The sequence below is a fragment of the Saccostrea echinata genome, unplaced genomic scaffold (assembly GCF_033153115.1).
Source record: "Saccostrea echinata isolate AGI-Se365-2 ecotype Australia unplaced genomic scaffold, CSIRO_AGI_Sech_v1 ptg000054l, whole genome shotgun sequence".
NCBI lineage: Eukaryota > Metazoa > Mollusca > Bivalvia > Ostreida > Ostreidae > Saccostrea > Saccostrea echinata.
This window is the reverse complement of record NW_026889803.1, coordinates 32,903,053-33,047,231: the sequence shown is the minus strand read 5'-3', so window position 1 is coordinate 33,047,231 and position 144,179 is coordinate 32,903,053. Positions and strand designations below refer to the sequence as shown.

At 34.2% G+C, this 144,179-nt stretch overlaps 4 protein-coding genes and 1 non-coding gene across 6 annotated transcripts; 3 read left to right on the top strand and 2 right to left on the bottom strand.

Annotated features, from left to right (window-relative positions):
* Positions 1-7,919: 7,919 nt before the first annotated feature.
* LOC133205567 (intraflagellar transport protein 22 homolog) lies at positions 7,920-17,656 on the bottom strand. Of its 2 annotated transcripts, none has more exons than XM_061341405.1 (6): positions 17,574-17,656; positions 12,438-12,520; positions 10,170-10,247; positions 9,616-9,714; positions 9,417-9,517; positions 7,920-8,548 (listed from the first exon to the last, which is right to left on the bottom strand). In XM_061341405.1, the coding sequence occupies exons 1-6, from the start codon at positions 17,610-17,612 to the stop codon at positions 8,394-8,396; spliced, it is 555 nt and encodes a 184-aa protein (XP_061197389.1). In that variant the 5' UTR covers positions 17,613-17,656; the 3' UTR covers positions 7,920-8,393. The 2 variants fall into 2 exon arrangements, with proteins under 2 accessions (XP_061197389.1, XP_061197390.1); XM_061341406.1 differs by lacking the exon at positions 17,574-17,656 and adding an exon at positions 13,119-13,162.
* Positions 17,657-17,924: 268 nt separating this feature from the next.
* Positions 17,925-26,218, top strand: LOC133205525 (uncharacterized). The gene is made up of 6 exons (XM_061341355.1): positions 17,925-18,022; positions 18,716-18,838; positions 18,949-19,101; positions 19,227-19,289; positions 22,091-22,835; positions 25,397-26,218. The coding sequence occupies exons 2-6, from the start codon at positions 18,728-18,730 to the stop codon at positions 25,411-25,413; spliced, it is 1,089 nt and encodes a 362-aa protein (XP_061197339.1). The 5' UTR covers positions 17,925-18,022; positions 18,716-18,727; the 3' UTR covers positions 25,414-26,218.
* Positions 26,219-69,312: 43,094 nt separating this feature from the next.
* LOC133206124 (probable E3 ubiquitin-protein ligase HECTD4) lies at positions 69,313-115,182 on the bottom strand. Its single transcript, XM_061342055.1, has 67 exons — positions 114,415-115,182; positions 114,054-114,292; positions 113,344-113,452; positions 111,847-111,991; positions 110,895-111,062; positions 108,671-108,854; positions 107,970-108,149; positions 107,347-107,460; positions 106,916-107,056; positions 106,243-106,469; positions 105,804-105,871; positions 105,486-105,640; positions 105,062-105,167; positions 104,829-104,949; positions 104,533-104,649; positions 104,352-104,408; positions 103,994-104,215; positions 103,777-103,886; positions 103,402-103,603; positions 102,743-102,862; positions 102,482-102,586; positions 100,581-100,744; positions 99,971-100,138; positions 99,585-99,771; positions 98,967-99,068; positions 98,737-98,822; positions 98,336-98,514; positions 98,098-98,221; positions 97,752-97,887; positions 97,471-97,637; positions 96,828-96,974; positions 96,292-96,473; positions 95,753-95,984; positions 95,165-95,373; positions 94,412-94,586; positions 94,175-94,253; positions 93,743-93,933; positions 93,190-93,325; positions 92,493-92,663; positions 92,046-92,213; positions 91,445-91,733; positions 91,200-91,303; positions 90,802-90,963; positions 90,317-90,465; positions 86,853-87,093; positions 86,481-86,739; positions 85,900-86,166; positions 85,419-85,684; positions 84,109-84,269; positions 83,531-83,948; positions 82,930-83,060; positions 82,399-82,842; positions 82,010-82,212; positions 81,257-81,794; positions 80,263-81,114; positions 80,075-80,167; positions 79,800-79,899; positions 78,459-78,595; positions 76,876-77,066; positions 76,424-76,690; positions 75,850-76,005; positions 75,408-75,571; positions 74,602-74,754; positions 73,670-73,788; positions 73,091-73,286; positions 71,759-71,978; positions 69,313-71,295 (listed from the first exon to the last, which is right to left on the bottom strand). Exons 1-67 carry the CDS (start codon positions 115,080-115,082, stop codon positions 71,159-71,161), a joined length of 12,978 nt encoding a protein of 4,325 aa, XP_061198039.1. The 5' UTR covers positions 115,083-115,182; the 3' UTR covers positions 69,313-71,158.
* Positions 115,183-115,417: 235 nt separating this feature from the next.
* Positions 115,418-115,489, top strand: Trnae-cuc (transfer RNA glutamic acid (anticodon CUC)). The gene has a single exon. It is a non-coding gene; the product is annotated as a tRNA-Glu (tRNA).
* A 2,359-nt stretch (positions 115,490-117,848) lies between these two features.
* LOC133205492 (protein HIRA-like) lies at positions 117,849-143,331 on the top strand. The gene is made up of 28 exons (XM_061341322.1): positions 117,849-117,987; positions 120,501-120,563; positions 121,192-121,302; positions 121,742-121,832; positions 122,162-122,247; positions 122,410-122,505; positions 122,729-122,811; positions 123,031-123,108; positions 124,816-124,983; positions 125,159-125,209; positions 125,460-125,516; positions 125,607-125,677; positions 125,763-125,868; positions 128,548-128,745; positions 129,099-129,190; positions 129,285-129,633; positions 130,252-130,376; positions 131,142-131,277; positions 134,372-134,473; positions 134,978-135,129; positions 135,751-135,912; positions 136,183-136,241; positions 137,813-137,915; positions 139,618-139,740; positions 139,928-140,091; positions 140,513-140,628; positions 141,066-141,394; positions 142,811-143,331. The coding sequence occupies exons 1-27, from the start codon at positions 117,951-117,953 to the stop codon at positions 141,180-141,182; spliced, it is 3,096 nt and encodes a 1,031-aa protein (XP_061197306.1). The 5' UTR covers positions 117,849-117,950; the 3' UTR covers positions 141,183-141,394; positions 142,811-143,331.
* The last annotated feature ends 848 nt before the right edge of the window (positions 143,332-144,179 follow it).

Below are 144,179 nucleotides of genomic sequence, written 5' to 3'. Positions count from 1 at the left end.
AAGACCACCTTTAACCAAAATTATCTAAATGTAATGAAGTGCAGTCAAATCAAAATAAAATTATTCAAAAGTTGTTTTTCTGGTTAAGGGTGATCTTTGGCAACAGTTTGTCATCATTAGATGGATACCTCAATATTTACTATATACTCCATACAAACTGGATAATTTTCATATTCATTTTATGAGGGAACTATTAACATTGAAATATTATTACTGTGTGATTTGGTTTTACGCATGTATAAACTAAGATTGTATGACAAAATTTTGGTTAAACAATGTATTTAAGAAATCACTAGTAGTGTAGGCGAAAATGCCTATCAAATGCGCTTTGGCTCTTTATTTAATATATTTATTGATAAAATAATTTATTTTGAAAGAAGATGGGTGAATGTCTTGATCGAAAAACCTATAGTGTGACAAACATGAAGGTGAAAAATTAAATCTCAATTATATCAAAATTTTCCTTGATATTTCATATAACATTAAACTATACTTTATGTAAAATCTCTCCAATTTACAAAAATCTCACAAAGATTGAAATTATTTGCTTATGAAATATTATACACACACTAAAGAGGGCAAAAGGGCCATTTTCTGATACTATAACACTATTTTTCAATATGAGTGGGTTGTCGCTCCATTTTTTTTAAAAGTTAATCCTCAAAGTTTGCATAAAAATATACAAAAATCCAAAATCCAAGAATATGGAGCAAAGGCCCACTAAACCTTAAAAATATACTTTTATGACAAAACGTTCGCATCTTTTGGGATCAGTTTAATTTCGATCGGGATTGGCCAATTTTTCAAAAAATTAATTTCTCTAAAATTTCGCAATTTCATTTCAATTTCTTTTTAAAAATCTGATTGTCTAATATATCCTTTGTAGTTGTGACTTGTTTTATGAAAATATTACCCATAGGTTTTGATAATATTCACAAATAATGTGTTTTATTTTTTATAATTTTTTTTAATTTAAAAAATTAAAATGTTTATCTGGCTTTTCTTTACATATTTTATTAGATATTCATATTATGCACTTCTGAAGAGCAAATTTTTAACTCTAAGGCATTTCATTTGCAAATAAAGCATTTTTTTTTTCATTTCCTATGAAAAATTGGAAAAAAAATTCTTATAAAATAATTAAAAGCTAATATCGGCATTTCAATGCTGAAACCATAACTTAACAGGGATGTCTTAAAAATCTTCGAAATAAAATTTTGGTTTGGCATTCCTCCTAAATGCAGTTCTTCACAGATGAGTTTTACGTATATAAAAAATAAAGACAAATTCGCGAGTATACTCATGTTAGTACCATATGGACTTTTAAAAAAGCAACTCAGAGCAAAGATAGTTCAAATTTTGCTGCTATAAAAATAAAGCTAAAGATATGATTTTGGGAAAATCTCAAGAATTTACGCTCGATAACGTGGGGTGGGGGTGGGGTTGTCATAGTGTTGCTTGAACGTACAACCATCAGTCTTCAAATCTGGTGTTCTACGTACTGATCTAGGAGGGTTAACTCGCCAAATGTGCAAATATGCAGTGAAAGTTATAGCCTAACTTTTTGATATACATAACCACTTCATTTGATTTATTTGATTATACATGCAGTGTTACATTTACATGTATGCTCTGAACAAGTCAATTTCTTACTTTATCTACATCAACACTTTTGAACAAAGAAGTTTTTTTCTTTACATAATTTTTCACAGACCATCGTTCTGAAATCGCCGGATACCCACGATTGTTCTGGTGTTTTTTTTAACGAATAGCCATATCCGATGATGCTGTTCGTTTAATTCTACCGTTAAGCCAACAAAAACATATTTCACATCTACAATCAACAATTAATATTATAAATACTCACAAGTGACATTATTTATCCCCTTTATGAGTAATTTGTAGATAAAATCTTCAGAGCCAGTAGACTACACGCCATTAGACAGTGAACAGCTGGTGAAAACTGTTCACAGTACAGGGAGTGTTTACTATGCGTTTTAATCTCTCGATGCTCTACAGTTAAGAAATGTGGTTTTAATATTTTGAATAAAAAAAGTCAATTTTATCTAAAAAAAAAAAATAAATAATGATAATAATAATAATATTAATAATACTAATAATAAACTTATTTGGTTTTTTTTAAATATATTATTTGAAATTTATGACTTAGAGAGAGAGAGAGAGAGAGAGAGAGAGAGATGCATGTACATCCTTCTATTGTTTATATTCTAAACCAACAATTCTCAATTATATACATACATACATACAAACATACATACATACATACATACATACATACATATATATATATATATATATATATATATATATATATATATATATATATATATATATATATATATATATATATATATATATATATATATGTCTTCATGAAAATATGATCAACGTTTGTTTTGATTTACTAAGAACTGCACAATACACTGAAAATTTGTAAATTTAAAGCAATGCTATATTTGAAAAACCTCGTGAAGTAGATTCATATATTTTATCGTTGAATACGAACAAATCATACAACTACAAAGATCAAACGTAGTCATAGATTAAATTTTATACCCTAATTAAGGCAATAGCAAGCTCCTGGCCAGAATTTGTTTTTTCACTTTCTGATTAAATATAATATACATATAACAATCAATTTACATGTTCGTTACTCCAATTTGGAGACATGAGAATTAGAGAATTCTGTAACCAAGGAGCTATCAATTTGCCAAATTTAATTAAATGGTTGAACTTTCTCTTTCCGAGATACTTTCAAAGTGTTTCGTATATATAAGACTTTTTTGAAATTGTATTCATCAGGAAACATTTAAAAAAAAACCACGGAAAAGATAGGGAAAAAAACTAAAAATGAGTGGAAAATAATTCTTTAAATCTCGGAAACATAACATTTTTCAGTACAGCAATCACACCACTGCTCCAAGAAATCAATGATTAATTTTAAACAGATTGCTATAATTAATGCAGAGATAGGAACTTGAAAATTAAATGTATATTTTCATATCATTTTCAATATGAAGACCATCTTTAACCAAAATTATCTACATGTCATACACAAATAAAATAATTCAAATTTTTCTTTCTGATTTACAGTGGTCTTTAACAACTGATTTTATAGTCAGAGACCTAGTTTCGTTTTTGAAAGGGGGGAGGGGGTTACCAGGAAAAAAAAATCTAACTTACCTGGCATAAACTTTGACAAGAAAAAAAAAAGAAGAAAACTCTCCAAACTCGAAAATAATATTTCGCGGAGAGTGGGAGGAAGAAGGTTGGGGGAGGGGGGGGTCCAACTTTTTTCCAATGTATTTTTTTTCTAATACATTACACCAAGTTACCAAGTTGACTAAATTATAATACAACATAAAGGGGAGGGGGGGGGGAAGTAACCTTTAAATATGCATTTAATTTCAAAGAATCGACTTGAACTTCTGAATCATTTTATTATCCGCAAGTTTCATTTTATGACTTACATGTAAATCAATTGTATATTTTTACTCAATTATTACAGAATTCGCCACTTTAGCTTTAAGGTAGTCCATTCCTCGGGTTCTGAAAACCAGACATTAAATAATTGAAAATGCACACAAAAATATCTCTGAATTCTCAAAGTAATATGTATTTACTCACTGTAATTCTTCTTACTTCACCATTAAAGTTAATCATATTACATAGGGAAAATTAGTAAATCTCAAATAATATTTTAGGAAATGTGAATAGAAACACTGTGAATTTTTTAATTGAAAATTGGTAAACAAATATATTTTAAGCTGAAAACTAAATGTATCCAGGCATTTGAAGAAAATTTCATAATTTTTATACTTATCCTGTACAATAGTTTCTTTTGTTTACATGAATTAATTTATATTTACATCCACTGAATACTATCTCCTTTATTTCTTAAGAAACCCATTGCCGTTCATCAGTCCGTAAACACCACTTTTAAAAAAAAATATCACCTCTACAGATTTCTGGAGCAGTGCCTGTTCCCTCAATGGAACTAACAATGACGTGCATATCAATAATACACTATTTCATCTACTAAATCTAATTTTGCATGAATATTTGCACAGATATAAATATAAACAATAAAATATCTTTCTTTGGTTGTTAGTACGGGAATTAACGTTGCAGCTATTGCAGAAAAAAATTTCATAACCCGCTTACGCGGGTTATGCATTTTTTCTGCAACAGCTGCAACATTAATTCCCGTAATAACAACCAAAGAAAGCATTTTATTGTTTAAATATAATGCATGGAGTATAAGCATTACCTATCATTGTAAAACACTATACATCACCTCTTATTTTGTATTATGCTAATAAACATTTGTATCTAAGGCTATATTAAAAGAAATTCGATTTAAAAAAAAAAAATGTAATTGTGGGGTACAAACATCAACTTTTCATTAGAACCGTTTCTAAGTCTTCAAAGAACCTTGAATCATATTGAGATGGATGAAATGAAATTTGTTGCATGAAAAGATTGTAATTTCAAGCTTCATTTTGAAACTTTTTGAATTAAATTTTAAATTAAAGAGTTATCCTTCCTAGCCGAGGAACGGATATCTTTAATATCACCCATTCAGTACAATTTTTGGTAAACTTTCCAATTTCTTGAAGAAAAATACAAATATAGCTTTCAATAAGCAGTGAGCAGTTGACAGTAAGCAGTTGGCTGTCGCATATGGAATTCCATACGTGGCCACTAAAAAAAAAAAAAAAAAATCGTGGTCACGAAATAAAATTAGTAGGAACGAAATGAAATGTATGACAACGAAATTTACTATCATTCCAATAACAGGGTGTCACTTTCTTTGATCGAGTGTGCTAAAGTTTTTTGATTAAAATACGCCAAGAACCCAAGATGCATCAACCTACAAAGTTTTATGATGCTAAGCCTCCTATATGAAATATTTAGATATAGCCATGAAATTCCAAAAGTAGGTCAACTGACAATTAAAATTTGATGATTCTAAACCAATTAGTATCTGAAATGTTTTAACATAGCCATAAATTTACAAAAATAGGTCACTCTGACCTACGTTTTGTTGATATACTCCAAGACCTTAGGATGCATCAGCTGACAAGGTTTGATGATCCTAGGCTTCACAGAGTCCAAATTATGCCTCTAAAACAATTTGAAATTGAATATTGCAAAATTCAAAAAGTAGATCACTGTGACCTACTTTTTAATAAATATGTTTCAAGGCCCCAAAATGCATCAACATACAAGGTTCTTCTTTTTGGTTGACACACTTCAGGGCCCCAGGATGCATAAAATGTCAAGTTTTGATGATCATAGGCTTTCAAGTGTCCAAGATATGCATCAAAATCAAATTGAAAATGAATACCTGCAAAATTCAAAAAGTAGGTCATGGTGAGTCAACATGACATGAAGTCCTAAGATGCATCAACTGACAAGATTGGATGATCCTAGTCCTTATAATGGGCAAAATATCAAAGTTTTAACAAAACACAATTTTATGTCAACTTTGAAGTGACCTTCAGACCATGCCCTTTGCTCCAGGGTGATATCTTGAACAATTTATAATCTACAACATATCCTCATCCTTATGCATAAGTTTGGTGATAATCTGCCCAGTGGTTCCTGAGAAGATATTTTAGCAAACACTACTTTTGCATTTCCCTGTTATCTTCCCCTTGTAATAAATGTCATATCCCTATTTTTATAGTATTTCTAAGTTTGTTTTTTTTTAATTTTACAGTTAGATAAGTACAAAGCAATAATCTATAGTTTGTGGCTATAAAATTACTAACAGCAATGTACACAGTTACAATCTAAAGCTAGTAACACTGTTCTTGGATCTTTAATAGAATTAACAACATTTAGTCACATTTTATGACTCTAAACCCCACTTTTGTGGTTGTTAACTTTAAACCATGGCTTCAGATTTAAAAGTTGTTTGGAAGAATTTTGTGTGATTAAAAATAAAGTTTTTACAAATAATGATATTAAACCACAGGCACTTGTTTCATACTGAATGCTAGTTTACTATTATACAACAGTAGTAAACTATCATAATGCATGAAACAAGCACCAGTGTGTCTGAAACTCCCATTATTTTACAACTCATTTTAACTTGCCAACTTAAGAATTCTCAATACACTGCACAATACAGTTCTAATTCCATGGCATTTCTATGGAGTTAAGAGTGATCTGCTCTTTGATGTAAAATAATATTAATTGATATCTATACAGTTTTACTCCATCATTCTTAAAATTTTATTAAGATAAATCAACTGAACATTTAATTTGCATGTATTTTTCCCATTTAAGTAAGCAACAGTGAATACTTTGTCTTTGATTTTTTTCTGGGTGTATACGGTTCGTACCCTTTCTTGAAAATGAAATTGATAAACTCTGTTTACACCTATATATCATTTTTTTTAAAATAAAAAATCATAGGTAATCAGAGATTACAGAGCTCACCTTAACGAATGTTGTCTATAAGTAAAGCAAAGTCCCAAACTAATAATCTAGTAGTGTGCATCCCTAGATGTAACATTTAAGTAATTTTGGTTCGATTGGGCTTGCAGTTACTTGGGAATGGACTAACCTAAAAACTTTAAACTAGTCACTCATCCAGAAAATGTAAGTCATATCCAGCATCTGAAGCAAGTTTGAGAGTGTTCATCCCATGATGCATCATCCATGTAAGTTTGGTTCAGATAGCCCTTATAGTTTACTTTAACCTGGTCACTCATGTGGAAAATGTAGGTGAGGTACAGCATCCAAAGCAAGCCTGGTAGTGTGCATCTTTAGATGTATCATCCGTGCAAATTTGGTCAACATAGGGCTTAAAGTTACTTGGAAATGAGACCTGCTCCAAAAACTTTAACCTGGTCACTCATCCAAAAGATGTAGGTCAGATCCAACAACCGAATTGTTCAGTAGTGTACATCCTTAGATGTATCATCAATGCAAGATTGGTCAACATAAGGCTTCTAGTTACTTGAAAATAGACCTGCTCCAAAAATTTTAATCTGGCCACACATCCGGTAAATGTAGTCAGATCCAGCATCCTAAGCAAATCCAGTAATGTGCAACTTTAGATGTATCATCCATGCAAGTTTGGTCAACATAGGGCTAAGCCTTATGGTTACTTGGAAATGAGACCTGCTCCAAAAACTTTAACCTGGTCACTCATCCGAAAAATGTAGGTCAGATCCAGCATCCGAAGCAAGTCCAGTGGTGTGCATCTTTAGATGTATCATCCATGCAAGTTTAGTCAATATAGGGCTTATCGTTACTTGGAAATGAGACCTGCTCAAAAAACTTTAACCTGCTCCAAGAACTTTAAGCTGCTCCAAACACATAAACCTGGTCATTCTTCAGCTGAAGTTGCAGCATCTGAAACCTTGACTGGTACAATGAAACATACTAGAAGCATCCTCTATGCATCTCTGATTAATATAGTGCATAGAAGTACTTGAAAAGAAATCTACTCCAAAACTTTAACCTGGGACGCCGACGCTGAGGGTATTACATAAGCTCCCCCAACTTCTTAGCGGTGAGCTAAAAATGAGTGTATAGAGGGTTCCTTATTGAAATACTCAACTTCTTAGCTTAGCCCCATCATGGGGCCTGAACCATTTACATGTATGACATTTCCTATATGGTAGAAGACTCATTAATCATGCACAGTTGGTCTGCTTAGTGTACAGGAAAATTTTTTTTCAAGAATTTAATTCATTTTCTGTGCACAGGTATTCCTAACTTAACCCACACTTGGAAGCACAGGATAAGTCTTGTATATGAGGCTTCACCACTTAATTATCATGTGCTCCCACATACGTTATCAGCTCATATGCACAAAAAATAGATTCCTTAAATATATACTGTATAAAGTGTCAATCTTATTTTTAAAAAGAAGCGAATGATCATGTGTATCATTTTTTTAATTTCCAGTAAAATAACACTTCCTTAATAATCTACTTTTGCATATCATGTCACCATTCTACCTACAAATGTACTTAAACATGGTAGTACAAAATTTGGTGAAAATGATCTTAATAAAGAAATACTGGTATGCATAATTCCACAGAAAATATGCCTAATACCCCAGATACAAGTAACATCTAATAATTCTTCATATTTTCCTTTCATAATTTATCCAGTGATATACATTTTTTTTTAAAATTGATGCAAATATATACCAGTAACAGTTTAATTATAAGTATATACAACCAGATTTAACACACCTAGCCTTTCATAAAAAGGTGATCACAACAATTATCAGTAGTAAAACCTGAACTTTAATTATTTTTTTTTAATATTCTCTAAATTAAATAGTATGGACATGAACAGAAAATATCAATTGTCTAAAAGGTCTCTGTAATCTTCTCATGTTGTCATCGATTATTCATGATGCTCAATTCCTCCTGCTCCCGCTTGTCTGTCATGGCTGCCAGTAACTGAGTTAAATAGTTCATGAATTCATTTCTCAGTGTATCTCCATCATCGTCAATGTTTGTTTGTATCACATGAATCTTCTTAAATGTGTCAGCTACCATGAAAAAAAGAGAGATTTTAGAAAACCCTATCCTTTCTTCAATGATGATACTAAGTCAGTATGCAAAATTGATAAAACTACACCTCAGTGTATGTTGATAAAAACTTTAAACTGTTTTTACTGGAAATAGTGTATACACACATAAATACTATCATTTCAAATTTTCTATTTTTTTCTGAATTCAAAGGTCAAGGTCAATGTGTTTCATCATTATCTCCAGGTGATATTACTTAAAATAAAATATAGGGGAAAGGCACATAGAGTAGTTTAGATTTGGACATTTAACTTCCCAACCCAACAATTAAAATAAAATTTATAATTTTATTTCCCTGAAAAAATTTAGCTTGTTGATTTAAGATAGGCTTTTTGCACATTTATTTGTGTAGATGTTGAGGCACATGTTGTCCCCTACCCTGAAGCTAGGGACTTCGATTCTTCAAACATGAAACTCCTTTATAGGAGGAATTTTGGATACTGCATGAATTCAAAATTGCAGTAATTTTTCTTGAAAACAAATTTTAATTTCTTTTTTCTGTTTTGAGTCTCAGGTGAGACACCGTGTCTCTTCTGCTGTGCCTCAATCTTTGTACTTAAACTAAAATTAAAGCTGCACATTCATTCTTAACCGATTCAAGGCAAAATATTAATGTTAATATATAAGTCTGGAATCTGCCAATGAAATATCATTGATACATAAAATAATTCCAACAAGGGCATTTTATGTTCCCTTTGTAACAAACATTTTGGTGGGATTTGACTCTGTCTTGACAGTTGAATGTTTGAAACTACAGCAATCCTGGATCGTTGCAACTACACAGATAAGCTGAACTAGAAATACCCCGGTAATGATGGCTATACTTACAAAGTACAGATCTCTCCCTTTCATTTGCCCCTGGTTTGTGATGTGCAAATATTATGCAGGCACTTTCTTTAATATTTTGGTTTTCAACAAAATAGTTATACCTGAAATTCAAAAATATTTTCATTCTCAATTGGCTTCTAATATTTGTCTTGCACAAATAGATCACATTTTGCAATTGGTATTTGGCTTGAAAATGTACCAGTTTTCTAAGTCTTTATCATGATTGGGCTGGTCAGGGTTATATACAAATATTACTCCATTGGTATCTTTGGCAATAGCTGACCAACAAGACTCAAATCTACATAAAAAGAAGATAATTTAACATATAATGTTAAAAATTTCATCCATAAAAATTTAAGATTCCAAACATAGATTTTCTTAAACAACAACACCAATAGATCCAAATGGAAAACAGTTAAAAGTACAGTAAAACTTATCTAATCTGGACACCACTTGTTCTGAAGAAATTGGCCGGATTTGACAACATTCCGGATTAGACAACATTCCGGATTAGACAACATTTTAAACAAATGAATTTACTGAAAAGGACTTAAAGTTTACGTCGTATTGGGCAAGATTCTGGATTATACAACATCCAGATTAGACAAGTTTCACTGTATTAATATAAATTATTTTAAAGTAGAAATTTGTAAAATATAAATCATTTGTTATTTATTACTGAAATATGGATATCTCTAGACAATTTTATTTAATTTTGACCTTTAAGTAAGATGATCTGTTTTCCTCACTTACTTTGGGTCCCCACTCACATCCCACATTTCCACATCCACTCCTTGTCTGCTGTTGGTCTGTGATTCAAATTCAAGAATTCTACAATGTATAATTATTATTCTAGTATCATATGCTTCTAAAGCCTTCTATCAGTATGTAAAGGTGTAACTTTTTTTTTTCAAATTTTCATAAATTATAGACAAAAGCTTTAAGCCAATATTAATGCAGGAAGTGTATACATGTACAGCCAAACCTTGTTATCTCAAACTCCATGGGACCGAGAAAAAAATTTGAGATACCTTAGTATTCAAGATATGAATGGTTAAATACTTAAAGAATAAGTGGTTGGGACTTCCAATTCACTTTGACATATCCATGGTATTCGAGATACCAGTGTTGGAGACACCAAAGTTCAACTTATTTTGCAGAGAATGTGTCAAAGTTAAGGTGATGACACTCTATGAGTAATCAGTCAGCTAGCAATTGATTATTTCTTTGATCAACAAAAACAACTACATGTAGATTTATCATCAGAAAATTAATTTAATAAAGGTATTTCATCATAACATGTAAACTTTGTTGGTGAATCCACATACCAGTCACTAAAATTCATAAAACCTTAACTTTTAAATTGTACTAATATCACTGAATAATTATTATACTTCTAGTAAACAACTAATTCAGGGAGTTCATGTCCCCAACTTATGAATTTGTGACCTTGACTTTTATCTTTTGACTTCAAAATCAATTGGAGTCTTTCTTAAGTAAGATAGAGTCATCACCTCAGTTTCATTGCAAAAGGTCAAAGGGAACTAAAGTTATCATCTAGAAACCAATTATGCAATATGGATTTCCTTGGCATTTCACATTTTGACCTCAAAATCAATAGGGGTCTTCATTAAAGCTTCAGTAAAGAGATATCATCCTGAAACTGAAGCGTTTTTAGATGAACAGAATGAAGGATTGATAAGTGCATGGACAAATGGACCCAATTAAAATCCCCACTTTAAGGAAAAACTGGTGGCATTTAAAAAAACAAAGGTAATCAGAGATAACAGAGCTCACCTCAATGAATGTTGTCTTTAAATCTAGGAGTGTGCATCCCTAGATGCAACATTTATGCAATTTTGGTCTGATAGGGCTTGCAGTTACTTGGGAATAGACTTATCTGAAAACTTAAAACTAGTCACTCATCCAGAAAATTTAAGTCAAATCCAGCATCTGAAGCAAGTTTGAGATTGTTCATCCCTTGATGCATCATCCATGCAAGTTCGGTTCAGATAGGCCTTATAGTTACTTGGAAATGAGATCTGCTCCAAAAACTTTAACCTGGTCACTCATCAAAAAAATTTAGGTCAGATCCAGCATCCAAAGCAAGTCCAGCAGTGTGCATCCTTAGATGTATCATCCATGCAAGTTTGGTCAATATAGGGTTTATAGATACTTGGAAATGACATCTGCTCCAAAAACTTTAACCTGGTTACTCATCCGGAAAATATAGGTCAGATTCAGCATCCGAAGCAAGTCCAGTAGTGTGCATCCTTAGATGTATCATCCATGCAAGCTTGGTCAATATAGGGCTTATAGTTACTTGGAAATGAGATTTGCTCCAAAAACCTTAACCTGGTCACTCATCCGGAAAATAAAGATCAAATCCAGCATCCGAAGCAAGTCCAGTAGTGTGCATCCTTAGATGTACCATCCATGCAAGTTTGGTCAATATAGGAAATCTTATTACTGTAGATGGTCCATGCAGTTTTAATCAATTCATTTACGTATTTGGATTTGTGCTATTTTTTTTTACTTTTAACAAACATTTGAATGACTCCATGTCAAAATAGTAAAGCTCAAAACTGGACGCTGAGACATCGGACATTCTGGTCCGGTGTAAAAAATGATGCATCGGACCAGAGGCACTGCACAGCAGTCAGGTCCGACAGTCCGATGTCTTTCGCATAGACTGATGTATCAAAATCAACATTAGTACCATTTAATGTTCTTATTACAAATTTTGTTAAATGTTTAATTGTTGTTATAAATTAACTGATTATTGATATAATATCCTTCCCAATTCAAAATACATGTAGTTTTTTTTTTAAAACAAAAAAATTTTGATAGGTCATAATAATATTAACATTTAGGTTTGTTCCAACAGGATCAAATATTTTAAAAAATATCATATATTAAAGATGTAGAATGGAAGAAGAAGAAAAATGTACACACTTAAAAGTCTTTGAAAGCTTCATACTCCACTGGTAATAAAGATAATGTTAATGAGTTTTAATTTACCTTACTCCTTGTGTAGGATGGTACTCCCCACTGCTTCCTTCTGTAGCATCTGCTAGGAAATTGGACAATGCAGTCTTTCCTGCCTACAAAATATATGTCAAAAAATTGTTTTAATGCGTTTGTATCTATTACATGAAGCAGAAACTGTCAAAGGTATATGCCTACTAAGGCAATAATTTTTTTTATTAGATGTGTGTTGATTGTTGACAGAGATGTGCATTGACCATGTTGAGTCTTGATAGAAATGTGTGATGACTTAAAATTTTAATTTTGATAGGGATGTATGTTGATACACTAACTGCCATACCCTGAGTCTCATTCCACACAAATATTTAAGGAATGAATTTAATATCTACCCAAGATATACAATATAATCTGGGTTTACAAACCACTTCGCTGTTTATAAAAATGTGTAAACTGTTCCAACCCAGGTTATACCATATAACTTAGGTAGCAATTAAATTCATTCCTTATAATTTATTTTTCTATCATTAAGTGTAGGAAAAAAAGACAATTTCACCTCAAATTTGACATTAAATTGTACAAAATTTAAATGTAACGTCAAGTGGATTGATATATTTTTGATGCAAGTTATTGTGACATAGGCAACCCAGGTTATGCAGTATAAACTAATTTTTCAGCCAATCAAAAAGTGTGTTACAACCAGAATTAAATTATTACCAGATAAAATAGAGGAGTAAATGGTACATGGTTGAAAGCTATGACCAATATTTTGCCCTGACTACCTCATTCCTTTATATTAATAAGTAGAAACGGTGATTGGAGTCTGGCTAAATGAATTGAAGTGGTTGTAACTGTAACGTTGCATGAATTGTAGTCATAATATACACATGACTGTACTGTGATCAGGTCCGGCACAATCTCTTGATTAAGCTATATAGCTTGAAATAGCTATATAGCTTTATTAAGCTATTCAAAATAGCTTGATAAAGCTATTTATATGCAGGTTTTCGCAAAAATGTTATTTGTACAAAATAGACAAAAAGTCGCAAGTATTTGACTATTCATATATGTAATATGGGTTATCAAATCAACAACCCAAATCAAAGATAGTTCTAACATTGCAGCATTTGAATACTTTTAAGGATATCCGATCCTCAGCCAGGAAGGATAACTCTTAAATTTATCATTTCATTTAAAAAGTCTCAAAATGAAGCTTGAAATTGAGACCTTTTCATGCAACAATTTTCATTTTATGCATCTTAATATGATTCAAGGTTCTTTGAAGTCATGAACGGTCTTGTAAAAAGTTTACATTTGAACCCCATAAAAGAGAAAAATTTTTAGAGAAATTGAATTTCCTTTAGTCTAGCATTAGATACCACTGCTTACTAGCATGATATGAAATAAGATGTGATATGTGATGTCTAGCAATGATAGCACAAGCTTTTTTACACTATGTATTATATATGACAATTGAAGTAAAAAGAACTAAAATACTGTACAAGCATAAAAAAGATGCAATTTTTTTCAAATGCCTGGATACCTATATTTTTCTATCCTTAATTATATTTGTTGATCAATTTTCAATTAGAAAATGCATAGCTGGTGTTTTTATTCGCATTTCCTCAAAAAATACTTGAGATTTGATAATTTTCCCTATATAAAATGATTAACTATAATGATAAACTTTGAAGAAATTCCATGGGTAAATTCATGTTACTATGTGAAATCAGAGACATTTTTGTGCGCATTTTCAATTACTTAAAAGCTGATTTTAAGAACCTGAGGATCAGACTACCTTAAGCAAAAGATGAATTTCCATTGTTCGGGTAACTGTACACTACCTTGTGTGAGTTGAGGCGTGGATAAGTATGACTGCTTCTCATATTGTACTGAATTATTACCAGTCAATTATCTTGTTGACCATAATTGGCCTCCTTTATAATTTCATTGAAGAAGTAACTGTATCAATTGCTTTATATAGCCCCAAAACTTTCAGAACTTTGAGTACAAAGTCTCTTAAGGAGACGCAATTTGATGAGTGGTTTTTACATGCATTATTTTCATAAGAGTTCAAGGTTGAATATCATCACTGCACCAAGGTGCGACTTTTTGTGCATACTTGGAAAATAACACATTTGAGAAAAAAGTGTGATAAAATAGCTAAATCAAGCTATTCTGAATAGCTTAATAAAGCTATATAGCTAAATCAAGCTATCGTGCCGTTACCTATTTTCGATAGTATCCTAATTTGGATAGGCTACTTTTTATAACAATCATTCGGAAATCCTGACGTATTTTTCGGAACGCTTCTCCTAAAATTAGCATCAGACGTAGAGTGTTTAAAAAACCCAAAAAGATCGAAAATTATGCCATTTAGAGAGGTAAGATATTATTTCTCTCTTTATCTATTCAAATCACGCCCTTTTTACATAATGCAAAAAAATCCACCCTAAATACCTTATCATCTAAGCCTGAAAACAACATCTGATCACCCTAAGTTGTCGTCTGTTTAAAAGCTCTGCGTTATGGTCTAAAAATAGATAAGCCTCACTTTGAGCAAACTTCCGCTTTAAAAAAAAAGTATGGAAGCCCGTTACATGTATTTTATTTTAAATTTCGAGATTTTTCTATGTTTCAAGATTTTGTTTCTGTTGCTTTATTGTTTGTTTCCTTGTAGATATTTTCCATTCAAAGGGGAAATTACAAGAACTATAGTCCAGAGGCTTTGGATAATGCTTTCCAAGCAGTAAAAGGGGGGATGAGTGTTCATGGTGCTGCCAAACGGTTTCAAGTTCCCCTGACAACTTTAAGAGACAGGGTGGATGGACGGATAAGTATTGATGTAGCATCATCAGGACCTCCACCACTGTTTACTCAGGAACAGGAATCTTACATAGTGGAGCATGTGAAGACAATGTCTGAGATAGGACATGGATATACCCGTGCAGAGGTGCTGAACCTTGCCTCTGACTATGCTGTAGATCTCTGTATTAGGGAAAAGGGGAAGGACTTAACAATGAAGTGGTATTATAACTTCATGAGGAGGTGGCCTGAGCTTCATGCAGTAAAACCATCAGGGTTATCAGAACTACGAGCAAAAGCCGCATCTCCGGAATGTATTAGCAAGTACTTTGAAGAGCTAAAAATCATCATTGACAGGTATGGACTGGGGGATAAGCCTCAACTTATATTTAATGTTGATGAAAAGGGAATAAACACAGGTGGGTCAAAGCCTCCAAACATTGTTGCAGCAAAAGGGATGGCAGCACAAGTTGTAACATCTGAGAGGTCCCAAACAATTACTGTTATTGGATGTGGAAACGCTGTGGGGTGCAGTATTCCTCCATTTCTGGTGTTTCCAGGTAAACGTTTGTTACCTGAATTATTAGATGGTGCCACCACTGGCTGTGATGGGACCATGAGTGACACAGGCTATTCAAATACTGAAATTTTCAATAACTATGTCAAGAATCATTTTACCAGATATGCCTCTGGGAACCCCGGTCAGCCGATTTTGCTTTTGTATGATGGTCACAGAAGCCATACATCTCTTTCATTAATCCAGTGGGCCCGTGAAAACAACATCATTCTTTTTGTCTTGCCTCCTCACACGAGTCGTCTTTTACAGCCGATGGACGTTGGCTGTTTTGGTCCATTCGAGACTCTTTATCAGCAAGAAGCTCATAAATTTATGCGACAGAGTGTCGGTCGTTCAGTGACAAGGTATGACGTGTGCAGGCTTGTATGCAAAGTTTACGACACTGCCCTTAGTCCTCAGAATTTAAGATCAGCCTTCAGGAAAACTGGTATTTATCCTCTGAATTCATCAACAATTAGTGAAAGCAGGACTTTACCATCTCTTGTATACAAAGGCAAGGTAGACATCACCAAAACTTCAACAACAGCTACTGTTATCTCTGATGAAAAAGTTAATTCTACTGCTGAAAGCTTTTTCAACAAGCGTGGTGGAGAGGTCCTCTTAGCTGTAGAGAAGGCAAAAAAAACCAAGAAGAAATCTCAATTCCATAATTGCAGGGAAAGCCATAACAGAAAAGAATGTATTTGATAAAATTCAGGCATACAATGAAAAGTCGGAACACTCAACAAAAGGAAAAGGGAAGGGAAAAGGAAAAGGGAATGCAAAGCTAGTGGAAAACCAAATTGCAGGTCCTTCTAAAGATACAGCAGGTCCGTCCAAGGTTTCAAATACTTCACGTCCATCAGTTGATTTGTCAGATGAGGAGTCATTAGCTGATGAGGAAAAGTGTTGCGTCTGTGATAGACTGGAGCCTGAACAATTGAAGTTTAAGCCTTACATTGAGTTTGTTAGGTGGGGACAATGCCAATGTGGACACTGGGTGCACCTGTCCTACTGTGTGAAGGAAAAAGTAATCAGAAGAGACACACAAATCAAATGCCCTCATTGTGTTTGACATTTTTATTTCAGTCAATGATTCCTGACTTGAATTTTCAATTTCATAAAATTTCAAAAAAAAAAAAAAAATTGAAGAAATTCTATTAAATGTTTTGGTTAATTATTATTTATTTTTGTTAAGATCGTTAAAAAAATAAATAAACAAACAAACAAACGAACAAAACAAAACAAAAAAACCACAACATATTAATTTAATTTTATGTTTTTATGCCAATTACTGTGCGCCATACTTGCTATCGAAAATAGGTGACGTCATTCAAAACAACTCGGATTATGGCGGATCCAAAGAAAGTTGTAACAGTACTGGAATTCTTATGATTTCAAAAACAAATTAAGGTCAGATATATTTATGTATTGTTGACTAATGACACATAAATAGTTAAGGTGAGAAAAACATATATGCACAGATTAAATTTGTGACTAAAGTTTTACACTATCGAAAACCGGTAGCTTAATCAAGAGATTGTGCTGGACCTGGTGATGTACATGATTTCAGCAATCTTTGTATAATTATACATGTCATATCACATTGTATATGTATATAAAATATCATAAAATGTTTCTTGTAAATTCCGACTCTAATTACAACTTAATTGTTGTTAAGTGTTATGTTTCATATATAGTACAAAAATATCTAAATCTATTAAGAGTAAAAAAAAAATCTTGCCAGTCATGTTGATAAAAGAAAAAATAGAGCGATGTAATTTTTCTTTGATATGGCTATACATAATTACCATACAAGGTCCTACAACGAGAATTTTCACTTTAAACATGTTGATCTCACTCCTGAGGATGAAGGAATGCTAAGGAAGCTTTAACAGCGCCGTCTAGTGATCATCTGTGTTACACAAAAGCTTGAAATTCCAATTAAAATGCGAAATTTAGAAAAATTAAGTGATCGAAATAATTCACAAGTCTAAATAATGAGATATTTATTTTATCACACATGAACTACCTAGTGCGACTTTACTCATTGTTGTAATTTTGAACATGTCATGATTAAAACGCTACCTTAACTTGGATTTGCATTTACGACATCAACAATCCAAATGTTGGTAGTGTTGATATCACGTGATTGGAGTGTACAGGATCTGTCTTGCTGTCGTTTGACATTTTTTGATGATTGTTGGCGAGAACTGTCATGATTTCAGAAATTTTATAGCGCATCATGCTATATGAGAATGTAATTATTATTTTCACTCAATTCAATGGAGTTATATATATTGGTCATTCATATGATGGCATTTAGCAGTGCAGAAAAATACATGGAGATACCATTAGAGCTATAATATACGACATACTAATGTTGTATGTAAATCTCTAATACCAGACATGAATTAAAAAGTTTCATTTTGTCATACTTGCTCTTTGCTTGCACTTAAAACTTATTCGAAAGAAAGAAAGTCTCCTCAATGACGTTTTATGTGTTGATACATGCAATATGTGATGATATTATTCCCGCTTTATTTTTTGTATGCTTGTTTTAACAGGGACCTATATACTATAGTATATAGGTCCCTAGTTTTGAGCTTCCGTGATTTTGGGTAATTTTCCTGTGTGTAGTCTAGATAGGCAATCTTTAGGTATAAAAAGGTTGTTACTATAAACTTATTTGTTTGAGCTTATGCACCATTGTACTAAAATTAGACATAATAAAGCTTTTCTTTCATTGAATACAATCAGGTTTTGTCTGTTTTTGAAAGACAAAGCATTACACCAGCTAGCTCTATAGCTATGTTTTGCTATTCCTCAATTATTTAAGACAGTATGCATTGCTATAACCTCACCTTTTTACTCATTTAGCATTAAAAAGAGCTACTGTTGTTGTATCTATCATATTGACAGTATCATTTCACTTTCATTCATATATTTATAGGTAGTCTAAAGTATGGGCAACTCCTCCTCTTCTGAGCTGCCATTGGCAGGAGTTATCTGCCTTGCAGTTTTTGGGTACACAGCCTTAATCTTTATCATTGTGTTCATCCGATACATGTGTGTGGTGAGTATTAAATTTGATAAGTGGAAGAACAATGATTGCTTATTTTCTCACAGAAGTAATAATACTGACATGGCAATGTTTTTTTTTTTATTATTATTATTCATTTAAAGAGACAAGGAAAGTGCCAAGATGTGGAGTGTGGAATGTGTGGAAAAGAGGGTGCCCCGCAGTGTTCTGATTGTTGTATCAGCTGTTCAGAGTCGTGTGGATGTAGTGCTCCTTCTGTGAATAGCTGTCTTAATAATTGTTGTCCAAATAAAAAGGTAAGCGAATGCAATTGGAGAGTAATTTTTAAGAGAAATAGTTTACTGCTTTAACATGACAATTTAAATTATTCAATACATTTTCGTGTTGTATGAGATTACTTGAATCCTTTTTTTTCCCAAAGCTTACTTGCCTGGATATTTTGCTCTGTCAGTGCTGTTTAGGAGAAAATAATTGCTTTACAAATGTAAGTATCAAGTAAATATTTTGACTGTAAATACATGAGCAATGATAAATGATGATTCTAATTATTATAATTTTAACGAACAAGAGAGTGTAGTTATATACTTTGCATGAGAGTTTGAAGAGATAAGAAAATGGAATAAAGGGGTTCATATTGTATGCCAAAAAAAATTACATATCAAGGTGCATGCTGATGAATTCTGAACTTATTAAAAAAGTGAAACTAACCAATTCATTGCAGTGAGCTCAGTTATTAGGTTTAAGCATGTTTAGGATATACTTAGCTGAACTTTTGAAAATGATGCACATGCAGTCTTAAGATATTTGTTGTTTTTATGCAAACTGGTTGTCTGTTGCTCATTTGTGGGGGGAAAAAAACTAAACAAAAATGAAACAATTTGTTTTTTGCTGTACCAGTGGTGCAATCAGTGTGGTACCCTCCAATCACAAAACAATCCAACGTGACCTTTGACCTCCTAGTTGTTTATGTGTAAAAGTAAGTATGGTGTGTAGAACTAACCTTTCACTTGTATCTGCTTTTATGATTTTTTTTCACTCCTACTCACCTAAACACTTGATATGTATCCTCTAAACTAGTCAACTTCTTCACATAACTTGTTTAAAGGGTCAGTAATTAAAATAAAAGTCCAGGAATCTGAATTTTTAAAAATATTTTTCCATGCAAAATTTATAACATATGAAAATTCATTCATAATCATGTAAACATACAAGTTGGTATATCTTTAAAATGACAAAATAATTTTCATTCTTAGCAAAGTTTTCATTTTCTTTTATAAGGATGAGAGCTTAAAAAAAAGAAGACATAAAATGGGGGGCAAGATATTTGCAGAACAAACCTTAAATTTAATTTTATATATCTAATATCTTGGGGAAAATGTAAGGGTTAAAAGCAAAAAATGAAGTGGAATGGGAATTATTTTCTTTCCATATTCAGTTTGATGTAAAAACATGAAAAGAGGATAAATCAACCAAATATAACTCTATGCTGTACTTTCTTGCCAAATTATGCACTATATAATGTCTTTTAGCTCACTTTGCTAGATTAGACAAGTAGCTGCATGAATGTTGTAATCATAATTATTTGTTGTGGAGATACTAATCTTATTTTAATAGCATGGCTAGCTAGGTCCCAAGAAGGTTAATGATATGAAAATAGCAAAACTCTGTACCAGTCAAAATGATATCTACATACATTCCTTTTCATTTCTCTGTTTTTGTCCCCCTGCTTTCATGAAAACAAAGGGACATTAAATCTCAATCAACTGACAGTCCCTTGGTTATAACTTTTGAATGAGAAAAGGTAGGGTATTCATATTTCACATGTATATAAGTTGTGACAAGACCTTTCCAAAAATATACTATGATTTTTGACCCTTGACCGTAAAGTTTGACCAACTATTCAGAAATATTAACATTATTTTAAAATTTGTCATAACTTTTAAACAAGAAGAGATAGAGTTTTCGTATTTCACATGTACATTAACTGTGACAAAACTTTTCAAAATATACTACAGTTTTTGACCCATGACGTTGACCTTCAAATTTGATGTAATTTTTAAAAATTTCAATGTTGATTATAACTTTTGAATGAGAGAAGATAGGGTTTTCATATTAGACATGTACATTACTTGTGGCAAGACGTTTCTGAACCTGCTACCATTTATGACCCCATGACCTTGAAAGCTTGACCTACTTTTTAAATATTTTAACATTGGTAATAACTTTTGAATGAGAGAAGATAGGGCTTTCATATTTGACGTGTGCATAATCTGTGACAAGACGTTTTCGCACATGGTATGATTTTTTACCCCATGACCTTGAAGTTTACCTAATTTTCAAAAAAAAAAAATTAACATTGGTGATAACTTTGGAATGAGAGAGGATTATCTTTTATGTTTGACATGTGCATTACCTGTTTCAATACCTTTCTGAATTTACTCTGGTTTTTGACCTCCTGACTGTATCCATAAAGTTAAACCTAAAGTCTTTTTCAAAAAAATTTGACATAATAACTTTTGATTGAGAGAAGACCGGGCTTTCATATTTTACATATTATCTATGACAACACCTTTCAGAAAGAGATATCAATTTTCACTTCATGACCTTGACCTAGAAGTTTGAATTATAAAAAAATTTAACTTTGGCCATGACTTTTGCCCCAAAAGAGACAGGGCTTTCATATTTTTTCCAAATGTGCATTACTTAATTGTGACAAGAGCTTTTGAATTATATTATGATAATTGACCTCATGACTTTGAAGTTTGATGCAGTTTTGAGAAACTTTAATCTTTGCCATAACTTTTATTAAATACAAAATTATATCTATTTTATGTGGTGAACAGACAAACAAGATAATTACAAAATGCCATTCGGCATTGATAATTGCATCCCAACAGATAAGATATTAAAAGCGGGGATCACAATTTTTTAAATTTGCTTGTTGTTTTTTTAAAAAAAAAACAAAGTCTGTTAAATATTTATCAGATGTCTTAAAAAATCAAAAAGAATACTCTTAACAGTAGAACTGCTGTAGATCTTTCCATGCAATATATTGTTTCTGTAAATCAGTGTGAAAAAGACATACAAAAATGTTTATCACAGTTAATTTTCAGATACACATTAATAAAATGTAACAGATGAATGATATTCAGTTCCAGAGAATTTTGCAGCAGACTATGATATTAAACCATGTATTATCCAATAGTGAACTTTCAGAAGTGCAGTTAGAAATTAGGAAATACCCTAGTTCTACATGTAATACCTATCCACTGTAATTTTTTCCAGAGTTCCATAGGTTCATGCAATTCATGCCACTGTGATTTCTCCTGTCCACAGTGTGAGGCTGTCAGCTGTTGTTGTATTGAAATAAAGATACGTCAACCAAGTATGGGTTCCTTTACCCAACAGCTTACCAAACCACTACCTAATACTCCTCAGCTTAATACCCACAGAAATGCATCACTTACCCCAGCCCCCAATGTAGGTCAAGAAAAACTTTTTATTCCATCTTCATCTCATGTTGTGAGAACTCAGGTACAAGTTAACAGGGCATTTGATGATTCTTTTATGGAATGTGGAGGGAGTTTACAAAGTCGGGGGATCAAGAATTCTGAATCAAAGCAATTGCAAAACAAGAGAGAAAAAATCAAGGTTTCACTGGAACCAAAAGATTTAGAAAGTGGAGAAAAGTTCAGTAATGTTGAGGCAAAAGGGAGAAAAATCAACCAGAAAAAGCCCCTTACTGTAACAGATGACAAAACACAGCATCTTGAAGAAAATCCAGAAAAAGAAACCAGACCCAAGAAGAAACTAAGAAAGAAAAAAGTAAACCAAATTAATGAGTCAACGAAAATGCCAAAAAAGCTTGTATTGGGAGAAAACCCTAGACCTGGTGTTCAGTTACCACCAATTCAGTCATCTTCTGTTGAATCAAGCACCATTCAATCCAATCAAAAAACCCCAAAGAAGGTGACTCAGAGAAACAATCCAATCAAATCCAGTGATACAGAAAAACTGAAACCAAATATTGGTAAATGCAATCTTATTCTGGTTTGGACTTTGCATGAGGAATGTCCATGTATCCTGCATGAATATGTCAGGTACATATATAGATCTGTCTTCATAGCAACAAATGTTTGATAATTTCTTACCTAGAGTGTTATTTTATTCCATTAATCTTGGGTACCTTGTAAGCATTGAGAGGGATTAAAATTACTTTCCTCCCTTTTTCCTTAGAACCTTTCAAGCAATGTGCATGCATTCTTTGCTCTTACCTGTAGCTATGGGAGAAAGTTTTCATCAAAATTTGTATTCACTATTCCTTTTCCTTGAGAAGCATGGTTGTGGGAATTTGCAATCCTGCATGATTAAGTCTTAGTTTTCATACTTTCTTTTCTCCTGTCCACCTGTCCACTGAGTTATACTTTATAGGAAAAATGTGGGCATTCAGCATGACTTTGAAGTGTTGTCTCCTGAAATGTTTGGATCTAGTTTAACTTTAGAAAATTAGATTCAATTTATGATTGATACCTAGGACTTTTACTCAATCCATGGCTCAATATACATGTACAAATAAGGTTCCTTCTTGTACTGGACAGTGGGTACATGTATTATCATATATCTAGCTGTTGATTCTTCTGTATGAATATATAGAGTGGTGGTTTTTCAATAATGTGTGGGAGAATTCTTTGTCTACTACTTTTAAATTCTTTGTGAAAAGTCAGCCATCCAATTGTCATGGTAATTTTAGCAATTGTTTCCTGTATTTTATTTTGAAGAAGACAAGAACTATTTGTTTTTCTCAGCTATTTCTGTTGGGATTAAAGAAGGTTGTTGAGCAGTGAATAAGCATTTCTCTCATCTCACTGTGGAAATCAAACTTTCATCACATATTTGATAGAGTGTTGGGAGAAACCTGCTCATAACCAATACTGTAAGAAAGCACAATCATTAAGTTATGCTTTTTTCAAAAGATTAGAAGATCGACATTTGAGATATTTGACAAAGATGTATCTTATATACTTTATCTCCCATGTTTTGAGATTAAGATTTTTTTTTAAATTTCAAATTAAGTTTACAACTTATATATTCTCCTCATCCTTTTGGTAGCTGTACTATTGCAAGTTTTGTGAGATTCGGTGTGGATCAGAGGACGGTGTGTACTCCTGTCATGAGGTACAAAAGATATTACAATGTAACATATTACAAAATCTGGGTCAGTCTTAATTTACCAAATCTGATTTCCTCAGATAAAATATGCTTAAAGTCAAGTCTAAGTATTTAAATATTTTATGAACTTAAAGTTCCCATTATAAATGTTTGAAATTAAAGTAGAATTTAAAATTGCATTTCCTCATACAGAGAGTTTTTGGCTTTTTCAATTCTGAGGACTTTCTTATGAACTTTTCCTGCTATGAGGTATGTTGAAATGATAAAATGAAATTGTCCTATATAATTGATTTTGTAAAACAAAAAAGAAGAAAATTTACCTGCCAAATGAAAGCACAGATTTTAAAGAAATTTTAAAGCAAATTATTTGTAGGACTACATTCATGGTGACGGCTGTGTCCATTACAGTTGTAAGAAATTTTGGGAAACTCTATGTGACAGAAAGGTATGTTGCAGCATAAACTGCTCTCCTTCTTTTCATAATTGTTGAATACAAGTCTTCAATGAAAAACAAATCTTAATTCAATATGAAGTTCCATTCCATCATTGCTACATTGTTTCATATGTGTTGTTGAGCATCTGCAAAATATCTCCCATTCTTTTACTAGAGCAATTTGTTGTCACTTTGCCGGAGAAATGTAATTTTTGATTGGCTGTCTTCAGCAGTACTGTTCTCTGACTCCATAGTCTATTTGTGTATTACAGGCTTGTCCAAAATTGTGCAGCTGTGTTGACTTTTTGCGAGCACTTTGTAGAGTATGTCAAAAATTATCTGAATGATCGTAACTTCTCAGATTTTTTGTTTTCTGAATAAATATTAATGAGATTTGCTTCCTTTTTGTAAAACTTGCTTGATTTATTTTCTGTATTCTTGCATGTATTTCATTTTATGGAACTAAGGTAGTAATGGCAATTTTATGCGTTCCCTCAAATACCAGTAAAATTCTTGATGTGAGTAGGAAAATGAGAGATCTTGAAATTTTAGATCTACAAGACATCAAAATACAAATTTTTACTGGTGTGAAATATTGCCTTTGAGTGAGATTAAGAATTTTTTACCAACTACCGCTATCCTAGGGATTGTTTGATTTGGGGATAGGCTGCCATTGTTATTTATAGTTCATAAACTGTGTGACAAAAATTAGTGTGCATACAATATATTATTTTTCAGGTTATTTCACTTATTTGATTATGCAGCCTTACTTTATGAATTAAACATGATATTTTAAAGAAAACATTAGAAGTAAAGTTGAATGTAAACTGTAAAGTAACTTGTGTTTCCATTTTATCAATAATTACTGGTTTGAAAATTCTTTCAAAGACATTTTATTTTTAACAAAGAAAATCTATTAGAAACATGTTATCAATTTATGTCTATGGACAAGAAGAAATCATTAAATAAATTGTATTTTGAATTTTCAGAGAGCAAGGAAACATAAAGTAGAAAGTGTTGATGAAGGTATTGAGGTATCTTTGGAAAGCTTAGAATCTTATACCAAGGGTCACAGAGGTCATCGTCATGGAGATAAGCATCGGCGTATTACTAGTGACTCAGATACTGAGATAAGTAGTCATAAGATTCACAGTAAAATACAGAATCAAAGAAATGTTAAAGTATCTCATAAAAATGCTGATGAAAGCAACAATGATGGCAATGAAGGCGATGACGAGGATAATGAAAGTGATAGTTTTAGCAGCTTTAGATAGATTTTAGATTTTAAAGTCAATGGTAAAATTTGATATTAGGATTGAAAGCATTTATTTAGCATTATGAGACTTCATGTATAATGCTCATGTATATGTGCCAATAAGACTTTTTTCTTTTTTTTGACGTATGTTTTAATAAAGCAAGAGACTGTTCCATGCAGATTCATTCAGTATATCCAAAATCAGATTATGATGCAAAATATAATTCCAAGGAGATTTATTTTCTGACCAAGAGATTAATGAGACTTTGACATTTTAAAGATGGACACAAGCAAATGGGTGTCATTTTTAGGTTCTATCTGCAGATTTCATCCATTCTATGAAATTCTCTACGCACTGATAAAGTTGTTTTCAAAAAAAAATGTATGAGCTAAATACACTGTAGCTTTATAATCTGATTCGTCAGGTTTACTTTATTGTTTTAATATGGTTAGTTTTTGTGATATTTTGATTTGGGTTTAAAGTGCTGTAGCCAGAATATCAGATTTTATACATTATACTATGAGGTTACAATTTGTAATGTGTAAGAAGATATTTTTTTTCCCTTGTGAATTTTTTTGTTTAGTATTGTAAGTTTCAATATTTTTGTATAGTTTTTCTTTGTTAAATATTCACTAAATCCGTCCATTTGGGAGTAAATTTGCTAAATTTAGCTTCATATGATACAACTTTATTGGAACTTTTATCATGAGAATGTAAATTTAAACTTCATAGCAAAAAGCACTCCTAAGTGTTTCCATACATGTGTATATCAATGCCTCCATTTTTCATTTTGACTCAGATTTTTGGGTAATTTTGTATTTTCCTGTCATTCAGTACAAAGGAAAAATATTTAATTTATATATTTTTGGCATAGATCTGAAATGATCGAAAAATGTATATTTATGGAATTTTTTTTTCAAAATCTCTATTAAAATATTGGATTGACAATGAAAATGAAATTTAAAAAAAAAATCTATTTGTTATTTTTTTTCGATTAGAAAAAACCGTGAGGTTGCGACGGGAGCAGTCTCCCACTTAAAAATCAAATTATATACCCTGACTGACTACCATATCACTTAGTAGTCATTCAGTGTCTTGGTGTCCTTACCAAATCCACCCAACTTCCGGTTGCCAAAAATTTGTGGAACAATCTTAAAGTTATTGTGTGCTGCTTACTTAATGCCGTTGGTATCGATTGTAAACATTTTTATGATTGTAAATTCATTTTCAACAATTTTTCATCAGAGAAATGCATAATCTTTCAATTGTTTTAATTTTTCACAAATTTCTCCAAAGGAACCCTCTGCAGACACCATACTGACTGCCTTAGCACGCTCTTCTAGAGTGAAACGCCGCATAGGGTGTAACTTTTTTCTTAGTTTTTAATTAGTACAAACATAAAGAACACAACCAAAAAGAAAAAAGTAGAAATTTATTCCACCAAAAAAGTATGGACATGATTTTAATTTTTTCTATGAAATGGTTACACTTCAGTAAACATTGTTGCTATTGATCAGTTAAGACATTTGAATGCCTCGTTTTTTTTTTTTATTAAAGTAACGTAATTGTATATCAAAAACATCATAAACAAGTTTTGAAAAGAAAAATATTAATTTTTTTGGTGATGCGTTAGCAATTTTGTCTAGTGTATAGTATACAAGCCTGTTACTCGTTAGCATTGAACATTTACATAATATAAAGCAGAAATCAATGATTGTTTTGTCTACGTTGTTCAAAGGGACATAATTTGAGTTATCGAACTTTGAAACAAAACTTACATTATGCAAATTTCCAAATAAACATTCAATCACAAGGACAAATTGTATATAAAAGCTGTCTTTGGAGGGTGGATGGTGGGGAATATTTCTAATACAGAATTGACAAGTAAAATAATTGTGCTTGTTTAAATACAAGTAGAATTGCACCACACTGAACTCTGCTGCAATACAATGCGATACATTGTGATGCCTGCCAAATTGTCCAATCAAAATTAACCTGGTCAATTTTTTTTCTTAATTGAATTTAAAAACTGATTGAATACACACACTTTTTTTTTTTTTAACATTTTATGCTTTGAAAAAGGGTTTCAAAAAAAGACTAGAGAGCATTTCTTTTATTCTCATATTCTTAAATATTTGTTTTCTTTGATATGAATCAAAATTAACAATCAGTAACTAAGTTGAAGGACTTTCGCAAAGTTACGTGTTACTGGATTTTTTTTTTTTTATCGAATGACTAGTTTGAGTATGCGCAAAAGATCCAAAAGAAATGAACACTCCTTTTTGACTGATGAGTGGATTTTTTTTTTGTTTGCAAGAGAATTTATACTGTTTACCATAATAAGAATTGAACTGCATTTTATTGCACTGCACTACAATGCAATGTCAATTAATAAAATGAAGTTCATTTTTGTTTTAGATTATGGTATTGAAAATAAGGTGTAAATTAACATATTTTCTAATATATTTTTATTTTTAAAAAAAGTTTTTAAAAAACCAGACTGGATGGAATATTTTCATTCACATTTTCTTATATAATTGTTCTCTTTCATACGAATCTAAATTAACAATGCAGTAATAATGTTGAAGGATTTTTCAACAAACTTTTTTATTGCTGTTTATTATTTCATGCAATGCCTAGTTTGGGTATATGAAAGATTGAAAAACAGAAATCTCGTGTTTGACTGGTGAGTGTTAATTTTGAGAGTGATGCAGATAAGCACCAGGAAGGATAAACAGAATATATTCTGATAACAGTACTTAGAGCTAAGTTATCAAAGAACAGTTACTTTTGCTGATTTTTTTTTTTTATTGAAAGACTAATATGGATATATGCGAAACATCCCGAGGAAAATTGAAGTGTCGAGTGAAGTTCTTTAATTGCAAGCTAATTAATTTTGCTTTTAAATAAAAATATAACTGTCCTACATTACATTGCATTGTAATGCTTGATGTACTGTCTAATTAAAACATACTTGGTCAATTTTTATTATTAGGCAAAACAGTGAAAAAAAATATAAACTTTCCTGTTTGACTGACGAGTGAATATTTTGAGACTCAAACAAAGCTCCGATGACATTGTGGAACAATCAAAGACGCTTTTCAATACTGCTTAGCAGTACTTGTTTAGTGAGATAAGCTCACACGAAGTCCTTTACACGCGACATTACCTGTCACCGTTATTTACTCTGACTAACACATGGTCATTTGTGGATATCTCTCTAACGTCTTATATATAGTACACAAGCCTGTTACTCGTTAGCATTGCTTAAACATTTACATAATATAAAGCAGAAATCAATGATCGTTTTGTCTACGTTGTTCAAAGGGACATAATTTGAGTTATCGAACTTTGAAACAAAACTTACATTATGCAAATTTCCAAATAAACATTCAACAGTCTGTTCAATCACAAGGACAAATTGTATATAAAAGCTGTCTTTGGAGGGTGGATGGTGGGGAATATTTCTAATACATTGATGCACAATGGAAATTTTCTCAGATTGTCTTACTGTTCGCTTTCGCGTAATGGTCAGTCAATCAAGAATTTTACTCACTTTTGACACCATGTTTCATTATTAGACCGTGGGTATAAGAGTCATTAAACAGTTAAAAGTAGAACTACATGTTGAGTGGTTTCTTAATTTATTCCAGAACGAGATTATTCCAGAACGAGACAAAACTTATATTAATAGATCGTACATAAAATTATTCTTATTTCATTTAATTGTGCTTTAATAATGTTACACTGTACATGATATATCATGGATGGACACTCTTATTTCATTTGATGATGCAATTATTGGAACTTTGGGACTCCTTGTTCTATTGCCAACCCCTTGTCCCCAGACGCTGGCTTCTTGAAGTTTAAATGAGCCCTTCTATGATCCATACGTACACGGCATCCAATGGCTATATGACCCTTCTGTCCACATTTATAACACGTACGAACTTCTTACTCATACTTATACCTAGGTGTGTCTCAAACAACATCTGACTGTGGCATCTAACTGCCTGAGAGGAATTTTCTCAATAGTTTCTTTGTTATCCTCTTCGCTGGAAGGGTTGTCTTGTTGATCTGTATATAGATAGAACGTTCTATCGTTAAAATGATATTGTCCTACGGACCCGGTGGTGAGGGCTTGTCCCGAGACACAGTTAGATTATTCTAACTAATCTGTATATTACTGCTTCATTCCCCTAACTTCACAAGTCAGTTGTTGAATCTGGGCTTAAAGAGTTTTAAAGCTCTTTGTTGATGAATCTGCAAGAACTGCAAACTTTGCTGTTGCCAGCTTTTTGTTTTCACTTGGCGGCTGATGCATTAATTCCACCTTCCTGACCGCTGATATCAATTTGTCAAATGTAAGACATTTGTCATATAAATGACCACAAATGTCCTTCAATGTTGGGCCTAGTCCTTTAGAAAACATTGTACGCAGCATTTCTTGTGATTCTAGATAACCAACTAGGCCTATCTGTTGTGCTTTACTGATGATATCTTCCAAACGACACCTCCATCTGCCACATTCTTCATCCTCTTTATCATGAGCACTATAAAACTCTGCCAATATATCTTCTCTTTCAGACACTGTTCCATATATACTGTCAATTTTATTGATAATGGTAGCGATGGAAGCTCTTGGGCCAATATGCATCACAATAACTCGACTTGCCTTTCCCCTCAGAGAACGTCTAAAAGCGTGATGTATGACTTCTGGTTTTTCTTGGCGTTTCCAGAGAAGAATGATATCTTTGGATAATGGATATTTACAACTGATTTTGATTCTGCTGTGGTATCACTAGCATTATGGGGCTCCATTTTCACTTCAGTTAACTTGCTCATGGATTCTATCCACTGCAAAAAAAATCTTGTAGAGTGACGGCTTTGGGCTTTGTTTTCATCGTTAATAAAGCATCTACAATATTCCTAACTTCTGTCTGTGTGACGGATATTTCCTCTTTCTGTATTAAGTGTGTTTCCTTGTAGTTTGACATGATGATGAGTGTGATAGTAAACAATAAACAATTAACTAAGTTCATAAATACTTTCAAAATATTTGCAAAATATAAAATTTCAGCAATTCACTCCGGATGTAACTCTAAATAATTTTCAATATGCAAGGCGTTGTTGTTGTTCTAAATAAACAGATGAAAGTTTGGGCAATAAAAAAATTTCAATTCATGAGGGTAGTTCACATGTGGAACTACAATAAATGTGGTATAGTGTTACGTTTTCTGGATGCAAAGATCCAATAAAATGATAAAGTCGAAGAGCAAGTTTTTGTAACTCTGCATTTCAGATCAGAAATCACAACTGGCGCCTTGCGCATACTCAAACATAGGACATGTAGAAAAATCAGTATCTAATGGGGATAACCCTTATAGGAAAATTAGCAAGATAATGAATTAAATTCACTTTAATAATTCATGTACAAATCATCATAATGTATTTAAACAGTCAATTTGAAATCATAAGTGTCCAAAGCTGTAGATAATGTTCTGATTTACAATTAACATATCAGCAATGTTTTATATTTGATTACATAGATGGAATAATTTTTTGTTTTACAACTCTACCAGACCTAGTTACATATGGTTTGGATTGCTCTGGGGACTTAGGTGAGTTACCTGTATCAGGATTTTCTCCAGGTTGCACTTCATTACCGGAATTCAAAATTGAGGAAATGTCTGGCAAAGGCTGATGTTTGAAAACATCTTACTGGGGAAGAGCAAGCTCTCCTGGCTGGGGAGCCTCATTTGTTTATAGAGAAATCTCCTATTGCGTCTATACACAGAACCAGCAGGTGTTTTGACCAAATAAGATCTTATTTCCATGTGGTTGCATTATAATGGCCGGGGACCATTTTTTTTATCATTCAGCTGAACCTTAACTGAATCACCAGAGTTGAGAGGTTCAGGAGGATGAGCTGATCTATCATGATAGAACTTTGATTTGTCATGACTGACTGGTAGCTTTACCCCAATCTTATCTGTGTCATGATGAAAGGGCCGGTTTGATGCTTTCCTGAACAATTGGTATGTTTAACCTAAGTCTTCTGGACATTAATAGTTGTGATGGGGGAAAGCTCTGTGTCCAAAGGTGTATTACTGTATGTCAGAAAGGCCAAATTAATTCATTCATCGACCACATTACCCCCTTCAAACTCTCAATGATATCTTACCTGAGCTATCAATTGCACGTTATTTCACCAAACTTGATGCAAGCTCAGATTATTGGAGAATTAAGCTTGACGACGATTCTAGCTACCTTACCACTTTCAATACCCTCTACGATAGGTATCACTTCCTCAGATTACCTTTTGGCCTTAAATCTGTGCAGGAGATTGACTACTGTTATGCAGGCCTCAAAGGTGTTGTTGCTATAGTCGACAACATTCTTGTATACGGTAAGACCCATTCCGACGCCTTCAAACCCTACCGTCCATTTAGTCCCACCGGTTTTCTATTGGAGAAAAATATAAAATTTATGGAGGCCAGTTGATTTGGTAATTGTGAATGTTTGCGAGAAAGTCTTGACAAACTCTGGCTACGTTTTCCCAGGGGTGAACATGCTGAAAAATTAGGCATACGACGAACATGTGCGCGAGTGAGAGTAACGCCGATGTAAGCTTGACGAGCTCACGGACCAAAATAAAGCAATATGTTTCTTTCAGTTTTATGGTAAACGTTTTTTTTCTTTGTTTGTTGTTTAACGTCCCTCGCTCATATGGAGACGCCACCACTTGCCGGTGGAGGGCTACAAATTTTGACCTATACTCGGCACTTAGGGCCATTGAGCAGTGAGGGATCTTTTTCGTGCCAGCACCTACTGCGACACGGGACCTCGGTTTATACGGTCTCATCCGAAGGACCGGTCTCCACGTCCCACAGTGGGATTCGAACCCGCGACGTAAGGATCAACTCCTTACTCCGCGACTCTAGAGCAGACGCTCTAACCACTGCGCCACGCGGGCGACTTATGGTAAATGTAATGATTATGATTGCCTGTTGTATTAATATCGATAGTGGTGCTGTCGTGGCTATTACACAGGTGGTAGGATGAAAAGTCCCATCTTGCAAGAAATTTATGAACACGGAAAATAATGTGTATACCTCCAGTGCATCAAGTGGTACTACAAAATGTGTTATCAAACCTGTCATCATCAAAATACACGTGTTTTTGGCTTTTTACCATTTTCCCTACGTGACGTCATAGATTTCACGATTGGGTAATTTCGAACACTGATTTAAGTGCACAATAACCAAGATACACCTCTGACCAGTTTTCATAATTTTCGGTCACACAATCAAATATATTTCGCATATAGTGTTACCCTGTGTTTCTTTTTCCATTCAGTATAAGGCACATGTACTTACATGATGCAGAGTACAGAAATACAACCTGTGTTTTATCAAATTAATTAGTCCTACACATTTAAAGTTTCCCATATTGATATTTGTTTTACTTCATCCTCAGATATTTGAATATGTTACCGTATAAATCAGAATTGTGACTGAGTTAATTGTCTCTTCATCTCCTCTCACTCAGCATTTGCATTAATGTTGTTTAGCTTCATTCCTATGATCGTTGTACTTACGTCGTTCAAAGGGAGATCATTTGAGTACATCCAGAGTTACCTTGAGCAAATTTCACAACAATTCAGCTAAACAATTGAGAGATAAGTATAAATTGGAGATGTCTAGAGGGTGGTGGGGGTAATAAATAATAATGTTATTTACAGAAATTTTTTGCTTCTTTCAGGCAATCAAAGCACATGCACTTAAATGTATCTGCACATGCATGCATACTACAGAAATGCGACCGGTGCAGCAAATGTGCTTCACCAAATTATACTCCTACACATTTTAACTTTCACGTATTTATTTTTTTTAACTTTACTTAATCTTTTTTACTTTATTCTTAGACATTTTAATGAGTTACCGTATTAATCAGAATTGTGAGTTAATTGTCTAGGATTAAAACAGTGTGAAGAAAACATATTCTTTACAATGTTTGACAATGCATATTTTGAGGTATTATGATATAGGAAATGTAAAGGTGTAAGAAAAAAATTGCACATGCTCAGTGCAGTTGAATCTGATTTTTTTTCTGTTGACACAAGGTCATTATTGTAGTTGTTTTGTGAGCTGAACTCTAGTCATCACGTGACCAGTAATTGTTCACCGTTATCAATCGAAAGCTTGAAAGTCCTTACCGACTCCTTTAGACTTGTGTATATAAATGATTTTTCAGTGGTAACTGTCATAACATTTTTTCATGAATGTTCGATACATGGCGATGCATTGAACCGGACCTCTCTTCTCAGTTTTGTTTTGAATATTTTTAATTTATTATCGATCTATCATACGGAGTGAAATTCATGCAAATTGGAGAGCATCTTAACAAAAGCCTGATATTTCACTCGTTAACCTTATTCATTCATAAATAATTTTTAAATCCAGATATTTGACTACATAGACACAAACCAAACCAAGTAGAAATCTTGAGATGCCAAGACTCAACTGTGGCATTATACGTCATTCAAAGCAGATCATTTGAGATTTGTCATGTTCATTCTATGGCAAATTATTTGAATTTGTACACATATATACTTTAAATGTATGGTACAAGGCAAAATTTCGAAAGTGAAACAATAAACAATAAAATGCTTTCTTTGTTAGTACGGGAATTAATGTCATAGCTATTGCAGAAAAAAATTACATAAACCCGCTTACTCGGGTTATGTATTATTTCTGCAACATCTGCGACATTAATTCCCGTACTAACAAAGAAAGCATTTTATTGTTTAAATATTTCGCCACTGAGCTTTTGCATAAATAATAGCTGTATTCCTATGATACTTACGTCGTTCAATGGGAGATCATTTGAGTACATCCAGAGTTACCTTATGCAAATTTCACAAAAATACAGCTAAGCATTTGAGAGATATATATAAATTGGAGATGTCTAGAGGGTAGTTGTGGGATAATAGATACTAAGGTTTATATATAGAAATTTTCTGCTTCTTTCAGGCAATTAAGGAACCTGCACTTAATTAAATTAGTTCGAAGAAAACATATTCTTTATCATGTTTGACAATGCATTTTTTGTGGAATTAAGATATAGCAATTGTAAAAGTGTGAGAGAAAAAATGCACAGTGCAGTTGAAATCTGTACACACATAAAAAAGCTCCTGATTTCTTTCTGTTGACACAAGGTCATTGTTGCAGTCACTCTCGTCATCACGTGATGACCAGTAACAGTTCACCGCTATGAATTGAAAGCGTGAAAGCTCTTTACCGACTCCTTAGACTTGTGTAGATAAATGATTTTTTTTTCAATGGTAACTGTCATAACATTTTTTAGTGAATATGAAATACATAAATGCATTGCAGTTGCTTCATTGGAGTGAAAAAAGGCAATCGTGCGTGCAAAAAAGCATCGGTTTCTCTTTTAATGATCATTCGGTCTCATCAAAATTGAACATATAGTTTTCGATATAATCATTATCATCATCCAAGTTGCACCAACCCTAACAGGTTGACAATATGTGCAGTGAGGGTAGGCATTTATTGTCCCGACGACAATATGCATATGTACAATTTTTTTTTCAGCCGGTGTAAATTATGTAACGAATGGACGATAATAAGTGCAGTGGGGTACAGGTAGGTGCATACTGTTCCCGACGACAATATGTACAGAACAATATGTATTGTCACATATCCCCTGTCGACTGATCACACCCACAGTGTGACCGTTGTCATGATTGGGTAAATGGTAAAATCTGTAGTCAATTCAATATGAAAATAATTGCCTAGCAAATTGTGCGAAAGACGTCAGTCTACATTTGACCTAACGGTAGATAGTATTTGCAAACAAGGTCATTGTATTGACCACTGAATTTGCGAAATGTTGACTTTAAACGATATTGTATATACCCTTGTTTCATCAACTTGTCTGTCAGTAGTATGTCTCGTTTAGGAATTCCTCGTGCAAAGAACATGCTCTTGCGTATCAAATCAACTGTGAGACATAAACCCTATATGCAGGTGATAATGGTACACATATATTGCAAAAACAAGGGATACACATGTGAAATATTAACGTCCAAGCACCAACCATTCAAACTGCATGATTAAAAGAAAGACGGACAGACCAGAAACTCTAGCCCCCGAATCTCCGATTACGGGGGCATAAAAAGAGAAGTTGACGATAGAAAAGTTGAATCATTTCTATTTGACGAGCAAAGCTACTTATTTAGAGCCACATAAAAATTTATTATTAATAAAACGAGGAATATGATATCGTTTTTGCACACACAGACCTGTAGAACGTGATTGTGTGGGTGTGTGTGTATGTGTGTGCGGGGGTGGGGGTGGGGTCTGACAACAATCTTTTGCTGTTAATTGAGGAAATTTACATTCAAGAAAAGTTTGCTATCACCACTCATCCCATTTTTATTGTAAACCCCCCCCCCCCCACTCACAGAAAAGAAGTTTTCGAGTGTAACCGTTTTTCCCCTTGTCTAACTTTTTTTAGCCCCACCCCACCCCTATATTTAACTAGAAATATGTCCATAGGACATGAATGCCCCCCCCCCCCCCGAGGGTATATTAGTAATGCAACATGAAAATTTGTATTAGTGTATGATATTTGTTTTGAACATATTTTATTGACAATGTTTCAAAGGGATTGGACACAAGTTCTAAAAACTTAGATAGTCCTCTCCCATACATAAAATCTTAATAGCCATACAACATTTACAAAGATTTACAATTTTACAATATGATATTTGATGAATATATCTTGAATAGTTTCTTTAAAATTGAAAATGGAATCTAAAAAGTTGGATATAGATGATAAATTCTCACCAAATTATGCATAAGTGCAATAAGCTTACATAAATATATCTTAAATGGTTTCTTTAAAACTAAGCAAAATGCAAATTTAAGAAAAGTAAGGTCAGGGTCACAGTAAAGTTCAAGGTCAAACATTTTCGATGCAGTTGAATAGTTCTCACAAATACGTATCAGCATATTAAGTTTGATAAAATATTTTGAATGGTTTATTTAAAACTGAGCTAAACACTAATTTAAAATAAATTAAGTTAAGGTCAAAGGAAAGGTCAAGGTCAAAAAATGTTGATGCAGTTGAAAAGTTTACATCAGTATGTATTAGCATATGAAGTTTGATGTATTAGCATATGAAGTTTGATAAAAATATTATGAATGGTTTCTTTAAAACTGAGTTAAACACAAATTGTGAAATTGAGGTCAAGGTAAAAAATGTTGATGAAGTTGAATAGCTTATATCAGTAGGTATCAACATATGAAGTTTGACACTAATTTAACAAAAGTGAGGTAAAGGTCAAAGGAAAGGTCAAGGTCAAAAGATGTTGATGCAGTTGAATAGCTCTCATCGGTATGTATATCAGCATATGAAGTTTGATATCACTATCCTGAATGGTATCTTTAAATCTGAGCTAAACACTAATTCAAGAAAAGTGAGGTTAAGGTCAAAGGAAAGGTCAAGGTAAAAAAATATTGATGCAGTTGAATAGCTCTCATCGGTATGTATATCAGCATATGAAGTTTGATAACACTGTCCTGAATGGTATCTTTAAAACTGAGCTAAACACTAATTCAAGAAAAATGAGGCCAAGGTCAAAGGAAAGGTCAAGGTCAAAAATGTTGATGCAGTTGAATATCTTACATCAGTATGTATCAAAATATGAAGTTTGATTACGCTATCTTGAATGGTATCTTTAAAACTGAGCTAAACACTGATTTAAGAAAAGTCAGGTCAAGGTCAAAGGAAAGGTCAAGGTCAAAAAATGTTGATGCAGCTGCATAACTCTCATCAATATCTATCTGCATATGAAGTTTGATAAAAAAAAAATCGATCTTGGATAGTTTCAGATTTGAAACTGAGCTTTGAACCGAGCTAAACGCAAAGCGCGACTGAAGGACAGACAGAAGGACGGAAGGACGGCAGAAGGAACATGACAAACGTTATATGCCCCGGCCATATTCATGAAGGGGCATAAAAAGTTTTTGAGTTTTGTCGTTTTCTTGGCTAATACACAAATGTAAGATATGATTAATTTCCGGCATTATTCGTTTAATCCAACGCATTGACTAACCGTCACCAAAATCAATATTGTATTTTAAGATATGTGAAAAATTAATTTCATTTATGAAGAATATGATACACATGTACATATATATCGTGAGGATCAACCATTACACTCTGCTGCAGTCCACACTGGTAATATCGTGCCATTTTATAAAGTCCTTTTTTTGCAGAGTTTATGTGCATTACAAATCAATTGATTTTTTCCATGGCAATTGAAACATTTTCTGTTATTTTTTTATCTTTACTTTTAGAACGTGGTAGGGCACTACCTCTTATTTTCTTGTGTGGACCAAATCGAATGTGCCTGTACAATATTGGCAGGTCTGAGAGTACAATGATTGCGAATACGAAAGTAATGATTCCCACACCGAGAATAGATCCTACTGCTTTTGCCGACGGGCGAGGATCTGCTGCAGAAATTTTCGTGTTTTTCTGGCTGGCCAGATTCTTTTTTTCCACCACTAGCTTCTTCTGTATGGCAGTTATTTTGTCCTGAAGTTCTTTTTGTGTTTTAATGATAACCTGTTTTTTCATTCGTTTACAGGGACATTTGCATCCTGTGAAAAGATTCATAGACTTTAAAATAAATTATAACTAAAACACATTAAACTTGAATGGATATAAGTTTAAAAATTTAAGAAAAGATAAAAAAATTTCAGAGATTGAAAAAGCCCTTAAACTATTTCAAATATTACTCGTAAGGGGTTTTGATAATGAGATCATTCATGTCATTGCAAAATCCGACAAATCTTGTATACTTGGTATACTAGTAAGGTAACCCAATTTTCCCTCTAAGTTCAATTTGAAATAAACTCATCTTTCAAAGAAAACTCTTCATTTTAACACATTTAGAATAACAGGGGCAGAGAAGAAAACAATGCAGTGAAAATGAAACATTTTTTTGTACTTCGACTTCTAAATGAATAGTGTTCTAATTTTACTTTGGCCGTCAGAAGGGGGGATATTCGCATATAGGCAATGTTTTAATATGTTTTACTTAAATTTTTTGACTGTTGTCTTTCATTTTAAATTCAAATATAAAGCTTTAATTTTTCGTTGGCATTTTATTTAGTAATATTATACTTTCATGTAAATTAGTTGAATCGGATTCGTCGAGAAACATTTGCTGAAAAACATTGTTATACCTATAAAAATTGTTTCCTATATAATTCTATACTAAAAAAAAGTCTAACATTTCCAATGTTTTACTGAGCGGTCATAAAAAAAATCGATGTTTTTACAGCAGAGCGAGATATTGGATATGTCGATGAGATGTTGGACCGCTTACGTCAAAGTGTGGGCGGGGTCCGATAAAACGCATGTTGTCCTCGAACCCATTCAATAAATATATATATTACTCGCTGAATGATGAAGCCACGCCCTCCAGCGTAGCAACAGTCAATATAGCCGGAAATATATTCCAAAAAATAGAGACTGCGCAGAATTTATGCGCGCAAGGTTCCCTGTTATATGTAGTTGTATAAAACATTCAGTATAATATAATAAATATTGCATGAAGCTGAGTGTAACATTGAAAATTTTCACCCCTCGAAAACCATTGTCAACCTCGGCTGCGCCTCGGTTGACAATGCATGGTTTTCTTGGGGTGAAAATTTTCGAAGTTACATTCAACAATATTTATACAATGCCTAGCAAAGGTTCAAGGTAGCGATCAGACAGTATATACTTTTCGGTACTTACTCTTACAGTAAGGCATCTCTCCAACCCAATGCCACTCCCCGTCAGAACTGCACACTTGGTCCAGAGTACCGTTTATGAACCTGTAATCTTTGGAACATTTAAAACGCAGTTTCCCTCCCACTGAAAATTCTTGCCTTTTTGGTGTAGATACATCTGAATCAAATGGCACGACGTTTAAGCTGGCTAACTTAGACAAAAGTGGGTACGTATTGCACAGTCTAGATTGATTTGGGTATTTTGTTGTTCTTTTTGATGTTTCCTGAGAGGGCGTAATTCCCGGGGAAGGACTGGACGTACTGGAGGGGAGTTTCGTTGTAGAAGGAACCGTCTTGGTTGTTTTTAGTTGTGTGCTCTTTGCAGTGACTGAAGATGTGCTTGGGCTTAAAGATGTCAACGGAGCTATATAATTTATATAAATTAGAATATTTTACAACAATTTATATGAATTGAATTAATTCAAATTGAAAGAAAAATACTGAATAGTAACAGTTTTATATCATACTATCTCTAGATATAACTAGATCTTTGCTTGTTCATAGGCTTTTATACATGTGTAAAAAAAAAACAAACAAAAAAAACAAAAACAAAAAAAAAACAAGCATTCTGAGAGTATTGCATTGGCAATACTAGTCCCCTACCGGCAAGTGTAATCTGGTTCCCGTTAAAAATTGAAAATGCCATACTTCCGTCAAAAATCAATGAAGCGGAACCAAATGCAAACATCAAGGTAAAGTCACATACTAAAAATCAGCTCAATATCTGCAAGTATTTAAAAAAAATTGCGGAAAACCCTGAAAAAAGAAAAGGTCGTAATTCCATGAAAAATCATTGAAGCGGAACGATATGCAAACCTGATCTGTAACTCATCAAGATACACTCACATAATAAAAATCTGCTCAATATCTACAAACGTTTAGAAAAAAAAGTGCGGAAAACCAAGTGGAACAGACAGACAGAGGGACAGACGGACGGACAGCTAGACGGACGGACAGACAGACCCAAATTAATATCCCCCACTTTCAGTGAAAGTGGGGGACAACAAGCCTTATGTGCCACTGTGCACGAGGCAAGTTGGTAACGGATAACAGGTAAAAAAAAAAAAAAGAAATTTATTAAGTTCATAAAAGGTTTGAATATTTAATTTTGAGGTTTTAAATATATGAAAAAATAAATCAAAATCAACATGCCTCATTGAAAACAAGCACTTTTTTCAATAACACAAGTAAATAGACTTAGGTATGATCAATTTTTTAAACCTATTGTACAAGTGACTTACCCCATATAATATTGTTGGTTATGTGCAGATACCTGATGGCCGTGGTCATAATGTCAACTCGGGAGCTACGCTCCTTCGTGACATTATTATGACCACGTCCATCGGGTATCTGCACATAACCAACAATATTATATGGGGTAACTACATACCTGGGGTCCGTTTTACAAAAGAACTTACGACTAAGACCAAATTTTTTTTCTGTTTATAACTTTCTAATTTACATTAAATTGAAAATGGTTTTATTCTTTTTAAAAGGAATGTAGAAAGATATTTTTACGCTAGAAATTTTAAACAGAATCATTAATTCTGCAAAATTTTACAATCAACGAAAGTTTTTGGTCTTAGTCGTAAGTTCTTTTGTAAAACAGGCACCTGTTTCTACAAAGCTGCGTTCAAGATCGTTGTGGCTAACCAAGCAGCTGGGTTTTAGATAACTATCTCTATTGAACGGACAGCTAACCTAGCCGCTAAGTGTTAAATTTCGAACATAAATATATTAGTATAAAGTTATAAACTTATTTTTGGAGCAAAAAAAGTTTATTTCAAGCGAAAATATATATATGTAAATATATATTTAATTTGCTAAGATGTACAAAATAAATCCCTATTTTGTTAAAATCATGTGTGGTGCGAAGTTTTAACTGAGTTCATCTTGGATTTGGCACTTAGCGTCAAATATCTACGCTAGCTCTCCCTACGTAGCGGCTAGGCTAGCTCTCCGTTCAAGAGCGTAGCTTTACGCAGAGGTTACATAGCAGTTATGCTGTTGAACGCACCCCTGGGGTGACGCTTGAGATAAACTCTTTTTGTTCCAAAAATAAGTTTTTATTGATAAATTTTTATCCGAAATCTAACAGCGGCTACGTTCATTCAATAGAGATAAAAATCCACCACCTAGCGTTGACTGCTAGGTTAGCCGCTGCTATCTTGAACAGCCATGGTATTCGAATGAAGCATAGTATAAACTTCTTAATTTATTTGCATGTATAGTCATTACACACACACACACACACACACACACATCCACAGAGACAGACATACACGATCTTTAAGATAACTTTGAGTCGGAAAAAATCCTTAAAGTGGTCCCCATGCTAGGGTAAGGTAACTTACACGAGCAGGGCGATGTTCCTTCCCATGACTGAGATTGATGTACACAGGTCATATTGAAGGTCCTAAGTGGCATTTGTATACATTGAAATGAAACAATCAGTTTGTTTCCTCTACACATGGTGGACATGAAAGTCCACTTAGTGTTATCGTATGAGCAGTTGGCTTTTCCTGAAATTATTGTCAACTTTTAAAGTTACTGCCTCTCTTTTTTTAAGTATATAATATGGAATAATTCATGAAAATTACATGTACATATATACATGTAAGGACAATTTATTCCAATATCAGTTTAACAGTTTATGATAATTAGTAATAATTACAAAAAATAAATAAAAAATCTTTGCACAGAATATTGTAGCATCAAACCTTTCCATTCCCACAGGGAAGTGTGGATACCCCTCTTAATTTAAACAAGAGACCCAAGGACCTTAACGGTCACCTGAGTATAATACAACAATGTAAAAGATCCATAGAAGTATAAAATAAACTGATAGGTGAAGCTTTGTTGCCCAAGAGCAAGAGAAATAGGATGATCAGGATCAACTTTCAGTAAGAGCCCATTAAGTAAGTTCTTCTTGCCCTCATTTATCACAGTCACCCAATCTAATTAAAATTAGATGTTCCGAATCCGCTACCGCTTCTCTTCGATTACCCAATGAAATCGTCGTCTCTGAAATCTTATAGTTCGGATGCGTTTCTTTTTTTACTGCCAAACCTAAACGCCCGAGGGGTTTCGTAGTAAACAAAATATGCATGGTAAAGACCGTGCAAAATATGAATGTAACGTGCGGGATATATAGACGTATACATGTAGTTTGTGCATTTTCGTTTGCATTATTTAGGTTAGAATGCCAGATTGGCGGACTATACGTTCAATTTATACCAAAATTACTTAATTCAACGTAAGACAGTCTACTGAGCAATATTGTTAAAATGTAGCCGTGGAACTAATTTTAGAATCGTATACAGAAGGTTGAATCTGATTGGCCAAAATTTTTATGATTATTCATAATCGAAAGGTCGCTCTGACGTGACCCCTAATGGGGTGTTGTTAGATGTTTGAGAAGCGGTAGCGGATTCGGAACATCTAATTTTAATTAGATTGCACAGTCACCATTATTGACAACATATTAACCACACATTAATGTTTCTATACTATTTTTATCCCCATGCTCTCTCTCCGAGCAGTTTAGACGTGGCACCCACCCACCCACACTCGCAGTACTTTATATGTATGCTCATATTATCTTTTTCTCGTTATTACAGAGAATGGACTTTACAGCATTTTGATTTACAGAAGAGTACTTTTTTGTATGATATTGAAAAAAAAAATTGCACTCTTGAGAGCGCTTCTGTACCTACACAGTGTGTTTATTTATGGTATAAATTATTAATGTTTGGTTGAGTGTGAGCGAATTAGAACATAATGTACATTTAAAAGGGGTAAAAAGTTTAAAGTAGACAGTTTAGTGGTGTAAAATCTCAATAACGCTGATGTTCTGTTTAGCGTATCTGAAGATGTCCACTGATGGTGAATTCCTATACCTAACTGTGACTGGTATATTGTTCCATGCTAAATTAGATAAATACTTATAGACATCAATCCTGGTGCTGATTTGGAGGATTTTGTTTGCTATAGAACCACGGGTTCTGCTATTGGTGACATGTAGCATGTGATGTACCGGAACTTCCACAATGTGATCGTAAATTTTGTAGAACATAATCGCTCGGTTCCGAACCCTCGGCTCCGATGTTTTAGTGGTTCCCAGCCGAGTTGATATAGCATAGTGGACACACTTCCTGGATCCCTTGATGAGTAATCACCAGTGGCGAACCTTGCTGCCCGGCGCTGAGTATCTTCTAGGTGTTGGATTAGATAATGTTGGTAAGGATCCCAAAGTGAACCCCTGATCCTGGGTCCACGCATTTCACAATTTTTAAAGAGGCACCCTAGTTCACCATAACGATGCATTTAGTTCATCGACATAATACCCATGCAGGAGCAGAGAAGAAGAATTGTCAAAGAATTAATGTATTTTCGCTATATAATCAATAGAGCCCCGCCCTAACATCAGAGCTCCTGACCCAGGGCCATGAAATTCACAATTTTGGAAGAGGCACCATTACTCATCATAACTATGCATTTATTTTGTTTGTTGACTATCCAGGAGCAGAATAGAAGATTTTTGAAGAATTGATGCATTTTCACTATATATTCAACAGAGCCCCACCCTAGCGCCAGAACTCCTGACCCTCGGGCCATGAATTTCACAATTTTGGTAGAGGATCAATGCTTACTACAATCATACCGACAGTTTGACTGCTTGGTGTCCAGGAATAAAGAAGAACATTTTTTAAAAGATTAATTTTTATGGTTTGAGCTCCACCCCTCAGGTCCAAGGGGGCAGGGGCAATGAATTTCACAATTTTTGTTCTCCTCCACCTATAGATGCTATATGCCAAAATCTGTTGAAATTGGTTTAGACCTTTCAAAGAAGAAGCTGAAAACGTACAAATATTAACGCAGGACGCACGACGACGGACGAAAATAGATAGCAATAGGTCACCTGGGTGACTAAAGTGACCTAAAAATACATGTAGTAAGAGGTTATAAATATGAGATTTCCCCGTCAAAAACATTCCTCTCTCTATCGATCCACACTTCAGGTGCTATTTATATAATTGTATCATTCGCAGCACAGTTAAGGCTACAATAAGGAGGCGGGGCCTAATTTATACGGGAAATGCTTACTATGACATATATCACACAAAAATACAAGTTCTTCAAATTACCACAAAATGAAATGATTTGCTATTTTAAATTGTTAGATAGCTTTAAACTACATCAATACTTATAATTGGATGTATTTTTGTCGTTGGTTTAATCCCTCACAGCATCACTGATCGCAATGCACTTAATTGTCAATGTGACGTCATATCGGAAAATTTGACTCAGTTTGTATGCAGTAAGAGGCGGATCAACTTATATTTTATACAATGAAAAATGTATTAATTATTTTTGTAATTAAATAAAATATTATTTGCAGATATAAAAAGGGCCATTGACTTGGACGTGATGTCTATTTTATGATTTTATTAATATACTCAAGGTACATTCCCTAGACAAGCGATACTGCCGTATATTTGTATGCAGATTCACAGAAGAATGAAGATATTTGAAAAGTGCTGCGAACCTGATGAAATCTTGCAAATGAATTAATTATGTCTATATTTTATGTACTTGACCAGCAAAATATTCAACATACGGTCTAACAAATGTAATTTTAGTTAGAATCTATATAGGTTCGCAGCACTTTTTTAAAACTACAAAGGGTGTTAAAAAATAATTATAAATTAAACTTAGATTTTTAACTTGGTTATGCCCTTGCAATATTGAAATTTAAAGATGGCCTCAATACTGCAGATATATTTGCTAAAACCACGTGACTGCCACATCACGTGACAAGTCTAATCGTCCTCAACATGTAGTTTTCAATCACATTACTCACCCCTACTAATGTGTTCGGAACATTTTATTTTTCGATGTTCTGCAAATTATAAAATCCGAGGAGTTCCCAGTAGCTCTCACAGTAGCTCTGGCGAGATCTAGCGAGACTACAACGAGATAAGGTGAATTATTCACGGAAATGTGACTAGGAAGTGACTAGCACGTGGAGACATGGTAAACAGAAAAGTTATCTTGCGTTTCATTTTTCAACACTGAATAATATATGTAAAAATGTATTTCAATCTCTCTCTTGAATTCATTCAAACGTCAATAAGTATTCTTCATATTGCATTATTTTCTGCACTCATGTATTAAAATTTCTTTATGGACAAACATGCTTGCATGTGAAATGGGACTATATTTTTTGGCGTCAGAGTACGTGTAGCAAATGGAGTACCAATATAGCTTAATTTGAATGAGTTGAATTGCTTTGTGGGTTACTACGGATACTACAGGAATTTTACGCTTGAAAAAAAAAAACCCAAGGCGATCGAAAAGGCACATAGGACATTTTTTTCCATGCATTTGCATGCTTTTCCATGCTGTCCATTTTTATTCTATTATTTCCATGCTCACAATATTACAAACAGTTCATTTGTAACACGTTTAATAAACGTGGAATTCGAGGTTTCTCAAAGTCATACTGTAACCAAGGCGATTTTTATCTGCATTCCTTTGTTGTACTATCGGTGAATACAATTGTCAGGTGGGTTCCCTGACCAAAACAGATGATCACGGGTATTGTAATATGAAAAAAAAAACCTTTTTTCCCCATTTAACTGTTTAAATACTTAAGGGATGCTGCTCGTTTTCCTTAACCTTAAAGCGCTAGTGTTCTGAACGTGGCACAGAGTATATAAGGAAAGACTGTTGGATATCTACTTTCAAGATTGTAATGCCTTTTTTGAAAATTCAAAACAGTTTTTCCTTATATAAAGATATAAACTGTGTTGATAAAATCTTGATTGATCCAAAAATTCCCAAGTCCCATTCTAAACAACTCATCTTTAACATCCCTTGCCCAGTTAAGTTTAGAATGTAATTTATTCTCAGCATTATACAATAAATATTCATAAGAAGATTTCGAGACAGGTACTGTATGGTAGATACAAATTTGGGGGTGGACGAGTGCGTAGCACGAGTCTCCACCCCCAAATTTGTATCTACCATCATGGCCGTAGGAACCGGGGGGGGGCACAGGGGGCCGTGCCCCCCTCCCCCCCCCCAATAATTTTGCCAACATATAGAGTACTATAGAAAAAATAGATACTATATGCTTGTGCCCCCTCAATGAAAATGCCTGATGATCTTTTTTTTTTTTTTTTTTTTGCTTGTCAAGGAATTTTTGGTAGTTGATAGTGCCCCCTCAACTGAAAATATATGGCTGTGCCCCCCCCCCCAAAAAAAAAAACTGAAATTGCTTCCTACGGGCCTGACCATACAGAACCTGTCGAGTTCTCTAAATGATTTGTGACACGATCAATCAAAAAAAAAAAAAAAGCACCGCCCACTTCATACCTGTGCAGCATCCAAACTTCCGTCAGAGTTCGTTTGTTCTTTCTGTAGGTGAGGCCTCGACGGGGAATATACATCCGCAGTATATATATTTCCACGGACAACGTAAGATTTAGTCAGATTAGTTTTGACAGCGGGGTAGACGACACGAAGTCAGTCTTAATTGATAAGGTGGACGATTTAACCTTGTTGTAAATGGAGATTGATCCTAATTTATTTCAGGGGTCTTAAAATCTCTGTTAACTATAGATACACATACAGACAGTTTTTCGATGGACTTTGATGTTACGGATTTTTATTTTCTTATTGAAATGCGACATTAAAAACGAAGTGAAAGAGATGTGCGGCAGTCGTCAGCGACCAGGTAATTGTTTTCAAAACATGCAAACTCAGATTATCAGGTAGCCCACGTAGCTGGCCCGTCAATCAAATCAGAAGCTATTGTTTTTTTATGATTGACAGGCGGTATACTATTGATCTTGAATTAGGTAGATTTTGGGGGCGTTAACATAAAATTGGGTGTTTTAAAGACCCAATTTTTTTACCGTACGGTTACCTGAGGAGGGGGAGTGGTCTTGGTAGCACTGGTGTTATTTACCTGGAGAGCCCCAATACTCAAGATGTCAAAAATCCCTATACACGCTGCATTACACAGGAAGTCCGGCTTTTGGTAATCAGGGTCAACATAACGCGTTTTGTGCATAATTTTGAGTGAAAATATTTAAAATAAATTATGTACTGAAATATAAAATTTGTAGACTTAGCGTTTTCGTCTATATCTTTTGAAGAAAAAAAAATTAAAAAGACACGTCTTTTTTAAAAATCGTAAAATAAAAAAAAGGGGGCGAAAACTATAAAGCAATCATATCAATAATTTAATCGCCAATAAAAGAAATTATTATAAAATATTAAGTGTGAATATTGAAATAAAAAGATTCCACTTATTGTGTGGACATTTACCACGATCGGAATATTATTTACTTTTCTGGCGAACAATGGTGTCCAAATATTCGCCATTTTCTAGTACGTGTACTTATGCCCTATTTACTGGTTTGGATATAAAAAGAATCTTTCGTAATTCATGGCTTTAGATACAAGATACTTTATTTATATATTTATATTAGTATAAATATCTTTTCTTATTTAATCCATTGCATTTTGTTATAATTTTCAAATGGTGGGGGAGGGGGTCGATTGTTTCCAATTACGGCGAATTGAGTTTCTGTGTTCCCAAGTGCAAGGTCGACGAGGGCATTACGTACATTCTTCAAATCAAGGCACAGGTTGAATAAGGGGTTCGGAAGAATTATCGGTCTGTGCTGCTACAAAAACTTTTTCTCTCTCCGAATCTCAGTTATTGAAAGAAAAGAGGGCTTGAATAATCGCTAATTTTTCTTCGAAAAGTTCTACAGTTATCTTGGACGTCACATCGCTAACAAGTACGAAACAGCAGTGGAGATTGAAAAAAAAAAATCACGAAGTCACTGTTTAATTATCTACTCCCAATTATTTTTAAAAAATGAAATTATCAACCAATATAACGGCAACATGATTTTTTTAACCAGAGTGTATACAAAGCGACCTTTCAGGCGGTACATGAAAGTGTTTGACGCGTGACCAGGTAATTGTTTTCAAAACATGCAAACTCAGATTATCAGGTAGCCCACGTAGCTGGCCCGTCAATCAAATCAGAAGCTATTGTTTTTTTATGATTGACAGGCGGTATACTATTGATCTTGAATTAGGTAGATTTTGGGGGCGTTAACATAAAATTGGGTGTTTAAGGTGAAATTAAAAAAAAAAAGAGCTGAAAATGGACTAGATTGAGTTTGCACGAGAAGAGTGGAAAATGGGGGGAGGAGGAGTGCGAATTTCACGTAATGTATGCTGCATTCGCGAACCCATTGGCTTTACGATTTTGAAGGGGACACAAAAAGCAGGGAAAGCAAACAGGTTTTAGGAGTTTCTCCAACATAGGATGTTTTCCATAATCGCGAATTTTCCTTTTCGTTTGGATCGAAATAACGTGTAGATTCTGTGTGGAATAATTTTTTTAAAAGTGATTGAGAAATTTTGACATTTTACATTCCTAAGGAAATATTTCTTCAATTTTATAATAGGAAAAAAATCAGCATTTACTATTTGTACGTACTTTTGATAAATTGAATCAGATTTATTTTTAGACCGTGCTGTATTTTAAATACAGAACAGTTGGCTAATACAAGACAGTATACAGGGCTAATACAGAACGGAAAGTAGCTCCGCCCACTGTATTTCCGTTCTGTATTGCTAATACAGAACAGCAAACTTCAAAGAAAAACACCGCAATCGTGTCACAATATACAGTTATTTGTACGAAGTAATTTACACCAGTATTTCATAATTCTTATTTTCCTGGTTGTGATTAATGGATAACGACCTAATTCACGATAAACCACATAACCTACAAGTAGATCTTTTAACTCCTAGTAGATTTTTTACAAAACATAAGATGAATGCGCTCTATTTCAGGTGATTTGTGGAAGCCCAAAATTTCACACCCATAATTTAAAACACTTAAAGTGACAGTACGGCGCATCTCATCAAAAAAGTGACTTGATAAAATTTTCCGATAGGATTTGAAAATTTTTTACTACTCTTAAAAGTATAAACTTTTAGAAAATTACAATTTTCACAATTAAATAATTTGGATTATTTCATTAAAATTAATAGTTATTTATGGGACGTAAATATATACATCGCAACGCGTTCGGGGTTCCAAATTCCATGCTATGCACGCATGCGTAGTTTTCATAAATAAAACAGCATGGAAAGATAGGAAAGCCCGGTAGGTCTGCTACATTGACAAAGTTGACCAAAAGAAACTGAAAATAGAACTTGAAAAAGCAACTTTACTGACTAAAATTTAGTTTGGGGATTAATATAATCGTTGGATAAGGAAGAAACGGGAACTCGGCGACATTCACGCAGGGCTCGCGAAGTTCTATTCGACAGGTTTGTTGATACTTGAATTGAATTGAATTGAATTGAACATATTTTATTGACAAAGCCAAAAGGATAAGACACAAGTTCTACAACTTAGATAGTCTTCTCCTTATTCAAAATTTTATAACATTGCCATAATTAAGTACAATTATTCTCAGTAACAATTAGTAGTGTCAAAGACTGTAAGCTCTTTATACCAGAATACAATTCTATATACAAAAATTAAGATTTTTTTAGAAAATCTACCACATTCTTTTAAAAAAGTATGAATAACTTTAAAAATTTCTACATTTTGCTGATCAGAAAATGAATCTACACCCCATAACATCAAACGCACATCTATAATGTACAAACTGTTGAATGATAATAAATTACTCATTAGAGAATGTCTTGCTGTTGCATATTTTCTACAAACAAAAAACAAATGGTAGGGATCCTCTATTTGTCCACATGAGCAATTTGGATTGTCTATTAAATTACAGCGAAATAGGTCAGAATTTAAAATACAATTATGTCTTAACCTTGTGTGAATAATATTCCAAAATCTCTTTCCAAAAGAGAAATACTTTGGAGGTTTTACAATATTGCTTGACAAAATTTTTTAAAAACATTTAATGGAAGTTGCCTCCCTTATGTCGAGTTTAATTGCATTCCACTTTCTAACTGTGTCCGGAATAAAAGATTTATTGAATAATTCTAATCTTCATTTTGGTAAGGAATAGTTGGAAGAATTTCGAGTAGAGTATTGTGAAATATTGCCTCTAATATCAGGTACTATATTTTGAATGTAAGTGGGTACTAAATTGTTGTGTATTTTGTACATTGTTACTAGATTAGTTCGATTTCTTCTATTTTCCAAAGGTTCCCATCCAGTTTCCAGATAAAGTGAATTTTTGGAAGCAATAAGTGTAAGACCTGTTACTATTCTGGCAGCAAATAATTGAACTTTCTCAAGCTTTTCAATATCTGCCTTTGTACATCCAGACCAAACTTCAACAGCATATTCCAGTTGTGGTCTGATAAAAGAAATATACATCTGGGATAAAATATCCCTTGACACAGTGAATTTTAGTTTTTTCAGTAAACCAAGTTTTTTGTAAGCCTTCTTTACAATGTTATCAATATGTTCAGACCACCCCAAATTTGAAGACAATAGTATCCCAAGATGTGTGTGTTGTGTGACATATTCTAATTGACAGTTCTCAAAAATTAAATTTGGAAATTGTTGCACAGCTTTTAAATGAAAAAATACAGCTTTGGTTTTCTGTGGGTTGAATTTCAACAACCATTTCTTCGACCATTCATGTAATATTCTAAGATCATGATTAAGATTTTGCTCAATAAGAGTGATATTTTCTGAACATTGTTGTAAAGAATTGTCATCAGCATATAATCTACAAACAGATATCATATTTTGAGCAACATCATTTACATATAGTAAAAATAAGAGTGGTCCAAGTACCGATCCCTGAGGGACTCCAGCTTTTACATAACCTATGGAAGAGAGCAGATTTCTGTACTTGACTTGTTGTGTTCTGTTGCTTAAATAACTTTCAAACCAATTTAGCATATTGCCATTGATTCCATACATTTGAAGTTTATAAATTAAGCCTTTATGCCATACTCTATCAAATGCCTTGGATAAATCGCAAAACACCATACAACAGAATTTACCTTCATCAATACTTTTCACAATAGAATGGTATATTTCTAGAAGTTGATATACAGTAGAGTGCCCAGGTAAAAAGCCTGACTGATATTTATAAAAAAGATTTTTTGAATGTAGGTAATTGTACACATGTTTGAATATAATTCTTTCAAATATTTTACTTACACAACTCAACAAAGACACAGGTCTAATATTTGAAGTTATAGAGGGGTCATCGTTCTTAAATAGTGGAAGAACATATGCTAATTTCCAACATTCAGGAAATGTTTTTAATGATAATGATTTATTAAATAATATACACAGTGGTTTTGATATAGTATTTTTGCAGGACTTTAACATTTTGTGACTGATACTTGTTATCATTTCTCATTTTTCCATCGCTTTCAAAGAAAAAAAAATTAGTGTAAACTCAACATAAAAATACATCCATGACTTATAAACATTGTTGCCATTTGTAGTGCTAATTTTTTTTTGTTTGACATTTGCCGCGATAACGTATGATTTGATGGTTTTTCCTCTCTCAAACCCCAATACACAAAACATCAACTTTTGTACTTTTAATTCTGTTAAATTCGGCTGGAAGCAGACTAAAATCTTTACGATTATTATTTTAGATTATTTTATCAGAAAGTTATGATAATTTGCTTTTGAAAATTGCTTTTTCCTCATATTCATTATAATTGTAAACTCTACAGTGTAGACACGTGTCGTTTTAGAATTCACGTGGTACAAATAAACAGATCTAAGATTGCTCCAGTTCGTGCGACTCTTCATTTTCCGGCAGATTCTAATTACGTTAATTTTGTGTGAGGAGAGAATATTTCTGTTTCTCAAACTGCTTACATCAACTTTATACCTTATTTCTTAATGATATATTGGGTAAATTTGAATGAAAAAGCACACGTTTTGCAGCCGTACTGTCGCTTTAATATATATGAATCAAACAGTTGACAATGCGTTTCTGCATTAAATTCAAACATTTGAATATTTCGATTTAGTCCAAAAAGTGCTTTTCGCCCCTGATCTGCCAGCTTTTTCTGAGTAGAACTAAATTTACCATTATAAAACAATGCAAGTCATAAATAATTGAAAGAATCGACACACTCAAGGATTTCACCATTATATGTCTATAAAAAAATTACTGTTCTCCTGTTTCGGAATATCATTATCTTTGTTTTAGATGCATTTACGGAAAGGTCCCATGTAGAAACAACGATACAGGGAATCGAGCATTTGTATATTAAACTATTGATTAATACGGGCTGTATTTTCAATTTATCTCGGGATCCTTCGCGAATTCTGTCGCAAAATGACCGCAAATATAAGAACTTGGCGTAACTTTTGCGCCAAAATGATGGAGAATCCTGCTGTAGCAATTGACGTGCTATAAGAAACACCCAAACTTTTCACTCAAACGAAAAATTTTACCACTTCAATGCGCTTCATTGTAGATGAGTTGAACCACGTGTTCGAAGTGAAATGTAAACATACAGGTGTCAAGTCATGCAATGATTGGTCAATTGTGGGTGGTAAGATCCTCTGTGCGCATTAATAACGAAAGCCATATAAGGAAATCAAAAGTTTGTCATATACATTTTTTCTACCAGTGCATCGGACGATTTTGAAAAAAGTAACACTACCAAGCCAGGGGCGTCGGCAAAGGGGCGGAAGGGGCGGCGGTCGCCGCCCCAATAATTTTGCAAAAAGAAAGAAAAATGAATTTTAAATGAAAAATCGCTCTACATGCAAGTTTGCTACAAATTCTCTATCAGGTCCAAAGCTAACAACGTTTTTGGAAATTATATTTTTGGGGGGCGGAGTGGGAATTCTTTTCAAATGCTTGGAATTTGACCGACTTCGAACAGCAACAAAAAGTGTGTATGAAAGGGGGAGACGAGCAGCATTTAAATGAATGAATTTTTACATATCGAAACTTACGCAAAAAAAGTCCGAAAAAGTGTAGAAAATGGGCACAATTTTGAGCCCCCCTTCCTGACACCTTCCCCCGCGTATAACATGCCTGTTTATTGTATAATGAGTTTGAAAACCTTTGATGAATCGAAGTTGCAAGCTATAAAATTAAAGCAGAATACTAAAATACTGGGTAAAATTACTATGTAAAACAACTTCAGTTGTTTTTTTTTAAATTATGTCATACATATTCTGCATTTCAAAAACGGAGGGATTATGAGAATTAATCACCCTGTTCATTTTAAATTTTATAATTATGCATTCTTTCGGCAAGTAACAAAAATATTATAATACAATAACAGAAAATTATAATATTTATCTTAATATTTACCTCGATCCTCACAAACTCTTCAAAGTTCTTTCTATGCCGTTTCGGGGAAAAAAACACTAGCTGCTACATGTAGCTATTTAAAAATATTCCGGTTTTGCTTTTATTATTTATTATAGTTCATGTAACTTAAAACACATAAAACGTTTTTTGTTGCATGTTGAATTGTTCTTTTTAAAGCAGAAAATACCTCTAAACTATTGACTCAATTAATGGGGAAAATATCAAGATTATGGTGGAAATTTTAATTATTCAGTTTATGTCACAAAAAGTTGGTTAGAATCCCCTTTCCGATCAAGTTCACCTTCCTAATGTTAAATACTTGCCGTACCGTTATTTACTCTGACTTTAACACATTGTCATTTGTGAATCTCTCTCTAACGTCTTATATATAGTATACAAGCCTGTTACTCGTTAGCATTGCTTAAACATTTACATAATATAAAGCAGAAATCAATGATCGTTTTGTCTATGTTGTTCAAAGGGACATAATTTGAGTTATCGAACTTTGAAACAAAACTTACATTATGCAAAGGGGGAGTTTCGATAAGGCCGTTTTTCGGCCCCTCGCGAAATTTAATGAAATTTTAATATTTTGTAGAAAAACTCCTTATCTTCCTAAAAATATGAAAATAATTTATGTGACGCATTTTCCGGTCACGTGATAATTGAAAACTTAAGTATACCCCTTTCGTATATCTTTGGAGTAGACATTTTCATAGGGGGAAAGTGGATTTTTTTAAACCGTCAAAATCGTAAATGAAATAGGGTAAATATGAATAAAGGCATAAATTAACCAATTTCAACAATTGTTTTTACGGAAAATGGTATTTAGCTTATGCGAATGTTTTTTTTTTAAGGTGCGATATTTTTCTGGTGTGTTAAATGTTACTTTTCTTTAAAAGAGGATGAATTGAACTTATAAAATGTAAACATATATAGAAAGTTTTAACATCATAATTAATCGACAGTTTATACGTAAACTTTACAATCAATATTTAACATTTTCCCATACGAAAAATGCAAATGAAAAGACATGTAGACATGAGATAGGTAAACGTAAAAACGTCATTTACAGGGATATGCAATACATTTTCATCAATGAGGTTATACAACTACACATTTTACATGTATAAAAATATACTTTAATATCATAAAATTGAAATTAAATAAAATGTTTTGAAGTAAAAAGGATTAGAAATAAATGCAACTTTATATGCATACATAAATAAAAAGTTTATTTAAAAGAATCACATTGCTGCGTAAGCAGGTACGTTGTACAAATGTAGGTGCAAGGTAAGAAAAATTCTTTATCTGGCGGCCACCACATAATTATTCGGCGGCCGCTAGAAAAATATGTCTGCCAAATAGTTTTCCTGTGGCCACCACATAAATAACTGGCAGTGACCAGAAACTTATTTGGCGGCCGCCACATAAATAACTAGAAGCCGACAAGTAAGTTTCTTGCGGTGTAGACATGTAATCTAATAAAACATAAATTTAAAGTTATGAGGTGAAGACCTTATGAAGTGAATTTTTGTATTAAGTGTAGATTTAATCTTTGCTAATAAGGCATGAAACTCCCAGATTTGACTATAAACAGACGTTGTAGATGTCGTTAAAGGCAGAAATTTTAAGCACCGCCTTCAAGAATACCTGATCTGTGTACCTCTGTTATTCAAGTGCATTAAGGTACATCCTTGGGTGCTACATGTACAACTTGATTGGCAAACCACTCAATTTTTTTCTGGTGACCTCCAGATATTTCAATGGCGGGCGCTAGAAACTTATCTGGCGGCCGCCAGATAATATATATATATATTTTTTTACCTATCACCTACCGGGTTCAGTATATTGCATTGTATTTGATAATATGAATAATATTAATTGCAGTCAAAAATATTTTATCATGATACGTAATATGTGAATAGCCAAATGATGGAAAAATGTGTCATACATTGAGTGTTTCCTTTTCATTATGGTCGCCCGCGTGGCGCAGTGGTTAGAGCGTCTGCTCTAGAGTCGTGAAGTAAGGAGTTGATCCTTACGTCGCGGGTTCGAATCCCACTGTGGGACGTGGAGACTGGTCATTCGAATGAGACCATATAAACCGAGGTCCCGTGTCGCAGTAGGTGCTGGCACGTAAAAGATCCCTCACTGCTCAATGGCCGAAAGTGCCGAGTATAGGTCAGAATTTGTAGCCTTCCACCAGCAAGTGGTGGCGTCTCCATATGAGTGAAAAATTCTCGAGAGGGACGTTAAACAACATACAAACAATCAATCAATCAAACAATCAATTATGAAACTTAGAAGTATTTGCCTGCATTATGTTTTCAGCATAACTGAGAGAATCCCAGCCAGGACTAAGTTCGAAATACAAGTGTAAACGCCAAAGATATGTGTTTAATCCTTAATCAGGCAGACATATGCGCCTAGACATCCAGACTTAAAAATTTATATTTTTGACTTTCTTGTAACTATGCATGATAAATAACGTTAAGAAATGGACTTGCTCTAAAACTTATTTTTTGTTCAGTCAGACGGAAAATGTAAGAAAGATCCAGCATCTGAACCATGTCTGGTAGTGTGGAATCCTAGATGCATCATCAGTGTATGTTTGGTTACGATAGGGCTTTAAACAGTATTTACATAAGAATGAGGTACACTTCAAAATCTTTAACCTGCTCACTCATTAAGGAAATGTAGGTCATATCCAGCATCTGAAGCAATCTAGTAGTGTGCATCCGTAGATGCATCATGAAGCAAGTCTGGTCAACAAGTGCTGACAGTTGCTCTGCTCCAAAAACTTAAACCTGCTTTTAAAACATTTACCTGGACATTCTTTGGCCAAAATCCAGCATCTGAAACCTTACTGGTGACAAGGAAATACGCTAGATCAGGTGACTCTGATTAATATAGGGCATAGATATACTTGAAAAAAAAAATCTGCTTCAAAACTTTTACCTGGAACACCGATGGCGACAGTATTACAAAAGCTTCCCCGACTTCGGGGAGGTGAGCTAAAAATGTGACGTTAACGATATACATTGGTGACATAAAAAGTATCGAAATGAAGATAGGACACGATAATGTTTTCTACTGATAATATAATCGAGAGTCTTCTTTGATTAAAAAAAAATGCTACTTTTGGCTTAGTATTTTAACACAGAGTCCGATCAAGAAACCAGGAGTTTCTAATTTTAGATATGCAAATGTTATGCAACTTTCAATTTTTGGATATGAAGTGCACACGTGACACTCATCATATTTCGAGAAATTAGTGTGCAGAGTATATCTAATTACTGAACAAAAGGTGAGTGTCCCTCATGCATTTCATATTCTAAACATCGATTTATAAATGCCACCCTCTTATATTTTCCCATAAGCCTAATGTTAACGAATCGGAGGGTACATCTAAGTATGTATCAGCTTCGGTGTGAATTCTTCTCATATTAACTTTTAAAATATAAATAACAAAAGTTAACATATTTATCTTGAATTCTGAACTAGTTTTGAAAGAATAAATTGAAATTTATTTTTATGAAAAAAGTGGGCCGCTGAGCGGCCTTATCGAAACTCCCCCTTTCCAAATAAACATTCAATCACAAGGACAAATTGTATATAAAAGCTGTCTTTGGAGGGTGGATGGTGAGGAATATTTCCAATACATTGACAAGTAAAATAATTGTGCTCGAATGACTTAATACTTTAAAAAAAAATATCACTGATATAATTACTAAACCCCCGAAATATTTTCGTTTGGTAAACGTACTATCAATATTATACACACCAATTTAAGACACAACTGTTTGCTAAATTATGATCTCTACAGACGAAATATTATTGATTCTCCTAAATGTATCTGTGGTCAGAATGAGGATGTTTACCACATTTTCTTTGTTTGTAAAAGATATATAAGAGCAAGAAATAATCTTTTTGACAAACTTTTTAGACTGGAAGAAACGATTCTAATAGACACACGTCTGTTGTTATGGGGTACTGGTACTTTGTCTTATGATATGAACTGTTTTATTTTTTCAGCAGTTCATAAATGTATTAATGAATCTGGAAGATTTAATTAACATCTCAATTTATTTATGTCACTTGCCAATATTATTTACTATGTTATTATTGTGACAATTGTACTAACTGTATTTACTTTACTAACACCAGGAGAAGAACTTGTAAGTTGTAAGAACTTGCTTCTAATCCTTTTGTGTTAAACAATAAAATATGTTCAAATCAAATCAATTTTTATTGAAAGAATGATATGGATATATGCGAAACATCCCGAGGAAAATTGGAGTGTTGAGTGAAGTTCTTTAATTGCAAGCTAGTTAATTTTGCTTTTAATTAAAAATATAACATTGCATTGTAATGCTTGATGTACTGTCTAATTAAAACATACCGGTACTTGGTCAATTCTTATTATTAGGCAAAACAGTGAAAAAATATAAACTTTCCTGTTTGACTGATGAGTTAATATTTTGAGACTCAAACAAAGCGCAGATGGCTTTGTAGAACAATCATAGATGCTTTTCAATACTGCTTAGCAGTACTTGTTTAGTGAGATAAGCTCACACTAAGTCCTTTACACGCGACCTAACCGTTATTTACTCTGACTTTAACACATGGTCATTTGTGAATCTCTCTCTAACGTCTTATATATAGTATACAAGCCTGTTACTCGTTAGCATTGCTTAAACATTTACATAATATAAAGCAGTAATCAATGATCGTTTTGTCTACGTTGTTCGAAGGGACATAATTTGAGTTATCGAACTTTGAAACAAAACTTACATTATGCAAATTTCCAAATAAACATTCAATCACAAGGACAAATTGTATATAAGAGCTGTCTTTGGAGGGTGGATGGTGGGGAATAATTCTAATACCTTGACCAAGTAAAATAATTGTGCTTCTTTAATTACAAGTAGAATTGCACCATACTGCACTCTGCTGCAATACAATGCGATGCATTGTGATGCTGCCAAATTGTCCGATCAAAATTAACGTAGTCCATTGTTTTTCTTAATTGAATTTAAAAACTGATTGAATACACACACTTTTTTTATTTTCTGCTTTGAAAAAAAAAGTTTCAAAAACAGACCAGAGAGCATTCCTTTTATTCTCATATTCTTAAATATTTGTTTTCTTTGATATGAATCAAAATTAACAATCAGTAATTAAGTCGAAGGACTTTCGCAAAGTTAAGTGTTGCTGTTTTTTTTTTAATCGATTGACTAGTTTGGATATGCACAAAAGATCCAAAAGAAATGAACACTCCTTTTTGACTGACGAGTGGATTTTTTGATTTGCAAGAGAATTTATACTGTTTACCATAATAAGAATTTAACTGCATTTTATTGCACTGCACTACAATGCAATGTCAATCAATAAAATGAAGTCCATTTTTGTTTTACATTATGGTATTGAAAATAAGGTGTAAATTAACATATTTTCTAATATATTTTTATTTTATAAAAAGTTTTGAAAAACAGACTGGATGGAATATTTTCATTCATATTTTCTTATATGATTGTTCTCTTTCATATGAATCTAAATTAACAATGCAGTAATAATGTCGAAGGATTTTTCAACAAATTATTTTTTCATTGCTGTTTATTATTTTATGCAACGCCTAGTTTGGGTATATGAAAGATTGAAAAAGAGAGAAATCTCGTGTTTGACTGATGAGTGTCAATTTTGAGAGTGATGCAGATAAGCACCAGGAAGGATAAACAGAATATATTCTGATAACAGTACTTAGAGCTAAGTTCTTATCAAAGAAGAGTTACTTTTGCTGATTTTTTTTTTTATTGAAAGACTGATATGGATATATGCAAGACATCCCGAGGAAAATTGGAGTGTCGAGTGAAGTTCTTTAATTGCAAGCTAATTAATTTTGCTTTTAAATAAAAATATAACATTGCATTGTAATGCTCGATATACTGCCTAACTAAAACATACGTGGTCAATTTTTATTATCAGGCAAAACAGTGGAAAAATATAAACTTTCCTGTTTGACTGATGAGTGAAAATTTTGAGACTAAAACAAAGCGCCGATGGCTTTGTAGAACAATCAAAGACGCTTTTTAATACTGCTTAGCAGTACTTGTTTAGTGAGATAAGCTCACACCAAGTTCTTTACACGCGACATTACCCTTTAGCCCCAATTTTCGCCGTAAATTATCACAAAAGCGAAGATTAATTAAGTAGAGTGTGATTTTTTTAAATCCCACCCATTTCTGTTTAAATTCTTAAAAATCTTTCAGAAAATTCTGGAAACACATTTTTATAGGACATGTTTTTTTTTTTTAAAGAAACAGATTATAGCAAGTTCCTGTTTACTGCAAATTTTATTTATAAAACCGGTTCTGCCCTATAACCTTAGAATGGGTCAACCTACACCACGTGTCTTGAATTTAAATCACAATAACATCAGTAGGGGTGTTACTTTTGTCCGATAATAGTAAAGTCCTAAAAAGAATCGCCCATCCTTGTAAAGAATGTATTTTCTATCTAAAAAATTCGCCGATATTTCCATTCCACACCTTAACTGTGCTGCGTTATGATTAAAAAGATCACTTACCACAATTCCACGAAGTAAGATATCCAGAACAGAATGCAACTGAAACATAGATTATATAAATTTTAAACTCGAGTTTGATACGAAACAACTTTCATACTGTCCCTTTTAGCTGACCAACTGAAAGCTCACGTGGGCTTTTCTATAATAAAAAGTTTGTTATGATCCGTCTCTCTATGTAAACAATTTAAATGCTTTTTGATATTGCGTAGATTCAAGTACACATGTATTTGTTTGTTTTTTTTAAGTTTTGTGTCTAGGGTGTGCTCACGAGGGGGGGGGGGGGGTATATTGAAATATAAAAGAAAAACCAATCAATCAATTAAATGATCAACCAATCAATCGATGAATAGATAAATAAATAAATAAAATGTCTGTTCAAGAGCAAAATTATCAAGGTCAATTAAAATGAATGTTTCTTTTTCAGCTGGTTCAAAATTGGACTATACGTGTAGGGTGCAATAGTAGGCCAAGGTTTTACTCGAGCATTACAGGAGAGATTTCAATTACTTGTGAATACCAGGTGTACACTGATATGCAAGCTTATCCATATACAGTGGAGCCTCATTTATCCGGACGCTTTGGTTCCCAGTCAAAATTGTCCGGATAGGTGAAGCGTCCAGATTCCTGAATTGACTTGATTTTAGTTATATGGCCTTTCATAACACTAACAAGCATTCTGAGAGTATTGCATTAGCAATACTAGTCCCCTACCGGCAAGTCTATCTGGTTCCCGTTAAAAATTGAAAATGCCATAATTCCATCAAAAATCAATGAAGTGGAACGAAATACAAACTTGATCTATAACTCATCTAGGTAAAGTCACATACCAAAAATCAACTCAATATCTGCAAGCGTTTAGAAAAAAATCGCGGAAAACCTTGAAAAATTCAAAAGGTCGTAATTCCGTCAAAAATCATTGAAGCGGAACGCAATGTAAACTTGATCTGTAACTCATCAAGATACACTCACATACCAAAAATCAGCTTAATATCTGCAAGCGTTTAGAAGAAAAGTGCGGAAAACCGAGTGGGACAGACAGACAGAGGGACAGACGGACGGACAGACTCAGAGGAAACCTATAGTTCCCTCCGGTTTCACCGGTAGGGGACTAATAATAGTGAAGAATGCTCCTTTATATCAATATGTTTTATAGTGTAAATACTTTAATATACGTTAGTACCATTCAATAACACTTGTTTTAAGAAAATTAAAAACTGTACATTGTCCATGGATGACACGTAGTTTATATGGTCTCATCATTAATTAGTTTCTAATCATTAATTAGTTTCTAATGAATTAACTTCCAGCCAACTGTCTGTAGAGCTGGTAGAGAAACAAACTCTCGCGTGTTTTTTAATATGGACGCTCATCCATGCTAAATGTGACATTAACTGCTCATGTATACGTACATGTACGCTAATCATCCCAAGCGAGATTGCATTTGGGATTTTGTAATTTTGATTGATTGTTGTTTAACGTCTCTCCCGAGAATTTTTCACTCATATGGAGACGCCACCACATGCCGATGGAGGGCTACACATTTTGACCTATACTCGGCACTCAGGGCCATTGAGCAGTGAGGGATCTTTTTCGTGCCAGCACCTACTGCGACACGGGACCTCGGTTTATACGGTCTCATCCGAAGGACCGGTCTCCACGTCCCGCAGTGGGATTCGAACCCACGACGTAAGTCTGCGACTCTAGAGCAGACGCTCTAACCACTGCGCCACGCGGGCGACTTTGTATTTGTAAATGTCATCAAATTAAAGAATCCGTTTTGCGTAAGAAATACTGTGCATAAAAAACTCCGATGTCATGTCTATGTCTATGTTTTATACATAAAACCATGTTACGAATGTATTCAATAGTAAATGAAATATATTTACCGACTACGAAAAAATAATACGTACATGTATTAAGTTCATGTCAAAAAAACCGTCACGGTAGCTCATTGGTTAGAGCGCTCGCTCCGTGATCGGAAGGCCGTGGGTTCGAACCCCGGCCGTGACTGACCTAAGTCGATAAGAAATAGGTAACAACTGTTCCTTCGCCAAGCGCTCGGCAGCGCTTTCAGGTGAAAGCTGCGAGTCATCTTCAAGACCAAGGTCCAGTGTCACGGCAGGCATTAGCACGATAAAGATCCCTCACCACTCAATGGCCCTGAGTGCCGAGTAAAGGTCTAAATTTGAAACCCTTCACCGGCCGGTATATGGTGACGACTCTATATGAGTGAAAAATTCTTGAATGGGACGTAAAACAACATTCAATCAATCAATCATGTCAGAGAAGCGAGAGTCTCATGCGTAGCTATCGACCTATAATTAATCATTGATAACAGGTCGCAGGTGTCAGATCATCTTCTAAAACAAACAGCCATGCCAATGTTTTATACAACAATTAACACCCAGCTCAAGAAATTTGACCAGACGTGACAGATCAATTAAAAAATAACGGTCCGGATATGAACCAAAATAGAACGTAAAAATATTCATTTTGTGGTGAAAAAGACCGTTCGGATACGGAACGCGGAATTCCGGATAAAGGAGACAAAATAACGTGAAAATTTTCCGTTCCCATGAAAAAACGTCCGGCGGATGCTCAAAAAAGGAAAAAACAAAAACACGTAAAAGCCATATCCAAAACGTGAAAAAAACTTATTTCGTGGTGGTGATAGGGTCCACCTTTTCCGGGGGGGGGGGGGGTCTGAAGTAATTTTTTATTTGCTTCATTATATACCTTTAATATATAACTCTGCGAATTCCAGGGGATGGGGGGGGTCCGGACCCCCCCCCCCCCCCTCTCTAGATCCGCGCGTGTATAATATTTACATCCAATCTATAGTGTCTCCTTTATTTCTTATGAAAACCATTGCTGTTAATCAGGCAATAAACACCACTAGAGAAGTCTCCTGTATAAATTATTGAGCAGCGGTTCCATCAAGGAAACATACAGTGATGTACATATCAATGATACAATAATTAACGTGCTTAATTTAACGATATATGGTTATTTATACAGATATAAATATAAACAATAAAATGTCTTTCTTTGTTTGTTAGTATGGAATTAACGCTGCAGCCAATGCAGAAAAAAATCACATAGCCCGCTTACGCGGGTTAAATATGTATTTTTTTCTGCAATAGCTGCAAAGTTAATTCCCGTATTAGCAACCTAAGAAAGTATTTTATTGTTCAAATTAACTGCCGGTAGAAAATATTGAGATACATGTAATATTGTTCGAATTGATCAGTCAGGAAAAAAATCAATTCCCCGGGCTTGCGCGGGATTTCATCTAGTTTCATTACATTTTTATTAACTCTTTTGGCGTCTCTTTAGCGCGAGTTTTTACGTCGTTCATATTTCTATGCGTGAGTATACTCAAAGCGATTTCACAGTTGGCATAGTGGAAAAACACAGGAAATGTAATCATTGTATGTTGAATACCCTAAGAATTTTTATTCAGAAATCTACAAATAAAGTTTAGCTTTAGAAACGAATGCATGTCTTTCATTTCCTACAGTAGATATGCATGTTTCAGTGATTGAATTATTTTCGTGTACCTTAATTGGTCGAAAGGTATCAACTCATAATAACGTAATTAGAGATAATTTTCTCTTAATTATGACATAAATTTCGAGATCTTTTTCGTAATTACCAAATAGTGGGACTTTTTTTTTTTAATTTATACTAATACACTTTTGTAACATTATGTGATTTGAACTCTTGGAGCAAAGGTTTGGATCACAATAGTGTAAGGATCAAACTTTAACATAGCCCTCATAGAAAAAAAAACCTTTTGAAAATGATCTAAGAAACACCATAGCGTCATTTTCCGGGTATCATCGTTGTCTAAATTAAAGTATGCTTTGGGGTTGATATCGAACTTTAAAAATATTCTTTAAATGAAATTCGTTGATCCAATGGACGATATGTTTGTGTCCATATTAGCTATTTATTTATCAAATAACGAAATTAGATGAGCGTTGTTCTCGAGTCTGTATTTTTATTTTTTATTTTATGGCAGTTTGTGTTGCTTATTTTGATGTCGTAAGTGATTGAAATTTGAGATTCCTCAAGGATGCATTGCTATCAGTTTTAGACAAAATTTGTATTTGCAGCTCTACTATCCTCAAAAGATTTTTTGCATAATTAAAAATAAGTGACATATTTGAACATTCTTATCCTATACATATAAAATCCACAGGCATCACTATTTTAGATGTCAGTTAACTATACTGCGCATAATCAATATAATTTTAGAATTTTCCTTTAACAAATTTTTATTTTGAAAATTGTGAATATACTTACTAACAGTGGAAATATAGACACTTAATACTCCAGGGTTTTCCATCTTGTGCCGTTTCTATTGTGGATGCCAGCTTTTTCAGTTCATTGGTTTAACTATGACAATTGAGAGCTACGTAGACAATGGTACATTCAGAGAAAATTTAATGCTTTAAACAGAAAGGAATAAAAAGGAATAATGATAAATAATGAAATATTTTTGAAATAATAACAATTAGTGTTTAGAGTTATGAAACTGTAAAATCATACCAAAAGATTCACTAGAGTAATAAAGGACAATTCGTGAAAAAAATGGGAAAGTTCTCCAAAAAAGAAAATATAATTTATTCATAGCAATAAATCTATGAGATCAAATATCGAAAGAGACAATATCATACACAGGAATTGATCCAAAATAATGCAAAACGATAAGCTTGTCTCATACATAGTGTATCCTTGTTCATTATGAATGCTATTCATTGATTTTATTAAAGTTTGTTTATTTTGGCGATGCTTATAAACCTTTTTTTTTTAATTTAATTTCTTTTTAGTTTATGGTACATGTAAGCAAGGGTGCCTCTTCAAAAATTTTGAATTTTGTGACCCCAGGGCAGGAATAGACATTAACTTTCAGATTTACTTGCCCTTCGGGCAAGTTATCTCAAACTTTGACTTGTCCGAATGCAAAACTTGGTTGCAAAAATAAGGAAAGAACTTCAGAATAAATTTCTATTACTGTAAATGTTATGACAAAAAAAATAAATAAGACCAAATACACTACTGTCAATTTGGCAAGGTAAGGTACCTGAAAAAATTTCCATGATGCGTTTGTACATAAATGTATATCACTGTCCTTGTAAATTTAGCCTGTTAACACACACTACAATATATAGCAATAACGGAACGTTATTGCTATATATCGTAGTGTGTGTTAACAAAATTCATATTTTTAAACTTATTTTCGGTAGATTCTTTTGTGAATCGTGATTTTCTGAGATAGCTGTGAAACAACGCTGAAGGAAGATAGTTGCTACGTAACATACATCGATCTTTACCTTAATGATCAGGATACATCGTGTTACTCTGTACTTATATTCTGTGAGTGAATAAATAATCTAATATCCAAATTTCCAGAGATGTTAGACGAACAGCATATTTACTAGGGGAAAAAACGGAATAACGAACCGGATTTTCAAATGAAAGGCATAATCCAGAAATGCTGACAAGGAATTCCGAATGCAAAAGCAATGTCAGTCAGGTACCTGGCGGAAATCAAGTCTTCAATTTGTTGGTTGTTTTTTTAATATAAATTAATGTAAACTAAATAATAGGCCTATGTACATTTCTATGAGAAAAATTCACTTGCCCGATCGGACAAGTACGTCGTAAGATTCACTTGCCCGAACTGAGAATTTACTTGTCCCGGGCAATCGGACAACCGTTAATATCGATCCCTGCAGGGTCTGGAGCTTTTATGTTTGGGGGGGGGGGGGGCTATTGAGAGTAAGTGTAAATGCATTATTGCATTGAAAATCTGCTCTTGTGTATTAAGCAAACAAATTAATGCAAAGTTATGATAAAAAGGGTGCCTTTTTCAAAATTGTTAGATCATTGCGACTGGGTCATGGATTCTGGTATTAGGGTGGGGCTAGATTGATATTTGATTAAACAGTGAAAATGCATTATTTCTTTAAAAATCTTCTACTCTGCTCCTGGTTGTTTAGCAGACATAGTAAGTACATAGTCATGATAAGCAAGTGTACCTCTTCCAACAACTTTTTTTCTCTCCTTTGATTGGCATACATGGTATATAATAGATTCCATTTGTACTGCACAATTACTTATGCAACCTTTTCAGTTTTCAGCAATTCTCTTTTTGCATACCATTATATTTACACCGACTCATTTTAACTGACACTTTACTATAGTATCACTTACTATGTAAATTATTCTTTGCATTGAGTATCGTATTTATTATATTGTATTAGTTTGTTCTTTCATTTACACACCTAGACATTACACTTCATCATAATTATCTGAATTCAGACAAATAATATTGGTTCAATACGAGATTTATGTACAACACCGTGTAGTTTGTATTAAACTACTAGGTTCGTTATACTGACTATTTCTAAGGAATTTTTTTAAACAGGAAGGAATGCAAGGTCGCCTTTGTGACGTAACTGACGTCATAATCCAATGTGTGCAAAACAACTGCTCAAATCGTCGAAATTATGTACCGAAACTGATGACAAAAACAAACCCGCGACCTACTTTAACCTACCTTAATATTCAGTAAACAATGACATATTATTTGAACTAAAATTAATGGAAGTTAAAGCATAACAAGAGGCCCAAGGGCCTTGAATCGCTCTTCTGATAAACTGTACAACCTATCACTTCTATTTGAAGCCTCTAAGTATCCTGTATATTTAGATAAAGCCTTAAAATTCCAAAGGTCGGTCATCATGACCTACATTTAAGATGAAACACTTTGAGAACCCAAGATGATTCTAAGTCAATTAGTACCTGAGAGTAGGTCATGGTGACCTACTTATCACTTGTCATTCTCTGAGGACCCAAGATGCAACAACTGACAAAGTTTGATGATTCTAAGTCAATTAATACCTAAAATGTTTTTAAATTATTACCATAAAATTTCAAAAGTAGGTCACAGAGACCTACTTTTCAGGTGACAAAGTTTGAGGACCCAAGATGCATCAACTAACAAAGTTTGGTGATTCTAAGCCAATTAGTAAAATTTCAAAAATAGTTCACAGTGACCTCCTTTTCAGAGTTCCTTTTCACAAACTCTGTGGACCCAAGATGCATCAACTAACAAAGTTTTGGTGATTCTAAACCAATTAGTACCTGATATATTTAAATAAAGCCGTAAAATTTCAAAAATAGGTCACAGTGACCTCCTTTTCAGTCGTCAAACTATGTGGACCCAAGATGCATCAACTAACAAAGTTTGGTGATTCTAAGCCAATTAGTACCTAAAAATATTTAAATAAAGCAATAAAATTTCAAAAGTAGGTCACAGTGACCTATATTTCAGTCAACTTACTCCGAGGACCCAAGATGCATTAACTGACAAAGTTTGATGATTCTAAGCCAATTAGTACCTGAAATATTTAATTAAAGCCATAAATTTTCAAAAGTAGGTCACAATGACCTACTTTTCAGTCGACTTACTCCGAAGACCCAAGATGCATCAACTGACAAAGTTTGACAATTCTAAGCCAATCATTACCCGAAATATTTAATTATAGTCTTATAAATTGAAAAGTAGGTCTCGTTGTCATACTTTTAAGTTGACCTACTATGAGGACCCAAGATACATCAACTGACAAATTTTGATGATTCTAAGCCAAATAGTACCCTTAATATTTAAATATAGCCATAATATTTCAAAAGTAGGTCACAGTGACCTACTTTTCAGTTGATGTTTTCCGAGGAACCAAGATGCATCAACTTACAAAGTTTTATTATCATAGGCCTTAAAATGTCCAAATTATGTCTCTTAAATGCTTTGAAATCGAATGCCTGCAAAGTTCAAAAAGTAGGTCACTGTGACATACTTCTGACTAAATATGTTTTATGGCCCCAAGATGCATCATCTTACAAGATTTAATGATTCTAAACCTCTCAGTATTCAAATAAATGACCTTAATTGTTTTGAAAAAGACTAGCCATAAAATTCAAAAAGTAGGTCAAGGTGACCTACTTTTTAGTCGACATACTCCGAGGACCCAAGATACATCAACTGACAAAGTTTGATGATCATACATGTAGGCCTTAAATTGTTCAAAATATGCTTCTAAATCATTTTGAAAAAGAATGGCTGCAAAATTTAAAAAGTAGGTCACCATGACCTACTTTTGAGTCAACATGAAATGAGGTCCTTAGATGCATCACCTGACAAGATTTGATGATCCTAGTCCTTATAGTAAGCAAAATATCAACATTTTAATAAAATGTAATTTTTGGTCAACTTTGAAGTGACCTTGAGACCACACCCTTTGCCCCAGGCTGATTCCCCATGCAAATTTTAATCTACAACATATCCTCATCCTTTTGTGTAAGTTTGGTGATAATCTGCCCAGTGGTTCTTGAGAAGAAGATTTTTTAGCAACCAGTACTTTTGTTTCTATTTTCCTAATTATCTCCCCCTGTTTAAGGGTCACAACCCTAGTTTTAGTACAAACAGGGGCCCTTGAGCCAAGGATACCCTGTGACAAATTTGACAATAATTGGCCAAGGGGTTCTTGAGTTATGGCTCGTATTCTAAAAAGTTTACGCACACCGCACAAATGGCCATTGCATTAGCTCTTTGAGCCTTTGGCTCAGAAGAGCTAAAAATGATTTTTTTTTAATTACATTTTATGGTTCTTTTGATCATGCAAGATGTGCAGGAAAATTTTAATTTGAAATTTTAGTGCACACTATTCAATTGATATCCACTGTATATCTTATGTTATCTTACAGCACTGTAAAATGAAAAAAATATTACACACTTTAATGTATTACTGTGAATTAACAATTCAGAAAATTCGAAACAAAACATTAATGGTTTAAAGTTTATTCCTTGCAATTTAAAATGAAAAAAAAAAAAAAATAAATAAAAACTTACACATTTCATGTGGTAAATAATGTACAGATAAAATGAACACTGTTATTTACACTGATTTTTTTTTTAAAGAATGACCTAAGGCCTACAAATTGAAGAGGAAATGATAAAAAAAAAATAGCTTCAAAGTCAAATCACTCACTTCTGTTAGATTTGTCCTAACCCGAAATACATGTATTTCTGAAGAAAAACAATCCCTCCATAGTTATCAAGTTCACGGAAATTTGAATATTGCTTGTTCTAAAATGACTATAAATTAAAGGCAAACAAAGATAACTCTAAATGAAATTTTAACAAAGTTTAAGGTAATATGATCCATAAACTTGGATATATTGTATAATGTGATCAAAGTTAAAATATTTGTGGTATAATATAACTTTCACTAGAAAATGTTCATTAATATAGTATTATACTTCAAGATTTCATGCATTACACAAGTACTTTTGCAAACAGGTCATTAATATTTCATAAAGAAAAGATAAAACCCCCACAATGAATAGGTGAAATTCGCCAAGAGTCTTTGCAATTGTATGTACATTGAGTTGCCAAGGTTATCAAATTGAATTTTAATTGACTTTATTTCCATTTTTCCCATGAGCTTTGCGGTTGTAAATTTTGTAAAAGTAAGAATCACTCTGACCAAGAATAAAAGAATACATCTGTGTGCAAATTATCTATAAAAATATATTCAAATTTATGGACTATATAACTTAATATGAACTGCAACAAAAGACCGTCTAACAATCCCCTATTTTACATTGATAAATTTTTTATGGCAATGGAAATGCTAAAATACTTTACTGGTACAATAAACATGTACACACAAATTAAGCAACTGTTTGCCTTCAAAAATACTAAATAGACAAAGATGGTACTTTTATAAGTTTCATGGTAAGTTACCTAAAAACAATTTTTTCAACCAACTTGCAAAATCCACTTGTCTTATTTACGAAATACATGTACCTTCACACTCAAATACAATGTACTGCACATTTCAAGATATACTACTTGTACATTTTACACTTTCATCCATAAATAATGCGATTATGTACTACTTTTCAAAAAATATTAGTATTTCTAACATACTTTTACTTCATATACAACTGCTGCACTATACTACATACATGTATGAAAATGTACTGGCTAGTACCTGCACAATCCAATTACTTGTAACTCACTTCAAGTAAATAAATAATTTTAAGTCTAAAATTCTAAATTCTCAGAAAAAGGGAAATGCTAACCACAGACTCTTTATAAATGCTTCATATACTTGTGATGGGAAAAAAAAAAAAAAAGCACACCTCTAAGAAAACAAAATGTTCATTACGATATAGCACTCTTACAATGGCATAAAATTTTACACAACATCACAAGATATCGCACATTTCATATATTATATGTATAAAGCACAGTAATGTGATCATACCAATATTTGGTTGTATGCCTGATACTTTCAGTACACCGGTGCATGTGAATGTGTAATTCAAATAACATAACTTCTCATAACAGAAAACACACCACAACAACTTGGTGTATTTTGACAAATTTGTGAATACGTCATATATGCAAATTTTTCTACTAAAACATACTTGAAAGTCAAAACACATTGATAAATGCTAGGTTTCTAAAAGGGATCCAATGAAGTAAGGTGTAGATTTCACAAGGTTTTTCAAATGGGACAAAGGAGTATGTGGGGTGGATTTGAGTTTTCCAAATAGGATCCAGGATTATGGGGGTGGATTTGAATTTTCCACATGGGATCCAGGATTATGAAGGGTGGACCTATCCACTTAGGGGATCTTCACGGCAGTTGATGGCATATATAAGTCTCTGGGTCATTATCTCCTGACTTGAGTACTGAGGGAGTTTGATCATAAACATACAGGTCTCCACTCGTATGTACCGGGAATCTGGCTGGCCTACAAATATAATTTACCATACATGAAACAAACTGTGTAAAAAAAAACAGGTTTAAATGACAGCAAAAGATTTCTCATTATTACTTAAATAACATCTATGAAATTTTCTGTTAAATACAATTGCAATGAAAGGAAATGTATAATCTAATGAAAACCCACATCATTAAACTAACAGAGCATACAATACATGTACCTTGTAAGTGGAATTTTTAGCGAGACGCAGATTTAGTGATTTGTCTTTAAAAATCAGTATATAATTTTTTATCGAGAAGTAATTTTAGTGATTTTATGGTGCATAGAAAAATAATAACCTCTTATGTGGAATAAATTGTAAGCGATATTTAATTTGAGCGATCTCAACACCCTCATTATAAATGCCAAAATGGAATCCTCGCTAAAACTTATGTTTATACGGTCTATAAAGCCTAAATCCACTCCTCATATTCTTGTATCCACCACCTACCTGGTCCATCTGGAGGGGCTATCTTCATGGGATAGGGAGGAACATGCATTGAGTCAGCATTGCCATCCCTGCAGGGACAGGTCTGGGGAATCCTTTCTTGGTTACAGGCAAATTTGATGAACTTTCCAAGGTCTTCCTGACTAAGTCCACTCAAAGTGTTCCAGAAAAACTGGATATGTTGATCAGTCTCCATCAGACCAACCTGGTACATTGTGTGGGCCTTAAAAATAATGTCCAATTAGTCATATTATTTTATTAGTCCGAAAAGTACCTTGTTGAAATATAATTGGTTGAAGGTTGTAACAGTCTGTCTTGAGCAAACTTTGTGTCGAGTGTAAATGTGTGACCTTCCACAGTCCTGGCATTAAAAGTCATGACTCCAAGAACATTTTACTTGAGCCAAGTGATTTGACCTTAGCCAAGCATAGCTAAAAATCATGTCACCTCTTCGTCATAAGTAATCTTTGTGCTAAGTATGACTTTGTCATGTTTCTCCAGTACAAAGTTTTGTCTATAACAATATAATTATTTAGAATTGATATTTCTGAATTCTGTGAACTTGACCTTGTCTAAATGATCTTTGTTCAGGATTATGACATATAGCCTATGATTAAAATCAATCCTCAGGCTAAGCATGATAAAGTTACTTCATGACATACATGTAATTGTGGTATGGACAAGAAATTTACACTTAAAAGCCATTGACCTTGACCTTGTTCAAATTACCTAGAGTCGTGACATACCTCTAGTCACAAGCAACATTTGTCTCAAGTATAAGCTTCTAATGTTTCTCTGTTTGAAATTGTGGTGGAAATGACAATTTATACTTTTGTATCTTGTGACCTTGTCCAGAAAATTTTGTATAGGGTTAAGATACCCTCTGGTAACAAGCTACCTTTTTATCAAGTAAGAGCTTCTAAAGTTTCTCAATTTCAAAGTTATATCCATACAAGAATTTTACACGTATTCCTATTATAGAAGTTATTATACAAATAAATGTACATTAATAAAACATTCAAGAAGCCAGATCTTTTCTGAATGTGATCAAATCAATTTGGAAATAAGAGGCACACATGTTCAATGGTATATATTATTTCAACAAAGTTTGAAAACAAATTATTAAACAGTAGTTGAGGTAATCCCTAGTCAACAATGTCTTTACAGAGACAAATATGGCGACTTCACTAGACCCCTAATCAAATTTTGTGTGCATGGTTACAAAATGGTGTATGATTACTGCATCACGAAATTTTCCAAGGAAAACTTAGCTGCCATTATTATATTTTTTAGCAAGACTTCTATAGCCATCAGCGAATCAAGTCAGAAACATACCTTCAAAAAGTCTAGATCCACCACTGGTAAGCCACAAGTTCTGATTTCTAGATCCAGTGGGGACATTAGGGCCATCAGTTGAAGGGGGATAACTGATGCTAGACCACAATGAACTGCCCTAACCCTGTCCTCACACAGTAATTCCTGGAATCTGAGTCGTCTGATGGCATCCACATATTCCTGTCTGTTCTCCCAGCTAAAATCATACAAACCCAGATTATGTTTGATAACCTTCTTATCATGAAAGTTACCCTATATCAAGTGATTATGGAGTTGGGAATATTTGGTGATTCTAATATCAAAAAAGTTAAAATGTTGGTGCTTCATATTTTGGCAGAATTCATTTTTAATACTGTATAATAACTCTGTGTAAACATTATGGAAATGTAAGCTCTTAATTATTTGGTAATTATTAACCAACTTTTGCTGTTCTCCAAAATTACCCAGTATATGGTAAAAGATGAAGAAACCGAAAATACATGCAGAAAGAGATACAATGACAGGCACATATATTGTTATATATCTACAGTACTAGTTCAATTGACTACAGTATTTGGTAATAATAAGTGAATCCCTTACCAGACTTGAACTGTTCCTCCCTTGTTGACGAGCTCTACCTCTTCACCTGCTAGGGAGGAGTACACAAATCTGGAGAAGGCTCCTGAACACAGAGCCTGGAGCTCAGATTCTGTCTCCACCTGCAATAACAATTTATCTAGTGTCACAAAGAAACTGAATTTCATTTATCTGGAGGAGCAACCTTCATTGCTTTTTAACGTCTTTATTGATTTTTGATATGCCAATTCAAAGTCTGAAAACTTACTGTTCACACAATTTATCTGAATATGCTAAAATACAGTAAAACTCAGTTAAAAGGAAGTCACTGGGACCTCAAAATATGCTTCCTGATAACAGATTTTTTTATATCTGTATAAGGAACATAGGGAAAAGTCTTTCATGGGATTCATAAAAAATTCCTTATAACAGACATTTCCTTATAACCTAGTTTTACTGTACATACATGTATAAAGATACATGTATCTGTTTTGAAATGTATTTCTCAAACATCCTTTATTGTTGAATAAGCAAACCAGAAGTCTCTGATGAGACTGTATTTCAACTGGTTTGTATTTATAAAATAAGAAGAGAACAATTGCCTTTGAACTTAAAACACTGGGGGGGGGGGGGGGGGGGGCTTTACAATTACAGAATTTTGCATTTTGATAATACTAAACTTGTACTATAGCCATGGAACCATTTTTCATCAAAATCAAAAACAAATATAGAAAATTGTACAATATGATATGTTTTATTGAAATCAGACCACTGAAGGAAGAATAGTGTTTTGAAAATTTGATAACAGATGAAAAGACCAACAACTAGGCAAACAACAGGCACTTTTAACTCTTCAGATTTTTGTCAATTATAGTATAATTTCCTATTTTTTGGCAGTTGAAGAATCAAATTTTTTTTCTTACGGTACCGATTCAGATTCACTGAAAAAAAATTACCATTTCAATCTTCTTGATGTAGTTGTAGGTCAGTTGGTCAGCTTCCTTCAGGTCTTGGACTGGGTCTAGTTCTGTCCCCACAAGAAGCTTCCAGAAACAGGGCAGCATGTCCATTCCCAAGGGGATGTCTGCTCGCATTGTGATCCCAAGCAACTGCACATAAATAACCAATGTTAAAGAACTACATGTATGGTGATCATAAATCCAATGGCAAACCAAACATATTTAAGTCAATACACAGTGCAATAGAGTATTGTGAATAAGAATACAAGTACATTATTAGTTATCCAGGTCCAATCAAGGGTGTACGGTTATTTACCCCAGGTTTTATTCCATACACCCTGAGGCCGAAGGGTGTATGGAATACAACCCGGGGTAAATCCCCATACATCCTTGATTGGATCTAGGTAACGAATTTATTTCCTATGTACCTAAATAAATTCTTTGTAAACAAGTCTAATCAACTGTGTTTCAAGTTATTGATAAGATTTACTATGTCCTACAATGCATGGTGACATCATGTTATTTGCTTTTTATCATAGAGAAACTATGCATTGTGACGTCAGTCACATTTTTTACCCCCTGCTCAAGCCGGGAGTACGGAAATTTATACCCAACTTTGTAACCAATCAAAGCTCATGTTACAAGCTACATGTACATAGGAAATAAGTACTTTTATCCCTGAATCAAAATGTCATCCTTTAAAACAATAAAGCAACAGCATCCTTTCTTCAATAAAACATGCATTCTTACAAAGACCATGGAAATGCATAATACTATTTGTGAAACTTTTTAACAAATCTTACTTGGCCAAAGAACTGTAGAAGCCTTTCCTCTGAGTAGGACATGGGACCTGGTCTGAAGATGTAGCGACCTTTGTTGTCTGAGTTATTACAGGGAATCAGTAAACGCACCAGAGGTCCACTGATTTCTTTGGCAGCTTGCCATAAAAACTGTCGGAAAGAGCCACCTTAAAAAGAAAACGAAAGTCAAGAATATATTTACTTGGCAATGCATGTCATGATATTTTTTCTAGCATGTAAATTAACAACATTCAAGACCAGTATGTACTGTATATGTAATACATGTATTCTATAATGATAAAATATTATAAGGGGTCCAAAATATGTCATTCCATCAAATTTGCAAATACATGTAAATATTGTCACCATTTTGATAAGAATCTACCAGTAGCTTTATTTCTATTAGAATACAAAATTTATATGTATGCTTTTTGCTTTAACATACTTGTTCCGTGGACCTCCTCCCCTGTGAGCCGGACATTGAAGGCATAGGTAGGATCCCCTCCACTGGCCAGTCTCACACAGAACTGACGAGAAGGAATGGTCAGTAATTGTCTGTAGGCCTGACACAACCATGTAGCCGGGCAATTCTTCACATCTCCTACAACAGAGGATTATACACCATACAACATGTGTGGAATTCATCACACCTACACTGTTACCATTGTTACTAGCATTTTGAATAAATTTTACAGTTATACATGTACATGTTTTAACTGTCCAATGAGAAAGTATTCTTTAGAAATTTCTCAATTCGTGAATTTTGAATCAAAATTATTGAAAAGTTCTATTCTGTGTTATATACTAGTACTGGTTAACGAAAATGTTTTATTCTGCAGGTAGATATTGTTTAAAATTATTTTTTTTATAAAATTTCCTGAATTAACATGTACATGCATGTATTTTTGTAACACTCCACCAGCTAGACAAGAAAATAAAACTGTATTCCCTCCTTTTAATATCCCTTAACTTATTGATTTCATTAGATTTAAGAATTTTCCATGGAGCACAATTTATACTTGTGACTGTCTCTAGTGGATCCAGGGTTATTTCCGGTGCTGCCTGGTCTTGTTTTCTCTGTTCGGTTGCGTTCAGAACTCGGTTCATCAGGTTGACCTTGGTGTCATAGAACACCAATCCCCTGAGCTGTGACAGGAGTGCAGCAGTGCTTCTGTTATATGTCTGTGCAGCTCGGAGGTCCACCAGTGGCAAGAAGAAGGTTTCCAGAGTATTATTGAGGGACTGAAGGAGGGCAAACCTCAAGCGAATGCTTTCCAAAGGAACACCTGGAAGCATAAAGTTATATTTTAAAATTCATACTATGGAAATGATAGAAATGAACAGCATAATCGTATCTATAAGAAGAAAAAATATATAATTTACAAAAGGAAGTTTTTTTTTAGATATCTTTTTCTCATGTTTCCAAAAATCAGTGTATATTCAAAAACGCACAGATATGATAAAATTGTACCTTGTAAGCAAGTGAACTTTTCATTGCTGAGGTCTGCCTCTGAGATATGGATTTCATGTGGATGTAACAAAGCAGTGGCTACTGCTAGCTTTCTGGACAGGGAGTTGATGTGTAGGACCAGTGCCGAGTCCATCTCTGGTGTCCATTGACTGGCCATCTGGGATGCCTGACTGACGTCCAAACATGCACATCTGGAAACATTGATGTGTACTTACTAGATATGTAATATTCTAGTTGTTTTAATCAAATAACAAAGATACAGGTAAACTTCGGTATCTCGACATCGGATATGTCGACAACCTGGGATATGTCGACATCCTTCCGCGGTCCCGGCAGTATTTACTATATAAATGATTTGCAAAAACTCTGATATGTCGACCTCGGTATTGTCGACAACCCGGGTTATCTCGACGTATATTCACAGTCCCAAGAGCAAAATTTACCTGGCATATGTCGACATCGGCAATTTTCTGCTCTACTGAACCTAACTGTTTGTCAGATAGGTCGCTCGTCACGCACGGACGACTCCGGGTATCTCGACGTCGTCAAAGTTTCACACCTTTCACACCCATGTTTGACTGCACGCTGCTTAATTAATTTTATAGACTGTGTTTGTAGGTGAATCCCAAGCCCCTTCGGCGTCTTTGAGAAGTTAATTGAGCTTGGGTAATATCATTGCTAAATCTACACGATTCTGCGTAAATGTACAGAATGTTATTTATATCGAAACATAACATAACTTTTAAATTTGAAAAAGATAACTAAATTACAATGAATAACAAACACACTGAAAAATTCAAACTAAGGAATTAAAAAAATGTTTTAATGATATTTTGTAGTTAAAATGTATTCAACAGGAAACAATCCAATTAACCATGTTAACGACACGTTTGACCGAATCAGTCGTAATTTGTGCATCTGTAACATCACTACGTTAGTTTAGATACACAAATCTCTTTAAAGAAAATTGATTTTAATGTACGTTCTTCCTGAATGAAATAAGAAAAAAAAATCCGCATTTAATTATTTTTTACCGTATATCGGATGTCGACTTTATACGGTTCGAAGTTTATAGAGCGCATTTCGTATCCTGTTCTGACGAAAAGGCAAGTTACACGCGAATGCAGCTCAATGCTGTAACTTTGTGCTGAAACTTTGAGAATTTAGAAAGATTTCGATAAAGAACAGGTTTTATAAACAAGATTTTTAAAATAACTTCTTAGATTTTTAATAAAAATAGAGGGAATTCTGAAGTATGATGAGCTACAGTCTATATTAAAGTCATGTACATATAATAAGCTTGTCTGTTTTGCTATGCAATGAAATCTTGGACGTCAAGTCTCAACTCTGATATCTCGACACCTCGGATATCTCGACATTTTCCGATGGTCCCGTCGATGTCGAGATAACGAAGTTTACCTGTATATACTTCAAGTAATTCAGATCCATATTTCCATTGGGGTCCATGAAATTAAATTCTACATAATGATCTGTATTACATTAGATAGTTTCTGGATACAAAAAGTGGAATTCACTCATTTTTCTTTCAGAAATATGATGAGTTGTAATGTTTTCTTTTATACCTTTCAAAGTGGATGTCAAATCCACAAGCCAGAATGGCCCTCCACACTCCACGGATGTCTTGTTTGGCTGAATCCAGAACAAACTGAAAGAATCCATCCAGAGTCAAGTACTTGGCCTCTTCTGACATCCATGACTGCTGCAGATTAAAACCCAACGTTCTGTATTAATCAGTATCACCAAGTGGGACTAGTTACCGTAATTTTTGGGGTATATGTCGATGGGGTATATAGGTTGAAAGGCTCATTTTTAGCTCTAATTTTTAAAATATCCATAGATAGGACGAATTCGGAACATAAGACAAGGCGTTGTTTATCGATTTTCTTGAGATTCTTATGTAGATACATTATGCACTATGTATCAGAACATGTGGACTTCTTGGCTTACCCCGTGATATTATTGTATTGAGAAATAAAATTGTATTTTATGAGTAAAACATTTTAATAGTGTTTAATATATAAAAAAAAGTTTCTTTAGTTGATACTTCCTTGAATTCTGCTATACGACTTATTTTCTCCAACTTGTCAATTTATTTCACGCATTTTACATTTTAAAAAATATCACAAGACAATGAAAAAATATTTAGGTAGACTATTTCAATTCATCGATACACATAAATGGTAAAAAAAAAAAAGAAAAAGAAAAGATGAGGATTATTTACCAAATTGCGATTGTGAAAACTTCTCTGCATTCTAAATTTTGATACGGTTGCAGTTTTATTTTTAGTGAATGAGTGCGACTTCCAGCATCACAAGATGGAGACAGATAGCATATTGTAAAATATACAATGTACTTTGTTAAAACATTATTTATGAGATGATTAAATTTTTTTTTGGGGTGGGGGGGGGGGGGTACATCGATGGATATTTAAGGGAGCTTAATTTGCAAGAAATCAAATGGAATATATATTTAATTCTTTATTGTTTATTATTTTTTCTCAGTAAAATAATTTAAAAAGTTAAGAAAATTGTACAGATTTGTTTTGAAATTGACATAAATTTTACGGATTTTGGGTCATTTTTCATAATCTTGAGCCTTAGAAAGGTCGATTCTTTAAATAGGACGACCCCAACGGTTCTGAGAAAAAAAGTATTGACCTATCTTCCAAAAATTACGGTACTAAAATCTAACAGTCAAACAGGGCCTAAACTATATTCCCAAGAATAAACATTTAATGTCTTTCCTCCTCAGTATTCTATTTCTATACTTTACATGAAGCTAATATTGTTAGTTGAAAGGTAAACTCTCAAGTTATTTCACATAATAGTGAAAGAATGTATGACCTGGTTGGAGTTGAGAATACCAGTAATTACCAATTAAGATTTCTTCCCTATTATCCTTACTTTAATGCCTTTGGTTGAAAATGGATCAGAGGTGGCACCCTCCTTGGAACTCTTTTCTGGAAAATCTTTTCCTTTGGGCTTCTTATCTTTCTGATTCACTCTGAAATTTTTTTCATAGTGCTTAAAAGTTCTTATCTGGATTCATTTAAGTGATTTAAACTATCTGCAATATTTAAAGCAATAATTCACAATCATTTCAAACTTCGCAAATCCATAATTTCACTGTATCAATTTGCTTTAACATACAGTAAATGTTGCTAATAAATATTCCTTACTTTTCCACAACTCCAAGCACCACTTTTTCTTTTGAGCCTCTTGGAGACTTTTTTGAAGGTTTTCCTTTTCCAGGTTTATCAGCACTTGGTGACCTAATTGATCATTTAAGATTATAATTAAATTAACATTATCATAACTAACAAATCCTTAATTTATAAGGGTAGATATTAAAATGTATTAATCTTACATTTCTTTATCTGGGGACTTTAACATCCCGTAACGTCGAAGCACATGCATGGTTTGCTCTGCCAAGGATTTCTTAGGAGGTTTGATATTGTTCAAAAATACACACAATAAATTTTCCTGCACGTTCTGTAAAATCTGATCCTTTCCTAAACAGATAAATCCTGAATCATGTCTCGTCTCACTCCCTCCCTGCTTATGCTCCATAATAAAACAGCTGTGAAAGATTTCTGTCAGAGCTAAAGTGGCTGTGTCAGACATTTCCTTCTGATGCTTGTCGCTGAAGAACTTGTGGTAAAGGTATTCCTCTATGGCTGAGTTGGCCTGGGGCTCTCCCACCAGTGTCGGCATCACTGTAGTGATGGACAGCATCTCCTCGGGAACATCCCCAGCCTCTTCCTGGTCTTGGGTCAGACTGCCCAACAGGATCTTATTTTTAAACAGAGCCTTTTTAATATTCTCCAACTTAGCTTTGGCCAAAACATTTATCACAGCATAACCTTTGATGTGTTGAATGGGAACCCCCTCCTCATTTTTCTCTTGGCCTCCTACAAAAGGGACCTCATCCACTTGTTCTGAGGATGGCTCCACTGAATCCGAAGAAACTGATGGCACCTCAGGAATATCTGAAGGAACATTTAATTCTGGCAAAAAGATCTCATCTCTATCTAGGCCTCCATTAGCATTGCATGAGGCCCTGATGGCCTGTTTTACAGTGTCAGGTGATGAATTTGGAGGGATTCCTGTTATCACCAGCATGCGACTAGCCACTGAGGGAGTACTCAGAGTCTTTGCTGCATCTGATACAGCATCATTCAGAAAACGTCTGCCATGCTTCTCCTTGAATCCCAAGCACCTGTAAAAGCACACAGCTCATTAGTTCTGCCAAACATTGTCAAATGGAAAATTAAACCCACAATTTCAAGAAAGTTTACTTTTTCTTTGAATGTAAACTTGAAATCTACATAAAATGGAAAGACAAACTTTTAAATAGCTACCTGAGGATTTTGGAAACTGTGACAGCTCTGTGTAACCAGAGAATATCCTCCATTTTAACATTTGTTCCACTAGGATCACCTTTTCCTGGATCACTGCCTGCTGTGGCCATAGAAGCTCCAGAAGTGGAAGAAGATGCTGCTGAGGCTGAGGAGGAAGATGGTGTCACATCTGAAGATGACGCTGGGCTCAAGGACATAGAGGAGTCACTCTCACTTGTACGCTGAGCTGTGGTGGATCTCTTGGGCACGGCTCCTCCTCTCTCTTTATCCCTTTTTGCTTTAAGCTTCTTCCTCTTGGCAGATGATGTGGGACTGCTGAGGGGATGCAAAGAGGAAGAGGATGCAGTCTCCAGAGTAGAGGAGGAGGAGGAAGATTGAGCAGTGAGACTGGGAGGAGGTTTAAAGTAATCCTCATATCGCAGCTCTGCCACAGCCAAATTAACCTCCATCAGAGCATGGAAGTATGTGGAGAATCTACCTTTGTCTGAAATTCCAATTCCAATTCCTGTTCCACTCACTAAAGTACCTGACTGCCATCCTGAAAGAGTAATGCTTCAGCATTTAAAATCAGTTTTTCAACTGGGATATCATTTACATTAAGAAGTTTCAGCATATTTACTGAAAGTCTTGTCATAACTTAACTTTTTTTAAACATATGATCCAGATCCTAAACCTAATTTAAGACTGAGGCCAAAATGACAACAAAAACCATATTTTCTTTGTTGCTGATAAACATTCCTAAACATATCTAACCTTTGGTTTCTTCCTCATAAAGTCTGCGGAGCTCAGCCTGAAGTTGTACCAGGAGGCCAGTGGAGGGGTTGAGATGGGGGTTCAGGGTGGGGAGTTTACTGCTGTTACACCCCTCACTGTAGTGAAGGATCCTCAGAGACTGGGCCAACAGATGGAACAGGTACTCCTTAATAATGGCTGGTGTGTTTGTCATCCATAAATGTCTAGAAATAATAAAAAAAAATTCTGACTATTTTTGTTATAAATTTTGGTGCCAAAACAACAAGGGTAAATATCGGTAAATCAATTTTTATTGTATTTTTATAAAGTTCAATATAAACAAATACTATCATAATGTCTCTAATATGTACATGTACATGAAAATGAATAAAACTGAGACATATATTTACCTGCAAAGAAGTTCAATCATGTGTCTGAACACTGGAGGAGTGACGACAATGTTATCTACACTCCACAGACTATCATGACAATCTTTGTTCTGGAATGTTAGCTGACTATCAGACATCTTGGACCTCTCTCTAGGGCCACAGCTCTTTGTCCCACAGCCATACTTTTCACTTATCAAGGTCTCTATGTAAGCCACAGCCAACAGGAACTGTGGGGGCAGGGCATGGATGGTCAGAATAATCCCTGGGGGTGGAGAAACACCAAGGCGGATATGGACCCTGTCCGTGGGGATGATGGCAGGGGTGTACTGTTCGTTCTGGTTACTTGTGGAGGTGGTGTCTCTTGGATAGCAGACAACTTCCAGTTTTGCAGCATTTCCTGTCTTTTTTATTCTTTGTCCAGTGTAAGAAAACACCCTGGCCCATGGAGATTTATAGAGGGATGTACTGATCAAGGAAAAATTAAATACTTATTCAATGCTAAGAAAACTATCATCTATAAATGTAGCAATAAAGAGGAAAATTGTGCCTTACTCTTTCTTTGCAGCTTTGGAGTCAGTTTTACAGGACACCACCAGGCAGCCCGCCCCAGGGAAGTGGAGGTCTGTGTTAACCTTGACCTCTGTTACAGGAAATTCTTCATAAGGGAACATCTCAGGAGCAGTCTGAAATAAAACCAAATAAGAATTTGTAACAAATGATACCTTAATAGATACAGCATAACATGACCTTTCACCTTAGTATTTGACCATGACCTGGCATAAAGTTTTGACCTTGACCTTCAGTTTGCACAAAATAAAAGTCTCTATCCGTGGAAAAAATTACAAATATGTGCCTTTCTTCTTAACTTTCACATAGGTTTACAATTTAGATATTCTTAATGAACTTAAGGAACAGTGTATATGATACATCAAGAAGTTATAGCTTACACTACAATTCATTCTACATTTCTTTTATGCTTTGATGTAGGAACAGATTTAGAATGATCTAGCGAATTAAGAAACATATGCACTAGTTATGAATAACACAAATGATTACATACATTCTGATGCTACAAAACTTTAAGTACTTGTACATTATATGTATATGCAAGAAAATCTGTATACAATACATTATATAATAGAAAAAAAATTACCTGGAAGCATATGCAGATCTGGGTTGTCAATTCAATTAAATAATCTTCTCCTTGATTGGCAGCTCTAGCAATGGCTACAGCCAGCTCTCTCTTTAACTTATCCTCATCTTGAAACAATATCTTCGTGAGAGAACACATCTGATTGGCTAAACACTGGGCCAATGAGGGTGAAGTTGTCAGATTTGTTGCCATGACAGTGCCATGGCTTAGAGGTGGACATAAAAGTTCATTTGACAATAACTGAAGGTTCTCAATGTCTAACTGTTGAAGGAGAGCAGCACTTGCAGCCATTCCTGAGCCCAGACTGGCAGAACAGGAGACAATCTCCATGGCCGGAGAATTACAGTGGTCAATCAGTTTCAATAGAGCTGTCCTACAGAACATCTTCGCCAACACTGACTCACTACTCAACAACTCTCTGTAAAATATTTGCACATTTACATTCATAATCAATGACAATACTGTGTTTTAACTTACAAAGACTTCAAAAAAAAAGTTTAAAAGGTCAAATAAAACTAAGTATCGGACTTTGTTGTTTCTAGCAACGTTAAGATGACACTATTTTTCAGTTTTCTAACCTGTGTATGAAGACATTAGATGTGTCCAATATCTGTCCCCCCGTGATGCTGGATTTCCTCAGTCCCTGTGGGGGCCTCTCTAACATTTCTATAGGATACCAGAACCGCACTAGAACACCCTCACTTCTCAAGTATACCTCAACTTGTACAATCTCATTAGACTGAAATGGAATGAATCATACATTATTAAAAATATTAAAATTTTTTTTGTTTCCGATGCCAATGCCTTATGTCCATTCAAGTATGATGTGATGAAATCAATTGGTTTTTACTAGGGATGGCAACGAATATTCGAACATTCGAATATTCATTCGATGAGTTGATATTCGAATATGAATTTAAGATTCGAATATTCGGTGTTTTTCAGATTTCTTAAAAAGAAGTACTGTGATTAATAAATTTTTATTAGAACAGTGCTGGAATTATCCCTGTTTAATTTACTAGCGATCAATTTCGATCGCCTTACTTCTTTCAATACTTTCTTATCTTGTAGATAAATTACATGTATTTTGTTTTGAGTAAGGTGTTAAAGAATTGTACAAAAATGCTTTATGTGCAATACAAAACGTACTTTCATAGTTTTGATAACAAAATGAAATCTTAGAATGTCTAAAAGGCGTGGAGTATAAATTAATTGATTATTGAATGAATGTCCGATAGATATAGTCTGTTATTAATATTGTAAAGGGCTTTATTTTAGAATAAATATGTAAATTACGTGATTATCTCGGGTTGTACATGATCCTGAATTTTATATTCATTATCGGGAAATTAGCTAATTACCTAGGAAAATTTTCTATGGAAATATTTGTTTACATTGTATCAAAGATTAAAATCATATCTCTTATTAGACAGATAATTGTAATTCATTACATGTATTGAAATCTGAACAGTATACCGTTACGACTATCTTGCCATTTGTAAGACCAATGGTTCCTCAGTTGGAGCTACTGTAAACACACTTGTTTCATTTGTTGAAATTATACTTTTCTACATTTAAATCAATTATTTATTTCAAACATTGACAAATATCAAATGGAATTTCTTATTGTACACTTACAAAAGTCTTCATACAATTTTACTTCCAATATAAATATACCTACGCTAAACCTTTCATGATTGTAAGACGATGCATATTTAAAATATTATAGATTTTATTTATTTTATCGAATATTCGAATACTTTCATTGAATATTCGAATATGAATTATTGACAAAATTGACATCCCTAGTTTTTACTAACTCTCTAACGCTCTACTGACATGTCCAACATAAATAATGATAAATGAAAAATAAAATCTGCTTCCTTACATTGTCAACATCTAGGACATTTCCAGTCAGACCAAATGTCTTGAGCATACTGCGGACAGCAAACTTGGGCAGCACTGTGGTGCCTGCGGTGGAGGTTTCTGCGGTGTTCCTGATCACCACAGTGGTTCCTTTCCTCACTCTCTCTATTGTAAACTTGGCTAGATCCTCTTTAATGTTCTCTATAGTCGGCAGGTGGAGGTCTCTAGGTATTCCTCCATTTTCTTCATAAAGAAATTCCACTGTTTGTCGAGCAATATCTGTCATACCTAAAGAAAGCAAAATTTTTGTAGAAGAACATCTGGAGAACATACTATCAGATAACTGTACCAGAAAAAGTCAAATAGACATTTTCCTCTTCAATCTATTTCCTATTTTAAAAATGAGAAAAATTGCCATATCATAATCATTATTAAACACTCATTATAACATAACTGACTCTTAACTTATTCATGATAATTACAGAAGAATGTGATGAGGATACCTAATTGCAGTGCTCCTCTGATTTGCTCCAAACCGTCCTTCCTCTCGGCTTCATTTCGGAATCTTCGTCTGATGACAGGGAAAACCTTCTGTTCCCAGGCCTTGACAAGGAGGGCATAATGGTCCTCAGATCCATTGTCCTCCTCTACTATCTCCTCATCAGACTCATCGTCCTGCATTACTGGTCCTCGCTGGTCTGGCCCAGTCGTCACAAAGTTGTCATAGCAACTGAACAGTTTAAAAGCTAGACATTCTTCTGGGTTGTACACTGAAAAGAAGCTCAAGATTATTAAAAGTAGAATCATGCTTATTGAATTACAACTTCTTGAGACCTTAGGATTTTTTGAGGTGAGGCATTCTTTTGTTCCTTTGTAAAGTACATTGTTAATTTGACTAAAGCAATACATTTATTCAAAGGTCTATCCCAATTAGTATTTTTGAGATGGGCTGGAAAGAGGGAGGAAACAGTCTTCATTAATGTCACTTGTTTGAATTCATACATATTAAAGGTATAAGAAAAGTTTTCAACTATCAAACTAAAGTAATTTCAGCAGTGTTAACTGTCATAAACAGGTAACATACCATTCTGTGGTTTTGGTATGGTAGCAGTTTTACATGGAGGTCCTTTTGGGGCTTTGATTTCCTCCACCATGGTGGTATCAGGGCTAGGCTGGGGGCTTCCCTCATTTTCACTGTCAGTGTGGGGATGGAATGGCAGATGACAGAAACTCTCCCTGATTTCTCTTGTTAAGTCATTAGCTGCATCAGCTGCCTCCTTGTGTTGCTGTCCCTCAGCAAAAGCAAATGGCCTTGTTCCAAAGTTTGCTCTGATTCTTGTGTTCTAAACAAAATATACCCCAGCCAGCAATGATACAAGCAGATATCAAGTAATGCACATTCTACTACGGTTTTTGAATGTAAGAAAAAAAATGAAGAAAAAAAAAAGCATCTCACCTTTTTCTGGATATGGACAACGGGATACATTCCACCAGACACATCATCCATATAGGCATTGAGGCGATGTCCATTATATGTGAAGTAGACCCTACCCCTGGGGGTCTGTCCCTGAACAGGCGATTCTCCTGTCCTCTCCCACCCAATACCTGCTATGTCCCCAGCATTTAGGGTGATGTCCAGTCTCACACTTCTCCACTGAAGAAGACTGGCTCCATTATAGTGGACAGCCTTACCATTGCTACAATTCAGATTTATTACTTATAAGATTTTTTTAAAATAATAATTTTATTGCAGTTTGTGAAATGCTCATTTTTATCTTAAAGACAAATTAACCAATGATACATAGGAAAATTGTCACTGCATTTAACAATCTATGAACATATGATATCAAAATGGAGATCACATGAGAATCTGATGATATTTATACAGAAAATTGCTACTTTTAATGATTTTTTACAATGATTTCCATATACATTGTGTGATTGGCCAAAAAAAAAAAAAAAAAAAAAAACGGAAATAAAAAAATTCTTTAAAACCCTTTATTATGTACAGTACATATAAAACAAGAGGCCCAAGGGCCTTAACAGTCACCTGAGTATAATACAACAATTTAGAGGATCCATAGGGTATAAAATGAACTGAAAGGTGAAGATTTGTTGCCCAAAAGCAAGAAAAATAGGGTGATCAGGATCAACAAAATAATTAGTCTACTGTTCATTAACAGTTCATAAATTAGGTTCTAATCTGTTCCCCATTTATCTCTATCACCATACAGTATATTAACAAACTATCAGCATAGTTGCCAACTCACCCGATTTCGTCGGGTTACACCCGATTTTTCGACCCTTAACCCGATTATTTTTTATGACACAGCGGGTCATGCTTTTCACCCGATTTTTGCCGAACAACCCGAAAATCTCCTGATTTCCGGATTTGGTTCATAAATTAGGTTGCACTTTTAACTTCCAGTTACAACCCAAGCTTGGATATACGTAAACAATGCCGATGGCTTTGTTCAGTTGGCTGTGTACCAGCAAATTATCAGTGCAGGTGTAAACAATTACCTTAGAGTTGTCTTGACAAATCAAAGTTTGAAGTCAATTTAATGGCTTCCGATAAAACAAGATCGTTATCAGGGTCAGCAGGAGCAAATTGAACCAAGAAAAGAAAACAATATTTATGTACATATGAAGGAATCTTGGAGAACAACTTTCATTAGATAAAATAAAGTGTTTGAAGATAGTGTAGACATAACTGTATATTTAATAGCACTTGTTAATTAAATTAATTTGGGAGAGGAAAAATAACTTCAAATTCAAAATTCAAAAATACTTTCAGAATTAGCACAAACTTGATTTCCATGTGCTTCAAATCAGCAATGCAGATTCTGAAGACTTTTCTTTTTAAAAAAATGCACACTTAATTCAGGTCAATAGTGAATAATGAAACCTTCAATGCTCTTTTTTAACATGTAAATTTGATCAATATATATTAAATTTTTGTCATTGTAAGTTAAAGCCTCTTTTTAATAAAATAATTCTCAATTCACAAATGCTTTTATATACATACATATTAAATTTAATCATGGTAAATGTGTCGTGAATGTTGTTATGCGTTATGACCAGATTTTTTACTTTTCCAAATCTGGTCATGACCAGATTTTTACATGTTGGAGGTTGGTAAGTATGACTATCAGTGCTTCTATACTATTTCACTTCCTTGTTAAAATCTCTTACAATGGGCTCTCTTTATCTTTGATGAACATTGAATAAGACAAGTTATTACATTTTCAACAGTGAAATGCTGTGATTTATTTATTGAAAAAAAGTTATATTCTCTCACAATGTGAAAGGATACCAAAATGATATTCTCTCACCGTGTGAAAGGATATCAAAGTAAGTAAAAAATAATTTCTGGCCTGTCATAAGATAGAGATAGTAACTAAGCATCTTGATAGAGCTAAAACTGCAAATTTCTACCCAAATATGTTGCTAAATTCCATGCTATGTAATGTTTTCAGTCACACAACTGCTAAGCTATGACGTCTCAACCGCTCAACTATGACGTCAAGCCTATGACACTGTTAAGAAAAGACAGAGGCAAAGGGAAAATCAAAGAAAATGAAATAAACAGAAAATTCAATGTTTTGTAGATGAATATGGAATTTATTTCACTCGTGAGACAGGATTTTTTGATATTTTCACTCATGCTTCGCACTCGTGAAAATATCAAAAAATCCTGTCCCACTCGTGAAATAAATTCCATATTCATCTACAAAACATTGAATATCCTCTATTTATTTTTGTCTCATTTTTATTTATCTATTACTTACAAGTCTACCTGGATTCGTATGCATAAAAATTCTTAAGTCCTTAAGCATATACTTAAGTACTGTTTTCCTGCTTAGCAGATTGGAATTTTACTTAGCATATTGCTTAGCATGTTGCATAAAACTTCACAACTCTTAAGTATATGCTAAGCATATATATATGCTTAAAGTTAAGTATGGTCTTTACTTTTCTTAAGTTCTTAAGCATATTGCTTAAGATGTTGCAAAGAGGTAGATGAACAAAAATAATTAAAGGAAATTTACAAAAAATGAAATAAAAAAATATATGAAGAAGTAATTAAATCAATGAAATCAATTACAATCTGCATGTATTTACTTCATTATATGGCATATATATAATTTACAAGATGCTAGCTCCCTCTAAGTTATGTCAATTTCTCTCTACATCCTATACAGTTTGTTCATTGTTTTATCTCTCTCTCTCTTCCCTTTTTTTTTCGTCTGAGTAGATAATATAAACATGACATCGATATCAAACAAAATATTTTGATCAATTAAATCGATCAAAATATAAAAAAAATAATTATATCAGGAAGGTGAATCATTAAATAAATATGAATGGTATTTTACGTAATATTATTTCTTTGCTTCTTCATCATGACACGTGTTTGTTTACATTTAAGTGATTTCAAGCGGAAGTGACTTTATTGACATGGCAACAGTGCACTCAAGCAGATTGCGATATGCTTAGCTAAGAATCGCTAAGCATGTTGCTTAGAATTTTTATGCAACGGAAATTAAGCAAGTTACTCAGCTAAGAATATGCTTAAGAAATTTAAGCATATACTTAAGAAAATTCTTAGAATTTTTATGCATACGAATCAGGAGTAAAGAAGAAGATTTTTAAAGATTGAATTAATTTTGGTGGTTTTAGCCCCACCCCTCAGGCCCCAGGGGGGCAGGGACCATGAAATTCATAATTTTTGTTCCCCTTCACCAATAAATGCTTTATGCCAAATTTGGTTGAAATTGGTTAAGCGGTTTCAGAGAAGAAGCTAAAAATGTTCAAATATTAACGCACGAAGACGGACGAAAACGGATAGCAATAGGTCACCTGAGTGACTCAGGTGACCTAACAAAAGATATATCTAGAACTGTATTGAAGACTTACTTTAAGAAGAGGCAGGTTCCTACAGGGTTAGTCCAGGCTCCATCTTTCTTGTCTGCTGATGGAGCGAAGCCAAACGAGATGACTGCACCACTCTCCTCCTGACTATCTCCAAAGGAACAGATCTCTAACTCCCAGTAAAATGCTGGTGCCTTTGATAAAAGTAAAGAAATTGTTCATTTGTTTCTCTCTCAGGGTTTGTTTTGTTCACTTTGTAGATACTGGGTTACAAGGAATAGTCTAGGAATAAAGATTAAAATTCTTTATATCCAAGACATTTATGGAATGAAAATTACCATAGCTTTTACTGGTCTGCACTCTACTATGCCATGATAATTTTTTTTAAAAATCCTTCAAAATAATTTAATCTCCCCCCCCCCCCCCCAAAAAAAAAAAACATTCAGCAAAATGTAATACAGATGCATGTACATCAATATGTATAAGTTACTGACTTCTAGGAAAGAATATTTTTCATAAAAGTGATCTACCTGTTGTGGAACTGGTTGGTTGGCATAGATCATTGTGCCCCTGGGTAGTCCACTTCCTGTACTGGGGTCACCAAGGAAGGTCACTCCTGTCATACCCTGGGAGAACACAGAGGCCCGGACTGGGGGGAAGGATCGATTAGCATCCAGCAACATCTCCTGATTCTGATGGAAATAGAACAGTTCATAAATATATAAATTAAAGATAGCATATACTCAAAATTCATTTACCGGTACTATCAATACTGTTTGTATCAAGTCATTTAAAATAATTTACGTAGTTATTTTGTATCTGCATTTGATTTTAATACAGAAGGATACAATGTTACTCTTTTTGTGCTTCATGGCTATTTTGCTTCTCAAAATATATTTCATATTTTTTATCAATGAAAGCTACTCACAGCTCGACTGTCAAGCTTGCTGGGTGGGGGTGGAGGTTTAGCACAATCCCTATATAGTAGCCTCAGTCTGTTGCAGTGGGCTTCCACAACAGAGAGTCTATCTCCTTTAATATTAAACAAAACTATAATTAAATACAAGCAAGTACATACACATATGTATTGTAATGTTTCTGGAAATCATTGTGTAGTTATTAAAAATTCAGGAACTGGCAAAAGTATATCATGGATCAGATGATTGAACAAACCTGAATTACAATCCTTAGCAAGTGACTTCAGAATATCAATAGTGGATCCACAATGCTGAATGAACTCCTTAGTAAACTCAATGTCCTGTAGATATTGAGCAAGCACCATGCAGGCTCGAGTCTGAAGCTCAGCCACAACTCGACACACCTGATTACTGAGGCTGTTGCCATCCCCTGTGACAGGTAGGATCTGTTGGAGGGGACAGGTCCCATCATCCTGGGGGAGGAGGATGGCTTTGATGGCCATCACTAGGGACTCTGTCACTGGGACATTAGCAGATTTGTAAATCTAAATAAATAAATAAGTAAACATTACATTAATTATGTTTTATTTGAATTGCCCAGTTTCTCCTTTCATACATACAATATACATGTACATGTAGTTCATCTCTATTTTTTTAAAATATATTTGTGTATGCTGTTCCTATACATGTGTTCATTAGCTTAGAACAAATTCTTTCACTGATCAGAAGAAATGTGCTATACACTCCAAATTTGAATATTTTGGTAAAAATTTATTTCAATGGCTCATTCCCACCCTTTAAAGAGATATCATGTTGACACTCTTTTTAAATTGTTGAATTTTTGTCCCTCATATTACCTCATTCCTGACAGGGATCAGTCTGGTTATCGGAACCTGAACTGTGTCACTGAAGCGTGGATGCCTATCCTCATCTGTCTCAGGATCCAACTGAACCGTGACCATCCCTGTCTGTTCTGACACACTTATGACTGAACCCCGACTAACATCTATTCCTGGTCCAAGCATCTGCATCAAATAACAAGAGAAATACATTCTAGAATGATTGCATGAATAATATGTTAAATTTACCTTCAAATATTTTTAAATGCCTAATGAGTAGATTAAATATAAAGGAAATTCATCAGGTAAGATTTCAGTTACTTTCTATCATATAGTTTGAAATGAATGTTTAAACTTTTTGTAAGTATTTTAGAGCAAAAGTTATGCAATATGTAACAGCATGTTGCAGGAAAAGTTCCTTTTTTCTGAAGTGTTTAACATGCATCATAAATAAGACAAGCTTACTTTGACTTCACAGCCTGGTTTGATCATCTCATTGAACCCTCCTAGTGCACAAAGAGCAGCATTAGCCATCTTAGACATGGACATGAGTTGTTTGTTGTTACATCGAGGTGAGGACAGGGTGTCTAGAGAGGCCAGCAGCAGGGGCAGACAAGAGAGGGAGTTGTGTAATACCTGAAATAATAATATCAAAGCTTCTCAAAAGTTTACTAAACATTTTCAATAATAACAGTCTGTCCTAATGGAATATGAATCATGTGCACATATTAGAATGGCATGCATTATTTCTATACATTTAGAAAAAATTATTCAAGAGTTTCTGAGATTATCTGCTGACAATATATGTATATGGAAAGACAGACAATGGTGATGGTAGTATCATCTCCTCCACCCCAAACACTTCACTGGTGGGGGGAGGGGGGTATAAAATTGGTATATTGCAGTCAGATTTACATTATTCAAATCGAAGGCAATTTCTGAAGACACTGTGCAAACAAGCATGTACACTGGATTATTCTATAAGACATGAAAAGTAATCAAATGTTTCACTGGCATGGTACAAACAATAAGTTTTTAAACTTCCAGATAAGCTTTTTCAAAATATTGTACATAGTTTACAAAATTTTTATCCTTTTCATATACTACACACAATTTGCCACTGGATAACTTTTATATAAGATCCTCCCCTATGTTTACGTACCCTTTGAACAGCTTGAGACCATGATTGAGCGGTGTGTGTCTCCGGAGCGTTCAGTAGACCGTGAAGGAGGGCTATCACTTCTGTAGCCATGTTGTTGGCTACATGTCCACTAATGAATGGTCTTATTGGGTCAGTCCTTCAAAACAGTTCCAATATTAGTTTGTTTCATTATTTGTTCTCCTCCAAGTACTCTTAAACATTAACTAACTGTAAATGTATTACATCTGGCATGTATAATATTTGGCAGAAGTTTATAGTATAGATTTGATTAAGTACTTTCTTGATGTGTTAGATTATTAAAGACATTTAGCAATGTACTTGATTTAGCGGAAGTTGCTCTCTGCCAAAGGCGCACAAAAGAATACACAGCCAAATGCAATACTGTTACAGAATTTTTACAATACCCTCTATAAAAATGTATATACTAGGTGTGCAAGTGGAAATAAATCTTCAAATTCTGTCAACAATGAAATATATATGTATACTAGTATATTTACAAACTCTATCTGAACTTGCCGATAAGATATTTGACAAAATATTTTTCATGTTGTACCTTGCTAGTTCTGTATTTTTCTCCCGGCACACTACATCCACTGGTTGTTTTTTTTTGTCTCCAGTGGGTGTATCAGCCTGCCCACTCTCCACTGGTGGGCCTGTTGATACCACTAAGCCCATCTGTGCCCATTTCGCTGCCTTCTTCAGAGCAGTTATGGCATCTTCTGTTGTGACTTCTGCTTTACCAAACTAATTGAAAAATAGAAGATTTAAGGCATGCAGTATTAAATTTGTTTAAAAGATTCAGAGATAACAATTTTTTAAAAATATAGTTTTTACAAATAACACATCTACTAGAGTGACAGAGAAAACTGTTAAAAAGGGACATATCTTTTTCTCATTTAGTATGCATGTATCAATGAACAATCCTTGAAAATTAATATCAATGTTCATGCAGGATAGATGTTTATGACCAATAACATAGATCTACCTTTGTCATTTCTCTGTCCATACGAACAACCCTTTCCATGTTAGCACCTCCTCCAATTCTAAATGGCCTGTTATCTGACCTATAAAAAAAACCAATGTCACATACATGTAAATACTCTTTTATTAAAACACAGTGCTTAAGTTTCCTATTCAAAAAGACTGTGCTTATGTCTCGTCTTAGGACTTTTCCAAATCAAACTATATGTACATGTAAGAATGAAGAATTCTTGTTTCCTACCCCAGCAGAGGTTGAATGACTTCATGAGATAACTGATCCTCCCTCTTGTGGATGAACACAGACAACTTTCCAGCCTGAATGTCCGATTCTTCCGACTTTTCTTTGTCCCCTGTCTGGGGTTTACCCTGTGTCAAGTCCACAGATGGGCGTCGGCTGACCAGGGTAGCATAATCACCTGTTAAAGCCAAAAAATAATAAATATTCAAACAAGTATCTAATTTTGAAAATGATTTTTAGTGTCTGTTGGTCATTTCAATTTTTTTGTTGACATCCAGTTCAGGTTCAATATGGTTTGCCTGAAGTTCTGACATCTTATACCGTACATGTACTTAAATTTGTTAAGCTTATTTTATCCAAGAACGTTGATAAAAACAATTGTTTGAATATTATTTAAACTATATTTCTTTTAAAGAATTTCATATTAAAATCTAACAAGCAAATTTGGAAATATTTTGCTAGCAGTAGGTTCTGTTGCAAAAATTACAGCAAGATTTATGTTTCTGAAAGTCAATCTTTGATGTCTAAGTCATGAGGTGAAAGTCACAATTCCAAAATGTCTTGTCACAAGTAATACATACATGTATTTATAGGGATGCCCTGTCTCTTCAGTTGCAAGGTATGGCCAAATTTTTTTTCACAAAAGTGGGGGAAAATTGAATGTTCAAACTTTTCCTCTTGATTATTTTATCAAATCTTTACTTTGAGAACTTTTAGAAATACTGCAGATATCACAAAAATATTATTAATCAATACCAGGTACAAGAAAGTCTCCCAACTTGGCAAGAAGGAGGCTGACAATTTTGGCAGGAGGATCTGAAATGGGTTCAGAGGTGTTCCAGTGAGTATTGGTCAGATGCTGCCCCCAGACAGGGAGTTCTACAAGCTCACAGTCTGCAGTGTTCATCAGTGGCAGGGCCACTCGACACAGCTGGAGAATGATGAGGACTAACTTAGGAGATGGTCTGAAATAGAAGGAGAGATTATATTCTTTATTCATTATTAAGATAAAGCTATACTCTGTCACATCATCTTTATATTTGTAAAATTTTGTCAAAGTTAAATTTTTTTAGGGTGTTGAAGTCAAAGGAAAATAAAGCTATGAATTTTTTTTAGATAGTAACATGTACCAGCAGATTTAAAAAATATTTTAAGGAATGATAAAAGAATACATCAATGCAGTGCAATAATTTACAAAAATTATTAAGGCAGAAGTGTAAATTTGAATGATGATTTTTTTTTTTAATCAAGCTTTTGAAAACATTTTTCTGTACCATATAATAAAAGAAGATAACTTTACTTATACCTAAAAGCCAAAGCCAAATGAAGGCAAATTTCAATTACCTCTGATCCAGTAGCAGTGACAGTAGTTTGGACACACAGGCTGGCTGACTAAGTATAGCCCTCCCCATACGACTACGAGCCAGAGTGTTCAGTAGACTAAGTACATCCTGTAGTGCCTCCGTTCCTGCTGCCTCATTACCAATGCACTCTGTGGCTCTGGCAAGATGATTGGTTAACAAAACTGACACCTGACGAGCAAGGCCCGAGTGTTCTAATTCTTCTATCTGACTTCCTGTGACAAAAAAAATTCAAATTCACAACTTGTCCTGTACTACTGTTCTACAAAAGATGTTTGTGAATGATTTAGTCCACACTCAATATTAAAGAGTTTGATAATGTGGACCCCTTTAAATGGTCATCTACTGATAACCAATTTTTGATATTACACTGTACTGGTAAAGTTAAGTATTGGCAGAACAAACCAAAGATAAGAACTCACCTACATTGTACATGTACATGCATAAAGCATCACTTGAAGAAATAACAGATGTCTATAATATGCACTTTAAACCTGTATTCAGTGTTGATACTTTACTTACCATCTTCTGTCTCCCACATGACACAGCGATTGGCCAGGACCTGGAACCCCGCCCATGCCATTGCCGAGACCTTTTGATTGACAGACTGAGTCTCTGATGTGTCTGATCTAAGGTTAGCCAGACTACATAACTTGTCCAGGAGGTGAACTAAACCTGACCTCACTAGACACTTCTCCTCAGCTCTGTTAGTAAAAATTGAAAAAATTGGACTTCTATGTGCAAAAGGAACAACAGTATTTGAAAAGGAGTTGATTTTCCTTTTTGTGAACATGCCTTTGATTTTTTGGTTTGAAAAACAAACAGTTGGGTCTATTTCTTGTTACATACATGTACACAGAAGTGTCATAGAATATATGCAGATTGCTCAGAGTGTGAAACTTTGATGGACAAATGGAGATAGATACTACCAAAAATGCTCTTAATGTTGGACATTATATATCATGTTTAATGTCAGCTATATATATCATGTGACTTGGCAATGATATGTGGTCTCCAAAGATATTTTTAGTGAAATGCACTTATTCCTCTTGGCCTACCTGGTATAAGGTATTGTACACAGAAGTCCGATACTGTTGGAGCAGGCTATGGGGTACTTGGCAGCCAGTTGTACCACAGCTGTCATTGTCTCAGCAAAGGCTTCCCTTACTTGTGGCACCATTCCTCCACAGGTCAGCTCCTCAACACTGGAATAGGAACATATCCATCACAAATTATATTTTCTGATGATCAAACATGATACATGTCCATGTATTCAATGAAGGATTTTCAAGCATATTTCTCCAAATTTATCGAATCCGTTTTTGATTGCAGTATGCTTGAATATTTGGCTTGCATTACTTTTTGTCTAAATGCAATTTTAAAAACAAAATATGGCTTACTTTAAATTTACTAATTCCATTTTGCTTATGTAGATTTACATGCATGTGTAATGGTTGAATTGTTTCAAATTCATAAAATACAGTTGAACAGTATCTAAAACCTGATATCTCTAGTACCAGGCTTATGTCAAAAGAAGTTGAAAATTCCAAATGCAATGTGTATGTGCACCTCAACTTTCCTATTTCAAACTCTCCAATATTTCAATGTTTTTTATTTTGACAGTCACATCACATTCAAGATATTTAAGTTGGACCACTAAGAGTTTAAATATAGTAACAGTTCTGGTTAAAACTTAATTACCAGGGTCCACACTGCAGGACTGAAGTCACGGCTGCCACCAGATGTGTGGCCCCGCCCACTTTTGTGGCTGCTGTCAACAGCTCCTTCATGTGTATTAATGCTTGTTTACGAGTTTTTCCTCTCTTAAGTCGAGTAGTTGCTGCAGACAAGAAATCTTTAGGTGATATCTAAACAGAAAGAAGAACACTTCAACCATGCTTCAAGTAACAAAAACAACTATTTAGTACATACATGTATAAAGACAATGCGGTGTATTTATAAGTGTATAAAGGTAAACTCACAGCTTTTTCAGGATTGCTCCCAATGAAGGAAAACAGCTGGTCAATGAGAATAGTATGAGGGGGTTTGTCTCGTCCCTCTCCATCCACCAAGTCTTGGAGAACACTGGACGGGGTTCGGCGATGGGTTTTTCTTTTCCTTTCAAAGAAAAGGTCAAGCTAATTAACCCTAATTATCTAAGTAAAGTACATCTGAATTTCTATCACTCCAATAAATAAAACTGTTTGAAATTTCTCAGTATTTTCTACATAAAAATATTCACTGCTATGAATTGAATGTAAACATTTTTAACACGTTTCATTCTTTTCCCTTTCATCTTTTATTAAATTGTCATACAGAACACCTTACCTTTGTTTAACGGTGATGTCTAATATTGAGTCATCTTGGAAACTTTCTACACTAGCAGGGACTGAGACACTCCTGGTCATCTGGGCCAACACATCTGTATCTGATCTCACCATCACTCCGAGCACTGCAAAATGTCAGTCATAATGTCAATATGATGTCATTTAAGATTTGTTGTTTTAATATTCAGTGACATCATTTTTCTTAGAAGCAATGGTGAATATACAAAGAGTAGGCATACCACTTTCTTGGTTATTTGAGAGTGACCTTGCCACATGTATCCCCTCCCCTGGTGCTATGGTAACTTGCAGAAGTAGGTCAAGTCTTGCCCTGAGGCCTTTCATGATGTGCTGTGCCCTAAGCATGACAGATTTCACTGACGTGAAGGATTCATCACCAATGTCATTGTCAAATTTCTCCCTGCAAAACATACACCATGTTACAACATACATTATGCTAACATCTTTTATTGCTTTGAAATCAATTATTGTGGGTTTTCAGTAAATGTTGTCATAGGACTGATGTTCAGATTCCTTTTATAAAAGCTGTTGTAAATTGGCTTCAAATTTTTCATGAAACTTTCATTTTTTGGGGGGGGGAGGGGGTGGATGGCTGGGGGCTTGACTTTTTTTTTAATCTCACCTCAAACTTTTAACTGCCCTTTCATTGTCAGATTCTAATGGGACTTCCTTCATAAAACACAGCATGGCAAGCTCCTTTGCTTTTGTCTACAAATTTAAATACAGTACTTGAATTAACCATATCTGCAAACCAAGAAGATTTGAATAAACATTGCACATTACTTACTATCAGTATTTTGTTCATAATATTTCTTAATACGCAGTATTATTTTACTGTTAATTTCTTAATACCTCTTGAAGGTGGAAATCAGAAAAGAATGGAGGGACAGTGGTATTTCCTTCTTTGTGATCCATGACTTCACTGTGCCATCTTTGTTCTAGCTCAGCAAGACTCTGAAAAGTAGAACCAATAACAAAATGTGGAAAGAAAGTCCTTCTGGAATTTCCCCCTCCCAAATCAGTCCAAAAGTAGAACCAATAACAAAATGTGGAAAGAAAGTCCTTCTGGAATTCCCCCCTCCCAGATCAGTCCAAAAGTAGAACCAATAACAAAATGTGGAAAGAAAGTCCTTCTGGAATTTCCCCCTCCCAAATCAGTCCAAAAGTAGAACCAATAACAAAATGTGGAAAGAAAGTCCTTCTGGAATTCCCCCCTCCCAGGTCAGTCCAAAAGTAGAACCAATAACAAAATGTGGAAAGAAAGTCCTTCTGGAATTTCCCCCTCCCAAATCAGTCAAAAGTAGAACCAATAACAAAATGTGGAAAGAAAGTCCTTCTGGAATTCCCCCTCCCAAATCAATCCAAGCCAAGAAATTATACCAAACTTCCTCACAGAGGAAGAGAGAGAGAGAGAAAGAGGAATAAAGAGGAAAAGAGGGGGAGCATGTATTACTCCTAGACAAGCTGTACCTGTAGCTGTCTTAACAAGGCATCTATCTTGGTATAAACTTCCTGTATAACAGCTCTCAGTAACATAAACTCTTCAGTTTGCTGGTTCTCTGCCTTTGCCAGTTTGAATACCGTTTCCTGGAGAGACAAGTGCTTGAGTACTGCTGATACAATTCTCTCCTCCAAATCTTCTGGATTAATTACATCCCTGTTTAAGAAAAGAAATATTGAACTGCAATGATACACACGTACATGTAAATAAATCAACAATTGTCTTTCACATCTTGTGGGAAAAATTACTGGTATCTAGTATGTAAATTTTGGAAGTGGCAAATATTCAAGCATATTCGTAGTAGTTTGTAAGTTATATTTACAAACTGATTATGCGAAGGCCTGATATTGTATACCTGATGCTGGGTCTAAGCGGAGTTGCTTGTCGCCTACATAATTTTCTGAGGTTCTGGAGGATTTCTGCTGAGAGTCTAATTCTGGCCAATGAGGAGTCGGAGGAGTCCTCAGTTGAGGATGGACTATCCATGAGGACATCTGGATCTGATCCGGACTGCCACACACACCTAAGGAAGGAAATTTAAATAACCAAGTATTTACTAGCAACTTTCAATTAATCAGTATATATGTGCTCCGTATCACATATACATGTTCTCTGGTTCTTCAATACTTATTTTACCATATTCAAATCTATTGCAACTGTAGGATATTGATCAATTGGGACAACTGTGAAATAGCTTTATAGGTGTTTTAATTAAATACATGTAGACTAATGGTTTGGCATTATTCAGAATTAGTGCAAGAAAGGCAGCACAGAATTTGCTTGAATATAAATCCCACTAAAATAACTATACATACAGTATGAAGCAATTTAAAAATACTATTCTATAAATTCAAATTTAAAATTTAATTTCATTAAACGGTTTGTGTGATATATCCTTAACTTTGATAATACACAATGCAGTGCTGTCTACATAGAAATTATTTCTCAATCAACTGCATACAAACCTTTGTAAAAGTTTAGACTTGAGGAGATGCTGGCAATTAACTTCTTGTTGGGTTGTTTCAGGACCTCTGTACAGTAGCTGTAACATGGTGCAGGCTAGAACAGAAAGTCCTAGTGCTAAATCAGCCAGGAAGGGTAGGCCACTGGACACCTCCTCTGTGGATTCCTTAACAAACAAATTTTGATGAATTAAACATGAGTAGTTTTAAGACATACATGTACATATACAGTGCATACATACAATTAAAAAGGCAGGTTTTCGTTTATTTAATTGGAAACTATTAACTTCTTTGAATTGATTATTTTTACTGTGTTCTTTAAAACTTTATGTGTAGCATGAATTCTTCCACGCATGCACATTATTTCATATTGGTATACTCAAAGATGAGGCTATTTTATTTTTTTTATCTTCAAGACAAAATGGTTAATTGGATATACTTTTGAATCAACATATTTCATGAGGGGTTCAATCTTTAGGGATTTCATGGGTAACTCTCACAGTCCCCAGAAATATTATATTTTTATTGATATATAGACTAATATCTGACAGAAAGACACATCAATGAAATCAAATGAACCAATTCATTTAAAGGCCGAGGTTTTCAACCGGTCGGTTTTCCTCAGGTAAGTTTGGAGTGGGGTGGAGCTTAATTGAAACGGCTGTGAAGCCCCGAGGGAACCAAGCTGGCTTGTGTATACCTACCTATATACACAGAATGTTACCTGTATATATTACCTGTAAATGTTTTCCTAAGACATAGTTTAACTTCGCGTGTTGGTCAATCGAAATGTTGATCGTCAAATTTATGAAATAAAACAAACTAATTTTTTTATGTAGACTGAATCCTTTAGTTCAATTCTTTTTTTAAAATATGTTTGAATAAAGGAGACAATTTTAGTTTAATTTTGTGCTTTAATAAATTTCAAATCTTTGGTTGTAAGCTTGCGACACCGAGGGAAATAGTCATTCACAAAACGAAAGTAGAAAAAAGCGCAGTCCTGAATAATTAAATCTCTAAAACTTAGAAATCCTGTTTGAAGGCTAAATTTTTTAGAAAATATGCAATAAATTAGATAAATATTTTTTTTGTATAATTCGTATGTGATTAACCCATGACGCATGCATGTTAAAAATGGTCAAGGCATCCGCGTATTGTTTCTCCGACAGGAAGACGAAACGGGAATATAATCACTCTATCCTACTTTTTTCCTCGGGATACATAATTCTAAACATAACTTGTATATGCAATGACAGCTTTTATAATAATGCTTAGTTCTCTTTAAAACTGGTTATTTTACCGTAACTTTCATCACCATGTCTCGAAGAAATATTACACGTCTTAAAATTTTTAACTTATTTTTTAAAAGGAATTATTATTTTATTAAATTACACGATGCTTCCAATGCAGTTAGGTATTTTCTGTTTTAAGTAAAATCGATGTACGTGTAAATTTGGATAATCTATACTGCATTATAGATTGTATAGTGAAATGAACCCCCCTTTCTTAATTACAATTTAAATAGATATATATGACTGATTTTCTTTTTCATTTATTTAATTATTTGACAGACTTATTAAATATAAATTATATATGGCTAATTACTTTATTATAAAGTTAAAAAAAAATTAGCTCTGGCTGCTTCTTTATCACGATGTTATAAATTATATGCGGTAGGCATCAAAGACTGAATGTTAATTCAATGATCGGTACGATCCCCAGCCAAGGTATACAAGATATACACAACGGCAGGTAACAAGATGTCAATCAATTTTCAGTATCCAATCTCAGGCTTAATTTCATCTGATTGACAGGGGTTCACAGACCAGGTAAAATTGAGGGCGGTGCTTATTTCCTCCCCCTTTAAGCAATCCACAATATATAGCTCTCTAAGACTGTATTACCTGAGCTCTGACTGTGACGAGAAATCCCCACATGGCTTTGTCAGGTGTATTGTGTTCACGACCACTTCTCATCTCAAAAGAAAATGTCACTGTATCCCCATCAACCTAAAATAACGTACACATCTTCATCAACATGCAAAATGGTGACATGGTTTGCAAACTTAAGTTTCTTTCCATCTAGCATTAGCAATAATTTTATTTACTGATGTGTACTGTAGCATATTCATGTACATTGTATATGTTTAAGAGTATCCAACATACCTTTACTAAGTCCTTAGGCCAGCCTGATCCTAGGACACTCCTACTCCCAAATCCAAACGTGTTCCCTCCATATTCTAGTACTTTCTTTGAATTTGTGGTAGGGCCAGCATAAATCACAAGCTGCAAGTATCAAAATAACATCACCATTGGCATTAGAATGCATATTAATTACACTTAATCTGATCACACCAATCAACTATAATTCTGTTCACAGTAAAACTCCCTTAGCATAGACTTTATCAACTTAAATGTAACTTACGGTAATTGTCATCTTTTGAAAGTACAAAGAACTTGTACATGTTTTTCAGATAAATGAAATTCAACTTGGATAAAACAAGTTACAGTGGTGACAAAATAACTTTTTCATCAGTTTGCTGGGTTTTATTTTTTCCCTGCATTCAATGTACATGTACATGTATTTCAGTGCAAAGATATTGAAATCCATTTTAAGACAGGAATATATTTACAAAAGATAGAACACAAACCAAAAATAAATAAAAAGCATTGATCAGCAATCTATCATGACAATTCAAACCTTTAATATGTGCTTTCACATTTCAAATTTAATGGATTTATTTTGTAATGAAGTTGCTATGACTTTTTAAATTTTTTTTTTGTTAATCTATTTTCTTTTTCTGCCAATTTTACCAGTTGTATACCTTGTCATAATCATATTGGGAAGAACTCCTTGGGTCAAATCTCAGATACAAGCACCTAGCCCCGGGGATGTGTACTGTCTCCTTAAATCTGTAGTTGTCCCTCACTGGGTGGATGCTTTCTACTGTCTTCCCTGAGGACCACGGGGCAGGGATTTTCAATCCTGCCAAAAAGCCTTGCTCCTCAGTGTCCTCATTTGACACTCTAGTTAGAATAAAAAAATGCAATATAAATACAGGTTAATAAAAGGACTTTTTATATTACTATTTACACATACTAGTACATTTAAAATTCATGGAATTTGAACCATAACATATTTTCTTGTTTTTCTTTTGTTGTTGTTTTTTCTTCTTTGACAAGGGGTTATTGTTCCTTACTCTTCGATATCAACAGTGGGAGCCATTAGTTCCATTACATGTGTGTCTGTGTCAGAATCTAGGTCATCCTGCATAACAGCCTCAACCTGACTCTTCAGAAGTAGAGCAGCCTGAAATTGCAACAAAGATTGACTTATTGGTTTACATAAAAGAATAAAAATTTAAATAAAAATATTTAATTGTCTTGCAAAATTAATTGAACAAACTTGCAGTGTACCTGACTTGAAAGCACAACAAGATTGACAAGTTTGGGCATCAGTTCATCAGCCAGGGGGAGACAATGCAGATTGACATGGTTCATAGCGGTCAACAGAACTGGTAACAAGTGTCCTAGAATAGTAGCCTTGGCAATGCGCTCCAGGCCCTGAAGTCTAGCCTCCCTTTCTTCTTTGAATTTGTGTATGACAGCATTGCAGGTTGTTATAAGAACTTCCAATACCTGAGAAAATACAAGTAATATTCATAGTTCACCAAAATGGGGAGGGGGGGGGTTGTGTGGAAGACATGAAATTTTGGTAAAATATTAAATCAACAGAAAATAAGCTATTGATTGAAGGAAACTTTTGAACCCTTACCTCACAAGATCCGGAAAAAATTCGTGACGCTAATTTTGCTATTGCCATCATCAGTCCCTATAAAATGAAATTGTCAATTACATGTACTAAAGAGAATATGTCTCCTTCCATTTTTATGTAATGTTTTATGTAAAAAAGAAAACAATTACATGCACCACCATAAATATCTGGAAAAAAATACCTGCATGTTTTTATCTTGCTCTGGTGATGAGTTTTCTGTGCTCTGTTTTAACAACACAGTTTCTCTCAGAAGATGAGATTGCAGGGCCATCATGTATCGTAGACAAGGGGAGGCAATCTGTCAAGACAAATCTTTTATTCTTAAATCTGTTAATTCAGTGCATTTGCTCAAACATATCAGAATTCATTTAAATAACTTTCAGTTGATATTTACTGTATATTGTTTCTTATCTCTAGTGTCTTTAAAACACAGATTTTTTTTTTTTTTTTTTTTTAAATTTCGATCCCAATACTTACAGGCAAAGAAGACAACATCTGCTCAAAATTGGTTTTGTCCAAGTTAGCCGCATCACTGAGAAGCTTACTGGACTCCTGGACTGTGATTTTAAGAATGTGGAACACTAGGTCATCCGATAACCTGTCAATACAAATTAATTGTTTTGATGATTAAAATGTGATGAGAAGGTAGTAACTGAAAATAAACAGATAGTCTGGTAAAAAGTACAGTCTCACACACCTTTTCCACTTACCTAAGATATCTTGTTCCCTCTTTCTCCACAGCTTGTGCTCTAAGCTTTTCACCAAAATCCACAAGAATAAGATCTCGCAATGTCTGAAGTGCTACATTGTTCTTACCTAAGAAAATATATCATACATGTATGCATGTCGTTACAAAGAATTTGAGTTACCAGGTAAGGTACTTCTCATTATCACTGAATGGAAGTGAAACAATTTCATTATTTCTTTGTACATTCTCTCAAATTAAAAACAATTATAGGATACTAAATAATTTCCCTCCTTTAGAATCTTCAATGTTTTCCAAACACATACACTGATATGTAAATGCATCCATTTCCAAACCATTTTTCTTTGAATTATATGTTCCTGTATACTGGTACATATATTTATATAATTTACATGTATGTACAATGTACCTGTAGATGTGTGACTTACCATCATACAGTAGAGTCTGCATTAACTGGTTTTTGTCACTAGCTGAGGGATACAAAACTGATATGCCTACTGTGATCACATGACAAGTTTCCTCAAGGATTTGTATATCCTTGACCTCTGAGCAGTAGCTGGTCAGTAATTTCCACAAAAGTTCCCTTTAATTAAATTGAAAGCAAAGATTTATCTGTAGGTCATAGAAGAAAAACAAAATATTATGGTATATAAATTAACAATTTATACAAATAACCCATCTGGGTTTTTTTTTGATTTTTTTTCTCATGAAGTAAAAAAAGTTTTCTTATTTTCTTGATTTCCTACCTAGTTTCTTTGAGAATTTGAATCTCTGCTGGTCTTTCTTGCTTAAACAAACTGATCTTTAGCAACAACTGGAATAGTAAAGGTACATATTTAATGCTTGTACACAACACAAACAGGAAATGTTGTTTGTATATCCTAACAAATGAAAGCCTTTGAGATTTTGAAAAGGTGTAATGATTATTTTTTAAGAACAACTTTGTACTGTTTTAAAAGGATTGTGATCTGGGCTTCATTCAATATCTAGGCTAGCTGCTAAGTTAGATATATGTCATACTGAAAACACTAAATGAATTGATGCTTGTTATGACTAGGCTAGCCTATAGTTCAAGATCGTAGTGGCTACGTAGATCTACGTAGCTGCTATAATCTTGAATGCAGCCCTGATGAGGGAAAAATTCAGATTTAATTTCTCTCCTTCCTCTCTTTCTCTCTCTCTGACCTGCATAACAATAAGACTACAGATGATGGTCTGGGAGTCCTGAACTGTCATGGCTTGTTGTAGTATGTCATAAATCCGTCGGAGCTGAACAATATCCACAGAATGTTGCTGTAGGATACAGCTTCCCAGGGGGCTGTGCAACAAGTCATTATTTATCTGGTGTAGACACATACTCCCCACATGCTGCAGAATACACCTCACTGCTTTTGGGGTTGGGACATTTCCTTCTGTTTAGCATGAAGAATATGAAGTTTTAAACTGTTCTATATTAATTAGTTCAATTAATGAGTTCCAAGTGCTAAAAATACACTACTAAAGTTGTCTTATAAACCAGGTCTCTGTCAAGACTCTTGACAAGACTCTGTCAAGTGCTAATGGTTTCAGTTCGTAAGCATTTGGACTTGCACTTGTTCTTTTTGAGTTTTCACATCTATAGATATTATAAATCTCGAAATTTCTAATCCCAGCTTTTATTCAATCCAGACCAAACCTGTAGGAGGACAAGCATTTTGAAAGAATTTCACAGATAATGTTAAAATCAATCTTAAAGTAAATTTTTGACTAGCAGAGCTAAAATTCTCTTAAACTGGGCTGTGATTTGAAATTAATCAAATTTCAAAAATGAAAGTAAGTCTCTCTCTAACATCAAATAATCCAATGATTCCAGACTAACCTGGTGGTAAGATGACCTGGTCTGTGACCTTTAACCTTCTGTGGATGTGATGTGGAGACTGATGACCTGGATTAAAGAACTGGTCCACCCAATCACTGCTACATGTCCATATCATGTTATTTCTCACATCAAAGCACACACCTGTCAAAAATAAATCAGAGTCATTGCCATCAATGGTCAAAGAGATGATGCTGAATAATGTAAACACTCATACATTTTGTATATTCTCAAAATTTAGTTCAGTCTTCCTCATCAAGTGAATAGCACAATGATAAATACCGATAAACACATTTTGGTCCAAGCTTCTGAATCAATATTAGCATGTACTTAAATTAGCAGACAAGAAGCAGCACAAAATTGTTAAAATATGATTACCCCTACAATAAGTCAACAGTAAATAACAGAACTGGTTAATAAACATATCTCCTTACCCAGTCCTTGTACTGCTGCTCCCCTCCCCAAGGCACAGGTGGGAGCATCACTAAGGTCTGATCTGGTGTTAAACTGACCTGTCTCCACAGTGAAACACATGTTACTCGCAAGTACTAAAAGTAAAGTTATAGGAAAATATCTAACTTGTTCATTCACATTCTTAAAGAAATTTCTTAAAGGGATATGTTTCTTATCAAGATATTGAATATCTGTTCAAATCAGAAAAATTCTGCATCAAAGATATAACCTACCATAAGAAAACTTGCTTTTTAACTATATTAAGGCATTTTTGGAATATAGAGAAAATGCTTGAAGAAGTGCTTGACTAGGATATAAAACTAAGAAAAATCTTCAATTTTGAAGTCACATACTTCACAATGTAACCAAACACAGTATGCTATAAATTTGATATAATTTTCATTTCCTTTTATTATGAATTCTTTAAGATAGTATTCTTTATATTAGTTTTTTCCCCCTAAAAATTAAGTTTTTTGCCCTATTTCTGAGTTGAACTTCCTTATTGAAAAGTTTTACAGTGTGTTCTGTATATGACACTTTATGAAACTTAAACTAAAGATTTCATTAATGATGACCACAACAGTTCTTGGACAGAATTTCTTACATCTGAGTCCAGAAAGACTGCCCCCTCCTCCAAACAGTGACCGTGTAGTGGATGTACTGTTGCTGGCCCCGGTGGGACTGGTCAGTAGTACCAATGTACTGCCATCACAGAATACTGGGCTTTTTATCAAGTTCTTCATCAATATGGAACAAGATGTACTTCCTACCGCTCCCGATGCTGCTGGTAACAGAAGAATTAATGACATTACATTAAGCCATTTTTGTCAGTATATACATGTAGATACATGTATATACAACTGTAAGCATTGTTAACTGTATCTTTGCTCCAAGTACATCTATCATGGACAGTGATTAAATGACAAAGGCCAAAAAAAGCAAACCCAGTTCATATTCTCTTTTTTTTTTTTTTTTTTTTTTTTTAAAGAAGACTTAATCATAGCATGTAAAAATGTCTAAATGGCAAAAACAGCTGAATGGAAAAACTTATCTCAAAATCAGTTCCTCAGTGTTAACTTTCAATTCAGTTTTAATGAATACATGCAAACTATATATCACTTCTACATAATTATTTTAATTATCATTACTCTAAGAGTGATTGGTATTTGTATCAAAATCACTTGATAAGAGATCTGACATGGATAAACAATATCATCATAACTAAATTTGAATTTGCACAGAAATCAATGCCCAGAATGACCTTCTTGTGACCTTGACTATGAATAGTATCAATTCTTTTCTTACACTCCTCTTTTTTGGTGGACAGAGGATCCCCTCCCGTTAAAGCTACAAGTGTGGCCGCTGAGGTACTGCCTCGGAATGGACGGAGTTTGGATAGAAAGCTCTCATTTAAACTTTTAGCACCACCTTCATCTTTTTTCACCAGAGTCACTTGAGGCTGTGTAGGAATAACAACCCATTTGTCTTCCTGCAAACAGTATAGAGAGGTTTGTAAATAATAGATGTGGCCAAATTTTGACAACATACATGTTCATTAAAAAAATTATTGGGATTATTCAATACTCCAGCACTATACCCACTAAAGAAAATTGCAACAAAGCATAAAATTCAGCTGCAATTGCATTTCATAAATTGGTGATGTCAGAAACAAACACTGTATTATCGGTATTTGTGAGTGCTTTTTTGGAAGTAGAAATAGATTTGCTTTTTGTAAGCTTGAAATATTATTACCCTTACAAAATATTCTAAATTTAGCCAATATTCAAACTTAATCTCCAACCATGCTTTGCAAATCAGTGTATCTAATATTAATCCACTATTTCAAAGTCTATTCCAAGTATCTTTTAAAAAAAAAAACAACAATTTTTCATAAATTTCACTTAATGCATGTAAATGGCCACACTTAATAACAAGAGGCCCAGGGGCCACATCGCTCACCTGAGCACTCTGGCTAGGAAAAAGCAGAAATCAGTTCAGTCTTGAAAAGCTTAAATATAAACCTGGTTCGGGGGGTGGGGGGGGGGGGGGGGGAGTGTTAATTTGAACTAACTTGAATCTAAACTTCATAGGGATGCTTTTGAATTAATATGACAAATCATGGCTTTGCTGTTCTTAAGAAGAAAATTTTGATTGATATATCCTTTGTATTCCTTTGTATGATCCCCTGTTATGGCCCCTCTATTCTCCTGGGGATCATGATTTGTACAAATTTGAATCTACATTACCTGATGATGCTTCCATTTAAATATGACTAATCATGGCTTTGCTGTTTTTGAGAAGAAGATTTTTAAAGATGTTCCCTATATATTCCTATGTAAAACTTTGATCACCCATTGTGGCCCCACCCTACCCCCGGGGGTCATGATTTAAATAAATTTGAATCTACTCTACCTGAGGATGCTTCCATATATATATGACCAATCATGGCTTTGCTGTTTTTGAGAAAAAGATTTTTAAAGATTTTTCCTATGTATTCCTATGTAAAACTCTGACTGCCCATTGTGGCCCCATCCTACCCCCAGGGGTCTTGATTTGAACAAATTTGAATCTACACTACTTGAGGATGCTTCCATATAAATATGACCAATCATGGCTTTGCTGTTCTTGAGAAGAAGATTTTTAAAGATTTTTCCTATGTTTTCCCATGTAAAACTTTGATCGCCCATTGTGGCCCCACCCTACCCCCTGGGGTCATGATTAGAACAAACTTGAACCTACACTATCTGAGGATGCTTCCATATAAATATGACCCATCATGGGTTTGCTGTTCTTAAGAAGAAGATTTTAAAAGATTTTTCCTATGTATTCCTATGTAAAACTTTGACCGCCCATTGTGGCCCCACCCTACCCCCGGGGGGCATGATTTGAACAAACTTGAATCTACACTACCTGAGGATGCTTCCATATTATAAGTTTCATATTTTCAAGCACAGTGGTTTTTGAGAAGAAGATTTTTAAATCATGCCATTAATTTTTCATGAATTCATAATTATCTCCCCTTGGAAGAAGGCGTGGCCCTTCATTTGAACAAACTTGAATCCCCTTTACCCAAGGATACTTTGTGGCAAGTTTGGTTGAAATTGGCCCAGTGGTTCTTGAGAAGAAGATGAAAATGTGAAAAGTTTACGACAACGACAACGACGACAGACAATGGACAAATTTCAATTAGAAAAGCTCACTTGAGCCTTCGGCTCAGGTGAGCTAAAAAGCTTATGTATCCCATGAAATTAAAACTTAATTGATCTATAAATAATTCCTCACTACAATACTGAACCATATCTCCATCAAATAAACTCAGTTAACCCCCCCCCCATCCCCACCAAAAAAGAAAATCAAGAAAACAATACTAACAGACAGACACAGGTAAAACCTACTGTACCCTTACAGACAGCAGGAATTACATTGTATACAAAAGATTATTAATATACCAGTTTAATAATAAATGCCTCTCTAAATTTGAATTAAAATATAACTTGAAAATCAATCTGTTATTAAACACAATTCTTACATCAACATCAAACATTTCCAAGTAAACTGGTATTCCTTTGGCATTTTTGTCCCCAGGAAGAATTGGCACCCAAATCCAGAAGAAGAAACATCCATCTGAACAAAATCCAATCGTTGTTTGAGGTCCTTCATTTTTGTAACCATGAGGTGTGGGTAATGTTTTTATAGGCTATAATTAGACAACAATTCCATACACAACACATATTAAAAAATATTTAACATAAATACATCAAAATAACTGTCATATTTATCAAGTTTATATAACAAGGAATAGAAAGGACAAGATAGGCTAAGACCCCTTTATGGCCCCTGGTTTGGGGTGTCCACAAGAATGATGCAATAGTTCATCTTTAAAAAAAACTGTTGTCATCCCTGTACAAAATGAGTACTGATTCTGATTAATGGGATACACAAGGTCACAGGACAGTCACAAAATATGTCAATTTTCCAAATTTTCTCATTTTTATGCAAATTTTAATCAATTTTATAGCACATTTTGTTTCAGAAAATACAAAGCACAAGCTTGCCTATTTAGGAGTGCTAAAATTTGTATATTTCATGAGCTAGTATCATATGCATCTTGTGTATAAAAATCTTGGATAGGCAAGCTTGTGCTCTCTGTTTCCCAAAGTGAGAAGTACAGTACAGTAGTTCAAATTTGATGAAATTACATCAGAATTGAAGAAATTCAGTAAAATGTCCTACTTTGATACCCTTTTGTGGCATCTCTGTATGCTTTGAATCAAAATTAATGCTGGTTTTAAAACAAGCCACATTTAAAGTTATTAATTGTAAACTATCACAATTTTAACTGTATTTTGAGTGTTCATCAAATAAGGAGCCAAATTCAGCCATTAGCATATTATCTTGTCCTTTAAAGAAGACAAGTGTCAGAGAGATTATAGGAAAAAAAGAAACTCTTTTCCCTTAAAAAAAAAATCAAATATATTTACCTTTAGTGAACTTGGATCTAAAATCTGACAAAAATTTGAACTTTCTGCCTCTGTATCAAATGCAGCAGGTCTATAAATGAGTAGTCCATGGCCATAAGCAATCTTCCCTGGTCCCAACTGCAAATTCCTACTGTATACATATCCCCTGTAACATATCAAAGAATAGATTCAGTTCAGTGTTTTCCCTTAGAAATTAATATTCTATATATAAACTTGTCTTTCAATGAGGAAATACTGAGCATGTTTAACACTTTGCCCTTTTCACACATGGCATAGCTTTTCAGCTTTCTACTTGACATACTTATAACTTATAACTTCTGGGCTTTATTTCTTTACTATTTTACATACTAATCATACATGTATCTATATATTCCACTTAGTTTCTTTATTACTTTACATAAAAAGCATGTGTTTATTGGTTTGCTATTTTCATAATCAGCATATTTAAACAGCTTTGTTCTTTCTAGCAAATTTTTTTTTCCAAACTGTCTGCATAACTATAGTTTCACATGGATATCACCAATAAGCCACTTGTTTTGTTTGGAATGACCACCTTGGAGGTTTCAGACCCAGGAGAGATGACCAGATTTTTTTAAATTTCTTTTTTCGAAATTGAAGTAAAAAAATGATTTTTTTTAAGACATTTAAAAAAATATTGTTTTACATCACAAGCTCCGCCTCTACTCACTATAATCAAATGGGTAAACTGGCCGTGTGCTTTACACCAAGTGCCTATATTTAATGGCAAGTATATGTAAGATAACGGCCTAGATTCTTGTACATGTTGTGACAAACTTTCTCTATAATATGTGCTATCATAAAAACAGATCTGCATGCTGCGTGCATAAAGGTTATTTCAACAGGATATACTGAACTGCTATAAGTTCATCATTAATTCTTTATAAAAACTTTCAAATATAAACTTCTATCGGCTTCTGTCTGTCAAATATAATTGAAATCTTTATTACAAAAACTATGAAGAAAGCGTTTCACTGACCTGGCATGTTAAGTTAAATGGAGACCAAAACCAATGATAAAGAAAAAACCTGATCGACTGATCCATTGTAAATAACCAATAATGAAAAATATCTTTGTCATTAAATTTCTTTCAGAGGGGATTATTTCAATGTGGTGGGCAGCAATGTCAAACAAACAATAATTTTACTTTGGCCTTACACACTGAACAATTTCATTATTGCAATGTTCGTTATTCAATTAAATTATAAGATGAATGAATTTTCATGGCCAAGAAAATGTACTGATTTTTTTTAATCACTAGGAAAAATTACATAAATCTGTCTATCAGAAGCTTTTTAGATGCATGCAAAATGATAACTATCATCATTAACTACATTGTACTGCATAAAACTGACATGTCAGGTTTATTAATTGTCTGTATACTTTGAAGCTGTGCCAAAATGCTTGTAAAAGAGAAATATTACATAATTCTCTTTCTTTCACATCATTGCATCACTCTCTTATTAAAAATTAACATACCTTAATGTTCCATGGAGACCTGATCCAATCTTAGCCAGAGCCCTGCCCTGAGAGTTTGTTGTGAAGAGGAAAACCCCATCACATGCTAAACTTCTACCGATCTCTGCCTCTGTTTATTAATAAGCAATGTTTTAGCTTTCAATATTCAGTTTATTCAGTATGTTACATATACTAAATAAATTTAAATAGTTTTATCAAAGTATCAATCCATTAATGGAATTAACAAAGCTTTGTTTGTGCATTACACTCTGACTGAGTGGGGCACGCACTAAATGACATGAAGTCCGACTATAATTATCAAAATATGCATGTTTAACAATGGAAGCAATCACATTTACAATTCATGCATATATAATGAATTTCTATTTTGTTTTTTTTTTAAGGAAGGAAACCCCTCATCAACATAGAGGCAACTCTCTACAGCCTGTCAAAGAAAAAATCTCGGTGTCCCCTGCCACAGACAATAACCTTAATTGTAATGCTGCAAATTGGTTGTTCAAATTGCCATGGGTATGTCTACTTTTGAGAAAACTGCATATCCATTCAACATTCATTGATTTTTTTATGATAATTTGTAAAATGTAAGAGGCATTTTAAAAAAAAGGGAAAAAAACATTCAATGAAATTAACAAGTTTCTAGGAATTTTTCCACAACAAAGTAGGAGTCAAAAATAATTTCCCCTTAATGTACTGGTTATAACAAAACTTACCCGGTTTCTCTTTTTCCTTTTCATTTGCAGGAGCTGCAGGACTATCTTTCTCTGGTGTACTTAGCAAGTCTTCAAATCCCCAACACAATATATGCTTACTTCCTAGTATTGAAGTAGGTTGGCCAGGCCCTCCTTCTGTATCCAGTAATTTGGCCAGAACATCAGTAACTTGCAGAGTATCAAGATTTGGGAGGTTTTGCAGTAAGTGTACAGCATGAGTAAATGTCTTTAAGTGCCCTCTAAAGATGAAAAAATATTAAATGATTAAAATATATATAGAGAAATTTGTCAGTTCTTTTTAACACACCACAATGAAAAAAAACTTAATTATGCAAACAATTTTTTGAAATTTTGTTGATACCTTGCACAAGCTAATGCAACCAAAGCTGATGCAATATTTTCTCGCTGGTGTAGGTCTTCTGCAACTTTCACATTTTCATCACTTGTCTTCTCACCCAACCAGCTACATAAAAGATTTTCAAGACCTCTCAAACAGTCTCCTGGTTCTTTTGATAAACTGAGAGGAGCACAGTCCCTGAGACAATTCAACAAAAGTTCCGACGTAACACCACACAAACTTGGGTCTATTCTGCTTTGAGACTGTAATAATGGTAAAACAAGGAGTACACTGATTCTCGTAGAAAAGGATGCTTGTTCCGGTTCTTTGTATAAGCCTTGTTTTTTTAGTATAGCTAGTGTTTCTTCGTTGCTGGATGCCTCTCTTTCATTTTGTTCATCAAGGACAACTTGTCTTTGAGCATTCCAGTATCCCTTCAATGCATTTAGACGATACTCTAATAATTTAGAATAAGCATTGTTTTGTGTCCCGCAGACAGCAAGGAGACGATTGCTGAGTTCTTTTGGGTTCTTTACATCAAAACTTATGACTTCATTGTCCGCTTCATGAGAATTGTTGACATCTCGAGGAAGTTCTACCAAATCCGTCACCCTTATCAACCCATCATGCAAAAACAGCGTTTCTTCCGTAACAGACAACCATTGGCAGGTGTCTTGCATACTCCCAGACATTGTCTTCGCAATGTCTACGAGTAATATCCCTTCAATTACGCATCGCTTGGAAATTACGAATCCCTAAATATATTCCTGTTATTGACTTCTGCATGAAATGAAAATAAACATCTTTGTCACTTGAACGCTTCAAAACATTGCATAATAAAACGTTCATGTGATCTTATAAAATGTCGACGCGAACTGTGTATTATCTAAAGATTTGTAGGATTATAATCCTGTCGAGAACGATTTTCTCACGTTTCGATGACAAATGATATAAATTAAGATGTTAACTTAAAAAAAAAAGACTTAGATAAGGCATATAAATATCTTTTTCATTATTATATGTAAGTTCCCAGGTAGTCTAGTGGTTAGGATTCCGCGCTCTCACCGCGGCGGCCGGGGTTCGATTCCCCGTCTGGGAATATTTTTTTTTTTCCCCGATCAAGTTATATTAAATTTAAAACCTTTAAAAAACTATTTTTGAAGAACAAGCAAAATCATGATAATTTATATTAACATAGAAGCATCCTCAGACAGTGTAAATTCAAGTTTGTTCAAATCATGATCCCCGTGGGTAGGGTGGGGCCAAGATGGGCAATCAAAAAAAAGTATACAGGAAGAATCCTAAAAAATTTCTAATGAACAGCAAAGCCATGATTAGACATATTTATATGGAAGCATCTCCTCAGATAGTGTAGATATACTTTATTCATGACCCCTGGGGTAGGGTGTATGATCAAAGTACGTGTATATGGGGGGATATGCTGAAGGAGAACAGCAGGGCCATATAGTAACTAAGGTGATCGATGTGGCCCATGTACCGGGATACCTCTTGCTTTAATTGCTTGTCAACCCCCAACCCCCCAACCCCGAAACCCCCCAATAGGTTTTTCGAGTTTGTCTTTTTTATCTGTTTTTTGTCCGTTGTCGTGCGAATGTGCGTAAAGGTTTCACATTTTCAACTTTTAAAGAATCACTGGACCAATTTCAATCAAACTTGTCTCAAAGTATCCTTTGGTGAAGAGGATTCATATTTATTCAAATGAAGGGCAGTACCCACTTCCAGGGAGAGTTTATTAAGAAAAGGCAAAAATAATTAAAGTGATTTAATTCATTTAAAAATCTTCTAAAGAACCCTAACCAGAAGAGTTAAAACTTGTATGAAAGCTTCCTGACATAGTGTAGATATATCATTGTCGTTTGGGGTAGTGTGGGGTCACAGAAGAGGATCAAAGTTTACATGGAAATATGCATAAAGAAATCTTTTAAAATTTAAGAACAGCAAGGACATGATTAGTCATATTAATAATACAGTGTATAATAAAAAAAATTAAAATCTCAAGAACACCCGGGCCATGATAATATAGCAAGCATCCTCAGATAATGCAGATTCAAATTTGTTCCAATCATGCTCCCCTGGAGAGAGTGGGGCCAGAATTAGGGAACACTATTTTTTTTTAGGAATATATAGTGGAAAAAATCTTTAAGAAATTTCTTCCCAGGAACAGCAGATCTATATATAAGACAAGATTCAAGTTTGTTCAAAGCATGGCCCCTGGGATGGGATAAAAATATTTAAGAGAATAAAAAGAAAGATCTTTAAAATTGTTCTTCTCGGGGACAGCAGGGTCATGATATGCCAGCATCCTCAGCTAATACAGATTCAGATTTGTTCCAATCATGGTCCTGGGGAGGATGGGGCCACAATTGGTTATCAGTTTAATTTTTGTTTGTTCAACAATTTTTTTTCTGGCCTCTTTCGTGTTGTAAATTTTGAATTTACTAGGTGGAGGTACATGCAAAATTTACAACATGAATTTAATTCATACTGTAAATTTTGCATGTCCCTCCCCTAAAAAATTCGAAATTTACAACATACCCCCCTCCTTGCTTTGAATAAGATTACGATGTTACGTTCCTGGATTTTCAATAAGGTATAATCAACTGGAAAGGGAAAGTCAATAAAAAATGGTATTTTTTATCCAAATAAATCGTGTCCGTACGAATGCCCATTGAGCTAATTTTCGTAGGTTAAAAAGAAATATTTTTTCGCGTTATGACGCGAAACTTTCGTGAATAAACGTGTAACTTTCTCGTTATAACGCGAAACTTTTGCGTTTATTCGCGAAAGTTACGCATTATTACGCTAAATTTTTCTTAAGAAGTTTTTTTTAAGTAAATAATTTTAAGTTTTTGTAGAGTTTCAAAGGATGACCGTCTGCGGTATATAAAAATACTAAAGGGTGTAAACAAACAGGGGTTCCCGCTTTGAGGGAGAATTAAATGATCGCCAATTTAGGACAAATAAAACATTTTAACTGGATATAATTTAACAGAAGAGGCCTGTAAAACATCATCTCCCTAGCTGATCTGCCTCTTAATTGCGCATACATTCCACTGGAAATGCTGTATTTACGATGAAAATCTCCCTCGAAGTTAGGACCCCATTTCGTTTATAACGTTTTTATCTTACCTTTAGCATTATTATATGCCGTAAAGAGCTGTTCAATCTTTACAACCGACTTACATGTAACAAAAATGAATGCCAGATACCGGAATATAGGTATGGTAGGCTAAGAATTCAGAAGTTTTTGTGTCTAATAAAAATTCTCAGAAGGTGGTGGAGGGGGTCTCACCATCAATTCGACAGGTGCCTGTGCTAAAAAGGTGGGGAACTGCAAGCCTTTATTCATATGTAACTTTGAAAATACTGCCTCGTTGTGCTGCTCAAAAATCAATCTCTTCGGGTTCGGCATTTGAATAATTTCAACCATAAGCAAATATGGCGGGGGTTCGAAAAAAGAAATAAAAAATTGTAAAGTAAACAGTAAATGTGCTGTATGTATATCGTTTCCAGTGATCACACTAGCAGATCTCACCACTATGAGATTGCTCAAGCCTTCATGGGTCACACACGACGGTAGGTTTTTTCTTTGCTGTGCATTAAAAATATCGGTCAAGTATCGTGGCTCGATATTTGCATCTGCGTTGCAGGACAGGTGCATGTCAGACAATGCATGACAATAAGAGCATATTTGTTAATCATGAATTATCAGTTAAAACAAGTAATTTGTTCAGGAATTTTCAAAAAAAAAAAAAAATAAAGACAAACACATATTGATTATGGAATACATTGGTTTATGAAAAATGAAAATAACTGTGTTTTTCCTTTATTACATTATTTGAGTAGTTCGTATTTATCACTATTTATACAGTTTTTCACATAACCAAAAAGGATGAATGCTCTTAAATATGAAATTTGAAACAAAATAAACGTTAAAAATAAGCAATTTTCAACATGTTCAATTGCAAAAATTGTCAATATCTAAACTACAACTTTACACAATTACTGTACATTAATTAATATGTTTACGGTGCGACCGTTAGGGCGAGCGCAGATACCTGTATTCAGTTTTAATTTAGATCGGGCTCTTCAAACCGCACGAGACTTTTAGTACGTCTAGACTCTGATGTCACATGACGTCGCTTGTATGTTGCATTACCAAAACAAAGTCTAAACAGTGCTCATTTTAATAAAGAAGGTTTAATCTACTATTTATCTGCTATATATCCATCAAATCAACGTGGGTTTATATTTTTCTTGGAACTTCTTGTTACCGCGAGAACATTGTTTGCAGCGAGATGCAATGCGCAAAGCATTATGGGACCACAGGTAACTGTGGAAAAAAATCATTTGGATCAATGTGCAAAGTCCGAATTTTCTCTTCGCCCAGGCGTTGCTTTAAGAGCTCAGTTTTTTTTAAAAACCATTATTGAAGTATATATTCTCTAGGGTTGCCATGATTAACCGAAATATTGGTTAATCAAAATCTTTCGGTTCGGTACATTTTTCCCGGATTTCGATTCGATTCAGGTTTGATTTTTTCAGACTAACTTCTGCTGTTGTTAGTTGCATTCTGATTGGTTAATCAGAAGAAATGATGGCAAATCATGTAAATGTTAACAAAAACATGAAAATGGCTGTGAAGAAGTCGGCGGGGGACTACTAGATAGAATGTTCTATCGTTAAAATGATAAATGTCCTACGGACCCGGTTGTCCTGAGACACAGATTATTCTAACTAGGGGACTACTACCATTTTCTACAGAAAGATGACAGAAGATTAGTGCATTTAGGCCACACTTATCAGCCACGCAGTTCTGAATTTAGAGGACCTGACACAGTGCTGCTAAATTTCGTATTTCTTTTTAATATTGACATCATTTCGAATGTGAAATTAATTATTGACTGTATTGTTACGACAGCAATGTGTTTCAGCAGTTTGATACCGTATTGGGGAATTAAAAAAATTTAAATCACATCAGATCCAACCGTAATTTCTATTGTGGCAAATAGCTTTTGTAAGCAAATCACCAATACATATGTGCTTTAATGTTTAGCATATGCAATCATGGAAGTTTTGTTTGAAAGATTTGTATGCATGTTTTCTCTTTTAAAACTAATGACCAGTATTTAAATAATTTGATTCTTGGTTCATACTTTGTTTTTTAGAACATTAGGTATTTCCTTTGTTTTCTTGGCTTTACATTCCATATTATCTTAATAAATCTAATAAAAGTGTGTTTCATTATTTATTTTGAATTATCAAACATTACAAATTTTATACAAAAAATTAAAAAGGCTCTATTTCTTATAATCAAATTGAAATTATTCGAAAATCGAGGTTTTTGTTTAAACCGAATCGATTCGAAAATTTTCTGATTCGTGGCAGCCCTAATATTCTCTAACGTTTGCAGACTCCCCATGCATCGGGATCGAAATTCCTAATTTCTCAGATATTTCCGACAAAATCGGAAATACCTGAGTCGTTAAAGTGACGTAAATATGACGTTGCATACAAAGTTGTGTGTACCATGTTGCTATGCACCGCAAAGGATTATTGGGAGTATGGAATATTTTCACATGGGACAATAAAAATTTCTTTGAACAATGTGCAGATTTCAACCTGAATTTCCTCAGTTCGTACACATTGTCTATGGATCTCCCTATGTGAGTGGCGCTAGCTATAAAAGTTTGTATTAATGAAGTGCAAAACTGTTGTCATAAGTACTTCATATGTTCTGTGATGCTTTACAAACTGAGCTACTAGGTATCATCTGTAATTATGTGTACCTGCCCATGTTGTTAATTTAATTTGAAGCACTTGTAAATGCTGATGCCATACAGAGCAGAGAGAGAAATCACATATTTATTCTATATACATGTACATGATATTGTTACACTAGTCTAATTTTAGAAGCATTTTTCAATATTACCTCCTCCACTATATAGGTAATTCCAGCCAAAGGTATTTACATATAGCTAAATTAAGGGATTGTAACCATTAGCTCTTATAATAATTAAAAGAATGATTGTTGGAACATGCATGAATATGAGAAAGCTGATTACATGTATGCAATTCTTGTGTCACAGGTAAACCAATATTTTCCATAGACATTCACCCGGACGGTTCACGATTTGCAACAGGCGGTCAAGGTAAATTAGTGATACAGTTAGCTCAATATGGTAAATGAACTGGGTAGTTGTGAATTGTGCAATAGTGAAACAGTTAGCTCTATAAATGAACTGGGTAGTTGTGAATTATGCATCAGTGAAACAGCTCTATAAATGAACTGGGTAGTTTTGAATTGTGCAATAATGAAACAGTTAGCTCTATAAATGAACTGGGTAGTTGTGAATTATGCATCTGTGAAACAGCTCTATAAATGAACTGGGTAGCTTTGAATTGTGCAATAATGAAACAGTTAGCTCTATAAATGAACTGGGTAGTTTTGAATTGTGCAATAGTGAAACAGCTCTATAAATGAACTGGGTAGTTGTAAATCATGCAATAGTGAAACAGTTTTTTGAATTTTGCAATGCAATTTATTGAACCCTAAAGAAAAGAGAATTTTGATTCATTTAACAATAAAACAGAGGGAAGCTCTATACTTTTGAAAAATGGTAATAATTGGCACTAAGTTAGTACAATTACTTTGACTAAACTATGTAAATAAGTGAGTTTCTTTCATTTTCTTGGATCAAATTTAGACTTGTTGATGTGTATTACTGAAATGACATTGATAGTTTCCATCATTAGACACAGAGTACATTAACTTTGCAGGAGATGATTCGGGAAAGGTCGTCATCTGGAATTTTGAACCTGTCAGAGATGAAAAAGCAGAGAATGATGAAAATGTACCCAGAGTCCTTTGTCAGATGAACAATCATTTGGGTAAAATTTGTTTATTTGGTTAAATCACAGAAGATTTTACAATATCATTTCTTTATTTTTAATGAAATAATGAATCATGAAAGAAAACTAGGCTAATACTTTCGACTTTCAAAATTCTGATAGGGAGTAGGAAATTTGGTTTATAGTATACATGTACATATATTAATTTTGATGTTATCAGTATAATAACAGTATAAATTGCAGTACACATGGTGTAGTAATACATGTATCATTTTTATCTTTAAGTTTTTCCTGGAGAAAATGTGGTTCCTTGGTTTGCAATTTTTTTTCTTTTTATTTGGGATTAAACATTAGAACTGTGCATCATAAAGTTTCTAGAAAAGCAGAAAGGTCATGAATCCAAAATGTAATTGTATGATAGGAGAAATATTATTTACTTGGTACTTCAGATTAACAATTATTTTTACTATCATTACAGCATGTGTGAATTGTGTTAGATGGTCAAACAATGGGAAATCTTTAGCATCTGGAGGAGACGATAAATTAATCATGATCTGGCAGACTTCCAGGTATGCACCCTTAATATTAGAAATATTTGATTTAAAATATCTAACAATTATAGTAGTTGTTTGATTAATATCATTTCGTCAACAGAAATAGTTTTAAAAATTATGAAAAAATTCTCTGTTAAGATTTATAATGCTCATATTGTAAGTTATTTTCAGAACTGTAATATCACATTAGATATCTTAAGTTATCAGATACTAACAATTAACTAACAATTATAGAGATCATTTTATTGTAGAATTTTACTAAAATATAGCACATTGTGAAAACAGATATATGTATTCTTTAATTCCTTCACAATTAATTGAGTAAATTTTTACCCTTCTAACAGAGCTGGAGTTGGTCCTTCATTTGGTTCTGGGACTCCAACTTATGAACAATGGAGGCCTGCAGCAACATTAAGGGGCCACACAGGGGGTAAATTTTAATTAAATGCTTAATATTTAAATGTTAATGTCCTTGATTTTGTTTTGATGCTCTATAAATGTCATTGACCCTATTTTTTATGCTCTATAAATGTTCTTGACTTTGTTTTGATCCTCTATAAAATGTCCTTGACCTTTCTCTGTATCCCTGTAGATGTCCTTGACCTGGCATGGTCCCCCAATGATAGCTGGATGGCATCCTGTAGTGTTGATAACACAATCATTGTGTGGAATGCCGACAACTTTCCAGGTGAGATTTGAACTGAGATAATATGAATCAAACTACAAGTAGTTGAATATAGTGAATTATTGAGTATGAGTACTGCCAATACAATAATAGACTGGATTATTTTTAAATGTATGGAATGCATAAAATATGTTGGTAAAGTAGATATTTATGTGTAGGTTATTATTTGCTAAATAATTATTAATTGCTAAAAAGATTATGAAATACTTATCTAATGTTCTTGTAGCCCAAGTGGCAGTGATCAAAGGACACAATGGTTTAGTGAAAGGAGTCACATGGGATCCAGTGGGAAAATATTTGGCTTCTCAGGTATGGGCTTCATAAACTTGTAGTTTAATATCAGTATTATAATCTTGTAGGAGGGGATATACAGTACAAAACCCCACTCTTTGGTGCCTTTTTTAAGTAGTTGAGGAAATCTGAATTATTTACTAGGTCCATATCAATAGACATATGTAGCTTTTCTTTGATAATCCATTTGTTGATTTTGTAAATTCTCCGTATTTTGTGTATTCCATGACTGTCCAGTCTGATGACAAGAGTCTGAGGGTATGGAGAACAAGGGACTGGAAAGAGGAAGCAAAAATCACCGAGCCATTTACAGAGGTAAGAGGGACTGCCAAAACTACGGAGTCATTTACAGAGGTAAGAGGGACTGCTAAAACTATGGAGTCGTTTACAGAGGTAAGAGAGACTGCCAGAATCATGGAATCATTTACAGAGACGTTACGCGTGATGTTGGTGACGTTTGACGTTATGTTATTATAGCGCTAAGGAAAAATTGACGTAATGCTTCTACAATGTAAAAGTGTTACTAGCTTAACTGGTACCATATCGCTATGTCTTTGTACTTGAAATATGAGTAAAAAAAAACCATAGGCTACTTGTAATTAAACCAATTTAAAAAAGGGTGATTTCGATTTGTATCTGATAAAGTTTGTTAATTACTCAAAGCACTCTCAAAGGCACTTACATGCATTACGTTGAAGCAAAACGAATAACGCGTCAAGAACGTCCACCGGACAAACAGGTTGAACCTCCTAAATGTTGAGTAAAATATTAATTAATAGAGTAAATTTATGAATCTGTCATTCAATATGATCGTTTATATTAGCACATTTTTAACATATAATTATTTTTATAATCGATGAAAAAAAAAATTAGAATTTAACCCCTTGAAAAACGGATTGATCTCATTTTTACACGTCATTTTAGACACTGGACATTTCTGTTGAACTTGTAATCCATAAACTAACTACGAAGCATGCAGTTTAATATCAACATTGATGAAATATTTGAAATATACAAGAAAAGCACATTATTTTGATATAAATTGTTTCTATTTAAACTTTTTGTAAATGAGTAAAATCAATCTATTGACATGCACGTTTTTGATTAATAACGTTACAGATTCTTATTATGTAAATAACTATCGCTTTCTTTTTCTTGCCACCATTGAATACAGAATCGCTAATGAAGTCACAAACTACATGGATTCCTCTTGTTTTGTGAGAAAAATGAAAACTGTAGATTCTTTTTTGAACACTATACACAGGAAAAATGCGTGATCCCTGCTTAAAAAATGTAACGCGTTACACGCTTAAAATTCCTTTTATTTGCGCTGTAAAATTCTATATTTTGCATAAAATTTATCTTAATGTTATTTTCTGACTGGAATCGGGTAGTTCTGTTCAAAACCTATCCATTCATACCAATATCACCCATATTGCGAGTTGTTTTTTTTTAATCACCGATGGGTTTAATAGGTCAGGTACTAAAATTGTAAAATGGCACCAACATTGCGCGTAACGTCAGAGGTAAGAGGGACTGCCAAAATCATGGAGTCATTTACAGAGGTAAGAGGGACTGCCAAAATCATGGAGTCATTTACAGAGGTAAGAGGGACTGCCAAAATCATGGAGTCATTTACAGAGGTAAGAGGGACTGCCAAAATCATGGTGCCATTTACAGAGTAAGAGGGACTGCCAAAATCACCGAGCCATTTACAGAGGTATTAAAGGGAGACCTGATCCTCCTACCAAATAAGCATCAAAATAATGTAGATCATTTCATATCACTATGAATCCAGATAGCATTTGTATTTACTTTAAATGAATAAAATAATACTGAAAACTGTTTCTTCACATAAAGTGCAAGTCACATAGTGTCTTTAAATGTATGGTTATAATGGATAATTTTATTGGTGAATGGAGTAGCAATAGGTTCCTGTCAAAATAACAAATTACCAGCATTATTCACTCAGAAATACTTCATACTACCATATCATGAACATTTTTTAAATAATTTTTTTAGTGTGGAGGAACCACTCATGTGCTTCGCTGTCATTGGTCACCGGATGGTGCTTACATTGTGTCTGCTCATGCCATGAACAACTCAGGGCCTACAGCTCAGATCATAGAAAGGGAAGGTTTCAAAACCTCCCTGGATTTTGTAGGACACAGAAAGGCTATAACTGTAGTGGTGAGCTCTTCTGAAATGCATTGATTAATTTATATTAAAGAAAGGTCTTTGGTATGTTTTTTTAGTTCCGCTAACACACAAGAATTAAAAGTGAAGTTTTTAGATGGCATATTAATATATTTGCTTTTTAATAATGACCAATTTTAATCTTATACCGGGTAAATTTTTTTTTCAGAGATTTAATCCAAACATATTTTCAGAGAAAATGAAGAAGGGATGTGAACAGGTAAATGTTTACATGATTTAATGTGTCATTCAGAACTTTTTAAAAGCAACTACATGTGAATGTACAGTTGTATTCAAACATGAAGTGGTACTGTACATGATCGATTATTTAAGTTTAGAATTGATCATTTATATGCAGGGAAAGTATCGAAGTTTAAATTAAGGAAATATTTAGATTATATGCATGTACATTGTACATATATTGTCGAAAAATATATAGTAGTCATGAATGGTCTTTTTTTAAATTTTAGGCTCAGCAGTATACTTGCTGTGCCATTGGAAGCAAAGATCGTTCTCTTTCTGTTTGGGTAAGAATTATATAAACTTCAACCCTGTTAAATTTTATCATTTTTTTTATTTTTCTTTTAAATTTGAAATATTAAACCTTGAAATTTCAGTTGACTGCTCTGAAAAGGCCTTTGGTGGTGACTCATGACCTTTTTGAAAACACCATCTTAGATATCAGCTGGTTTGTATTTCTTGACCGAAAAAAAGTCTAAATTTACTTTTTCAGTTAGTAATTAAAATTTTACAGATAGAATTACTAATTTCAGGAGTAAATCTGGAATGGAATTAATGGCCTGTTCCAGTGATGGTACTGTGGCCTACATTGAATTCAGCAAGGATGAAATAGGTGATCCAATGGCACAAAATGATGTGGTGAGTTACATTTAAATATTTATTGCCTTTGTCATACTTCCCTCTCCCCCCCCCCCCCTCCCCCCCCATCACCACCACCACCAATCATCCCCAAATACCTCAAAAATTGGTACATATTTTGTAAATATTGTATGTTTTAGCTCACCTGAGTTAAAAGCTCAAGTGAGCTTTTCTGATCACCCTTTGTCCTTCGTCCGCCCGTCTGTCTGTAAACTTTTCACATTTTCAACTTCTTCTCAAAAACCACTGGGCCAATTTTAACCAAACTTTATACAAAGCATCCTTGGATGAAAGAGAGTTTAAATTATTAAAATGGAGGGCCAAGACCCCTTACAAGGGGAGATAATCAAGAAAAGACAAAAATAGGGTGGGGTCATTAAAAAATCTTCTTCTCAAGAACCACTGGGCTAGAAAAGCTAATACTTATGTTGAAGTATCCTTGGGTAGTGTAGATTCTAAATTTTTAAAATCATGACCCCCGGGATTAGGGTGGGGCCACAATAGGGAATCCAATTTTTAGCTCTACTGGTCAGAGACCAGAAGAGCTTATGCGATAGTAAGGTGTCCGTCGTCCGTCCGCCTGTCTGTCTGTCTGTCTGTCCGTCTGTCTGTAAACAATTTTTCAAAACGCTACTCCTCCTACAGTTTTGGTCTGATTTCAATATAACGTGGCACACAAGTAGACTACACTAAGATACATAATTTAGTGCATTGGTTTTTGATTTCGATGAACGATGTTGTCATAGTTACTAAAAATAGAAATTTCTGTGAAATTCCTTTAAAACGCTACCTCTCCTACAGTTTTGGTCTGATTTCAGTATAACTTGGCACACAAGTAGACTACACTAAGATACAATATTTAGTGCATCGGTTTTTGATTTCGATGAACGGTGTTGCCATGGTTACTAAAAATAGAAATTTCTGTGAAATTCCTTTAAAATGTTACTCCTCCTACAGTTTTGGTCTGATTACAGTCTAATTTGGCACACAATAAGAATACACTAAGATACATAATATGTATTTCGGTTTTTGATTTCAGTGAATGATGTTGTCGTGGTTACTAAAAATAGAAATTTCTGTGAAATACTTTCAAAATGCTACTCTTCCTACAGTTTTCGTTTCATTTCAATTTAATTTGGCACAGAAGTAGACTACATTAAGATACATAATTCTATTTATTGTTTCTTGTTGCAAAGTTTCAAATCCAAGTGCTACTTTTCCTTTGTTATACGTACAGACCAGTAGAGCTACAGTCTCATCAGAGACTTCTGGTTTCATCGAAATATATAGAAATTTTTTTTTTACAAAATCTTCTTAAGAACCACTAGGCCAGAAAAGCTGAAACTTTTGTGGAAGCATCCCTAGGTTGTGTAGATTCTAAATTGTTAAAATCATGACTCCTTGGGATAAGGCAGGACCACAATAGGGAATCCAATTTTTCCATTGAAATATATAGAAAAAATCTTCTTCTTAAGAACCATTGTGCCAGAAATGCTGAAACTTGGGATAGTGTAGGTTCTAAATTGTTAAAATCAAGACACCCCCCGGGATGGGGCGGGGCCAAAATAGTGAATCAAAGATTTACATTGAAATATATAGAAAAAATCTTCTTCTCAAGAACCACTGTGCCAGAAATGCTGAAACTTATGTGGAAGCATCCTGGGGTAGTGAAAATTCTAAATTATTCAAATTATGACCCCCGGGGGTAGGGCATGGCCACAATAGGGAATCCAATTTTTACATTGAAATACATAGGAATTTTTTTTTTAAATTTCTTCTTAAGAAACACTAGGCCACAAAAGCTGAAACTTACGTGGAAGCATCTTTGGGTTGTGTAGATTCTAAATTGTTAAAATCATGACCCTCGGGGGTAGGGCGCGGCCACAATAGGGAATCAAAGTTTTACTTTGAAATATATAGAAAAAATCTTTAAAAATCTTCTTCTCAAGAACCACTGGACCAGAAAAGCTGAAAATTATGTGGTAGCATTCTGGGGTAAGGTAGATTTAAAATTTTTCAAATCAATACCCCTGGGGGTAAGGTGGGGCCACAATAGGTATTATTACAGTGGAAAAATCTGGTGAAGAACAGTAGGGCCAAAGTAACTCAGGTGAGCGTTATGACCCATTGGCCTCTTGTTTAAACACTGCATGTTGTAAACATTGTAACCATGTGATGAAAATGCATGTTTTAGTAAACTGTTTAGGTTGGAACTTAAATTTGTACAAACTTGAGGGTGGGTTGGTTTCAATAAAGTTCAGAGATGATATTGACTTGTGCATTTTATCTATATAGATAGCAGTCTGCACAGCAACAAACGTTGTTGTTGTTGTTTTTTATCTTTTAAAAGCTTATTTTATTGGCAACTACTTTTGTTAAGTAAGATACCACTTTGAACTTTATATAAGAATATTAAAATTGGCAATGAAGCATTTATAATACAGATATATATACGTTCAGAATCAAAGATTTTGTATGACAGAAATTTACACTACCTGTTATAGTAAAGCTAACCATTTTATGACTGGAAGCTTTTGTAATGTATCTTTGAGCAATTCAGCTTTTGTCAATAGTGACAAAAATATGTTGAATAGATAGGGAATGAAAACAAGGAACCAATATTATTCAAAATTTTTGGATGTGTGTGAACAAAATGAAATGTATTTTTTTCCTTTTCAGGAACTTTTTCTGGAGAAGATTTACGGGAAGTGTATGACCAAAAACAAATCCTCCACCAGTGGGACCCAGATTATTGAGTCGGCAGCCTTACTGAAGTTACAGCAGCAGAAACGCGAGGAAATGCAGAAAAAGCTGCCCGAGGTGGAGGAGAAGTGTAACCTCAGTAGAATGTCAGACAGCCAGGGGAGTCCCTTCAAGGTGGGGAGATAATTCCTCCATCTCAGAGTAGTGGGATCTTATGCTGCCAGATTTAGATTGGGTTCAGGAGGGGGGTCTTTCAGTCCAAAACTGGATGCTTGGATATGTTTTCTTACACAAAATAAAGACTTCATACTTTTCTACGAAATGTGTTCATCTTATTCATATTTAGAGGTTTAAAGACAATCCTTACTGGCTTTCAATATAAGTGACATAATCTGCAAGAAGGACACTCTTTTCTGAATGCTTTTAAAATTTTCTTCTAGGATTTGTCTCTGTTTTGTGCTTATATGTTGTTTTTCCTATCTTTACCATCAATTTATTTGTATTTTAATTGAATAAATTACATTTAGCCAACTGACAAACAAATTGAAACAAAGACAGCTGATGGCAGAAGACGGATCACTCCAATATTCCTAGCCCCACAGCTGGATGTAAATGTTGGGTAGGTGTAATTCATGCACACATATATGTTAAATTATTCTCCTTATTACTATAAGTTTTGAGGGAAAATACATGTATGTCTTACTTTAATACAGAGAGGCACCACTGCCATTTAAAAGCCAGGGCATTAACTTCACATCTAGAAAGGAAACCAGCAAGATAGTTGTAGAGAAGCAGAATATTGTTACAACTAAAGGAATGATCTCTCCTACATCTCGTTCCAATCTCTCAAATTCCAACTTTTCAAACCAAACCACTTCTCCTGTACTACCTCCACCAGATGGGGAGGGGACCCCCAAATCTCAGCCCCCTTCCCTGGGAGGGGACACCACTCCCAAACCAACCCAGGATACCAGCCCCGGGGCTGAGAAAATGGACACTGCTCAACCCTCAGAAAGTGCTCCTCCAGTAACTCCAAGCAAAGTCATCAACGTCTCTATACAGGTAATGAAGTGATACCATCTACTCGGGAGAATTCCATTCTCACACATAATTGTATCATAAAAGCAATATGAGCTGCAACTTTGATGTTGGAAATTTTTGTCGCAAAATTGTAATTAACTAATTCAATGACAGAAAAAAGAACCTTTATAAACTTCTGTTGTTGATATTTTCAATGGAAGAACTATTTATAAGCTTTGATTGAAGCAAAATTAAATTGTCGTCCTGTACGTTATTGATTTCTGATAGAATCCTATACAATCCATTGTACAGAAATCTTTCTTCTGAAACAATACTTTATCTTAGTCTAATTGAACATAAAGGTTTAAATTACATCAAAACAGCATATTTTAAAGCAAAATATAATTCTCAAAATCAGGATTCTCCACTTTTGAAAATTTAACCATGGAGGAATCTCCTCGAAAGCCAAATGTGATCGAAAGCACCAAGACTTTCTAAGCTTAATTAATCATTGATTGATTTCACAAAACTTGGTCATTGCAACACAAGTTGGATTAACCAAATAAAATAAATAATAATATATGGTATCTAAATATAACTTTTATAGATCAAGAAGAAATCCAGACATATTGATGAATATAAATTTATGTTCCTTTTCAGCCAATGACTGCACTGTCAAAGCCAAAAATTAAACACAGCTCATCAGAAAAGAAATCCTCAGAGAAGTCTGATGTCAAGGACAAAACTCCAAGTGTCAAGGACAAGATAAAAACTCCCTCTGAGAAGTAAGTGTCTTGGTATTACTTTATCTGAATTTGTTTTATAAGCTGCATTTTTCCTTTGATAAAATGAACAACCCTAGCATTGTCTTGATATACATCTAAAGAACCACATTTCTACAAACCCATTTGATTAAACGATTCAATGAATCTGAGTTATGCAGAATATTGAGGAAAAATAGAATGATGTGATAGATTTTTAAAGATCAGAAAATGTCATTATTTGCAGTGAATTTTTCCTAGAGACAATTTGGTAGAAGCATATGTTGAATTAAGTTTTATGAGTCTTTGCGTGAAATTAGTGTAGCATTGGTGCTAATAAAACCCCGTGCTATATACTTAATGCATTATGGTCACAGTATACAATAGATTCAGTACATGAGTTTCTGTTAAGTTCTTCAAAAGTATTCCTGGTTTTGGTGCTGGACATTTGCATTACATGTTAAATACAGTCAAACCTCGTTATCTCAAATTCAATGGGACTGAGAAAAAACTGTGATATGCAAGAGTTCAAAATAATGAGAGTAAAATAAATGAAGGAAAAGTGGAATAGGACTTCCAAGTGACTTTGACATATCCATGGTATTCGAGATATGGATGATTGAGATACCGAAGTTCAAGTGTATGATGATACACCAGTCCAAAGTATCTCATTAGTTTACGTAAGTATTTTGGGCTTGTACTGAATAGACTGGGTGACTTCTCATCTCTGATGGGCCTTATGTCCTGTATGAAAGCATTATAAACATCAACTTTTTCATCTGTTTTCAGAAGTGACAAGGTAAAAGACCACAAATCGTCAACTGGAGTTAAACGGAAACATGACGGTGAAAAGAAGGAGGAGAGACGAGGGCGTCCTCGTAAAGTTGACAAGGAGCGATCCCTCTTGGCTACTCCTGTTTCTAATGTAAGTGGAACAGAATATGAAACTTTATGTTCAGTAAATTCTCATATATATGTTCAGGTTTGTTCATTCATTCATATGTACAGTGTATGTGACTTTATTTTTGAGAATTAAAGTATAAAGGAAGGTGCAAATAATGTTTATGAGCTAAAATTCTCCAGATTTTCTATATGTAAATAAATAGCAATAATAAGAAAAACTAGAAACTCATTGCGAGCAATGAGAGGTCTTCCGTCCGATTCTGAAAATAAAAACGAAAATTCAAGCTGAAAAAGTGATAAAAGAAATTCAGACACTCTGGAAATTTTACCCTGGTCATCAATGTGAAAATCCAACGTGCTAACAATGAACCATTCACTTTTTTACATCACTTTCTGGAAGTAACAGCGATACAAGATTTTCTCACAATTCAAATGAACTGATGACTGACTATCAGTCCTGAAAGTTTTAATGTTCAGTTGTTCACTGTTGCCGAGCAATATTGTGAGTACAAATTCTGATTTTGAGGACAGGTAAACACGCGACCGGAAGTGAATTTTATAAAAATCTCTGACTTTTCTCTAGACATTTGCAGTATCTACAACATACATAAAATCATTTCAGGTACTTTATCGATAAGCAATATTTATGAGAAAGTTACATGTAAATATCAAAATAACGTAGTTTATCTCCTAAAACCGGAAGTTGACGTTTTTGTTTCCCATGGAATCTAACATATTTCATAATAGCGAAAGAGATGCAATAAAAGTCATGCAAGTTTTATTTTAAAAAAGACAAGTTAAAATTTTGATTTCTTTGATGACTTTCTGTGACAAGCGGAAGTGACGACTGACGCGTTTAATCCAAATGGTTTCGCCTACTCTTCAAGGTCTATTACTCATAAAAGTTTGGTGTTTTAATATTTTACCTGTTTTTGAGATCTTGCTTAGATAACTTCTCATTTTGAGGATAGGAGAACACGCGACCGGAAGTGAATTTTTGAAAGATATTTAAGGTTACCCTAGGCATTTGCAGTTTGAATAACATATTTTAAATTCATTTCAAATACTTTAACTATAAAGAGTATTGATGGGAAAGTAAAATACTCAAATGATATAGTTTTTCTCTTATAATCGGAAGTTGTCGTTATTGTTTCCGGTGGGACCAACATCTTTCCAATCTGCAAAAAAGATGCAATAAAGTGATGCAATTCTTAATTTAAAAAAAAGTTGAAATATTCGATTTCTTTGATCACTTCCTGTGACGACCGGAAGTGACGGCTGACGCTCTGGACCCAAATAGTTTTGCCTACATCTTAAGGTCTGTTGCTCATATAAGTTTGGTTTCTTAATCTCTTACCGTTTCCGAGATCTTGCTCAGAAAACTTCTCATTATGAGGACAGAAAAACATGCGAACGGAAGTGAATTTTACAAAGATATTTGACGTTACTCTAGACATTTGCAGTCTGAATAACATATTTAAAATTCATTTCAAATATTTAATCTTCAAAAGATATTAATGGGAAAGAAAAATACTTCAGTTATGTAGTTTTTTTCTTATAACCGGAATTTGACGTTTTTATTTCCGGTGGGACTAACATATTTTGAAACTACAAAAGAGATGCAATAATGTGATGAAAGTATTGATTAAAAGAACAAAAGTTGAAATTTAACGATTTCTTTGATCACTTCCGTAAGCGACCGGAAGTGCCGACGACGAACGAAAAGTAGCGACCCGGCTAGTATCTATCACAAACTATAATCCCTGAAAGCTTGACATTGATATCACTTGTCGTTCTTGAGGTTCATTTTTCTGAGGATACAATACGTCACGAGTAAATCTTCGCGCCTTTTCTTTGAAATGTATGTTCTATTGAATGGTCTCCATTCTCATATATATTATTGTATGTACCGTACAAATTACTCATTTTATTGATTTTGGAGGTCAGAGTATTTATGTTTTCAAAGACAGATTATCCATTTCATAATCTGAAAGATCCAACAATCCCTTCATATTTCATTGATCCTTATGGTAGTTTCGTTCAACAAGACGCTCGGATGTCTCCGTAAACTCCAACCTGCCAATCGGCAATCCTCGACTGACTCCGCTACGCTCCATACAAACCTCGGAAGTGATTGGTGGAGAAATCATATCGATTACATTTCTCCGCCGGAAACTGCCTTGTAACTCGTTTCATATTTTACTCTGCATAAAGTTCTTCAAACATTTTTTTTTTCTGTTGTCTAATTTTTCCTTGGATATTGGTTTTGATTACAGCATCATGTAAGTAGTCTTTGAAAGCAAAACATAGTGTTGGGCATGCTTCAAAGTAACTCAGATTTCAAAGGTATAACATTTGGAGGAATTTCAAATAAGATCACATGACTGTATCAGCAACATGGTAGGACACCATTGACGTCAGAGGTTAGCGTGCGATGAACGAGCCCTCCGAAGAGCTCCGAGTGCCGACTTGCTCGTCGGAGTTTACGAAGACAGCCGCCATTTTGGACCCGCTTCAAATTTTAAGATGCGAATATCTAGAGTTTGTATTTATCAATTTTTGAACAAATTATATATTAAGCCTTTCTGGAAATGTCTCTATTAACCCTACTAATATCAAAGACAAATATTGAAGAACAAAAAAATTTAAAAATTCGACTTTTTAAATTCGCATCCAGTAACAACCGGAAGTACCGACGACGAACGAAAAGCCAGGCCCCGGCTAGAATTTATCATGATCTATAGTCCCTGAAAGTTTCACATTTATATCTTTAGCCGTTCTTGAGATTATCCCTGGACAAAATTTCATTTTAAAATCAGGAAATGGTCCATAACTTGGCAGCGGATGTGATTAATGAAATTTACTCTAGGATAAAATAAATTCAGCCTACGACACGTTTTCCCTGCAAATTTCATACCAATCCACCCAATAGTCTCCGAGAAATCGCGTGCACAAAATTAGAAAGTCAAAAAAATAATAAGAAGAATAATAAGAAACAGTAGAATCACTATAAGGTCTTCCGTGAAGACGGAAGACCTTAATGACTTCATAGATAGCCCAGCTACAGTATACATTGATTATTTCACATACATGTACATGTATTTTGTATGTAACAGTTCGCACCACCAGTCCTGGATAGTCAAGGAGCTCATTACCTAGCAGCTGTCCCCGAGCTTGAGCTACCAGTGGCCTCTATTCAGAAAACCTTTACCAAAACTGTGAGTCAAGCATAAATACTGTTAGGGCTCATTTAGTTTCAGATATAGTGCCTCTTTCTTGTAGTGGCAGTTAGGGCTGACACCGATTAAAACTATGTATGTTTATAATCACTTACTGCATTAAATTTGCAGCAAGACTAAGTTTCTGCAATGGATGCTTGAGACATAATAATTTGTAAATTCAAACAATTATGGTTAAGGTGTCTGTATTGCAGTTTCTTATACATATATTTATTGCAGCTGAATTGCCTGAAATTTCTTGAATTTGATTGTACTTAAGTTCCTTAAGTGATAAATTATAATTATTGCATCATTTGATGTACATACACGTATATTGTTACTGAAATTCTCATCAGTGACAGCCCTAGTTGTGGTCTATTACATGTATTTATTTTACATATAGTTACTCAAACATGTGCATGTGGAGTAGTATTTACACCATCTAAACTAAACAGTAATTTTAAGAAAACAAGTTTGTATAAGCACGTTTTATGACTTTTAAAGGTTGGAGGAAGGGATAGCTCTCTTTCAGTGGAGGTAGAAAACACCATCAGTATTGGAGTGCACACCCTGCACAAGATGAGGTGTGTTCAGGAAGGACTGACTCTCTGGGAACAAGTACTGAACTCACCTATCTTATCAGTGACTGGATCAAAGTAAGTTTTTTTATCTATATGTGAGTAAGGTGATCCTCTGAAATCGAGAGAGTAATATAAATTTACTGCTGTGAAGTTGTCATCTTATGGTATGGTCCAAAGTCCAAGATTTTGGAGCAGGTCTATTCCAAAGAAATGTGAGGAATACCTGGATCAAACCTGCAGGATGATGATTCTGTAGATACTTTATTAAACCCAAACCCAGGTCATACAAGTATAACTTTGGTAGCAATTAAATTTGTTCTTTATAATTTAATTTTCTATTACTAAGTTTAAAAATAAAAAAAATCTTCCTACAAATATGCCTTCAGATTGTACAAAATTTAAATGAATTGTAAAGTGGATTGTTACGTTTTTGACGCGAGTCATATTGTGACATAGGCAGTACTGGATATACGATATAAACTAATTTTTCTATCCAATCAAATGGCTCATTACGACCAGAATTAAATTATTGTGAATTGTTGTTAACTTTCATGTTTACTTAATCAAAATGGAAGGTGACATTTTTTTCTCACTAATATCTTTCATGGGTAAAATATAGAAATGAACAGAATATAATTAAAATTAAGAAAGTTGAAAAGATTAGTATGAAATGTTTACAACTTTCTGATTTTTCAGAACTGTTGTTTGTGCATCCTGCGAGGACGGGTCCCTACACATGTACTCCAGTACAGGATCTCGGATCCTCCCCAGCATTGTCCTAGATTCCAAAGTCTCTAAACTCCATATCAAGGGCTTCTTTGTTATGGTCATCACACAGAAAGCATTCCTGTACATTTGGTACGTGAAGAATTAGATTTTTTTTTTTGAGTGAATTCAATGTATGTGCTACAAGTACATGTATTGTCTGTTCTGGTTTGTTTGTTATTGGATTAAAGCTTGATTAAAAGGTTTATGCTTCACTTGAGTAGGTGGTAAAAACTCATATGTACTGTGTGTATAAATTTGTAAAATTACATCAAAGAATTTGTGATCCTAAAATGTAGGCTTTGAAACTTCAATTACAAGATAACAATAACCTGACCTTTATTTTGATTGCTTTTGATTTAGGAATGTTCAGCAGCAGTCTGTGGTAATCAGGAAAGAGTCATTAAAAACAATCATATCAGGTATAGTGTAGTTCTAACTGCATACCAAAATAATATTTCTTAAACGTAATTATACTTTTTTTTAATTTTAAAAATTTTTGCAGAAAAATTTATGCTTAAGACTTTTTAGCTCACCTGAGCCAAAGGCTCAAGTGAGCTTTTCTGATCAAAATTTGTCCGTTGTCTGTCGTCGTTGTTGTCGTTGTCGGCGTTGGTGTTGGCGTTGGCGTTGGCGTTGTTGTAAACTTTTCACATTTTCATCTTCTTCTCAAGAACCACTGGGCCAAATTCAACCAAACTTGCCACAAAGTATCCTTGGGTGAAGGGGATTCAAGTTTGTTCAAATGAAGGGCCACACCCTCTTTCAAGGGGAGATAATTAGGAATTAGTGAAAAAATAATGGCATCATTTAAAAATCTTCTTCTCGAGAACCACTGGGCCAGGAAAGATGAAACTTATGTGGAAACATCCTCAGGTAGTGTAGATTCAAGTTTGTTCAAATCATGACCCCCGGGGGTAGGGTGGGGCCACAATGGGGGATCAAAGTTTTACATAGAAATATATAGGAAAATATCTTTAAAAATCTTCTTCTCAGGAACAGCAAAGCCATGATTGGTCATATTTATATGGAAGCATTCTCAGGTAGTGTAGATTTAAGTTTGTTCAAATCATGACCCCCAGGGGAAGGGTGGGGCCACAATGGGGGATCAAAGTTTTACATAGAAATATATAGGAAAATATCTTTAAAAATCTTCTTCTTAAGAACAGCAAAGCCATGATGGGTCATTTTTATATGGAAGCATCCTCAGGTAGTGTAGATTCAAGTTTGTTCAAATCATGACCCCCGGGGGTAGGGTGAGGCCACAATGGGGGATCAAAGTTTTACATAGAAATATATAGGAAAAACTTTTAAAATTCTTCTTCTTAAGAACAGCAAAGCCATGATGGGTCATTTTTATATGGAAGCATCCTCAGGTAGTGTAGATTCAAGTTTGTTCAAATCATGACCCCTGGGGGTAGGGTGGGGCCACAATGGGGGGGGGGTCAAAGTTTTTCATAAGAGTATATAGAAAAAAACTTTAAAAATCTTCTTTTCAAGATAAGCAAAGACATGATTGGTCATATTTATATGGAAGCATCCTCAGGTAGTGTAGATTGAAGTTTGTTCAAATCATGACCCCCGAGGGTAGGGTGGGGCCACAATGGGTGATCAAAGTTTACAGAGGAATATATAGGAAAAAATCTTTCTCTCAAGAACAGAAAAGCCATGATTAGTCAAATTGATATGGAAGCATCATTGGGTAGTATAAAATGAAACGTGTTCAAATGAGGGTCCCAGGGGGTAGGGTGGGGCCACAATGGGGGATTGAATTTTTACAAATGAATATATGGGAAAAAATCTGCTCAAGAACAGCAAAGTTATTTGTTATATTGATATGAAAGCATTGTCAGGTAGTTTAAAATCCCCCATCCCCCCCCCCCCCCCTCTCCCCCGTTAACTTTTCAATACTGAACTGATTTTTGCTTTTTTTCCTAGCCAGTGTGCTCAGGTGAGCGATGTGGCCCATGGGCCTCTTGTTTTTACATCCCAGGGAGTGATGACCTTCAGAAGTCAATGTTAACAGAGGAGGGGATGCCAATTATAACAGTTCACAACAAAAAGTCCTACACCTTCTCAAAAGATATGGGCACATGGTAATTATGAGATTATTTCTTGTAATGTCAAATTATTTGTCACCCTCAAGACATAGTGTACACCTAGGAATGATTTTTGTACATCATTCAGGTGCTGTACTATACAGATGGGTCTCTAATATCCGACCAGTCCAGTTCCTGCATACATTATGCCATTGATGCATTTCATTCTTAAAATTTTATCCTTTGCAAATTATAATTTTATCTTCTGTGTTTTATTTATTTGTTATTCTTGAAATTCTGTCCATTGCAAATTATAATTTTGTCTTCTGTTTTTAGGTCACCTGAGTCACTCAGGTGACCTATTGCTATCTGTTTTCATCTGTTGTCGTGTGTAAACTTTTCACATTTTCAACTTCTTCTCAAGAACCACTGGGCCAATTTCCACCAAACTTGCCAAAAAGTATCCTTGGGTAAAGATGATTCAAGTCTGTTCAAATGAAGGGACAATGCCTTCTTTCAAGGGGAGATAATTAAGAATTAGTGAAAAATTAATGGTATCCTTTAAAAATCTTCCTCTCAAGAACCAATGGACCAGGTAAGATGAAACTTATTTGGAAACATCCTCAGGTAGTGTAGACTCAAATTTGTTTAAATCATAACCCTCAGGGGTAGGGTGGAGCCACAATGGAGGATCAAAATTTTACAAAGAAATACATTGAAAAAATCTTCAAAAATCTTCTCCACCAGAACCACTGGGCCAATAAAGATGGAATTTATGTGGAAGCATCCTCAGGAATAGTGTAGATTCAAGTTTGTTCAAATCATGACCCCCGGGGGTAGGGTGGGGCCACAAAGGACAAACAGTTTTACACAGAAGTATATAGGAAAAAATCTTTAAAAATCTTCTTCTCAAGAACAGCAAAGCCATGGTGAGTCATATTTATATGGAAGCATTCTCAGGTAGTGTAGATTCAAATTTGTTCAAATCATGACCCCCGGGTGTAGGGTTGGGCTACAGTGGAGGATCAAAGTTTACATAGAAATATATAGGAAAAAATCTTTAAAAATCTTCTTCTCAGGAACAGCTATGCCCTGATTGATCATATTTATTGGAAGCAACCTCAGGTAGTGTAGATTCAAGTTAGATCAAATCATGACCCCCGGGGGTAGGGTGGGGCCACAATGGATGATCAAAGTTTTACATGGGAATACATTGGAAAAATCTTCTTCACCAGAACCACTGGGCCAAGAAAGATGAAATATGGAAACATGTTCAGGTAGTGTAGATTCAAGTTTGTTAAAATCATGATCCCCAGGGGTAGGGTGGGTCACAATGAACAATGAAAGTTTTACATTGGAATATATAGGGAAAATCTTGAAAAAATTCTTTTCTCAAGAACAGCAAAGCCATGATTGGTTATATTTACATGGAAACATCCTCAGGTAGTATAGATTCAAGTTTGTTCAAATCATGACTCTGGGGATAGGGTGGGGCCACAATGGACGATCAAAGATTTACAGAAGCTTCTTCTGTCAGTTTATTATATATTCCATGGATCTTCTATGGATTGTTGTTTTATACTCCCTTGGGCCTCTTGTTTATTTATTTGTTTATTATGAGTTTTTTTTTTTTTGGTTTCCAAAAAAAATGATAAAAATAATTATTGCTTTCTTTTTTGGGCAGTATTTTTAGTATGATACAGAAAGTCTTGTCTGTTTAGAATTTGTTTGATAGTTGTATGTTGTACTTTTATGATAGGATGCTCCTCCATAACAAAGCAGACTCTCTCCAGCAGTGTTCAGACCACCACAGCTGTGCACCACCTAGAGACTCCACCAAAATTCAGGGACCACTGGCCTCATTACAGACTTCTCATGAAAGGTAAACCTATCCAAGTCTAAGATTTCCCTTGCACAAGCCCTAACTTGAAAACTTTATTTTTTTTCTGATGAATGATGCCGATGTAGAATTTAAATCCATGTTCAAGGATTTATATTTCAACTGCCTGGAACCAATTTATAATTTCCTTTTTATTCTGTTTAATTGTATGATAAATTGTGTATTTCAGACTGGGTATGCAGGCCAGTCGTATCTTCAGCGCTGGACAATCACTGCAGCAGAGCTCCACCCTCAGTCATATTGAATCTCAGCTGGCAGCATGTCTTCTGCTTAAGTCAGCTCCTGAGTACAAGTTCTGGCTGCAGACTTACACAAGATACCTCTCTCAGGAAGGTTTGCACCGCATTAATAATTCAACATTGATTCATAAATCATTACGTTTTATAAATAGACTCAGATCATACAGTATTAATATCCATTTGATTTAGTTTCCAGAAAATGTGGAACTTCAGCAAGATTTTCTTGGATAATAGTTTGTAAAGAGATATGATTTTTGGCCTCTGTATAGGGATGTGATTTGTGTCCTGTTCTCCCTGTAGTGATGATTTCCCTTACTTGTATATGTACCTGTAGTTATTAGTACAGTGTACTTTATATAAACTACTCATTTACAGAGTGTGTGTACACATGTCAATTCATTTAGTAGATGCACTATTTTATTTACAAAGATAACCAGGAGCCAATAACCTGTTTAGATGTTCTCCTATGTTTGTTAAGAGTGTCTTACTCTGTTAATGCTGTTTTCTGTACTTAGGACTCGAGTCAGAATCCAGGCACATCTTTGAGTCCAAACTTCGAGATGTCTGTGACGACCTTTTAGGACCAGTGTATAAGACGAAGGGAAAATCTTCCTGGGATCCCCTCATTTTGGTAAATACAGACTTCTATTAATGAAATCAAAGATGGGGTCACATAGCTTTTTGTTTCTGATGTTAACCTTTGTCAGCTGTTATTCTGTTTTAAGTAGAAGTTTAATTACTCAATGTTTCATTCTGTTTAATGTCATGCTTTAAGATCAGAGGTTGAATTTGCAGGTGCTTGGGTGGGGACAATTTGTTTCATAAGCTCAGTTTAGGTACTGAAAGTACCATCTTGAAGAAAAAAATGTAACAGTACAGAGACATACATGTACACATTGAAAGTACATGTACACATTGAAAAATAATTCTACATGTATTTATAGAATCTCTTATTTTGGATCTCTTGAAAATTTGTGTCTTGTACATTCAACAGCATACAAACAAAAGAATATAAGAAAGGTAATTAACATCCAAATGAAAGAAACTTCTATCCATTTTGTTCATTAGGGAATGGATAAAAGAAGTCTACTTCAGGAGATGTTACCAAGCATTGGTTCTAATCTAAAACTCCAAAGACTTTTTACCGAATACCATGACCAACTGGAGTCTATTGAGGACAGATGAACTAAAATAAACCCTGTATCACTGTTGAATTCTGGGATATCAGGTGTTGAAAAATGGCAGACTTCTTATACCAAATGTCACAAATTCAAATCATGCAATAGATACAGTGTACCTGCTGATGTATATTACTTAAAGCTATAAAAAAAATCCTATAAAAGATGTCAGAAATGAAGGAAAAAGGAGAGCGAGTTGTTTTCTGCTAAAAAAAAAAAGTACAGTTTTCATATTTTTAGGTCACCTGAGTCACTCAGGTGACCTATTGCTATCCGTTTTTGTCCGTCGTCGTGCGTCGTCCGACGTGCGTCGTGCGTTAACATTTAAACATTTTCAGCTTTTTCTCTGAAACCGCTCAACCAATTTCAGCCAATTTTGGCATATAGCATCTATGGGTGAAGGGGGACAAAAATTGTGAATTTCATGGTCCCTGCCCCCCTGGGGCCTGAGGGGTGGGGCTAAAACCACCAAAATTAATGCAATCTTTAAAAATCTTCTTCTTTACTCCTGGACATCAAGCAGTCAAACTGTTGACATGATTGTAATAAGCATTGAGCCCTCTACCAAAATTGTGAAATTCATGGCCCCAGGGTCAAGGGTTCTGGTGAAAAGGGGGGGGGGGGGGGCTCTATTGATTATATAGTGAAAAAGCAAAATTTCTCTGAAAATATTCTTTTCTGCTTCTGGTTAAAAAGCAAAGAAGCTAAGTGTATAGTTATGATGAGCATGATTACTTCTTCCAGAGTAGTGAATTGCATGACCCCTGGGTCAGATGTGCTGGTGTAAGGGTGGGGCTCTTGATAATGTAGTGAAAATGCATTAATTCTGTTAAATAATCCTGTCTGCTCCTTAGTGTTAATCAGATAAACAAAGTGATTACTTACATGTATGATGAATAAACTTCTGGTCCCAGGGTGAGAGACTCTGGTGTTTCTCGGTGGGGATGGGAGGTGGGGGGGGGGCTGGGGGGTTCTATTGATAATGTAGTGAATCTGTAGTAAAAACTGCATTATTTCTTTGAAAATCTTTTCTGCACCTCGGCATATCAGAGGCAAAAAGAGTAAAAGTTTTGATAAATATTTTTGAACATCTGGGCCATTTTGTCAAGTGTTCTGGTCCTGGCCAGGGCTCTATTAATTTGTATTCTACTGAGGGGAGTTATTCCCCTTTGCCATTTACTTTTGATAATTAGTCACTGTAAATAATGTACTTGAAAGGTTAATAGAATAAGAGAATTTTGCAAGATTTTTTATTGTATAATACAAAAAGTACTTTCATAGTTTTAATGATCAGGTAGACTTGTAAGTAATAGATAAATAAAAATGAGACAAAAATAACTTGTCTTATTCAATGTTCATCAAAGACCAAGAGAGTCCAATGTAAGAGATTCCAACAAGGAATTAAAATAGTACAGAAGCATTGATAGTTTGTTAATATACTGTATGGTGATAGTGATAAATGGGGAACAGATTAGAACCTAATTTATGAACTGTTAATGAACACTAGATTAATTATTTTGTTGAACCTGATCACCCTATTTTTCTTGCTTTTGGGCAACAAAGCTTCACTTTTCAGTTCATTTTATACTCTATGGATTCTCTAAATTGTTGTATTATACTCAGGTGACCGTTAAGGCCCTTGGGCCTCTTGTTTTTTATTGTATCTGTTACAGTAATGATATATCTGATTTCTGCCCTTATCACCTTTGTAAAGAGAATTGTGCCAATAATATCAGTGCTCAGATTTCTTTTGACTGTACTTGTCATGTAGTCTCATATAAAACGTCATATTCATGGTAGAATTTTAATATTTTTACAACCAATTGTTATGTATGATTTGTCACGATGTCAGGATAAGTTAATTATTAATGCAGCTAATAGGCAGCTTGGGTTAATGAGGTATATGTTTTATAACTCTCTTATTGATGAGCTTTCATGAAAAAGCACCCTCGAATATTCCATACTACAAACATACAAAACGTAGAATGTTGTATTTGTGTACACATTTTTTTTTAAACCAAACCATTTCTAGTGCTTTTTATTTGAAAATAATCAATGAATTAATTGGGTGGGTTTTTTTTTTTAAGATTAGTAATTACTGAAAATAAGTTTCACATATTGAAACAGATTTTTTTCTGTTAAACTGATATTGGCATAATGACTGTTAAACTGATATTAGAATAATCACTTTTAAACTGATATTGAAATGATCATGTCTAAACTGATGTTGGAAAACCTAATTTTTCTATGTTGTACTATGTAAGAAGATGACAAAAAAAAGGAATAATTTCTGTGTGAATGAAAATTATTTATTTTGTAATCTAAACCACTTAGGTAGAGGGAGATTTCCATCTACAAATCCTTTGTTAATGATAAAAAATTTTACGCACAGACTTATGTTTTATGTGTGAATGTGAGACATGAGCATATTAGGTATTTTTGCAAATGAAAACTAAATTAAGCTAGATAATATTGCATTCAATCATGCTTTTTCCATCTAAAACTTAAATCTAAAAAGAAATTTTTAGCTATAATATATTTGTATTGGTATTTAGTACTTTGTGATTAAGTACTATAGATTATCAATTATCATCTGTTCTGAACAGATTTGGTTGTTTATACATATATGAATTGAACATATTTCAAATAATAAAGCATTGAAGCATTCAACTCTAGGGAATTCTTGTTTGCATTCAGAGAATTCTACTAACGCAGAAAATGAGAGGCTAGGGCCATCTTTAAAACAAGCATTCTGAGAGTATTGCATTAGCAATACTAGTCCCCTACCAGCAAGTGTAATCTGGTTCCCGTTAAAAATTGAAAATGCCATAATTCCGTCAAAAATCAATGAAGCGGAATGAAATGCAAACTTGATCTATAACTCATCAAGGTAAAGACACATGCCAAAAATCAGCTCAATATCTGCAAGCATTTAGGAAAAAATTGCGGAAAACCCTGAAAAATTGAAAAGGTCGGAATTCCGTCAAAAATCATTGAAGCAGAA

Bases quoted from the DNA above. Each gene is read 5' to 3' on its own strand.
- LOC133205567 (XM_061341405.1), bottom strand. From the start codon at position 17,612: ATGTTTAAAGTGAAAATTCTCGTTGTAGGACCTTGTATG. The intron at 12,521-17,573 runs GTAATTATGTAT...TATATTTTGTAG, and splicing joins TCGTTGTAGGACCTTGTATG to GCAGGAAAGACTGCATTGTC. The intron at 9,715-10,169 runs GTAAGTGAGGAA...CTTTTTATGTAG, and splicing joins GATGTGAGTGGGGACCCAAA to ATTTGAGTCTTGTTGGTCAG.
- LOC133205525 (XM_061341355.1), top strand. From the start codon at position 18,728: ATGGGCAACTCCTCCTCTTCTGAGCTGCCATTGGCAGGAGTTATCTGC. The intron at 18,839-18,948 runs GTGAGTATTAAA...ATTCATTTAAAG, and splicing joins TCATCCGATACATGTGTGTG to AGACAAGGAAAGTGCCAAGA. The intron at 19,102-19,226 runs GTAAGCGAATGC...TTTTTCCCAAAG, and splicing joins ATTGTTGTCCAAATAAAAAG to CTTACTTGCCTGGATATTTT.
- LOC133206124 (XM_061342055.1), bottom strand. From the start codon at position 115,082: ATGTCTGGGAGTATGCAAGACACCTGCCAATGGTTGTCTGTTACGGAA. The intron at 105,872-106,242 runs GTCAGAGAGAGA...TTACTATTCCAG, and splicing joins GTAGTCTTATTGTTATGCAG to TTGTTGCTAAAGATCAGTTT. The intron at 99,772-99,970 runs GTATACAATATC...TTTCTTAAACAG, and splicing joins CCGCTTAGACCCAGCATCAG to GGATGTAATTAATCCAGAAG.
- LOC133205492 (XM_061341322.1), top strand. From the start codon at position 117,951: ATGAGATTGCTCAAGCCTTCATGGGTCACACACGACG. The intron at 125,210-125,459 runs GTAAATGTTTAC...TTTAAATTTTAG, and splicing joins TGAAGAAGGGATGTGAACAG to GCTCAGCAGTATACTTGCTG. The intron at 125,869-128,547 runs GTGAGTTACATT...TTTCCTTTTCAG, and splicing joins CAATGGCACAAAATGATGTG to GAACTTTTTCTGGAGAAGAT.